The sequence below is a fragment of the Panthera leo genome, chromosome C2, assembly GCF_018350215.1.
Source record: "Panthera leo isolate Ple1 chromosome C2, P.leo_Ple1_pat1.1, whole genome shotgun sequence".
Taxonomy (NCBI): domain Eukaryota; kingdom Metazoa; phylum Chordata; class Mammalia; order Carnivora; family Felidae; genus Panthera; species Panthera leo.
In genome coordinates, this window is record NC_056687.1 from 3,470,053 (window position 1) to 3,591,948 (window position 121,896).

Consider the following 121,896-nt stretch of genomic DNA (forward strand, 5'->3'; position numbering starts at 1 on the left):
ACCTTCGTTACTTGTAGGTAACGTGAAAATCAGGAAGGGTATGAAATATTTAATAATATGAATAAACGACGTAATAGACATATATATATGGCACACTGCACCAAGAGACTGCTAGGTACCCATTCTTTTCAAGCACGTGTGAAGTATTTCCCAAAATAGACCATAAAGTAAATCTCAACAAGCTTCAAAAGCTAAATCATGCAGAGTAAGATTTTGGCCCGAATGCAACTAAGGCAATAACAAAAAGAACAATAGAAAATCCCCACCCCTCCCCCCATGCTTGTAATTTAATTCTTTAAAAACATTTTTTTAATTAAGTTTATTTGTTTTGAGAGAGAGAGAGAGAGTGCAAGCGGTGTGAGGGGCAGAGAGGGAGACCCAGAATCCAAAGCAGGCTCCAGGCTCTGAGCTGTCAGTGAGGAGCCTGACGCGGGGCTTGAACCCACAGCCATGAGATCATGACCTGAGCCGAAGCTGGAGGCTTAACCGACTGAGCCACCCAGGAGCCCTTGGAATTTAATTCTTCTAAAAGCTTAAAGTTCAGAGGAGACATACGAATGAAAAATTTTTAAATAGTTTGAGTTGAAAGATAATGGCACAAGAAACCAACGTCAGAAATAAAGAGGACATTCCTATGGGTACTTATAGATGTAAAAAAAAGAAAAGAAAAGAAAAAGAAAAAAAGAGAAAAGAAATGATGAGAGGATTTTGTGAAAAACTTCATACCAGTAACTGAAAATTTTAGATGAAATAGAAACATTTCCAGAAAAATAACTTACAAAAAACGAACACAATAAGGGTGCCTGGGTGGCTCAGTTGGTTAAGGTTCTGACTCTTGATCTCGGCTCAGGTTACTCTGCATTGGGCTCTGTGCTGATAGCATGAAGCCTGCTTAGGATTCTCTCTCTCTCTCTCTCTCTCTCTCTGTCCTTCCTCCACTCATGCTCTCTCTCTCTAAATACATATGCTTAAAAAAACTAACACAATGAGAAATGGAAAATGTGAACAGTCTTACAACCATTAAAAAGATGGATAAATCGTCTCAGTACATGGGGGGAGAACTATGAGAAATTCCAACAATCACTTGTGATTAGAAATAAAAAAAATGAGGGGAGCCTGGGTGGCTCAGTCGGTTAAGCATCCGACTTTGGCTCAGGTCATGGTCTCACAGTTTGTGGATTCGAGCCCCACGTCGGGCTCTGTGCTGACGGCTCGGAGCCTGGAGCCTGCTTCGGATTCTGTGTCTCCCTTTCTCTCTGTCCTTCCCCTGCTCACACTTTGTCTCTCTCTCTCTCTCTCTCTCTCTCTCTCAAAAATAACCATTTAAAAAATTAAAAAAAAAAAGAAACTAAAAAACGAGCAAACTAGGCTATGAGGGAACTTCCTAAATCTGATAAAAGGCATGCCAAGAAACTAGAGAGATCATCATAATTACAAGGGAATGTTAAAATCTAACACTGGACACTGGAAGCAGGACAACGATGGCGGCCCTCGTCACTTCTGTGCGGTCTCGTACTGGAGGTCCTACCCAGTGCTGGCTCTTTCTGAGAAGTTGGGCGCCCTGGGTAATTCTCAGGAACCCCGCTGAGTGACTGACTGCGGAAGCTGGTCTTGCCCCTCAGACAGGTGCAGCTTGCGGGCCTCGTTGCTGTTGGTGGGGTCACGTGACTGGCCGTGCCCCACGAGTCATGGATGAAAAAGTGTCAGAGCCCTTATCCCCTCTGGTATGGTTCTCCCAACCTTTCAGGTGGTGGTGGCTATTCCGCCAGCTTGGATCCCGGAGTGGGGGGTTTGGAGAAAAGCCCCCAAACTACTGCAAAGGGCCCGCGGTAAGAACGAGAAAGAAATCTGTTACTATGAGTCAGAGACGATGGCACTGGGACAGAGGGCTGTGCAGCATCTTGCCCTCGCAATGAAATGCTCTAGCCAGATGATGCCCAGATGATCCACTCAAACACAAGGAGTTCCGGAAATGTTCTCTACAGAAATGAACACAGAGATGCACCTTGAGGTCCCATCTAACATGTTGGCTCCGATGGCAGCAGGTGGGCCGCTGCCTGCAACCCCTTCAGTGACCGTCTCGGCTGTGGGGAGACACCCGGCCCGAGGTCAAGCCTCCCAGGCAGCCCACGTTCCAGGGCCGATCGTGGCAGGGGCTGAAAGCCTTGGCCATTTTGGCCCCAGATGGGACATCGAGCTTCCCTGGGAGCTGGCCGAGGCTGTCTTCAGGCTCACAGCTTCCCAGTAGGACAGAGAAAGCTGAGCCACACCCAGGACTCGATCATCACGACAGCTGAGCTCCAAAGAAGGTTAGATCCCCGACCCAACCGAGGCAGGTTGGCTATGCCAAGGCCAGGACCCCGGCTGGGAATAAGTGGGACCCTGGCACTTGGAAATAGGGACTTCCGGGTTGGAACGTCCAAAAATCCTAAACTCCCAATTTCCCCCGAATCCCCTGAGTCTGCGGAAATGGGCCATCCCGTCCCGGTACAGATGCTAAGACCCCTGCTTGCTTGAAGACAACGTAAGATGTCTCCCCTGCGTTCTCTCAAGAGTCAGAACTTCATACCCTGGCAAGGACCCGGGAAAGAGATGTCCCCCACTTTGGACTAGGACGGTCCCTAGAAGCGTGGAAAAACACAGGCTCACACTGAGCGTGACGGGAACCCACGGTTGCCACGGCAGATGGTGGACAAGGCAGTCCCTCCTCCGAGGCACGGGAGGTGTCCTAAGGACACCTGGAACGAGGATACCGCCTAAGGCCAAATGCCTACCCGACGGTTCTATTCCACGGGAAGTCCTGGAGGTGACACCATTGACCGTGGCCGCAGGAAATGCATTCCTGGGAAGAGTACCAGGCTCACTGAGAAGCCAGTGGTGGCCTCCTCTGTAGACCAGGCTCACTGTGAGACAGGCCATTGCAACCAGGCTCACTGAGAGCAAAGGGAACAAAGACATCAGACCCACAGGGACAGGTGTCGGTGCTGGACTGTCAGAAGACAGTCTTCTTCTGACCCCTCAGCCCAGACCAGAGAAGAAAGTACGGGTGGATGACCGGAGGGGGAGACAGGTGCCCCGTTAAAGAGTCACGATCCTTTGCCCTGTTTCCAGATCGGAGCCGTTTCAGACCCAGAACCTGTTGGCTGAAGAGCGGGTCGGATCCCCAGGGGAAAAGAACGACAGCACAGCAGAGCCTGTGAGCTCGGTAACAACGGTCCTGTTCCTTCCCCGAGGAGACTGATGGTCATTTACTCGAGTAACTGTGCACTGCGGAGGGAGGGATATCCTAGCATCTGAAAGCCTGTTGGATAAAGGGCTAGAGTTTGCACGAAAGACCCAAAGCTTCATCCCGACTCCCCACCAAAGAGGGGGTACACGGAGGCCAGGTGACAGTTGTGGTCTTGACCGAGCACTGATTTACGATAGGTCCACTGGGTCCCTACCTCTGTCCCAGCCTCTAGGACTTCCATCCCCAAATCATAGGATGTTCAAACTTGGCAGTCGGTAAAACTCACTGTAGGTCCTTGGCCTGTGGGATAAAATCGGCTGTCACGGGAGATGACAACGGAGGCCTCTGCAAACACCCCTGACCCTGGTCAAGACAGTAAATGAAGGCCCATACTGCGTACCCCCGGGTGAGAAGTGGCGTGGAAATCAGTTCCAAGCTTACGGACCTGGAGTTCGCACGGCTGGTGGGCGTGTCTTGTGGGCACAGTCTGTGCCCAGAGGTACCCACCCTGCAGCCGCCCTGACAGGTGTGGTTTCTTCTCCAGAGCAGGTTAACACGGCCTCGGGCACGTGGCTTGTCCCCAGCGGGTTGGCCAGTGCCCTCGGTCCCCACGAGGAAACCGTCTGCATTCACGTGGGCTGCGTAACGGGGCGCATTCCTGCTCTGCCACAGGGCTATGTCCACTCGCGTGCTCTATGCCCTCAAGCAGCCCGAAGGGATCTGGGGGGCCCGGGCGTCTCAAAGAACACGACATCGGTCTAGTACATTGATGACACCGTGCCGGTCGGTGATGGGGGAGAAGTGGCAAACACGTTGCAAGTCTTGGGAAGATGTCTGAGCTCAGCAGGTGGGAGTTAAATCCCAAGAAGGCTCAGAGAGGGAGGGGCCGCATCAATGACATCCGTAGGGGGTCCACAACCAGGGGTGCGCTGGGACCACATCCAGAGGGAAGGACCGCCGATCGCACTCTGCCTCTCCCGCTGTGAAGAGCCGCAGACGACGCCTGGCATTTCTCTAGGGCTCCTGGGGGCCATGTGTTCCACACGTGGGCAGACTGCCCCAGCCCGAGGCTGACGGAGAGATTACCAGCTTTGGGGGAGCCCAGAGCAGGAAGGGGCTCTGCAGTAGGTCCAGGCCGACCGCACGCAGCCCCGAGAGCCTGGCCGTGCGACCCGATAGACCCCGTGTTATCTCGGGCACACGCGGTGGCATCTACGGCAAGCCTGTGTCAGAGTCCCCATGCAGGCCCCCCGGGCTTTTGGAACAAAGCCACACCGTCCGCTGGAGAGAAGTCCGTGCCTTTTGAGAAAACAGCTGCTGCTGTGCTGCTGGGCCCCGACAGAGACGGGCGTCCCATCATGCATCTGGGCCGGCTCGGGGGGGAGCTGGGTTCCGACATGTCCTCAGGTTGGAAGGAGCCCGTCATCGGTGGGGATATGCGCCCGCAGCAGGAGCACGGGGCCAGCAGGCTGCGCGTCACCCGGTGACCCCCCCAGCTCGCTCGGTGGCCCGATGGGGGAGCCCTCCGGTGAAGCAGAGGCGGAGGGGCCCCGCGTGGGCGGACGGTGGCCCATTACCCCGCGGGGCCGGCCCAAACTGCATGGCTACTGTCCTACAGCCTCCCTCACGGGAGCCTCGCTCCGGGAACGTAGAGGTGTTTCTGGGGCGTGAACGGGGCCGGCAAGAAACACGTGAGCGGCTGGACGCGCACGTCCCCAGCGGAGGTGGGACGAGGCGACGCCCTGCTTCTTGCTTCCGTCCTCACTGTTAACAAGTGTCCCTTCCAAGGCCTCTTCGGTGTCATAGAGTGTTTTCCACGTTTTTGTGCGCTTTGTTTCTGCCGGTGATTCCGCGGTTTAAAATGGACCCTGCAGGGGCGCCTGGGGGGCTCGGTCGGTTGGGCGTCCGACTTCGGCTCAGGTCACGATCTCGCGGTTCGTGGGTTCGAGCCCCGCGTCGGGCTCTGTGCTGACGGCTGGGAGCCTGGAACCTGCTTCCGATTCTGTGTCTCCCTCCCTCTCTGCCCCTCCCCCGCTCATGCTCTGTCTCTCTCTCTCTAAAATAAACAAAAACATTAAAAAATAAATAAATAAATAAAACGGACCCCGCAGAGCGGGAAGTGGTGTTTGCAGTGCGTCACCCGAGACGAGTGGATAAGCTCCTTCCGGGGTGAGCGCCGATGCCGTTGGCCGCGAGTCCCACGTGAACGCACCAACAATGTATGTGACGTGACATGGGTGTTTTTAAATAGAAGCACACATCCAGCCAGGCTGTGTGTTGACGGATGACGATGCTGTGACCGGAGCCTTGAAGGGACCACCTTGCGTTTCCCTCCCCCCCCCCGCCCCCGGGAGCGATGGCTCAATGTTTGCTAATTCGGTGTCCACGCAGACTTTCTAGAAGCCAGCTACTGCAGATAAGGAGAATTGACTATGTTCTTCCAGGTTTGCGGTTTCTTTGGGGGCGCCTGCCTCTTAATAATGCAGGTGGCTCCTTACTGCGACTATGGAGAGAGATCCCTGCCCGTCTCTGGAGACTAAAAAGCTCGGGGGGCAGAGCCACAGCGTCGCTCTCTGTCCCTGGGTCCTCCTGCAATGGTGCCTGCGGTCCGGGCGGGGGTGGGGGGCTGGGCGTCGCTCTCAGAGCCGCTGACCTGGGCTGGCAGCTGTCCCCGGCGCTTCTCAATGTTTTCTTGCTGTCGGTGCGTGGGGACAAAGCTTCCTTCTCATCCTGCAGGTTTCTGGATTTGTTCACTCCCTACTCCCTTTGGTCCCCGCTCACAAACCAGATCGTGTTCTGAGCCCCTCTTCTCCTTACGGTGTCTTTCCAACGGAATCCAACAGCAAGCAGCACAAAGTGCTAAGATCCGGTTTCTGGCACCTCCCTGGAGCGGCCCCTGCAGCGCCGCGTCCCGAGGCGCAAGAACCACCCCCCTGGGACTCCCGGGCGCCGGCCACCGCTGCCCACCGAGGGGGACCGTCTTCCCGCCTCTGGTCGCAGTCTCCCCGCGGCCCTCCCGTCGTGATGCAGGTTACACGCCACCGGGACCGCCGGGCTCTGCGTCACGTCCGGGCCAGACTCACGGAGCAGCCAGCCCCTCGGACGCCGCCAGCCGCCACGGCAGGAGGGGAAGAGCCGCGGAGGGCCGCGCTTGGGCGGTGAGATGCCCCAGCCCCAGAGGGACGCGTGTCCCCCCCGCCCACGGAGCACTGTCGGAACGAGCGGGGGGGGGGCCGGCGACGCAGGGGGCACGGGCTGGAAACACTTGGCGGAAAGCACCGACGGCGGCTGCCGAGGACCAAAGAGACGAAGGGCTGGCCGGGAACCCAAGGAGCAGGCGCTTGATATGGTGCCCGGGGTGGGGTACGAGCCCCGCAGAGGGGCTGCACGGCGGTCGGGGGAGGGAACGCAGCGTGCTGTGCGGTCTGCCCCCTGCGCTGGCTCGTGCCGGCTGCGCGCAGTGGGGTCTGCTTCGCCCCTTAGCTCTCCAGGCCTGCTTCACCCTGGCTCACCCTGGTCCTGGCCTGAACGCCCCGAGGGGTCCCTCTGCCGCCTGTCCTCATTCCGGGAACAGGTCCCGGGCTTTTGTCCCAGCTGGATCTGGGAGCCCTAGAACTGCCACATCTTCCCCGCGGCTGCATTTGCGAGTGACCTGTGGAGGAGACTGGGATCTGTCCTGGAGGGCGTCATTAACACCATCGATTTGTCACCGAATTGAAAGCCCCTCCGGAAGTTCCTGGACCTGATCAAAGCCCACCCCCCGGGCTGAGTCATTGGCACTTGGATGGTTTTCTTGCATTTCATATAATTTGGAGGCATTGATTTATCATTTCCCCCTACTTGGTATTCCAGAGACTTTGTTTTTCATTTCATGCTGCCACTTCTAAAAATAAAGTTAGTGGTAATTTGAGCTTCTTACTCCTTTCTCTTCCCTTTCGACAGCAGGCGATTGGATTATAAAATCCTGCAGTTGAGGAGACGGGCGGGGGACCAGGCACCCTGGGCTCGGTCTTCGTGCTCGTGCCCCTGCCCCCCCATTTGGGTGCAGCTGGCACGGGTGTGGTCACGGCCCCTTCCCCTTATGGGCTGGGTCACCCGGCGGGACTGGTGTCCCCAAGCGGTCCCCAGACCCGGTCCTGGGGGACCTGCCTCGTGAAGTCGCTCGCCCTCTGGGGCTCCGATACTTTGCACGCTGGGGAACAGTGTCTGATATTCGCTCCCACACAACAGAGGGCTGAGGAAAACGGCTGGCTGAGGCAGGGAAGGGCACAGTGACATGAATTTAGAATTTGCTTAAAGACAGATCACATTATATATATATATTGGTTTATCCTTTATTTATTTTTGAGACAGAGACAGACAGAGCATGAACGGGGGAGGGGCAGAGAGAGGGAGACACAGAATCGGAAACAGGCTCCAGGCTCTGAGCTGTCGGCACAGAGGCCGACGTGGGGCTCGAACTCACGGATCGCGAGATCGTGACCTGAGCCGAAGTCGGATGCTCAACCGACTGACCCACCCAGGCGCTCCAGCAAGTTGACTATTTTAAACAGAAGTTACTTAAGAGACGGCCAGTGCGGGAAGGACACCCAGACCCTCCTCCGTCCCCTTAGAGCAGGAAATAAATCTCCCTTGTGGAAGGTGCCCTCCCTGTCCCAGGAGGAAGGGACGCATCCTTGTCACCGGAAGTGGGACATTTGGAGCCCTGGTCACCACCCCAGCCCAAATTCTGTTAGACTTCCTTACTGCCTGAAGCCCCCAAAGTTTTCTTTGTCCGCCAGTCCCTCCCACGAGGATTGTCTCTTGGTCTAAGAGGTGTGAAAACTGTCCCCCTGGCTCATTCCGTCTCGAGACTTGTTCTCCTCCTGTAATCTGTCTCACATCAGTTTCGCTCTGAGTGCCGCTGGAAGCCCTGAGACCGAGGGGTCCCCTGTCCTTCCCGGGAAGGGCGCCCCGTGCTCACCGTGGAGGCCAGGGGACAGGCAAGTGCAGCTTCTTATAAGCTGTTGTCTCACGCATTTCTGGGCCCCCCAGGAGAAGCCCCCTACTGAGAAGCATAAACAAGAGACTGGCAAGGAGGCTGGGGTCAGAGGCGGCTGGCTGGCTGCAGGCTGGGCACCCCCCTCCCCCAGACGCTGCCTGGCTTCTGCGGGGTAACCTCTCCGACCCAGTCCCCCCCCAACCCCCCGTTTCTCAGCAGGAGCCCGGTCAGCTCCCGCCTGCCTATCTGCGTGCGGGCCTTCTCAGGATATTGCACACGCTGGAAGTGTGACAGGTGAGCAAGCAGCCCAGCCCCCCTTCCCCCGGCCCTCCCCACCCCACCCCCCCCCCCCCCGCCAGGGAGGCGCCAGGAGGGGTCTGCAGGTTCACCCCGCCCCCCGAGAGGACCCGGACGCCCCCTGCAGAGGAGCTGTCCTTCCCCAGGTCCATCCCTGCATCAGCTCCGGGGGCCCTCTCGTGGCGGCAGAGAATCTGGGCTGAATTACAAGAAAGGAAACAAACCTGGGTCGCAGCCTTTGGGGCAGGAGATTCCAGGTCCTGCGTGCCCACCAGCCCCAGGCAGAGGGCGGCCCCTGAGTCTTACCGTTACTGGCCCCGCCCTGGTCACGGCCACATCTGCACCCCCTCCAGGGAGCCTGTGCCAGGGGCCCGCGGCCGCCGCCTCCTGTGTGCCCGGCTGGCCCCAGCCCTGCCCCCCCAGTCAGGGCTTCACCCACTGTCCGCTGCACCCTCTCTGAAGCCACTTGGCTGTCTCAGAGCTCAGGCCGCCCCCTCCTCGCCCCTCCCCATGCACCCCCTGTCCCTCCCCTGGCCCTGCTTGTCAAGAGAACCCCAATCCTGGGTACCTGCCGGCTGCCCTGTGTCTGTGAGCCCTCTCCCGGGTGGTTTGCTCGTCGCATCGCTGAGGTCTCTGCTCGGCTTTCCCTCCTCGAGGAAGGCCATCTGACAGCAGATAATGCTGTGCCCTCTGCCGTCCCCTCACCCCCGGCGACTTTCTGACAGAGCCGGGCCTCCCCGAACTGTTGCGGCCCACCCGTTTGCCCCTTGGGGTCTGTCGCCCCTTCCAGAGTGCGGCCTCGTGGGTGCGTGGCTTGGGCTCACCCCGGTTGTCACTGTCGGTGGGCTCACTCAGCGCTTGGCGACAAAGCGTTTTGAATGAATGAATGAATGAATGGCAGGTTTACAATCTTCCTCCAGGCTCCTGGGAGGAGCTCCTAGGACAAGGGACCCTGAAAACGCAGCTCGTAGAGCTGGCGACGTCCCAGGTCACTGAGGGTGTGGCAGGTGCCAGGCTCAGCCGGGCGGCTACGGTGTCGCCTCTCCAAACACAGCCCTCCCAGGAAACAGTGGCCTGTGTAGCAGATTCCTTGACTTTCTAGTGTCGTCCCCTACTTTTAAAATTAGCTTTAGGGGCGCCTGGGTGGCTCGGTTGGTTGGGCGTTCGACTTGGGCTCAGGTCACGATCTCACTGTTCGTGAGTTCGAGCCCCACGTCGGGCTCTGGGCTGACGGCTCGGAGCCTGGAGCCTGCTTGGGATTCTGGGTCTCCCTCTCTCTCTGCCCCTCCCCCACTCATGCTCTGTCTCTCTCCAGAATAAGACACTCAACCCCACTCGCTGACTTAAATGGAAACCACGATGGTCAGGACAACGCGGACGTTCAAGGCCAGGGAGGGCCCCCGGCCTATCTCTGGCGTGCTGGTGATCCTCTGTTTCTTGCCCTGGATACTGGTTACGTGACCGTGCAATTGATAATTTCTGACCTGTACGTAGAGGCTGCCGGGGCTCCCAGGGCCGGGCTCCGGTCCTCAGGGCGGAAAAGATGCACTTGTCTGTGGGGTCAGACACATCTGTGGAGTGAACGCCGGCTCCCTGGCCCTTTAAATGGGCCGCCTGCCTCTCATCCGTCCACCGGAGCACAGGCTTGTCTGGTGCAAACGGCACGAACCGATGCGGAGGCCCAGTCACAACTGTCTCGAGGCCAAAAGACAGCTTTGGGCCAGAGTCATCTATCCGTTTTAGGCCACTTGCTTTGTTTGACTCCCAGTAATAAGCCAGCCTGTGTTTAATTCTGGTGGATGTGGCCGTGGGGACAGACACACACGGGGCGTCCCCAGCCCTGATGGTGAGCCCGCCGGGCGTTATCAGGACATCACCGGTGAATAAAATCCAGCGAGAAGGTGGGGGGAAGGGCCGCTGTGTCGAGGCCTCGGCCTGGGAGGGGAAGGGAGCGTGGTATGTGTGTCCGCGCACGGAGAGGCTGTGTGTGGGCGGTGCGGGTGCTTCGCAGCCCGGTTCCTGCACACGTCCCTGCAGTTCCCTGCAGTTCTAGCCCCCCATCGGCGCGCCAAGCTCAGCACCGGCTCGTGTGTTTCCTCCTCCGCTGCCCCCTGCAAGGTGTGGGATCACTAAGAGCCTTCCCAGCCCCGCGTCTCCTGGCCCGTCGACCCCCCAGAGAGAAGCGAGGTTTGCGGGTGTTTGTGCGGGTGCAGAGAGGCTCTAAGGACCTCAGACTTCGCTTCTCTCTTCTAGACAGAGCAGCCTCCACCGGCGACATCCGGGGCTCCTACAGTGGCCCAGCAGCTCTCCCTGCAGGCAAGGTGCACACCGAGGGACAGCGTCCCCCTCCCGGCCTCTGCGCCCCTGTGGGAGGCACACCGTCCTTCCCACCTGTGTGCCCCGCAGCCCTGATGGCAGCTTTGCCACCGGGGACGTGGGGACGTGGGAGAACAAAGCCACAACGAAGGCCGGCGGGTGTGGGAAGGGGAAACCAAAGCTGACCCCACTCGTGGCCTACGCAGAACTCAGGTGTGGTTCCTGGGACAGCGACGGCTCAGGCAGGGCTTTGGGGTCAGCAGACCGGGGACCACTGTCCACGGGGAGGCCTCTCAGAGGAGGCCGGAGGTCATAGAAACGTAGCACTGTGCGTCCACTTAAGACACGGTAAATAGAGGAAGTGCCGTTTTCCAGACACTTGGCTCTAGAATTTTGGTGGTAAAAGGTGCCCTGGCTTAAATACAAAGGGCTTGGGGGCAGAGGGGATGGGGTGGGATTACTTGACGGGCACAGGGGTGATGAAAACCTTTGAAACTAGACTGCTGTGGCCGCACGGCATTGTGTGTGCACCAGATGGCACGGGCGTGCACGCTTGAAGATGCTTAAGTGCGTGTTGTGTGAATTTCACCTCAGTCTGAAACGTACAAATAAAGCGCGTGGGGCCAGAGCACACGCGCCCCTTCTGGTGTACTCCGGGACGTCCTGGGGTGGGGGCGCCACAGCCCAAGACCCCGAAACTCTCCAGGCCGTGGGCACGTTCAATGTCTCTGTGCCTCTACTCAATGCACATCTACCCACGGTGCCTTTAGAAGCGGATCGGGCGCGAAATCCAACAGGTAACAGACTGTCGGACTCAGGCCTCAGGTTGGGACTTCACAAGGGGGCCGGGCCATCTGGGGCATCTTCAAGTCAAGGTGCTGCCCGGCCCCGCCCCACCGCCTGGGACTGTGCCCGCTGGCCCTCGCCCCTGCCCACCTGCTCAGCTTCCGGGTGAGACCCCCTCTGCCCCTGCTTGGGCTCCAAGGACAACTCATGCAGCTCCCAGCCGTGAGTTTTGCAGGTGACGCTGCTGTCACGGGATTGTGCCAGCTGGGACTGTGACTCACCAGTTTCGTTCAGTCGGGCTTCACATCTGTCTCGTCTGCCAGCTCTGCTGTTTGGTTCGGGGCCCGATGGAGCCCGGCTCCCCCCCGTCTGGAGTGCGTCCATGGAAGAAGGTTTCCGCTGCACTCTGACCTCTGCCCTCGCAAGGACGTGGTGCGTCTCCCTGCAGTGGCTGGAAAGGCCGGGCCCGGGGACGGCAGAATGGGGCCAGCAGCCCTGAACCCGCACATCCTAGGCGCACGTCAGAAAGTATGAGCCTTTGGTGGCAATGACGTCACACTGGCGAAAGGGTAGCGGAGGAGGATTGAGCGGCCCGGCTTGTGGAAGGCTCGCAAGGACGAACTCAGAGCCTCGAAATTAACCCTCGGTGGGAGGAGCACTTGGAACCCACCGCACATAACCTCAACAGGCTGCACGGTTTCAGGGAGGCACCACCAGGGGAAGGGACACCCAGCGGACACACCCCCGCCTTCCCAACACCGCCACCGATCGGCAGAGACGAGGCCAGGACCAGCCCATCCCCCCGCCCGCCGCCAGTCCCCGTGCTGAGTCTGGGTGGAGCGTCCGCAGGGCGACGTCACGGGCCTGTGACCCTGAAGCCGCACGGGCCCTGTGCTCAGAAGGGCCCACGCTTGGGGGTTCATGCCTCATGGTCGCCGTGTTCACGTGCCGAATAATGTTATCTCTGCACTGAGGTTTCTAACTGAGGTCGCAGGTGCTGGGAGGCCCCACGATCTCACCTCCTACCGGCCTCCTCCCGCCTCCCAGGCAGAGGAAAGGAAGACATTTTCTTTAAAAAAAATTTTTTTTAAGCTTTATTTATTTTTGAGAGACACACAAGGGAGGGAGGAGCAGAGAGAGAGGGAGACGTAGAATCTGAAGCGGGCTCCAGGCTCAGAGTTATCAGCACAGAGCGTGTTCGAGCGGGGCTCGAACTCGTGAACTGCAAGATCATGACCTGGGCTCAAAGTGGGACGCTTAGCCGACAGAGCCACCCAGGCGCCCCAGGAAGACACTATTTCAGTACCTTGAACGGCACTTTTTTCCTGTGTTTTGAACAAAGGGCCTGCGTTGGCCGAGAGATCGGCAGCCTGCACATCGCAGCCCCCCAACCAGGCCCTGCAGGGTTGGGGGGGCACCGGGCGTGAGGCTGCTGCGGCTCCTTGGGGACACCCCGCGGGACACATTGTGAGCAATTCACAGCAGTCCCTGCGTACCGTGCCCCCAGCCTCCGCACCCCCGGCCCCCAGCGCGTGGCTGCCCCAGTGCCTCCCTGCATGTCTCTCCTGAGGAAGTTCGCGGTATGCAGACCGGAGCGAGCATTACCAACTCCTACAACAATTTGGCACCGTGTCTGTTGAACCTAACAGGAGTCAGGACTTGGGTTTTCCCAGTCCATTTTTTGTCTAGTGATTTTTAAAAATTTTTTGATGTTTTATTTATTCTTGAGAGAGAGAGACAGAATATGAGCAGGGGAGGGGCAGAGAGAGAGTGAGACACAGAATCCGAAGCGGGCTCCAGGCTCCGAGCCGTCAGCACAGAGCCCGATGCGGGACTCGAACCCACAAAGCGCGGGATCATGACCTGAGCTGAAGTTGGGACGCTCAACCGACTGAGCCACCCGGGCGCCCCATCTAGTGATTTGTTTTTATCGGGTGTCACAGCTGGGGGGATGGTTGAGGGTGTACTTCCAGGCACGTTACTCCGGACGGGCTCTGCTCCTGCTCTCGCCTCTCTCGCTGCCCGTCCCAGCTTGCTTGGCAGTTATCCTGATGGGCATCCCCCCACCCCCGCCCCGCGCCCCGCCCTGGATTTGAACAGGAACATCTTAGTGACGCACAGGTTCTTGGAAGGCAGAGTCACATCTCCGTACAAAGGCGAGCATGCGCGCGTCGTGACCAGCTATTGGCGGAAGGACATCTTCTCAGCCGATCGCTCAGGAGGAAAAGAAGATTTATTGTTATATTGAAATCGTATACCTTTTTCTTTAATAGGGACGGTGAGACCTTCCGCTCCTGGGCCCAGAATGTTTCCGCTATGTGCGCTCCTTGCTTTCCAATGTCGATTCTGCATTTCAGCAGGCCTCCTCGGGGGGCCCCTGCAGGCTAGGAGCACAGAGCGGCCGTCCTCTGTGGCTTGTGGGAGACTGTCTCGACTTCAGTCCGACTCGGGAAAAATAACGGCCCAAAAGCTTCCTGCTGCTGAACCACAGGCAATGGTGGCTGCTCTTTGGGGTGGGGGCAGAAGCAAAGAGGGTCAGAGGGTCTGCTGAAGGCCTCACCCGGGCATTTGACAGGTTCAAGCCTCGGGGAACAGGGGGCCCCAGAACGTCACGGTGAAGGATTCTCTGTGCGTTAGTCACTATTGGCCCTGCCCGCCTCGGACACAGGCCGTGGGGCGAGCAAGAGGCTGTCCGGGCATAGCGAGCACAGGCCTCGGGGCCCCTGCCGCCCGGGACAGGGAAGGAAGGCAGAAAGGGGTGACCCCAGCCGCAAAGAGGAAACACAAGACGGAAGGAACCGGAGGGAAAGAGAACCCCGTGGGCGGAGCGAACCGTGTGTAAGGCACTGTGCAATCCACTCGGTGCTTGGGCAAGTTTTATTCTGGCAGGAGGGAACTTCTACACGTGTAATAAGCAGCTTTCGTTATTGAGCGAAGCAAGCCTGTCTGGTGAGGACAACCGCCCGCAGGAGACCCCTCGTCTCTCTGGCCCTTCTCCACAGAGCCCGCAGCAGGAGCCTCCGCCGGGGCCATTCCCGGCCGTGGCCCTTGGCACTGTGGCACGGGGGAGGCCACCACACGGCCCCCGTCACGCAGACGGAGAAGGCGCCTGTTGCCTGTTGTTGGGGAGAAACTCAGAGCCGGCACTAAGCACCGAGCACCGAGCACTGGCAGTTTCAGGGGCGGCCCTGCTCCTCCCCGGGTGGCATTCGCATAATTCGCAAACTGCCCAGACTCAGCCCCTCCCCCAGCAGGGCGGCCCTGGCTTTGCCACCAACAGCCTCTCCTTCCAGCTGCAGAGCTATGGACTGTGTCCAACCCCGAGAAAACCAAGAACGCACAGTGTTTGGAAGTTTTTTTTTTTTTTTTAACATGAGGGAAACGTGAGCAGACGTCATCAACATTCTGCTTGAGCTTTTTTTTAAGCATTTTCTCTCGGGGCGCCCCTTGATTTCGGCTCAGGTCGGGATCTCCCGCTTTGTGAGAACGAGCCCGTGCTGGGCTCTGCGCTGACAGCGAGGAGCCTGCTTTGGGCTCTTTCTCTCAAAATAAGTAAATAAATCAAAATAAGCTTTAAAAAACCATTTTCTTTCAAAGAGCAGACAAGTATTCTGCTAGGCAACAACTGGGAAGACAAATGGCCAAAAACAATCAGAGTTCGTCTTCATAAATAACAAAATGCCATTTATTTTCTTGGATTTCTAGAACACACAGCACATCTTAAATAACCCCACGCTGGTGCCGCGGGGCTAGAGACAGTTCCAGGCGCCTGGCGTGTCGCGGTGACTCACTGCACCAGGCCCGCCCACCCCGGCCACGTCCTCCCCGAGCCCCGCAGGGACCAGCAGCAGCGGCCACCGTGGCGCTCGGCTGGCAGACTCATCCAGGGGTTCGGGCCTGGTGTTCCCAGGGCCCTCGACGGGCAGGCCGATGGCCTCGCGGCTGCTCACTCGTGGACAATTCTCCAGGCCGGTGAGGAGCAGGGGGCGGTGGCGGCAAGTCTTGTGGGAGACCTGAGGGCCCTGAGGTCTGGTTTCTGAGCCGGCATCGGGTTTCTTCTGTCCTCCCAGAGTCTGGGCTCCGTGCTGGCTGCGTTCTCGCGCCCACTGAGGCATCGGGTTCCCGACACGGCCCGTTCAGGTGACATCAAGGTCCCTGCCGGCGCGACACGCGCCCGTTCTAAAGTCCTAGGCTGGAGCGCCCGAGACTCGGGCTGACCTGAGTGCCACCCGCCGGGGATCCGCCCGCCCAGCCACGTGTCCCCCGGCTCCGCTGTGGTGAGGGCACTTCCCACGCGCCTCCTGTCCGCGGCGCTGAGCCCCACGGCTCGCCTAAAACGGCAGCTGGACTTCTCAAGGCGGCTTTTGTGTCTTTTCCAGGTGTGTGTGCAAAAGGCAAGGGTCAATCATTCTTTCCAACACAGGATCCTTTATTTGAACTTTCCCTTGACAGACCGTTGGTGAAGGACGGGCCCGCCTCCCTCCAGGGGACTCGGCGGTCAGTGTTCCTTGAACCTGGAAGAGGAGGACAAAGGAGCAGCTGGTGACACAGCCAGAAATGGCACAGGAAGGACACACAGCCCCCCCCCCCCCCCCCCCCCCCCCCCCCCCCGCCAGAGCCTCTGGAGCCACCTGGGGGGTGCAGCCCCGCCCCACCCCACCCGCAGCCCTGGGGACGAGGAGGGACAGAGATGGGGCGGGCGGGGGGTGGGGCAGGCTGGCTGTGGGGGCTCCTATTCTTGTCTCTAAGCCGCAGCTCAAAGACAACACAGAAGGCAATTTCCCTGATGTTTTCCCTCAGCTTCCAAGGAGAGATTAATTGCCACCATCAGCCGCGCCGAGGCATTTATTAGGGAAGGACAAATCAGCATGAACCAGACGTGGGATGATAAGACAGCGGGTGGGTTTTCTTTTCCTTCCATTTTAGGAGAGGCCAGGTGTGGAAGGCAGGCAGGCAGGCCCGTACTAGAGCTGCTCTCTGACCTCTGGCCGGTGGCAGGGGGCAAGGGGAGGGGGCACTTACAGAACCTGGTCCCCGGCCGCTGACCCCGGGCAGCTCAGCTCCTTGTGAATGAGACGAATCAGTAACTGCAACCGGAACAAAGACCGAAGACAGAAGCCGTTACTGCGGCAGGGACCCTGCATCGGTGCTCTCGGAAGCTCACTTGGGGGCGGCTGTGCGGGCCCCACATCACGCGCTGGGGTGCCCCGGGCCCCAGGGCAGGGCTGTGGGCCTGTGAGCCGCACGGAGGCCGTGCTCCTGGAGGCGAGGACAGGTTTCAGCCTAAAACGTCCGGGATCAAGCAACGTTGCAAATGAAACGAGTCCAATCATAAAATACCCAAATTAGGGAAAGAGAATGTAGACCAGGTGACCCACGATCGCGGTGACTCTCGGTGGGGGCCCTGGAGAGCCGCACGGGGGACTCTGAAGGCCAGGTGAGCATCTCATGGGCCCCAGCACCCAGAGGCGGACCAGGCTCACGTTTGGAGCAGCCGCGTTTTCTTAGGAAACTCTGGAAACTCCTTAGGAAACTCCTGGGAGAGCGCTGGGCCCCGCCAGGCCCCTCGCCACAGCCTCCGCCGCCGCCGTGGGAGTAAACCAGGGACAGAGTTCTGCCTCGTACGCGCCCACAGGGCTGGGTCCGTTTACGGAGACAGACCGGTGACCTGGTGCCACACCAGCTAACTGGTTCTGCCTGTGTCTGTGGCTGCAGACCCGGTCTTTCTGCAAGCTGACCCCAGCCCCACAGGAGGGCCCCTTCCAAGGCCCAGGAGGGACCACTGGGCCGAGAGGGGGCCGGCGTGGCCTCGGGTCAGAGCTCCAGGAAGCAGGGGAGCCTTCAGCGCTCGTGGTTCAAGCAGGAGCTCCGAAGAGAAGTGGCCGGCGAGGAGAACAGGGGTGACTCCTTCCGAGAAAGCGCGGTCCGGCTGCCGTGCCTGACCCTCTATCGGTGCGCATACGGTCACAGGGGTAAAGCAGGGAACGTGTCAGGGGCCGAGCGTGGGGCTGGCGGTGAGGGGGACGTTCCTGTGGGGCAAGCGGACCCTGGCAACGTGAGCCTCCAGCAGCCCAGCATGGGCCTGCTCGCCTGGAGCTGGGCAGCTGGTCGACACACGTCCCGCCGAATGTGCCGTGTTGAGCGTTCGCAGGAAGACCCGCCATCATCCAAAGCAGATCCCGGACACGAAGGGAAAAGGGAAGGAAATGACGAGCGTTTAAGGTGGCAAGAAACACTGCCGACAGTAGTAACGAACCTGAAGGACAAAGGTCACACTCTTGTCGGGGGGATGGGGGAGGACCTGGGCGGCTCGGTCAGTGAAGCATCCGACTTCGGCTCAGGTCATGATCTCATGGTTCATGAGTTCGAGCCCCGCATTAGGCTCCGTGCTGACAGCTCGGAGCCTGGGGCCTGTTTTGGATTCCGTGTCTCCCCCTCTGCCTGCCCCTCCCCTGCTCGTGCTCTGTTTCTCTCTCTCCAAAGTAAAGATTAAAAAAAATTTTTTTAAGAGAGGTCACACTGTCGCATGTGACGGAGAGCCGTGTCTGCGGGCAAGCCCAGGGAGGCCCGCCCGCTCTAAGTGCCTGCCCAGACGCCTGGAGCCCCCTGGCCCGGGTCGGCGGGGGTCAGCCCCCGGGTGTGACAGCATGGCCACCGGGCTCTGCACACGTGCCCCTGAGAGTCCGGCAGGCCCCAGGTCTGACCCCACAGGGTGACCTGACCTGCTGGGTGCTGGGGTTCCAGCCTCAGACTTGGGTTCCAGCCTCAGACAGTTCCAGCCTGTTGACCCGCGGAGAGAAGACGTCTGGCTGGTGCTCAGGCCGCCTGCGGGCTCGTCCCGCTGTCCCGTTTGGGTCTCACCTGGCCCGGCGGGGCCCGCTTGCTTCCGGTCGCCACCTGCCTGGCTACTACCCTCACATCCTGTTCTCTGTCCTTTCTGAACTCCGACGCGCCACACGCGCCGTCTGGCCCGCTCACGGTCACGTTTGCACGCGTGCGCTCGCCCTTCTCCTTTGGCCTTCTGGGCCCTGAAGCTGCCGGCCGTTCCGTCTTCGACTGTGCTCGGCCCCCGCCTCTAGATTCCTCCCCGGGGCTCCGTTCGGGGCTTCGTCCCTGGCGGCGGCCACGGCTTCCGCGTGCTGGGCTGTACCCGGGGACGTCCTTGTCTCTGTGCTCCACGGGCTCCCCTTCTTTGCTCGTGAACCCACGTCCTTCCCGGACGTCTTCAGTACTGCTACGTCTGTCTGATAACCATGTTATCTGCAATTTTGGGGGGTCTGACTCTGCCGTTTGTCGCGTCTGTCACCTCGGTCACGGTGGACCGTTTCCTAATTTCAGGCTCCTCTCTGCCGGGCGTTAGCAGTGGGGATCCGGGCAGCGGGTTGAGGTGTGCTCCTTGCAAATGGTTTTAGGGTTGCTTCTGCCCAAGAACCAGGCGTATCACGGTTCCAGGCCAATTCTACTCAATTTTTGGGTGCACATTATGTGTATTTACCTAAGTTCAAAAACCTAAGCTTACCATAGGCAGGTCCGTGGCTAAAAATCCTCAGGGACGACTAGCCCCCTCCAACCTGGTGAACAGGCTGAGGTGGACACAGAGCCTTGTCTCTTGGACCCACGTGCTCACTGGAGCCCAGGCCACTGAGGGTCCTGGCCTCCTGCCCCACTCGTGCGGGCCTGAAGCCCCACCTCTGCTCCCCAGGGGGGCAGAACCAGCCACCCCCCGATTCCCACTGCTCTAGCCCGGGTACTTGTCTATGCCGCTTCGACAGTCTGGGTCCCGTCCTGAGGATACCCTTCCTTTCCACGGGGTTGGCTGTGCACTTAAAAGGACGCATAATGTGTGTTCCCCCGCATTGCTGAGGGACAGCCTTCAGTCTCTAACCAGCCATGATGATGGAAGTCTCGAGGCCACTTAGTTGAAATGATCTGGGACTTAACTAAAGCCCTCAGGCATTTACAAAAACAAATGCTTTGAGGAAGAGCCTCTTAAAAACCTAACAGGCTCCCGAGTTGAAAGCTGGCGCTGGATCCTCTACGACATGGGGGGCTGTGTAACAGCCCTGGAATGAAAATACAGAACTCTCAGAGCTGAGATTTCCAAATCCTCGACCCACCCTTACAGGGATCAACCTCGGGGGGTTTTCTGGGGAAGCGAGAGGAGGCACGTGGCCTCAGGTCGGGGACCCCCGTGCGCAGGGCGGCTGCAGGTTGAGCGCAGGCTAGCCACTCGGGTGAGCACGGCCCGCCTCTGACCGGTGCCCGGGCCCCTCTGTCCTGCAGGGGCCGCAGACGGAAGCTGGGGGCCGGCACCCACAGCCTCTGCTCCTTCTTTCCCACCCCTTTGGGCTCCGAGAGTCAGGCCGCTTTCCCTGGGGCTGCAGGGCGCAGGAGGAGCACTGGGGCAACGGAGGTCACCACGTAGCACAGGGGTTTCGGCCTGCCGTCTCCCCCAAGTCCCCTCGATGAGCCTGTCTCGGGGTGCCATTATTATGCCTGTTTAACCAACGCGGGAGCTGCAGAACAGAGAGGCCAAGTCACCTGCCCCAGGCGCACACTCTCAGCAGAGGACGGGGCTGGGATCCCACGCAGGGAGCCCCTGCTCTCTGCCTCCTCACCATCCTGCCTGAAGCGGCAGAGTGACAGGCCGGCTTCTGCTCTGACATTCGTTCAGACCAGAAAGAGGAAGGTCTCGGATCACGAGCACTCGGGAAAGCTAGGGTCTGTCACGGGCCAGGCCTTCCTGAGGACCGCACTTCCGTCGGAAAGAGCGTCACCGTGTTGGGATGACAGCCACAGAGACTTACCAGTAAGGCACAGGCGTCTGCAACCATCAACATGTAGAACACGTTGTTCCATCCAGACGGGGAGAGGAGCCCAGCCAGCAGGGGGCCCAGGGCGGCTCCTGGAGGGGGGCAAGCGCACACAGGAGCCGGGTGAGGAAAACGCTGGAAGGCGACTATCCGACACACCCAGGCCCAGCGAGCACACATCACGGTGCTCGACACCTCCCTCACAGTTAAAGAAAAACACGCTGAACGGCACAATCTCATCCCCACCTCCCAGACTGGTGGGGGGAAAAGGCTCGCTCATGCTCAGTCCTGGTGAGGACGCGACGGGCACGGCCTGTTTCTGGAAGCAAATCTAAAAATATGTATTGACCTTAACACGCTCATTCTTTGGATCCAACGATCCCAATTGAAGACTTTATTAATGAAATCTGAATCTAATGCACGATCTCAGATACGCTTTGGTTAGGAGATGTGTCGTTGGGGAAATATGAGTAAGGTTTGTAGATGCTGAGACTGTGTCAGTGTTAACTTCCTCAGTTGATGATGGGGCACTGTGGTTACGTCAGGGGATCCTTTGCCTTCAGGGAATGCACACTGAATACACAGTTACTGGTAAAGGGGCAGCCTTCCGCAATTTGCTCCTAAGTGGTTTGGGGAAAAGTATGCATATATATAAAGTATGGACGTATACGTACATTTGACTTCCACTGAGCAGGTGCCCACCCTCCCCGACAATGATGGGAGTGCTGGCCGCAGGCCCACACCCCGGCGGGCACTGGGGAGTCTCTGCCTCCAGATTCTAGTTGGATCCCATGACCACGAAGACCAGTGGTTGATGCATCATTCCGTGTGGAAAGGGCTTCTAGCAAGTGCTTGGTGGCTCATCTTTAAATACAAATATACGAAGGGCCAGCACAGCTCACCTGTGTCTGAGGACAGTTCCAAGGTGAGAGCAAACAAGTCGGAAGGAGGGGAACCGGGAGGAAAGAAACAAACTGGGGAGGAGAAAATTCCCAGGAAATTGTAGTACCTTCAGATAAGTGACAGAAAATGGAGTTGAGCCACACGACATTCTCACAAAACCAGCATCAACACTTCATGATTCAGTCTAATAAACGCTGCATCCAAGAAGTAAGAATTAACGAATGTTAACATGATGACAACCAAAATGAAGACTGGAAAGTAAAGTCAAGAACATCTCTGAGAAAGCAGAGAAAAGAGAAAACGACAGGAAGAAAGGAAAGAAAGAAAAATGGAAGGATCAGCCCGCAAGTGTTAAGAAATATCTGACGAATCAGTTTTCCAGGACTTAAAGACAGACAGCGGTAAGGGAAATGCGTGAGGAAGGGCACGTGTCTCCAGGCAGGTGAGTCCCCGGGTGCCCGGGGCACAGGGGACAAAGAAAGGCACCAGAGATAAAGAAGCGTGCCCAGAGGTTTTGGGGGGAAGCAGGCAGAAGGCAGAAACAAAGGCTGGGCCAGGGGTGACAACAGACTTCTCAACAGAGACCATGGAAGCTACAAGACACTGGAATCCTGAAGAAGGCGTTTCAGCCCGGGATTCGTATCCACAGGCTGCAGCAGAATCCAGACTGCACGGACTCCCAGCCCTCAAGCCCCGCTTCCCGTGGGCTGCTGCTCAGGAAGCCACTGGAGGTCTCCACTAAAGAGGAGCAGACACGGAAGCTGGAAGACGGGTCCGACGTGGGAACGTGGCGGAAGCGGCTGCGGGACAAGGCGTGGGAGCGCTGTGGCCGGTGGCCCCTCTCGGCTGACGGGGCAAGCATAACCACAAAAAGCTCCCTTCTTGGCCTAGAGTGAGTGCTGCGACCCGATGAGCGGTGTCGACTGAGGAGGCTGGGGAGGGGGTGAGAGCCGAGCCCCGGCCTTCTTCGCAGGAGGACAGCAGTGTCGGGCCGAGGGACGGAGAAGCGTGTAGGCTCGTACGCAGCTCGGACCACAGGGAAGAGCCGACGAGGCTGCATCTACGAGGAGGGAGCTGGCGGGGGCACAGGGACCCGCGTCCCACGTCATAATCGGCTTGTGAGGCTACCTGGCCTCGACATTTGCATCAAGCGTTACTCTGATAAAATAAAACTTAGCAGGAGGAAACTCGGGGCGCCGTGCAGTCGCTGCGTGTGAAACACAGAGGAACGACAAGGGCTCGCGGCCCACGGGGAGGCGGCTCTAAGCCCTGGGCACGCACCAGGCACATAAACCGTGTCACCGGAACCACGGGGCCGCGGTGAGCTGTGAGAAGACATCGGCCTAGTTACTATTCGCTGAGCTTTGCCCCCGTCCAAACCAGTATTTACGGCTTGGCGTGGACGCGTCAGGGCGAGCGCTCTGTGAACGGGGTTTTTTGCTGAACCGTGTGCGTTTCCACTCAAGCCTTTCTTTCTTCTGTCTAGCGGGCGGCACTTGGGGGGAGAGAGAAGGGCGGGGACGCGGCTTGCTCCGCCACGGCCGCTTCCTGGGCCCGCGGGCCGGGAGTGAACAGCACTGCAGGTGCCGTGGGGGTTGAGGCACGAGGGCTCCGTGGCCGGTGCACCCCGCCCGTTAGCGGCGAGGTCGAGCCGGTCTGGTTGCCCCCGGCCGTCCTTTGTGGGGGAGAACGCGCTTAGGGCTGTGCCCTGGTGTCTCTCCTGGGGGCTCCCGATGCACACGTTCCACTCTCGGCACTTCTGCTCCCCCTTGTTTTGAGAAGAAAATCAAGAAAGGTGTGTTTTTCACCTAGGTCACGTTTCCGTCCGTGTAAACTGCCATCGTCTGCTACAGAAGAGCTGTTGACCCTTCTGGCAGAGCTGCAAGTTAGCCTCAAGACACGGCTTCGCGGTGGCAGCTGGACGGACTGGTGGACCGTCCTCTGGGGACAGAAGGCACAGAAGGTGGTTCCAAGTCACACGGCTCACGAGAACTGAGTTCAGCCCAGAAGCGTCCCGACTTCTGGCGGAGCGTGTCCTCCAGGCCCTGGGAAGTCTCTCGCGGGCCATGGCAGTGGGGACAGCGGGGGACCTGCTCCACGTGGGCAGACCGTGCTGCCCTGCAGACGACCGCCCTGGGCACAGCACCCCCCGTTTCCTGGACGCGTCCCGCGTTCCCCGAAGGGGAACTGTCTCGGTTTAAACACCACGGGGGTGACCACGGACACTGCCCAGCAAATCCAAAGTCACCCCATGATCCAAATACGGGGCAGGTATGACTTTGGGGAGCAACAGAGGCTCAAGCGTGGCCCCCTCACAACGGCCACGTTGCCCCGTGCATCTTAGAACGAGCAGAACCTGCTGCGGGAAGCGAGCTGCCGGGGGCCCTGGGAAGGCGGCCGGAGCAGGGACCGGGGCTCCTGTGACCCAGGGGCGGGCGGCCCTGTCCTGCTGAACCGTGCAGGCCTCTCCGACCCGGCCCCTCCCCTGTGAAGTCAGCACCCCCAACAGGAGGCGGCCCGGCCCCGTGTGGGATTCTGGGTGTGGGAGCCGCCAGGCAATTCATTTTCCACCGGTTCACTGAGTGACTACTGTGCTCCAGGCACCGTCTCCGTGCTGAGAGTGCGGCAGAGAGTGAAGCGGACTCCTGTCCTCGGGCAGCTTCCATTGAGGCGGAGGGTGAGGGGACAGGCGGAAGGTGCTGCGAGAAGACGCCAGGGTAGAGGGGCCCTGACTGCGGGTGACGAGGGTCCTCCTTCCAGAGTGAGGGTGACGAGGGTCCGCGTTCCACACAGGCCGAGACGTCTCGCTGAAAGGGTGGTGTGATTCCTGAGCAAAGACTCCCAGGGCGCGGGACACAGACATGAGGTTCCCCGAGGGGAGCTCCTCTAGCACGGGGCACAGCTCGTGCAAAGGCCCCGCACGGGGACACGCTGGTGTCTGAGAGCAGCCGCAGGGAGGCCGTATGGCTGTGGAGAGTGGTGGGGAGGACTTCAGATTCTGCAATAGTGAGACAGCAGTGGGCGCCCAGGACAGGACGGCGGCTGTTTCTATGCAGCTAGCACACATGCCCGCGGGCACCACCAGGAGGGAAACCTCCCACAGCCACACGGAGGGGCGGCCCCGGGGGCAGGTGCAACTGTGCTTCTACTGAGCTGCCTTTGTCTGGCAAGAGCTCGGCTTTACTGCCACGAGACCGTCCCAGATGCCCAGATGCCCCTCCCCACCCGGCCTGCCCTCTCTCTCTCAGTCCCCCTGCTTCGGGTGCCTGGGGCGGCAGATGACATCAGGATGAGACCCAGGATCCTCCAGGGTGGCCGCGGGCGTCACCAGCCAAGCTCCTGAGTGTCAGCTTCCCACATCCAGTGAGGGACCAGCGCAGGAGGGCAGCGCCTGGAGCAGGGCAGGCCCGTTCAGGAGGCCGCAGGGTCCCTGGCAGGGAGCCATCACAGAGCGCGTGCTCCCTGCACGAAGGCGGAGAGAGGTCAAGAATGCTGCCGTCAGCCTTCTGACTTGTGGGTAAGAACAGGCTTCATGGTTCGCACCTGCCCGTCTCTGAGCGCAGGACCCACGCGTCTTGCAGCCCCTCTGTCCTCCAGAGCGTGCTACGGAATGCTCTTCCAGAACTGTAACGAGGCTGCCAACACCTCGATCTCTTATGCTTGGGCACCTACTAGTTTTCCTGCCATGTGCATTTAATTCAGATTCTGTCCGTCTCCAAATGGCAGAGGTAAAGTCAGGAGGCCAGTGGCCCAGAGGCCGCGGTGTGCCAACGGCTGGCCTGGGTGAAAAGCTGAGTACGCGTTCGTTCACACGAGGGAAACCACTTCTAGCCAGTCACGTGCCCGTGTTTCCTCTGGAGGCGTCCGACCAGGGCGGACAGACGGCGCCCGCACCCCCTTCCCCTGGGTCCGCATGTGCTTTTGACCTGCTCGTGCTTGAAAAAGGCTGGCCGATCCTTTATTATTCGTCCTAACTCATTGACAAATATATACCATTTATCTGTTTCTGAACGGGGACTGAACCTTCTGAATGTTGAAATTGATCTGAACATCGTATTTTGGAATTACTTTCTTTTACTTGCAATTTTAAAAATCTGGTTGTGGAAATTTTGTAACGTAATGCACCTCAGATGTCATGGTCGTGTCACAGTAATCGGCGCTCTGACATGCGTGCCCTTGACCCTAGACTGAGCGTGGGGATGCTCTCCTTACTCTCCTACCCATGACCTGCACCTTCGACCGTTCCTACGGCCTATGGGCTTGTGAGGTGGGCATTTTAGAAAAGATCAGTTTTTCACGGTAACTCTAATGGTAACTGTTAGAGCCTCTTTTCTCATTAAATGATCCAAACTTGTCAACAGCAATGATCTGAACTCTGTGGTAAAAAAATTAATCAAATTGCCCTTAGTTGGTTTTTGCAATAAATTATCAACATAAATTCACACCTTTGCTGAAATACTAACTGAACTTTAAGTGATTATAAATACCATATTTTTCCATTAGTAAAAATTATTAGTAATTTTTATTTATTTTTACGTATTTATTTTTAAAATTTTTTAACGTTTATTTTTGAGTGCGAAAGAGAGAGAGAGCAAGGGAGGGGCAGAGAGAAAGAGAGGGAGACACAGAATCTGAAGCAGGCTCCAGGCTCTGAGCTGTCAGCACAGAGCCTGATGTGGGGCTCGAACTCACGAGCTGTGAGATCATGACCTGAACCAAAGTTGTTTGCTTAACTGACTGAGCCAGCCAGGCGCCCCAATAATTTTTTATTTTAAAAGTTAATATTTTTTAATTTTAAGTACAGAGTATACTTAATTTTAAGTAAGTACCACCTTTACGACAAGAGAGACATTCTCCATTTTGTCAAGACTTTGTGTAGGTCTTACGTATTTGGATGAAATTTTGGATTGAGTTCTCTTTGTGAAATTAACTGAGATTATTAAAAAAAAAGATAATTTTATCAGCATCATTACACCACCTAACTAAAAATAATCTTTGAAGGATTCTTGAAAAATAATCTTTCTTTTAGAATAAGCATTATAGGGGCGCCTGGGTGGCTCAGTCGGTTGAGTGTCCGACTTCAGCCAGGTCACGATCTCACAGTCCGTGGGTTCGAGCCCCGCGTCGGGCTCTGGGCTGATGGCTCAGAGCCTGGAGCCTGTTTCCGATTCTGTGTCTCCCTCTCTCTCTGTCCCTCCCCCGTTCATGCTCTGTCTCTCTCTGTCCCAAAAAATAAAGAAACGTTGAAAAAAAAAATTAAAAAAAAAAAAATAGAATAAGCATTATAACAATACTGTAAAGAGTGTTTCATGCAGTAAAAAAAACCAACAACAAAAAAACCCCCGAAAAGGCCAGCCAATACTAGTATTATCCAGACCCTTGGAATTCTTGGCATCTGTTAACTAGGATGTGACAATGTGGTTTCCCCTATGACCACAATTAACTTCTTAGCCCTAAAGATAACCACTCACCTACAGACCCGGTCCCGTCAATGATGGCGGTCACGGTGGCGAGGGCATGGGAGTTTCCTTTGAGACTTTTGTGCGTGCCCTAGAAGAGAGGGAAAAACAGATGTGAGGCCCATCTCAGCCGCATCAGTGAGAAACCAGCCTGCCCCTCCTTACGACAATTTACCCAATTTTCGAAGCAATTCAAAATGCGGGGCGTTTTCCATCAGAAAAATCTAAAATCTAGTCCGATCCAAACTTACTTTGGAAAAATACACAACGTTTAAGGGTTTTCAACAGTAAGACACCATCAGAGATATCTGTCCAAACACATTCTGGTTGAGAGAACTCTCAGAATTCTTCAATCAGCAACTATTTTACTCAGCACACCACACCTGCCAACGTGGGAAAGAAGGACACAGACTTGTCCCTACCCCGGAGGGGGGCCAGCATCAACGCCCACGTCCATGTTCCCACGAGGGGCCTTCTGTGACACGTGCCGGTGGCTCTGCAGTACCTAAAACCCAACCCGGGTAATGGCAAATGCCAGGGAGGATGGGGAAGAGGGCAGGACCCAAGAAACCAGTGTGACGGTCACCAAGTCCTAAATGACAAACCGAGAGGAGCTTTGGTTTTCAAAAAGCAATACATACAAGGCTGGGGGGAGGGGGGAGCACAAACCGAGGACAGTAAAAGAAAAGTAACTGATTGGGGAAAAAAGTGCCTGGAAACCTAAAATGACACAAACCAAAGCCTGTAAAAACAGATGCTTGTGAGTGTGTGCACAGCAATATATAAATAAAGCACAGACACAAAGCGATAATCACCCATAACCCATGTTTTCTGGAGTCTGGAGTCCCTGCTCTGTCCTTCCTCTGATCCCACAGAGCAGATGACTGTTACTCGTCTGCTGTGGCCCCTCCCAGCATCTTCTGTGCCCCATGCAGGCAGGAGCACAAAGGGGGGCCTGATGTTGGAGGGCCTGCCGCCTGGTGGGACTCCCCAGAGCCCTTCCTCTGCCTCTCTCTGCTGACCCGATGGGGCCTCTGGTTGTCCCAGGAGCGGAAGGGCCTGAGGGGCCGAGGACAGCGCTCTGAGCCGATGGGCAGGGTGAGTGTCAGGCAGATACGGGAGAGGAGGGGAAGGGGGCGGGCATGGGGTCCACCTGGGCATGGGGTCCGTGCCCTCGGGGGGCCTGCCATGGCAGGAGAAGGAGCGAGTGGCTGGTGAGCTCCGGACCTGACTCTGCGAGGACTGGACAGAAATGCAGAAGAGAAGCAGGGTCACCGGAGGCAGGAAAGTTCCAGGGGCCTCAGGGGCCCGTGGGGGAGGGTTCACCGGGCCAGACACCCAGAAGGCTGGCCATCCTGCCCACGAGCATACAGGCCACTTCTGGGGAGCTGCTTATGGTTTTGCTTGAGAAAAGTCTTGGGTGCCCGTTAGTTTTGCCAAGACGGCACATGGGCCGCGTGCCCTGTGCCCGCTTTCCCTGGGTCACTGCCTTATATGGCTTGCTGTCGCTACCACAGTCAGGGGCCCAAAACTGATGCGTTATGTTTACCTAACCCAAGGACTTTCATCTAACGTCTCCTTTGACCTCGTTCTGTGTGGGACACCACATGACTCTCAGCCATCACGCCTCCCAGGGCTCCTCCTGCCCAGCAATTCGGCCCACCTTCCTGGGTTCTGACCCCGACAGCAAAGTGCCCTCTGCTGGCGTGTGTGGGATGTTTCCCTCCTGAGGAGCCTGGGAGCGGGTTTGGGGAGGGTGGTCTCAGAGGTGAAGTGACATCTTCACAGCAGGTGTCCAGGGTGCAGGCCGTCACGTGCCCTGTCACTGTTGGCACTGACCTTGGTCCCCTGGCAGGGCCGTCTGTCAGGCCCCTCCCCGTAGCTATGACGTCACCGTGCACAGCCCACACCTAAGGACAGAGAGGGCGCTCCCCTCTCGGAGGACAGGGTATCCACAGAAACTCTTCTCTGCGGGGGATTTGTCTCTTCTCTCCCGTTTATTTAAGAAACGACTTTTTAAAGAGGATCTTGTATCTTGGTGCGGGTGTCGGTGCCCGCTACGGACAGTGTGGAATGTCCCTCGTGTCAGGCGCATGAGGGTGACCCTCCCCCACTGGGTCTCTACGGGCACGATCAGGAGTCCGAGGTCACCTTGTCAGCAGCCCTCTCCCTCCAGGAAGGACAGGTGAGTTGTTCCTATGGACCCTAAGGCCCAGGTGGCTCCCCCCTCTCCACGGCACTGGCATTTCTCGCCGCGTGCGTGAACGCGGGCTTGCTTCCTCTCTGGAACAGGTCCTCTGGGGCTCAGGTCCCCGTCCGGATTGGCTCTGCGGAGACTAGCAGAGGGCCAGGCACAGGGGGCCAGGCGAAAGGAGGGGCCGACCCCAGTGCACCTCAGATCTGGGCCCTGGGGGCGGGCTCAGGGGTGCATGGTCACCAGTCTCCGGGGTTAAGCAAGGGCGGCACAGAGGATCGAGCCAGCCGGACTGCTGCCTTCTGACCTCGGGCCTCAGACGGGCCTCTTAAACTTGCTCGACACCCTCGTTGATGGAACGGGGGCAACACCTCCCTGTATCTGCTTCAGAAGACTCTCAGAAATGTAGGTATCAGTCACGGGCAAAAAGCCCCGTCTCCAAAGACACCGTTTTACTAACAGAAACCATCTCTGACCAGCACCTGCCCCCGCCCTGCGCCGAGACCGCGGCCACTCACCAGGTCGGCGGACACGGCGGTCGTGATCAGGGCGTACGGCCCGCTGACCAGGGCCCCGCTGAGCAGCAGCATGGCTGTGGGAACCAGAAACCAGAAGGAGGGATTCAGCAGTGGAACGGTGCCCTCTGGGAGAGCCCCCACGGTCTCGGCAGCCCCGGGGTGAGCGCCCTGGTGTCACGCACGGGTCTGGCCTGAGCGCGATGTGGGCGGGTGCTGGGAAGGAGGCCCGCACTGCTGGGGCCAGCGTGGTGAGCTTCTTCCTTTAAACCTGCCCCAGGTACGTCTGCAAGTCCCAATCACAGGACCTGCTGCTCCGTTTCCTCGACCCTCAACTGGCGGTGACTGTTGACAGCCTGGAGGGACCAGAGGCCCGGTGTCCCGAGTATGGATGTGCCGGGGGTGTGCGAATGCTCCCTGTGGTCAGTGCCGGCTGGCGCTAACCCCAGCCTTGGCCTGCTTTGCAGTGGGAGGGTGTCTGTCTGTCTCTCTCTGTGCCCGCAGCTATGGACGGCTGCCCCCGAGGAACACCCGGACACCCAGAGCCACCGAGCTCCCACGGGCAGGGTAACGTGCTTGCTTCTAAAAGGCATGCTTTCTAAACCGTCCTCCAGGCTCACTTTTCCAAATTAGCTACTGGGTAACACTCCTCTGTGCAGAAGCTTCTGGACCAGTGGGTCACGGGAAACCCACAGCTCCTCGTGTCAGCAATCTGACTTCTGGATGACTTCTAACGGGATCACACACAGCCTGCCTCCCTCCCGATCACCACTGCTGGCTGGTTAAAACAGAAAAAATATTTACCAGGGCGCCTGGGTGGCTCAGCCGGTTAAGCATCTGACTCTTGATTTCGGCTCAGGGCGTGATCTCACAGTTTTCGAGACTGAGCCCTGAGTCAGGCTCTGTGCTGACAGTGCAGAGCCCGCGTGGGATCCTCTCCCTCTCTCTCTGCCCCTCTCCCGCTTGCGCACACACACGCTCTCTCTCAAAATAAATTTAAAAACTTAAAAAAAAAAAAAAGAGGGGCACTGGGTGGCTTAGTTGGTGAAACGCCCGGTTCTGCTCAGGTCATGATCTCATGAGTTCGAGCCCCTCATCCGGCCCTGTGCTGACAGTGCAGAGCCTGCTTGGGATTCTCTCCCCCTTCTCTCTCTCCCCCTTCTCTCTCTGTCCCTGCTCTCTCTCTCTCCTCTGACAATAAATAAATAAACATTAAAAAAAATACTTCCCAAGTGTCAGAGCCATATCTGATGGTACTGCTTGCAGGAAGTAAAGACTCGTCCTCCGGAGTCCTGCACCCGCTCTCAGAAAGGCAGCTGGCGGAGGGCAGCTGGGAGTCTGGCCCCTGCCGGGCTCTGGCCTGTCCTCACCTGCCGGGGTGCAGGTCTCGGGGTGGAGCCCTGCCTCTGCCTTCCGGGGGGACACGTGGCTTCTCAGAGGGCCTCCTCGCGGCCCTGGAGCGGGTGGCCCGTGCTCTCCCGCGCTTGTTCTCAAGCCTGCGGACGGCAGGCCTCGCTCCTGGAGCAGGAGCCCCCCCATGAGGGACATGGGACTATCCGGGCCACCCCACAGGCTCTGTTTACACCAGCCGAATGCCTCCACGCTAATTTGTTGCTCTGCTTCATCAAGCCGTGTGGATGAAAACCGCACACAGAAGACAAGAAGAAAGGCCGTGGGGACTCACCTATCGTGGCTTCTAGGCCCATTCTGCTGATGGTGGAGAACATGTAGAGCTGTGAACGGTGTGAAACCAGGGGGACAACCGGTCACTGTGCATAGCCGGATGCTGCCCGGGCCGGGGGTTCTCAGGCAGCCGACCAGAGAGGGGGCCCCTAAGAAGGAGCGGGGGCCCTGCGGCCCTCGCCAGGCGCTGTGAAGCCTGGTGCCCTGTCCCCACGCGCGGGCTCTGATGGCGCCTCCCGCTGAGCTCCCAGGGCCGGGCACACGGCTTGGGGCAGCTCTCCCTGGGCTCCACGCCTCAGTCCGACCGTCCCCTCCTCGGGTCGTCTGCCTAAACAGGTGCACCTGCTGAGGGGGCCCTGAGGCAGGGGCCACGGGGCCACACTGACGTTTTCTCAGTGAGGTTCTCCGCGGGTCTGCGTCAGGCAGCATCCAGGCCCTGAGACGCCGGACAGCCGGGCCTCGTTCCGGACACAGCCCAGCCGAGCGGCAGGCGGGCAGGTGTGTGCCGTGCAGGCTGATGAGTGACGGTACTATTGTTGTGACAATAGAGACAGGCATACAAAGGGAGATCACCTGCCCTAGGTCATTGTCACCAAATGTGTTGAAAGCAGTGGAAGCCAGCACTATCGTAGGCAGGGTTGCTGCTGCCTGGGGAGGTGGGGGACCCTAGAGGCTGAGCAGGAGCCTGTGGGGGAGGGGCCGGGGCCAGGGGAGGGAGCACCCAAAGGGAGCCAGGGATGAATGAAGAGAGTGGCCCAGCAACATGCAGAGGGCAGGGGAGACATCTGGGGAAGGAGGCTTGGCAGGCTCAGTGGGGGGACACGCTGAGGGGGTTCTGAGGCCACGGCCAGTCCCCAGAAACCATGAGTCACGAATGGGGCTGAGCCTGGGCTGGAGGTGACAGTGTGTGCAGGTGGGGGGGAGGGGGGGAGGCGGCTGCTCCTGGAGGCTTGGGGTCCAGACGGGGCAGGGGGCGGGGTGGGGTGGGGGCCCGGCTCACCGTGGGGGCCGCAAGCAGAAGCATCAGGCCACAGGTGGAGGCCCGCTTCTCCAGTCGATCTGAGATCACGCCCGCCAGGATCCCACCTGCAATGCAGAGGGGGTGCTTGGGTCCCCGGGGCAAGATCCCTCGGAGAGAGAGTGGAATATGCAAGACGGCAGCGAGGAGAGAATAATCTCCCTCTCCACGTCCCTGTCCACCCTCGCCGTTAGCCACGTCCCCGTCCCTCCTCGAGCAGGACTGTCCTCCCAGAGTGATGGCCATATGTCTGTCCACTTGGGTGATCTGGCGGTTTGGGGAATGCGTGTTCCTCCCGATAGGAAGTCAACTCAGAGGGAACACGGACGCAGGTGTTCAAATGCCACCATCCAAGTGTCCGTCCACGTGCGACAGGGAGGGAGGGACTCACCGAAGATCCCGCCCACGTCAAACAGGGTGGAGAGCTCCCCGGCTTGTCTGGCATCAAGGTGATCTAACAAAACGACAAGTGTCCCCGTGAGCAAGTCACAGCAAAGTAAGACCGTGCGTGGCGCTCCTGTCTCCTAGGCGTGACCTGAGCCAAGCAGCAGTTAGGGGTGAACTCGGGGTAAAGGAAAAACAGCAGAGCCTGCTACGTGGGGAGACACGCAGGAAGGATGAAAGCGAAACGCTCTTCGCCGGAATAGGAGGATCCGCGTGGCTCGGCCTAACTCCCACCCTCTGGTCCAGTGTCCGTCCCTGGGGTAGCCACAGGTTAGGCGCAGCCCCGAAGGTGCAAGACCTGCCTGGCACAGAGGCTCCGGCACCCGGGCACACCCTGGGACACTCGGCGGACCCTGAGGAACTCCTCAGACAACGGGGAGGGAGCCACGCCGGGCTCCAAGGGGATGGACGTTGGCCAGTGCAGGAGAAACGGGCTTGGGACGCATGTGGGACCATCGGTCGAATCCAGCCTTTCCTGGTGTCCTCAAGGCACATACATCCAAGGGACTTAGCTTCTTCTAATCACTCAGACCGGAAAAGCCAGCAATTCGTGACTGGAGTCCTAAAAGTGTCACCCCTTCTGCAATCATGGGGGAACAAAGGAAGAAAGAAGGTACGACGTCTGTCTACAAGGCGTGTGGCTTGCCTGCCCTAATGGGGGGTCTCCGGTCTACACTGAGTATGGCTTGCCTGCCCTAATGGAGGGGGGTCTCCAGTCTATACCATGTGTGGCTTGCCTGCCCTAAAGGAGAGGGGGTCTCCTGTCTACACTGACTATGGCGTACCTTCCCTAATGGAGGGGTGTCTCTGGTCTACATCACGTGCGGCTTGCCCGCCCTAATGGAGAGGGGGGTCTCCTGTCTACACTGAATATGGCTTGCCTTCCCTAATAGAGGGGGGGGGGTCTCCGGTCTATACCACGTGTTGCTTGCCTGCCCTAATGGAGAGGAGGTCTCCTGTCTACACTGAATATGGCTTGCCTGCACTAATGGAGGGGGGTCTCTGGTCTACAACCACATGCAACTTGCCCGCCCTAATGGGGGGGGTCCTTCTGGTCTACACTGCGTGCGGCTTGCTCGCCCTAATGGAGAGGGGGGGTCTCCGGTCTACACCGCGCGCGGCTTTCCCACCCTAATGGAGAGGGGGTTGCTTGACAGGGAGCAACTGCCTTCCCTCCTTCCCAGACTCTGTCCCCCATAATGTGGCGGTCCCCTTACTGCCTCACCTGCTGTCCCTCTGAAACTCAGCCCTCCTGCCCCGGGCTCACAGCCACGTCTGCTGGACCTTGTGGCTGTGGGGAGTATGTGGTGCGGGGGCCCAGGGCACACAGCCCCAAGAAGGGCCACTTTGACCTGAAGACTGTTTTGAGTTGGAAGCAATCGAAGCCCGGCAGATTCGGGAACGTTCCTCACCTCGCCCACAACTGCCTACATTCGCGCTGGAAGGCAGAGCCCGAGCAGGAAGCGAGCTCTCACAGACGCTCCTCTGCACCCAAGGGACTGGTCTGTACAGCGGGGCGGACGCTGTCTCCAAACACCTCCTCTCCCCTTCCTGCTAGCGTCCTCCCCCTTCGGGACCCCCAGAGCCCACCCCGTCCCGGGCTCAGGACGTCCTACTGGCCTCCTGTTGCCTGACTGTCTCTGGAACGTCCACGTCTTTGTGGATTCCCCGTAGGCACCAAACTCAATTTGATTTCCTCCTGCTCACATGTCTCGTGTCAGTTTGACTCTCAGCCCAGCCACAAGGACCTTGAAGGGCAGAGAAAGGTCTTCCTCCCCGACAGCGGTCTGTACTCTGTGAACCCCCGGATTCCACGTCTCCCCTCGCTGCCACACTCCCCAGAGCCTGCATCTCCCGGGGACCCTTGCAATCCCTGTCCCCCGGCCCCTCTGACGGTCCCCGTGCCCTTTCGGCCGTGTCTGCAGCCCCCGCACTCAAGGCTCCTTTAAGAACTGTGGTCACACGCAGCTCAGGGAGGGTAACGGTGCCACGGAGCTGTGGGTTCGGTCACATGTACAGCTTCGGCCGTGGCTGGACTTCAGGAACCCAAGACAAGCTGTCAGCTGTCCCTAAAACCGGAGCTCATCCCCAAGCAGCCATTTCCAGGTCGGATTAGTCAGCCTTTATTATCTCAATCCCCAAGGCCTCCTCCCCGCGCCGCGGCCGTGACGTGAAGTTCCAGGCAGCCTAAATTTAAACGCAGGCCGCCCCAGATAGTTAGAGCCCCGTGGAATTGGCAGCCGCAGCTGGGCTATGACGTGGGCCCCTTAAGCCCCATCAAGGTTATTACAGCCACGGAACTTTCGTGCCCGAATTCTCTTTTTGTCTATACGTTTCTCTAATCACACGTGTGGTTCAAAAGCACGTCTCAAATCCTCGGGCCCCACGCGTGCCCTTTCCTTCCGAGACCGCGGAAGCCAGCGCACGAGAGGGGCGCCGGTCAAGGCCCTGCGTGAACTTGACGTCTGTGTTTCCAGCCGCACACACTCACCCACGCTGGTGATGTAGAGCGGGAGCCAAAACAGGAAGGTGTAGCTGACCAGCTTTGCAAACAGCAAACACAGAGAGAACTCGATCACACCCTGAACGGGAGACAGAGAGCGGCGTTTACCCCGACGTGTACTCTGCAGGTTGACTTACACGTGCGACCGAATTATGAATGACTTCGTTCCCCTGCCATCGGCTGGCGTCTCTGGCCTGGGCAGCTGCAGACGCCGCAGGGAGAGAGGATGCGGGACCTATAGGGCAGGGTGCCGCCTGGGGATGGGGGAGCGGGGAGGGGGGGTCAGCGCGTGGGCCCGCGGCCACTCCCGCCGGGCGTGCCCAGAGCGCGTAAGAGTGCAAGCTGGCACGACTACCCCGCCGCACGGCTCTGGGAACTTAGCGGTGGGAGGAGCTCCCCAACAGCGTGCCTGGAGCGGCCGTCTCGTCACCGCGCACCCAGCGCTCTCTCTCCCCGGACCGGAACCCACTGCAAACGACACAGCAGCCGCCCCACACTGAACAGCCTTCCCCCTGCCGCACGCGCGGTCGCCCGCACCCTGCCCGTGCTCGACACACCGGGGGTGCGGGGAAGTCACCTGCGAGAGAGACGTAGGCCTCCCCGAGGAAACCGAGGTCCGCGGCCTGACGGCTAAGGGAGACACCTGCTCGAGTTTAGGTCCGCTTTTAGAAAGAGGTGGCATTTTGAGACAGTAATTCAGGGTATCACTGGGAAATCTGGGTGAGAGAAGGGGTAACCCTAAGGCAGCATGCGGGGTGCGTGCAGGAACGCCCCCCAAAACTGGGCAGAGGACGCAGCTCCCAAGTGATGTGATTTTGAGGTTAAAAGAGTCAGGGTCTCACAGTGGCGACCCAATAATGAGGACGTGCGCGTGACCGGCCTCACGCTTACCAGGCGCCTGGCGCGGCGCTCACTGCGGAACGAACGGTCTCACGAAATCCTCAGAACGTGAGGCAAGTCCTACACCAGGCGCTGAGCCCGATTCGCAGATGGGGAAGCGGAGGCTCAGAGGGGTCGCCAACTTGCCTGGGACGCCCAGGGCGTCCGCAGCTGGGCCAGGGTCAAGCAGGCCGGGGTTCTGAGGCTGCTCCGTCCACAATGCCACGTTTCCTATGTGACCGTGGCACCCCGCCCCACCCTCAGCCCAGCATCCGGACCATAAGGCGCCACAGAAAAGTTGCTTGTTATTCACAACAAAATTTTAAAGGGAACTTTTTTTTTTTTTTTAAACCGGCATCTCCTACAGGCCACCCACATTCTGGTGACTCTGGGAGTCCCGGCCTGGGCTTCAACGTTCCCCACGGGCTGGAGACCAGCCTCACCCAGTCACGAAAGGGCCTCTGGACCCGTGTTCCCCCTGCCCTTTCTCGCTGAGGGCCCACGAGGGTGCGGTCTGGGCGTGAAATCTGCAGCAGCCCGTCACACCCGAGGGCAGGAGCCCAGACGTTTCTAGGTGTGGTCCACGAGGTCTGGCAGCAGCGAGGGCCTGGACATCTTACCCTGCGTGGGCAGGGTCTGCTGTCTCCCCTCCGCACCTGCTTCTGCCCCGGCTCTGCCGTCCCCGCCCACCGTGGCTCGCCACGTTAGAAGAACACGTCTCCCCTGTGTCTCTGCGAGCTCCCCGGATCCTCTGCTGAGGGAGCCCAGGACTTTAATGCAAGAAAAGTCTAAACCCACAAGAAATCGCACCCCTGCACCCCTCCCCCACCCGTCTGGGGTCACTTCTCCCCGGGCCCCCTTCAAGCCCCGATCACGTACCGCTGCGCCCGCCGGCAGGTGCCACGCGCGCCCGCCAGTCCGGAGCCAGGGCCGCCGCCTCCCCACGGACCAGCGCACCTGATCTTTAAACCCCAAACAGGTGCAGAGGCTGCACACGGCAGCTGTGCGTCCTGGGGTGGCTTCCTGCCCTCCCCCTGGCTCGCCCTCCCCTTCACCCCTTCCCCAGTAGCACGCGGACTAGCTGTGTTCACCTAAAAGCACTTCAGAGGGTAGAGAAAATGGAGCGGGCCCACCCACATCACAGAGCGGAAGTCGGGGACAGTGCCTCCCCGGGGCTCTCGGTCAGGGTCTTCGGGGCCAGGGAGGGGCTGGGCCAGGAGGGGCTTCAGGCCCTGCTGAAGCCAGACTTTCTGGTTTTCCGAGGGGGGACGGGAAGCCCTACTCGTCCAGGAAGCGGGTCAACGTCTCCTCGGAGGCAACTAACTTGAAATCTTTCAGGCACCGGGTGTGAGGCCGACCCTGAGCCTTCCTCAGACCCAAGACCACCTGTTGGCGGCTTCTGGTTTACGCTGTAGATTTCTAACCCCCGGATTAAAGAACCACGGACTTTTTGTTTAAAGCTTGATCCACAGGCCAGTTCTCTTCACAGCAGGCGAAAGCGGCCCTTTCCGAAACCCTTCCCAGGCACGCGTACTCACGGGGATTCTCAAGGCCCCTGTGAAGCTGATGGCGGCCATGCCGCCCCCGCCGTCGGCCGGGAGGACGACGACGTGGCTCTGATGGACCGGGTGCTTTCCGTCTGACAGCAGTAGGCACTGGATCTCGGGGTCCTGGCGGTGAAGCCCGTTGGGAAGAAAAGAGACAAGAGGGGTTAGCAGGCATCCGGCTGAAGTGAGGCCGCAAGTCCTAGGGCAGCCGCTGCCCCGCCAGGTCTCGGGGGCGGCCTTTACAAAACGCTACAAACATACAAAATCCTTGGGCCCAGCAATCTAGGATTCTGCCCGTGAAAGACAGTTGGAAAGGCGGAAAAATACGATACGGTGAACGCCACGCCCCCGTTGGGAGAAACGGGTAAAGCACATCCACGAAAACAACATAATCTGGCAGCAGCGGTAAAAACAAACCAACAGCTTGTGAGGTTTTGACGCTTATGTCACATTGAGTAACAAAACATTCCGAACTGCATTTTCATTATGATCTTAAGGAACACTGAACACATACCTATTTTTCTCTCTCGGGGTAACTGGCAGGATCTAATGATGGGGGAAGAGCAGCTAACTTCTAAGCTGACAACGGTTACTGCCGGGTGACAGAATTGCATGTAATTTCTAGGGAGGGGTCAAAAACTCTTCACACGGCCCTGTGTTTTCTAAGGAGCTCACACTGGACACAGGCGTGTTACCAGAAATTGCATCATTTTAAAATTCATAAACCACTTCCAATATCCTGTGAATCCCGCTTCTGGACATTCCTGCAGGACAAAGTGTGCCTTCACGAAAGCAAAGAGCAGTGCTCCCCCGTTCGGGGATGGGGGCCCAGCCAGGGCCAGGATGACCTAAAGACACTTCATGAGTGAACCATGAACTGCAAAGACTTCCAAAGCAGTGTTTCTGTGCATGAACACTTTCCACAAAGTCGAACGGTTTTGTCGCGTTTCCCTCGCTATAACCTGTGCAAGCTGGATATTCGGGATTCTCTTCCAGTGAAACACAGAAACTGGAAGACCGGGGGGGGGGGGGGGGTGGGGTGGGGGTGGGGACAGTCCCCGTGGGGGACAGTCCGACGCCCGCCGGGAGCCCCGCGCCTCGCCCTCGGCCCTTCGCCTCGGGACGGCCCAAGATCCACACCTCCGGGAGGCTGGCTTCCGGCCCCGCGTGGCCTGGGGACGAACGCACTCACGTGTAAGCGTACAATCTGATGTTTCCGACTGGGGATGACAACCCCCGGTGTGACCGCACATCTTCCCAACCACAGTCCCACAACAGCGTACGGACACAGAAGACTTCCGTCTGAGTCTGTGCTGAATACACGTTTCCCTCCTGAATGATGCTGGCTGTCCAGTTTAGGAGACCACATCAATAGCAACCACACGCTGCAGACTCGGGGCTCGGAGGGGCTCCAGCGCTCAGGCTCTTCCCCAGGCCAGTCACCGCAATCTCGGGGGGCAGGCCCCGGGTGAGTCGGTGTGCAGTCAAGGCCGAAAGCTGGACAGGTTTTGTTTTGTTGTTGTTTTTTTTTTAATTCTGAATTTTCAGGTGTGGATTATACACACAGGAATCAGTCCCGCAGTGTGTGGTATCACCAATTTCATGAAGACTCTCCCCAAACCTATACAATCTCATATATCTCATTAAACTGCTTCTTCCTCTAAAATTAAAAAAATGTGTATTTATTTTTGAGAGAGAGACACAGCACGAGCGGGGGAGGGTAGAGAGACAGAGGGAGACACCGAATCCGAAGCAGGCTCCAGGCTCCGAGCTGTCAGCACACAGCCCGATGTGGGGTTCGAACTCACGGACCCTGAGATCATGACCTGAGCTGAAGTCGGACGCTTCACCGACTGAGCCACCCGGGTGCCCCGAAACTGCTTCTTTGAATAAAAGATGTAAAACACTTGCTAACGAATGAAGACTCTAAATTAGAAAATGTATGAAAAAATTTTATAGGAGAAAATAAAGATTTTCAGATGAGTTGATACCTATGCGTAGCTGTCGATACAGTTACTGTACTCTCTTAATAAGATACTATATGTAAAATTTTAGCTCCGGTATCACGAACACAGTGTAATATCAGTTTCAGGTGTACAATGTGGTAACTCAACACTCCCACACAACACTCGGTGCTCATCACAGTAAGTGTCCTCGTTAATCCCATCACCGGTTTCCCCCATCCTCCCACCCCCATCCCCCTCCCCTCTGGTGACCATCAGTTTGTTCTCTACAGTTAAGAGTCTGTTTCTTGGGGTGCCTGGGCGGCTCAGTCGGTTAAGCATCTGACTCTTTTTTTAATTTTATTTTTGAGAGAAAGAGAGAGAGAGAGAGAGAGAGAGAGAGAGAATGAATCATGACCTGAGCTGAAATCAAGAGGCAGATGCTTAGCTGACTGAGCTACCCAGGCACCCTAAGCATCTGACGATTGATCTCACGGTCGTGAGTGCAAGCTCCACCCTGGGTTCCACACGGGGCTCCATGCCGGGTGTGGAGCCTATTTAAAAATTAAAAAAAAGTCCATTTTTTGGTTTGTCTTTCTGTTTTTTTCCCTTTGCTCATTTGTTTTGTTTCTTAAATTCTACATACGAGTGAAATCCTATGGTATCCGTCTTTCTCTGACCGACTTCTTTCTCTTAGTATAATACTCTCTAGCTCCATCCACATTATTGCAAATGGCAAGATTTCACCCTTTTCTATGGCTGAGTAACATTCCGTTGTATATAATACACCGCATCTTCTTTATCCATTCTTCAGTTCATGGACACTTAGGCCGCGTCCATATCTTGGCTGTTGTAAATAATGCTGCTATAAACATAGGGGTGCATATATCCTTTTGAATTAGTGTTTTTGGATTTTTTGGGTAAATGCCCAGTAGTGTGATTGCTGAGTCACAGGGCAGGTAGTTCTAGTCTTAACTTTTTGAGGAAGTGCCATAACGCTGTTCCAGAGCAGCTGCACCAGTTTGCATTCCCACCAACAGTGCACGGAGGTTCCTTTTTCTCCACCTTGGCCAGCACCTGTTGTTTCTCGTGTTGATTTTAGAGGTTCTGACAGATGTGAGGTGATATCACGTTGTAGGTTTGATTTGCATTTCCTCCATGATAAGTGATGTTGAGCATCTGTTCGTGTGTCTCTTGGCCGTCTGGATGTCTTCTTTATGTCTGTTCATATCTTCTGCCCATTTTTTAATTGGATTATTTGTTTTTTAGGTGTTAAGTTGTATAAGTTCTTTATATATTTTAGATACTAATCCTTTCTCAGGTATGTCATTTGCAAATATCTTCTCCCATTCGGTAGGTTGCCTTTTAGTTTTGACGGTTTCCTTTGCTGTGCAGAAGCTTTTTCTTGATGAAATCCCAATGGTTTATTTTCACTTATGTTTCCCTTGCCTCCAGAGACACAGCTAGAAAGGAGTTGCTGTGGCCAATGTTAGGGACATTACCGCCTGTGTTCTCATCTAGCATTTTTATCGTTTCAGGTCTAGGACAGGTGTTTTGTAAACACGAAAACAGACTCACCAGTGGATGAGATTCAGCCAGATAAAGAGACAACATAGAGGGAACAGACCCTGCTCAGCCAAGAGAAGAGCGCCTCTAACTCAGAGCAGGAATTGGACACAGAAACCCGCCTGGTCACAGCCCTTCCTGGTTCCGTAAAGCGTGTCTGGATTGCCCGCTGGGCTGGAGAAGTCTTGGATCCAGCCCCTCGGCTCTTTATCTAAGCAAGCTTGGTCTTTGTTGGGAAGGGCCTCCTGCCCACACCCACTCACCTTTAGGCACAGCCTGGGGGCTCCTACCTACCAAATTCCAGTCCTTGGCAGTGTCTGGAGGAGACAGAAAAAAAGGGAAGTCCTGGTGGGTTTTGTAAGACAGATCAGGGGGTGGGGCACCTGAGTGGTTCAGTCCCTTGAGCGTCTGACTCTTGATTTTGGCTCAGGTTTTAATTCCAGGGTTGTGGGATCGAGGCCCCAAGCCGGGCCCCTCACTGAGCATGAAAGCCTGCTCAAAAGTCTCTCTCTCTCTCTCTCTCTCTCAATGTAAAAAACAGAAACAAAAACAAAAAGACCCCACAACAAACAGGGGAGGAAATCTGCCTCCTCCTTATAGAGCCAGAGACCCACCGGGCGGATGGGACATGGGAAGCCGGGCACCAAGAGCCCCAGGGGATCTGACGGCACCAGCAGGGGCAGAGCTTCCTCAGCCGAGGCAGCCCACTCCTACGCTCAGGACTCAGAGGGCAAAAGGGCTCCATGTGATGAACACAGACGCGCACACACGGCGGGCGGAGGGGAAGCGTGCAATCCTGCCCCGACGGAAACCCAAGCCCACTGCACGCCCTGTGCTGCCCGCAGCCACACCGAGGAAGGTCTCCCCCAGAGAGCGTGGATTCCCACCGGTGCGCCACGTGGAATCACCTTTGGCATTAAAACGCCCACTCAGCGCTAAGCGTTGGCTGAGCCCCGGACGGCCAGAAAGACCCTCAGAGAAGCCGAGGATGACGGTGACGTGGGCCGCCAAGGGTGACAAATTCCCACCAGCCAGCCACAAGCCGAGCATCACAAAGACCCCCATGGAAGAGGGTCCACCTGGCTCGTGATGCCGGAGCCTCTCCCTCTTTGTTCGAACTCGCCTCCCCACGCGCCCCTGGCTTCACGTCTTTTCTCGCCAAGATGCTAAGAATCACGCGTGGCCCAGACGCCACGGTGATGAAGGTGATGAGGGGGTGGGCGCTGCTCAACTCTGAGCCCCGCGGATCCGAGCTCGGTCGCTCTGGGAGAGGGGACAACAGGGTGTCCTGCCAAACTAGAGGGACATCCTGCCTGGTGACCCAAGAGCCCCCCCCCCACCCCCACTTCAGTGGGTGCCGCGTAAGGGACATGGGACCAAAATCTGCCCGGTCACGGGCACATCAAGGCCAGCCTGTGGTGTGGCCGGGCCTGAAAAGACCCGCCAGGGCCTCTAAACATGCCACTGTCTCTCTGGTGACATGTTGGTCAACGGAAGGCAAGAGGGAAGTTACGCTCAGAAGACGTGGTTAGCCGTACCGGGTGGCACGCTGCCAGAACACGCGGCCTGGGGGTCTCGCCTCAGAGGAAAAGGTGAGTCTTCAGTAGCAGCCAGAGGGGAGTCACAGCCATTTGGACATCGATTCACATCTGGTGGTGTGGACCGACTATATGTGTTCCTCCCAAATTCCCGTGTGGGACCCCAAGCCCCGAGTGGTGGGCAGAGAGGTCACGATGGGATCAGCGCCTTGTGAGAAGAGGCCCCGGGAGCCCGCGTCTCTCCCTGTGCTCTGAGCATCCAGGGAGAAGGCAGGCATCTGCGAGACCCCAGACCTGCCGGTGCCTTGATCCTGGACTTCCAGCCTCCAGAAACAACTGTTTGAAATGCGAGGGAAAAATGCGCGTCGTTCAAGCCGCCCAGTCCGCGGTATTCTTGTTCCGGCGGCCCAAACCAACACACCCAATTGTTGACAAGCACACTCAGCAGAGAGTAGAGAGTTTACAGGACTCCAGCGGCATTTCCCCCAACTCCGAGAACCAAGGCGTGCGAGACGTCATTTTTCCCTTTTCCGTTATTTCAGCCACCACAAATAAACTTCCTTAGGCAGTAAAGAACAAAAAAGTAAGAAGCCCACGTGGAGCATGTATCCTTCTAGCTGTTTGATTGAAAAAGCAAACAGCTTGTTATTTCAATGACTAAAACGAATCCAAAATGCCCCTGTGGCTCAGTGTGGTCAGTGAAGCGGAGCCATACGAGAAAGTTCTTGGCAGTATCCTGGAGGGAGGAGGCCCACCGGCTGCACCGAGGCTTCCCTTCTGAGGAGGACCAGGCAGGCAGCCGAGCACTCGGTGCCTCAGTTTCCTCCTCTGTAACACGGGAGCGGCAGTGCAGAGGGCTAGGAGATGATTTTACGTTATCTCTTGGGCCCACCTCACTCGCCAGCCCTCCCTGTGTGGCCCCTGAACCCCCTGGCCCAGGTCCACTCAGGCTCGCCCCCCTTCACGGCTCTGTCCACGCCCCCTGCTTAGGGACGGCTCCCCACACGAGGCCTGAACCAGCGCCCGCTCACCCGTCTCTGCGGGCTCTGTGCCTGGCATTTAGCTGCTGCAGGAAACTGCTGGTTTCCCCTCTGTCCCCCACCCGCCCCCCCAGAACGTGAGTCCACGGGAGCAGCGGGGACGGTGTGACTGCCGCTCAGGGCGTGGCCTGACGCGGAGCACGCCTGGGACACGGAACGCTGAGCACAGCCGTTGAATGAGGGCATCGCTTCCGAATTTGATTACAGACTTAAAGTAAGTCCAGCCTGCTGCCCAAAGAAATCGCGCAGGGGCAGGCTCAGGTCTCATGCAGGAAACGCGAGGCCCAAGTCTGTCACCGAGGCAGGGCTCGGATTTCCGCAAAGCAGCGGGGGCTCGTTCGACTCACCAGGGGCTTGTTCTCGTCGTCCGCGAAGACTTGCTTCTGCAGCCTGAATCTGTGTGCGCCGTTCTCGTGGCCCCTCGAATGCTGGGTCAGAAGAGCAGAGCGTTACAGCGGTTCCCGAATGGACAGCGGCGACAGCAGTGGCCACCCCAGAGCAAGGGCCACCGTGCAACACGTCCCAGGACAGGCGCCGGGGGGAGCAAGACACACGACTAAGATAAAGCAACAAGTAATCGGGGGCTCTGGACCCTCAGACAAAAGACGTGGAAAGATCTTTCTTGACGAATACGCAAAGACTGAGGGATAAGGAAACGTAAAAATGCTGATTATGGCAACCTAATTGTCCTTACTGGCTTTGACAGTTTTCAGTGACGGACGGACAGGCCTGTAGAAACGATACAGGGCCGTGTCCTTCTCTAACGAGTGTGGAACAGAGGCCCTGCCGGGGTCAGCAGCGCAATTCAGGGCAGGGCGTTTTCACGGACACTAGTCACTGCACAACCAAAAACCGATCCTTACGAGCTTTGAGACGGAAATTCATGCTCGCGGCAGGAAAATGGCTTTTAAAATGTTTTACAATATCAACTATAGTTTTTTTTTAACGTGTTAACCTTCCTGAAGGTCGTGATTTTCAAAATCGGGTTTGTTTTCATTCAATAAGGCACCGGAACCCCTCTTTTCAGATTGTGCTTAAAGGCTCCAAGTATTAACAAGAGGGAGTCTCTGGCTCCCTCTCTTGCACGGCGGCGGGCGCTGTCCGGGAGCAGCGGGCCTTGGCCGTGAGCGAGAGGAGCTCCTGTCTGCGCGGTCACCTCCCACTGGGGAGACCAGCGGCAAGGGGTAAACGAGATGTACTGGGTAAAGCCGGGTAGAGTAGGAGGCGGTTAATCAAGTCAGTGATGTGCCCTGACTTCCCAGGCAAAGCGTGAAACACGGGTTTGGGAGGAGCAAGGGCGCAGTGTTTGAGGAAACTGATGAGCAGTGGCTCGGAGGGGAGAGGACGGTGCCAGGGGCCAGCCTGGTGGACGTGACGTCCCAGGAGCTGGCCTGCCCACAGGGGGGACAGTGGTTCCCCGACTGAGACGGGGACAGCCGGGGCCTGGCTGTTTTTGGGGTGGGGTGGAGAGATTGCTGGGTCGTGGCTCGTCTGAGATGCCTCTACGGGGGTGGCAGGCGGGCAGTGCCCTGTGTGACCGTGGTGCTCAGGGAGAGGCCCCACTGACAGTGTGGAGAGGACTCCACACTGGCGCACAGGGGGTGCCGAGGCAGGGCCCGAACGTATCTCCAGCGGTGAGAGCACAGAGGACGGAGGAAGGAAGAGGCTGGGGTGCTGACGCATCTGAGGCTGCAGGGACCCTGGCGGGCTGTTTCGACGGCCCAGCGTGGGCCGGAGGGAAGGCAGGAGGCGTGCACATGAAGTCAGCGAGGGTGGCCCGCGGGGACTGCTCCACGGTCAGCGGGGAACTGGGCGTAAGGGCCACAGGGGCTCCGCCCGGGGAAGGGACACCACCTGCCGGGCGCAGCAGAGGAGCAGGCGCCCGGCCTCAGGTCAGCCTCTGGGGGGGACGTCCCGGCCCGGACTGCTCCAAACTTCTTGTCTGGGGGTCTGTCGCCACGGTCATGACTAGCCCTCTCCTAGCACTGCCAATACTTCGAGGGTGGGACCCTGTCCACACTTGGCTACCCACTGACACCACACAGACCAGCCAGACTGGCGGCGGTCGGCAGACACCTAGCCGACAAGCACACGGTCCTGGCAGACTCGAGGAGTAGAGAGGGAGTCCTTACCGCCACCAGGGAGGAAGAGCAGGCGATGTCCTTGGGATCTGAAACACCAAACAGAACAACGTGTGAACCCAGGCCTGAGAGCTTCCACCGCAAGAAATGAGACCGCAACGAGCCATCTGATACTTGACCAAACGGAAGGGAAAGACGGCTGCCCGGCAGGGTGAGGCTGCAGCTGGTCAACCCGCCAGGCTGCCCCACGCCCCCTCTTTCCGTCCCCGGGACCACATGCTCCCCCAGTGCCTGCAGCATGGCAGAGGGAGCCACCGGCAAAGGGAGACCGTCACACGTGTGAAAATGTGGGACATATAAAAATAAGCAGAGCACATGTGTGCTATGATGACAGCCCATGGAAAACGCATGTAAGGACAGGAATCAGAAGGAACTGTAGAGGTGGGACAAGCCTCTTTGGAGCAGCTGGTCACTTTCAACATATGTGATGGGCTCTTTAACATTACGGAATGAATTACAAATAAAAGTTAGTGGGGACCAAACATCTATCGTGATACAGAGCAAAATGCCTTTTATCGAAACGCGAAGAAGGAAGGACAGGTGCAAAGCCACAGAGCCGACAGCCAGACTCACAGCCTCCAGGAGCTGGGGGACGTGGACCCCCTGCTTCGGAAGCGAGACGGCCGCCCTAACGGGATACACAGGTCCCTTGCTTCGGAACGGCTTTGAAACCCAGATGGCCGCCAGGACCCCCTGCTTTGGAACCCAGACACCGCCTTAAACAGCCCGGCCCTTCCTCCTACCCACAATCCGGGTCTTTTTGTAACTTTTGGTGAAACAGCTTCACTGCCTTGAGACACAAAGAGCGACGGGGCTTTCAACTTCCCACAGCTGAGTTCCCTCTGGGGACACGGGGGTGACAGCCACGGGGGGCCCCACCGGACTGAACACACATTCTGCTGGACCAGCAGCTCTTCCACGCCAGCCGTGCGTGGCCGCTTGGCACTGGCGGTCCCGGTGGCACACCTGAGATGTGCCGTCACTGCTTACAGTGATGTCAGCGGTGCGCAGGTGGCTTTCCCCAGGGAGGCCCCTGTGAGGTCCCCAAGGGTCAGTCAGGGGGTCGCCACCCCTCATGAGGCTCGGCCAGCCCCCACGATACGGCCTTCACTGTACGGGGTGTCAGCACAAAGGACGCTCGGATGGGACACGCCAGAGAGCGGCTTCCCAGGCCGACCCGGAGGGGCCCGAGAACGGGGGACCGGGAGGGACCCCGGTCACGAGAAGGGTGGGGAGGGAGTGGAGAGAAACCAGCAAGGTGCACGTCGACTGGCCTCCCGTGTTGAGGGCTCTGCCGGCAGCATCGCCCGTCCCGACAGCTGGCCGTCATCACCGTGCACACGGAGCCTCCCGGTCACGGGGACAGAACACGGTCCCCCCCTCCCCCGGCAGAAAGGCCCCAGTTTTGTTCTGCTGTGGGGGAGGGCAAGCGGCCTCCTTTAGGCTGACGTGCCCTGCGTCCACGTGGACCCGGGCTGACGGGGGACACGCGAAGACGGGCCTCAGGCGCGAGAGCCTGGCAGGGGCCCGGGCGAGGAGGACGGGAAAGGTCTGAGCCTGCACGCCTGGTTCTCTCTGCTTGCGCCAGCTCATGCGTGGCGCCTGGGGTCCCGGCACGAGGGAATGTCAGGGGACCACAGAAGCACCTCGTCCCACGAGGCCGGCTAGAGGCGCCACCTCCAGAGGAAAGTCAGCGGTCAGCACACGGGAGTGCCCGTCAGAGCCGCGCGCACAGAGGCCCCCCGACCACGGCTGCAGGGAGACGGGGTGCGTGGCGGGGGCAGGGGGCTTCCCCAGACAGGGCGGCATAGAGTAGAGAGGCCCACTTGGGGGTCTGGGTGGCTGTACTGCGGGATGAGGTCCCCTGCCGACAGGTACGGATGGCAAGTCTGGCCCGTGTGCAGGAGCGATGGGGTCACGAGCCCTGTTGACCTCCTGGCTCTCATCAGGGGGCCTCCCCGGGGGCTCCGACATCCCCGGCAGGAAAGAGAAGGGCCTGTGGGGAGAGGGGGGCCGGAGGCAGGGCGAGGAGGGGTGGAGGCCGCCTCACACGCGCGGCGAGGGCGGGAAGGGGGGCTGCGGTCAGGGGAGTGCGCGTCCCACGAGCAAAGCCAGTCTTTCACTTCACCGGGAGAAAGGGGCTCACGTAACGGAGCGACGGTGGCAGAGAAGACACCCATGTGTGGCGTCTCTCAGACGCTTTCTAAGAGAAGAGTTCCCACGGCCCCAGAGATAATCTCTCAACTCCCTGGGTCCTAGGGAACCCCGGTTTGACAAACAGACTTAAGAAAAACCTACACTCTCTGTTGCAGGAAGACGTCTCTCAAATGCATATTGTCTCTGTGACAGAAGATAGCGTTTACAACAGACAGAGTTTGGTTTTTTTAATCATCACCTAAATGACAAAAAAAGACCTTTTGAACTGTATCCACGAGAACACGTCCCAGGGACCTAAGGGGTCTGTGGCCAAAGTGCGAGAAAGTCTGAATGGGTGAGCAGGCGCCTGTTACACCCCAACCTCACCGTCTACCGTGTGACCTTGGGCAGGGCACCCACGGCCCTGGAGGTCCACGCGACTATGCCTGCAGCGAGCCCGGCGCGGTGCCGGGGACACGGGAGGCACCTGCTGTACGGTGACACAGAATGGTGACACAAGAAGGGCCACTAATTACTCAGAGGGCCTGAAAGACGACTCAAGTCCAGGGCACAGAACAGGGTAAGCCTCGTCCGAAGGCAGTGCCGGGCGAGGCGGGGCGAGGGCGGGGACCAGGTGACTGATCTGGCTCTGGGGGTGGGGGGGGAGGGGGGGCAGGTTCCCCGAGAAAGCTGTCCCAGACCGTGAAGGGTGCGGGAGCAGGAGGGCGGGTGTGGGGAGGCCGGGAAGGGGGAGTGGGCAGACAGCGCAGGTGGAGCCGTGGAGGGGAGGCACGGGGGCTCGGCCGAGGGCCCGGTCGCCTGTGGCGAGGGCGCGAAACCGCCTGGACGGGGCCGGGGACACGGGCTCCGGGTCCAGGCCTCCGTCCCACAGCACCACCCTGCCCAGGGTGCCTCAGGCCGCCCCCGTGGTCAGCACGTGGCCTTTCTCCTCAGGTCAAGGACGACCCAGGAGCAGGAGAACGAAGTGCAGGTCCGTCCCCGGGGATCTGTAAGCCTCCGGACAACTTCCTGGGCAGGGTCCCCGGCCTCACGGCTCAGCAGGGCCGGGAAAGCAGCTCGGGGGTCACCGCAGGCGCGGGACGGAGAGGGGGGCCCCGACCAGGGCTGGTGGGAGGGCAGCTCCAGGAGAGCCCTGCGTGGACCCTCTCGGCCTTGTCCCGCCCCCTCGGAAGACACAGGAGCGGTGGCTCCGTGGGAAGGGGGCTCTCGTTTTCCTACGGAGGACGAACCACAGCTTCCTTGTTCTTGGAAACTCTGTCCCGAGTGGGGGACGAGGCCCCGCCCGGGAAAACCGACCCGAACGGTGCTACGATCCCGGCCGGGCTGGCGGATTAATCGCTCCTGCCGCACACCCCATTCCGTGTCACATTTCCTCTTTCCCCCTAAACCAACCCTTCCTCGGTTGGGGAAGAGAAAAAAAAGGGGCCGTGGACTCTAGACCTCGGGCAGGACACACCCGGGGGCCCCTGCGCACGAGCAAAGAGGACGCGCATTGTCCTCCAGATGACTAATGCGTAAGGAACGCTCTGGAGAGCCTCGGGACCAAGCTCCAGGTGCCAGGGAGCCAGCGTGGAGACAACAGGGGACACAGGGACCTTTCCCGGAACTCCGTGGTACCCAAGCTATGGCTGCCCGCCACAGGCCAGGTATGTGGGTGAGGCGGCTCTAAACCCCCGTCCGTCTCACGATTCACTGGTCCTGGCCACGTGGACACGTTGCAAATAGTGTCCTCGGTCCCGGAGGAGGGGGAAGGGGGGTGAGCCGCAGGCACCCCTCCCTGAGCACGCCCGCGGCGCACCCCAGGCCTCAGCGGACCACGGCCTCGCTCTCACTGACAAGGCGGGCCTGGAGCCTCACACCCGCACAGCTGATGGTAGTCACTTTAAGACGGAAAGGTTACCTTTAGCACCAAGAAACAAGAAGTGAGAAGCTGAGTCAAACAGACCTCAACGTCCCGGGTGATGAAGCCGGCAGCCCGAACTCAGAGCTGAAGTGACAATTAATGCCCAGCACGGAGGGCGTAGCCGGCCTCCTGAGGGTCCCTACCTGGGAGTTAACAGTGGGGAGCTGTGCTGCACCATATGATTTTGTTTTGCCTGAAGCCAAATCAAAGAAGTAAATGCCAAACGTGACCCCTCAGAACAGCTCGTGGGACGGGGACGCCTCGACACCCGACACTTTCAGCAGCTTCTCTCCCACTGGAGGTACTGCCAGGACTCCTTGTCCCTGCCGGATCTCTACTTTGAAAACTGATTTCAAATTCAATTAAGTCAGAAGTGTGGTATTGAGTCTAGAATGGGGCAAAGAATTTGAGTTTCTGGGAGAACACTCTTCACCTGATTAGGACATCCGGTCTTGGGTTGTGCAATGACTTGGTGACATCGTCTAAGGTAGACCTTATCAGAAGGCAGACAAGCCGGCGAGGTGCCAGTCTGCGTCGGCAAGACAGGTGAGCAGGTGCGGCCACGCGGGCTGGGCGCCGCACCCCGGCAGGTGAGCAGCGTGGCAGGCCTCGGGCAGACGTGACGTTGCCGGCACCGGGCCAGCCACGCGCACCTTGCGCCGCGGGGCAGGAGGGCAGGTTGGCACGGGAGGAAATCTCAACATCAGTTACTCCAGAAATCAGGAGACGACAGAAAACCCAGCCAGACCTGAAGACAGAAGGTTACCTGGCAAGGGGAGAGCCAGGGCGACCGCGGGCCCGCGCTGGGCCAACACAGCGCGTTCTCTTAACAACTCGCCCCGCGAGGCCCTCCCGGGGCGCCATCTCCAAGGCCGGGGTACTTACGTTCGATGAGAAAGAGAAAGCACACGATCCCCATCGCTGCCACAATGGCCCCGGGCACGACGAAGGACAGGCCCCAGCACGTGGACACCCAGTAGCCGGCAATCAAGGACCCCAAAATGTTGCCCACGGACGTGTGGGAGTTCCAGACCCCCATAATCAAACCTCGCCTGCAACACAACAAAACACAAGACGGCCAATGATGTCGAGAAGCTTCAGTGGACCGGCAGGTGGAGGACAGACGGTGCCTACGACGGGTGCGAGGAAACATCGAAATCAACGGGCGGCGCGGACGCCACCCCCGCAAGGTTGTCTGGCGGGACACGCGTCAGGCCGTGGCACTGCACACCCCTCTCAGGGCTCTGTTATTCTGCGCTTACGAAGAGGAAAGAAGCCTTTCCCTGACCTTCTTGGAAGGCCCCACATTTACATTTGTGCCTCCGAAACTGAAATACAATCATCTGGGGCACCCGGGGGGCTCAGCCGGTTGAGCGTCTGACTCTGGATTTGGGCTCAGGGCGTGATCCCACGGCTCGGGAGTTGGAGCCCCACGTCCGGCTCTGGGCTGACAGCTCGGAGCCTGCTTGGGATTCTCCCTCTTGCCCTCTCTCTGCCCCTCCCCCACTCACGCTGTCTCTGTCTCTCAAAACTAAAAATAAACTTTAAAAACAAATACGATCGTTTGAGGAGATGCCCCATTAGCAAAAGTTCACGTCGAGGACCCCGCCGGCTGAAGGATCGAACCCGGGCTCACGGCGGTGGGTTCTGGCCCTGCTTCCCTGCTTTCCCCGTGGCTCCCAGCGCTGTGTGCTCTCGGGCCTGGCCACACCGTGCGCCATGCAGAAATCACGGACCGTGGGCCCATCGCCAAACACTGAGTGCAGCTCAGGACCTGTCACCCTTCCAGGTGCCTTCCTGTCTTGGGACAATATACTTATTGCTTCACAAGACCCGGGGCCGGGCCCTAAGCTCCGTGTTTCTGCCAGGCTCACGGGTGACCAGCTGCACAGAACGACACGCTCCCCCAGCCCGCGACAGGGACAAAGTCCCACCTGAATCTCAGAACCCCAGAGTGTCAATCATCTTTGAGAGAGTAGGCTAGCAAAAGCGGCTTTTTCCGCAGCGGATCTAAAGAAAAACTAAAAATGACGTGGTCTGGTTTGCGTCAGAATCTGAAAAAATAAATGGTGCTGAAAGCGGGAGCCTTTTCTCACCTTCCTTTTCCGAACCAGTTGCCGAGGCAGGTGACGACGCTGGGCCAGCCAGTGGTCTGCACCAGTCCGTTGATGATCTGTGACGGGGCAAAGGAGGGCTGACGGCAGGCGGGAAAGCGCACGCAGCCGTCTTCAGGCCAGGCTCACAGGCGCTCGCTTCCCCGGTTCTTTGCAAGTTTGGGCGCACAGCGGGGACTCCCACAGCAACAAGGCAGCAAAACCCTCCTTGATGGGAGCCTCAAGAGCCACAGATGTGTTTTCAGCAACACACACACACACACACACACACACACACACACACACACACACACGTGCATGGAAATCATACATAAGTGCTTTCACTTCTGTGGCCTGAGCCTCTGAGAGGAGAACGGGCTGGACGCAGAGCTCGGGGAAGCGTTTCTCCACGTTTCAACAGCGCCCGGGCTGACGCTCTCAGAAGGTTCAAGAAGCGCGAGCAGGTCTGCTTTAGTCTCGGGGCATCCAGGGTCAAGGGCACGACAGGAGCTGCCCTCCTTTGCCCCCTACAGTGTCCCTGGGCCAGTCCGGCTTGCCTTCCCTCTAGGAACAAGCTGGGACTCTGGGAAGATCTTTTCCTTCCTTCTAATTTTTTATTTTACTATAAAGTGTGAATCACTGTTGTCATTAAAACAGCCAAACTTGTTCAAGTCCAAGGGCAACATTTGAAAAGCAAATTCCGGACAGTTGGCTTTGATGATTTGACGACACCCTCAGGCTCTGGAGAGCCTCAGAGGCTGGGCATGAGTATTTTCCTCATTTCTCACTTGTGGTCGATGTTTACCCAGGGCGGGGCAGGGCGGGGGCAGTGGCAGACCAGGACAGATGGGCCGGCAGGAAGGGCAGAGCCCACGGCCTGGCTCTACTTCCCTTGGAGCACTGTGAGGCTCTCTCCTCTCCGCCCTGCTGACCACCCGCAACGCCGACCTCCCGCCAGCAGCTCCAGAGTGCTCCCTTCCTCCCACCCCTGCCACCCTGTGTCCCTCCATCGAGACAGGTCAAATGGGCCACAGGACACGAAGTCTCCCACACTCGGGCGGCAGGGCTCCCAGGGTCCCTGCCTCAGTGCCCAGCGGGGGGCTCGGAGGGGGAGGATTTAAGAGGCAGGTCCCAGGACTAAGGGAGGCCTCACAGCTACTGCAAGGACAGAACTTCCTGTGCCAGCACCGACCCCAACGGCAGACAGGACCCCGTGCACCCCCACCCCCAGGCAGCCTCCTCTCGTGGCAGAAAGGCCCAGTCCGATTCATCACGGAAACCCCATCCGTGGGGAGCCGCGGACCCAGACCTCACCTGAGTTACCACGTAGAAGCCGAAACTGTGGATATTGTAGAAATACCCTAATCCAAACAGGGCGGTAAAAGCACCACTGGCCAGCATCCCAAAAGTTAGGTAATACCGAATGGGCAGGCGTTCCCCTATTATGCCACTGAGGATGGAGAAGAAAGAAGCAAACATGAGAAAACAAACACACCCATAACGTGAAGGGTCCGGATCTTTCCGGATGTTTTCACGCTGTTCTCCGAGCTTTCAGAACTCCGATGCGCTACAGTTTCCAGGAAGATTTCATCACAGCTGTCTCCAGTGGAGCACTTATTAACCAGAAATTGGCAATTGGCAACATCTCTTAGGACTTTATTTCTAGTAAAAGCCACTAACTGTCAAGTAATAAACCTCAAACACTATGACTTGCCTGTGACGGTTGCCAATTAAAACAACCAAAATCTCGTCCTGCTAGTTAAACGCGTTTTTCTGTAAACAGCATCCAGTAACTGTGCATAGTGTTCAAACATCTGGAAGGGCAGATGTAGGCGTGTCATGAAAGGGATCAGTTGTGGCCTCAGTTAGTCGCTCGCCCCCGAGCTGTCACCGAGTCCCCTGCGTTAACACGCCGGGCTGGAGGGGCTCTGCCAGCTGCCTTCCTGCTGGCACCACCGTGACCCGGTTTGAAGACAGACAGACTGGAGCGTGAGGTCGGGGACAGGGGGTGACATGCTCCTCTCCACCGGCAAGGTGGCTCAAAATGAGCAGCTGGCTGGAAAGCTCCTTCCCAGAGCCCAGGTGCTCTGGGTGGGGTCACTGTGGGTGAAGGGCCCAGGGCAGGGTGGCCTCTCACCGCCTTAGGGGAAGGGCCACCAAGGAGCAACGTGACAGTGTCACTTGTTCAGTGCAGAAAACCCAGAATAATCCCAGGTAAATGGGAGGCTTTTGCAGCCATGAGAAACCACGGGTCATATTTTCTTCCACGTGGCCATTAAGGGATTCGGATAAAGAAGAAACTTAATGGAGAGTGACCCCTACCTGCCCGTGAACAATGCTCTGGGAACCATCTCCACGATTCTGTCTTTTATCTCAAGAACGAACACACTAGAAAACCTGTCCTTCTGGAGTCCCCAAATAAAGCAATCTACTTAACACCGCACCGGTGACTGAGGCAAATGACTAAGGCAGAGGAAGTAACTTAAAATTAGAAACAGGGGTGCCTGAGTGGCTCAGTCCGTTGAGTGTCAGACTTCAGCTCAGGTCAGTGGTCTCACAGTTTGTGGGTTTGAGCCCCGCGTCGGGCTCTGTGCTGATGGCTCGGAGCCTGGAGCCTGCTTCGGATTCTGTGTCTCCCTCTCTCTCTGCCCCTCGCCTGCTCACACTCTCTCTCTCTCTCTCTCTCTCGAAAATAAATCAACATAAAAAATTTTAAAAAAAAATTAGAAACAACATTCAGGTCAGATTTTAAGCTGGGGAGAAACCGGTCACAAACTCAAGAGCGTTCTAGAGCTAAGCAAGTTCTCTGCTTCAACCCGCTGGCTTCAGAGGAGAGAAGACATGTCTCGGAGGGGCTGGCTGACCTGCCTGGCGTCACGGGACAGAGCTAGTGCCGTCGGCCAGGGCTGACACATGTTCTCCAGTCTGGCTATATGACACTGGGCCCAAATTTAGTCTCTGCTTCCAAGTCGCTAAAGAAAAGGCCTGAGGGAACGGACACCATTCCACATGACATCCGATTCATACCGGGACCAAAGGCCAGGGCGCACCTGCTAGGAAGGTCTGGGCTGATGAAGGCGCCCCCGTATGCGGTTCACCCGACATACAAGCGATCCGTTTCCTGAGCCACGTGTCACAGCGTCACTAAAGGGCCATCCAAAGAAGCAGTGTATGCCTTTGTTACAGCCACGAGTCTACTCTGGATTCTACACGAGGCAGAATTTTGTTAACAAACCCTCACTGGCGAGTTTCATGACACGTTATCTTTGCTGATACATAAGCAACAGTAAGACCCTCTTATTTAAAGCCTTCTTAACCTCGACCCTCTTGACCTGTGGGGTCGGGTCACTCTTTGTGCCATAGCATGCTCAGCGGCCCTGGTCTCTGCCCACTAGATGCCAAGCACCCCCTTGTCCGGTTGTGACAGCAACCTTGTTTCCAGATCCTGCTAAGTGTTGCCTGGGGGACAATATCACGCTAAGCTGAGAACTGCATTTAAATACTGTTTTCTAGGGGCGCCTGGGTGGCTTGGTCGGTTAAGCGTCCGACTTCGGCTCAGGTCATGATCTCACAGTCCGTGAGTTCGAGCCCCGCGTCGGGCTCTGTGCTGACAGCTCAGAGCCTGGAGCCTGTTTCAGATTCTGTGTCTCCCTCTCTCTCTGCCCCTCCCCTGTTCATGTTCTGTCTCTCTCTGTCTCAAAAATAAATAAATGTTAAAAAAAAAAAATTAAAAAAATATACTGTTTTCTAGTAACTGGGAAAAACACAGTCCAACCTTTGGGCTTTTTCTTTTTTTTTTTTTTTTAATTTTTTTAAGGTTTATTTATTTTTGGGAGAGAGAGACAGAGCATGAGCAGGGGAGGGGCACACACCACAGGCTTCCGTATCCATAGTTACACATTCGTTCTTTCAAACCCGTTCTGCAGGGCTATGCAAATGAAATACAGAGGGGCCGTCCACTCCACCAACAGAAAGTGCCTGACCGGGCACCACCCCCACCCTGCACTGGGGTCCAGGGGCAGGTCTGGGTGATGCCACACTCTGGTGGATATCACAGAGAAGCTAACCGCTCACGGGTGTCCCCACGATGCTCAAAGCTCTGAAGATCACTGGGTCTCTGAACAAAAGCCTCTTGAGCTGAAGGCCTTTAGTCCCTATGATTTTTTTTTTAAACCCGGCTGGACTGACACGATACCAGTTTTTAATCAGCCAATCACATATCCTGTTACCCACATAACACTTCCACCTTCCTGGGTCGATGCAGGACGGGGTGAGAATCGCATGTGACCGACGCTGGGAACACTCCGCGGGCCGGGCTCTGCTCTGCGCATTCTACACGGATTAGCTCATCCTCTCCTGCCATGATCCGGGGAGTTAACCACTGTTGTGCCCATTTCGCAGAGGGGAAGCTGAGGCCCAAAGAGGGGCAGCACTGAGTCGGATTTATTCCCAGCTGCGTGTCTCTGGGGTCCGTGCCCCACCCACAAGGAGGACAGTGAGGTGCCGTCTGGGGCGAGCTGGGCAGCCAGGGGGACGTGCCCGGCACACACCCTAAACTGCTGTGACCCTAGTGATCCGGCTCGTGTGAACAGATGGTGGCCCCAGGGACAGAGCAGAGGATCACTCTGCACACGATCCCCGGGAGCTACCAGCACCCTGTTCCCGGCGACCACCCCACGGCAGGGTTAACAGTGCCTCCGAAAGCCCGGGGCCCTGAGAGCCGTCCCCGGACGGCCCGCCCTGAGCAGCACGACATCCGGGGCGTCTACACGCACCGCTCTGCGGTCTCGTGTTGATCAGCCCTGCAGCACACTTTACCCTCCTCTCTGAGAAGAGCCGGGGTGGCAAGCAACCCGCAGACATGTCCTGCGGCGAACGGACGAGAACGACGAGCATCTGAGAAGCAGGCAGACCTACCTCAGGTACATGCCGATGGCGTAGGCGCACAGGAACGAGTAGTCCAGGGCCCCGAGCAGCTGCTGGTAGTTGTCCTGGTCTACACAGGGGGAAAATCGGCAGGAAACAGTGAGTATGGCCTACTTCCACTAAATACCAGTCTGTGTTCTGGGGCCGGGTGACAAAGTGCACATGCCTCCTCTCTACACTTGGGCAGCAGACGCGGAAGGAGAAAGGGACGGTTCTGAACACAGAAAATGTCGCAGGACATCCGGTTGGCTTCCGGACAAAGGGAAAGAAAGTTGCCACATTCTCAAATAATCACTAACTAGACGTCATCTGGATTAGAGAAAATCCCCACCGTGCATGGGGAGCATGTGGTTTTTTTATTCATTTTGCCTCCCGAGTTAATCTGGCTTTTCTGCAGCAGCCCCGGGCCAGCCCCCGCCCCACACCTCTGGGGGCTCCCTCTCCTGTCCAGCACGGTCCCCGCTCAGCAAAGCCTGGCCCTCAGCCCCGACAGATGCAAAATACAAGTCCTCTTGAGCAGATTTCCCCAGAAAGAGGATCTCCCGGGCGTCGGCAGGTGCCGCGGACACGGTAGCTGCGGGAGGAGGCGAGCGGGTGACAGGACAGAGCTGTCCCCGGACAGGCGGTCACGTCCGGGAACATCGTTAGTGTCTCCCAAATCGGTGAGGCTGCCTGTCGCTTTCAGCACTGGCTGTCTAGCCACGCGAGAGGCCGCAGGACGGCGCGCGTCAGGATCGGGACGCACAGGGGTGGACAGACGGAGAGCTCACCGAACGGGGCCCAGCTGCAGTCAGTCTCGTTGTCTGGTGGCTGCTGGCGGGGGGTGTCACTGGCCCTCTGGCTCTGGCTGCTGAATTCGACGTCCCCCTCGTTCAGTGCGGCACAGTACCTGTGGAGCTCACCCTAGGACATCAGCAGAGACAGAGAGCGCGCTCAGGCCAGGTTCAGGGGCTCGCGGCATTGGAACAGCCGCCCCCTCCTTTCGGTCTTCCCAGGGCAACCACGCTCTGGGGGAGCGAGGCCCCGCCGAGGCCTCTGCACGACCCACCGAACGCCTGCGGTGACCGGGGCTGCTCGGGCCTCTGCCGCTCCCAGCCCCGAACTCACACACAGCCAACACAGGCCTGTGACGGTCGGGCGGCGGAGACGCCCACGCAGCTGAGAGCCGCCTGCTGCCAGCCCGGCACCGCCTGCCACACTGCGAACACGGCCTCATCGTGCCAGATTCACACCCGAGTAAATGCCCCGCGAAGCCGGAGAGCAAGGCACAGGTCCAAGCAAAGAGGAGGATGAATCTCCCATCAGAAGAAGCCTGACGTGAGGAGCGCAAAGGGCAGACTCGGTCGGTCACTGGAGGACAGAACCTAGCCCCAGGTGGCAGCGGTGACACTCACTCACCAGCAGGAGGGCCGCGAAGGGGGCGGGGCACGCGGGGCCCGGAGCGGGAGCTGGAAGGGGCCAGACCCTAACCTAGGGATGATTCGAGCTTGCGCATATTTGCCAGGCTAGACGCTTCAGATCTGCGGGTGTTGACATGTGCAGATCCCGTGCCTCAGTAAGACAACAGCACAGATGGGGCACAAGGCCACCGACCCACCAAGTTGTCCGCGGAGCCAGCACGCGGGCCAGGGGCGGAGGAGTGTAAGGCTCGGGGGCCCTCTGGCTGACAGGTGTAGGGGCCTGCGGAAGTCGCTCCCACCCGCCTCAGTGTGCCCGCCTGCAGACAGGGCTGGCCCCCCTCAGCCGCAGAACTTAGCGGGATCGGTGATGCCGTTCCGGGGCATGGACGCACCAGGGAGGGCCGGAGGAGTGGGCACCGGGGCTGTGTGCAGGGCGCAGGGGACGCAGGGTGCTCCTTACAAGAGGACCTCCCCTTCCAGAAAAGGGCCCGTCTTGCTACGGGGGAACCTCCGCCTGTCTGCCAGTCTGCCTCTCAGCCCCACGGTCCATGTCTCCCCTCCCCAGGCGCCCCTGCCGCCCGCTGTGCATTTTCTGGGTTTTTCTGCTCCCAGGGGCTCAGATGAAGTAATCCCCCAGGTGTGAGTGAGGGCAGAAAGGAGGCAACCACAAGGGCAGGGAGTGGCCCTTAGTGGGAGCAGGGCCCCAAGCGGCGTTCTTCACGGAGCCGCAGCGTGAAGGCAGGGGTCTGGGGCTCACGAGGAAAGCTGGCCCCAGAAAGAACAGCGGCCACACGTCCTGCCCACCGCCTCCTTCCCTGGCACCCGTCTCTTCCAGAGGGAGTCACCAAAGAGGCTCCTGCGAACGGCTGCCCTTGCCAGGGCTGTGGTCAGCCTGGGCTGGACGCCTCCTGGTTTTGCACGGACACACGCCACCGAGGCCTGGCAGGGCACATGGGACTCAGCCGCTCTGTGGTCCCGTGGCTTGTCATCAGCACTGGGCGTTCTGCTAGCATTCAAACCTCGCCCTAAAAATTCTCCGCGGGCTCCGCTTTACAAACTCAGTCGAGTCTTTGCAAGACAGCTTTCCTCTCACCCTCCGGGGGCCGGAGGCCGGCTGTGCTGGCCTGGATCTCGGAGTCGCCCTGCCCTGCACACAGCAGGCGGCCCTTCCCCATTCCCCCGGGTTCATACTTGGCTCCTCCTCTCCCCGTAGAAGTCACCCTTCCCTGGGCCAGACCCCGTGCCTCACCGCCCTCGCTGTCCATCCGTCGCGGAGAGAGCCGCAGGCGGGCCGGGCGCTGACCCGCCTGCCGAGACGGAACGAGGGAGGAGGTAGCTGTGGGCCACGGCTCCAAGCGGGGCTTCCACATCCCCTGGGACCAAGAAAGATGAGGAAGGATCCCTTCTTGTGTCATAAACAAGCAGAAAAGGGTTTCATCTTGGTTGTCCTGTGATGAGGGGGACTCTGAGCGGGGACTCCGGTGCCACGGGGCTGGCCTCCCGCTTCTCCCCTGGACTCTCAGAGGGCACAGCGACTTCACCAAGGCAGGGGGCCCCCTACTCACTCCAGCTTCTGGCGGCCGCGCTGAGCCCTTCCCCAGCCCGCACCCTTCCCACCGGAACCGCGATCTGCACCCTCTGGGCGGCCGAAGGGCTGCAGGAGAGCCAGCAAAGACTTCACACTGGTCCCGAGGATGCTTGTTTCTATCGCCACGTGCTGGCTGTCAGCCACCAGCTTTATTCCCATACCCGGTGTGTGAGCGAAAGTTAAGGATGAATTAGGCCAAGAGGATCTGATCAGAAAAACCCTCAGCAGGGGAACGGGTTCATACCCTGGTGTGACACCGACGGGGGGCTAGTCCTTGGCCCTTGCCAATTTTTACGCGGATGTTTCCACAGGTAACAAAATTAATGGACGTGTGACACCAGGCGGTCATTAAAAGCCAAGCAATCAGGAGACTATGTGGCCTGGAGGCTCCAGGTACACGACCCTCCAGGTTATTTACCACTGCCCACGTGCCACATGGCGGGACAGCGACAAACTACACAGCAAGTGCCACGGGGATTGGAAGGTGGGGGCGGGGGCGGGAGGGGCTGGTGTCCGCAGGATGGGGGGACACGGCAAGCAGCCACGAAAACAGCCACGGGGCCACAAGGCGGGTGGGGGTCGGGGAGGGGCAGGCGGGGGTGGGGTGCGGGTGCTCTCTGTCCCGTCTGCAGATGCATCTCCAGCCCCGGCCCCTCCCCCAGTCCCCCTACCAGTGGGCAACAAGAGGGAACCACGTGGGATCAGCGGGCATCTTGGCCTTCCGGAGGCACCGACGTTCTACACGCGCTCACATCCACGCAGACTTAGGCACACATATCTGTACGTGGACGCACATTTACTGAAGACTGTTGTTTAAGCCTCAACTTGAGCCACGAGCCTCATACACTCATTCCTCCCAACTGTGGGGGGGGGGGGCACCTCCTGGGTTCTCAGGTCTGCCAGGCCCCAGTGATGCTGCTGGTTCTGGGTGACTGAGCAGAAAACCAACCGGGCGGGGACCGGGGCGGGGACCAGGCCGGGGTCAGGAATTCAGGGCGGTGACGATGGGGACGGCAGGTCAGAGTGGGATGCCGGCCTTGTCAACGCCCCCAGGAGAGGGGTCGTGGTTGTGCCCCCTGTAGACGACACAGTGAGAGCTCAGATTAGAGCACGAGTGCCTGCGTGTACGTGTGAGTGTGGACGTCGTCCACATGCAGGGACACGTGTGGTTAGCTCTCTGTGGTCCACCAGGTGGTGTGGCCCGTTCACTTTAACTAGTCCTTTACATTCCTTTTATCAGGCTTTGGGTTAAAAGAACTTGCCAAGGCATTATCCAGAGGAGGTCCTAAAGGAGAAAGGAAAGTTCCGGTACCTGCGGTGGTCTGAATGCCTGTGTTCCCCCAAATCCCTGTGTTGAAACCTGCCCCCCGCCCCCGTGATGGAGTAGGAGCGGGGGCCTCTGTGAGGATGGCAGGTCCCCTACGTGAGGACACGGGGAGGCGGCCATCTGCAGGCCGGACCCCGCTGGCTCCCCGATCTGGGACTTCCAGCCCCCAGGACTGAGAGCAGTACACGTCTGCTGCTGGTGAGCCACCCAGCCCACGGAACTTGCTAGAGCAGCGTGAGCGTGGGGACAGGCTGACCTCGGGAAGGGCGGCGGGCCCTGCGTGTGCTCAGCTGGTCTGCGGGAACCACTGGCACCACAGGACCGCGTCGCCAGCCCACGCCCGCTGCCTCAGGGGCACGGAGAGGGGGCGGGGGGCTTTCTGCTCCTGTGCATCCTCTGGTTTTCAAACACGGAACCGTTCTATATAGACATTAAGTACACCTTCCTCTCCCCTCTCAAAATAGCTCTAGAAATCTTCCTGTGTCACCTGGTCTGGCTCTGATTAATTATCGTTTTGTTTCTTAATACTTGTTTGTTTACTTTTTGAAGTTTATTTAAGTACTCTCTGAACCCCACGTGGGGCTCGAACTCACGACCCCAAGATGGAGAGCCGCACGCTCTTCTGACTGAGCCCGCCAGGCGCCCCTGTGATTCTTTTAAGCGGCTGCGTATATCAGCTTATGGACTGGCCATAATTTACTCAAACGTTCTTTCACCTGCTGACTGGGGTCACATAATATGCAGGATTTTTCCTTTTTCTTTTTGGAATTGCAAACACTGCCACAGTGAAGACACATTTGCAGATTTTAAGGACGGCGGTGCTTTCGGTTAATGGGCAAGGGTCCCAGAGCGGCTGAAGGGTGCATATTCTATCTCGGAAGAGATATGGTTCACAGAATGGTCCCCAGAAGGCGGGAGCCCGGCGTCCCCACTGCCAGTGCCTGGCCGTCTCCCTGCCCTCGCTGCCCTGACGAGGGCAAGTGTTTAGACAGCGGGAGTGATACGGTCAGGGGCCACTTTCGCTCGCCTTCGTGACTGCTCTCGCCGGGCCACCGGGTGTCCGTGAACGACCCCGCCCGCCATCCCCTCTGGCCGGCCGCCTTCGGGCTTGCCAACTCCACACCTCTAAGATGGACATACTTTCGCTCTTGGGAGTTTACTTATTTTTCCTATTTAATTCTTTAATGTACCCATCTATTTGTATAAGACAGAGAGCCCACTTCATTCTTGTAGCCGAGTAGCCAGCTGCGCTCATGCCTTTTGCTAAATGAGCTACACTTTTCCCAGCACCTCCGTCGACCACGCCACGTTTCTATTCTCTTCTACTGACCTCTTGGTCTACTCTCAGGCGTACCATGAAAACTTGATCATGGTGGCTTAATGTTTCCTTGGTCATTAATTCTTGCACATTTTTCCACATGTATTCTAGGGAGACTTTGTTCAGTTAAAAAGACACTGTGGCAGGGCACCTGGGTGGCTCAGTCGGTTAAGCATCCGACTTTGGATCTGGGCTCAGGTCATGTCAGTTTGTGGGATTGAGCCCCACGTTGGGCTCTGCACCGACAGTGTGGAACCTGCTTGGGATTCTCTCTCTTCCTCTCTCTCTCCCCCTCTTTTGATCGTGCTTTCTCTCTCTCTCTCTCTGTCTCTCTCTCAAAATAGATAAATGAACTTAAAAAAACGCTGCTGTGTTCTAATGAAGCCCGCACACCGGGACACTGGCCACTCCACCCACGGCATGCACCGTGGCGAGCTTTCCCGGCGGTCTTGTCAGCTGCTGAGCGTTTCACACCTTCCTTCCTACAGGCCCTGTGTGTGCAGGGAGGGCCGGATGCCCACACTCAAACCAGTGGGTGTCCCCATTCCCGCGGGGCACAGGACTCCCTGCAGCTCCCCAGAGAAGCCCCCTGCCCTCAGGGACGCTCGGGCCCACGGGGGCGGCGCGTTGGGGAGAAAGAGCCCCCAGCGGCACCCAGTGCCTGGAGCGGGCCCTGCCAGTGCCCAGCCTCGAGGCCTGAGGCCGGGCTGGGACAGGATGTGGGAAGGGGGAGGGCTGTGCCCCCGGCTCTCCGTCACTGTCATCTTTGCTTACTTCTTGCTCCACTAAAATCAGAGACAAATGAAATGTCTCAATGGTGATTAAAGGTGAGTCCAAACAGAGTAGCCTAAATCTGACATGACATATGTCTGTCACTCTACAGATGTCCTTAAAGAATGAGAACCGTTCTACCTGGTGATCAATTCCAGGTAAGCGAATATATTTTAATTTTGTGTTGCTTATAATGTGTTGGGAAATACGGGCTGCAGAGAATTCAAACTATTCCTCGTGTCACCAGAATCATCCCTACTTCTCGTCTTATACAGAAGGGGCCCAAGCACGTGAGCGCTTTGTCAGGTGTTATAAAGCTTAAGTCGCTGCAGGTAGTGGGACAACCTTATCCACCTGAGAAGAAGAAACCTCAGCTCAGCCCATCGCAGGCGCTAAGCCTGAAAATCCGTGTGTGAAAGAAAAGCCGGGTATGAGGCCGCGGACGTACTCAGGTACTCCACACCCTGCGGGCCCGCGGCACAGAGGCCGAGAGCAGAGACCCTGCGGAATTTGCTGGAGCTGCGCCACCCTGCACGAGGGGACTGGGCTCCCGAGCCCCCCGGCCTGCCGCGAGGACTGTCAAACGATGAACAGGGCACCCTGCCCTGCCACGGGGCTCAGCAGGCGTCCTGACGGATGCAATACTCACATAGGAGTTGACGGGACACCGCCTCAGCAGTAAGCCCCAAGCTCCCGGCGGGGCAGCTGGGAGGGTGCCCCGCAGCAATGCTACATCCCTTCCTGGCTGAGCAGGACCCTTGTGATAGCGCATCGAATCCAAGTGTCCTGTCCCGCCACGGAGGTCCTGTGGCGGCCGGCGCCCCCTCCTGTGTCCTCGCACGGAGCCTCGGCCCCCTAGGCGGGGCTTGCCGGTGAGAGCCCACCCTCCCTGCTCTAGGCGTTTGCCCCCCACCCGAGGTCAATGCTGAACCCCCAGCAGCTCCTTCAGCCCCACGGCGCTCACCGGGACCCCTCCAATGGCCTCTTCCATTCTTAGAACTTGCCTTTCCTTGAGCCGTATGTGCGCTTCCCTAACAAGGAAGACAAGGAGTGAGTGGAAGCATTGAAACGTAGTGGCGGGTCCTTGGTATGATTTTAGAGTCCCTGGTTGGGGGCATCACATCCCACCATCTCTTGTCCCCCCGCAGTCATTCAAACTTGGTGTATCAAAAACTCCAGTGACGTGAAGGGTACGGAAGATTCCTGCTAACTGGGGGTCAAGGACGAACTATAGGATCCTTTGAGTAGACGGATGCTGTTTAACTAACACCCACTGGGCGTTACTGGAGAGCAGGGGACACAAAACTGTCCACAGAACGATGGCCGCGTTCGGCATTCCCTGTCCCGCTGGCCTGAAGGCCTCTGGGCGGGAAGGGAGGAAGCGTGGCTACAAAGGTCAGAATCACCGTGCCCGATCTGCGTCCCTGCCCAGGACCAGAGGGTGAGGGGGCAGGCAATCGAGTTCTGACTAAGCGATCTTTGGCAACAAACAATTTCCTGTTCCTTCTACAACCAAGAGTCAAAAGCCTTGACAGTCTATAGGCAAAAATGATGTCGTTCCTGTGAGGGTAAGAAAATTAACTCGCTCCTTCCCCGGTTTAAACTGGCTATTACGTAGGACTGTCTACTCGAATCTTCTCTTCTTGAAGTCTAGTTAAGTGCCCTGCTGAGCGTCACCTGGTGCTCACCCCTCACTCAAACAGAAGCTCGTGGCTCTAAGAATAGCGGGGCCACCACGGCCAGGCTTAGGATCGGAGCACAGTGACGGGAGAAGCACCTTGGGGAACGATTTCAGATTAGATGTGTCTGGAGGGAAAAATTCATGCAGGACAGAATAAATACTTAACGAAGCTTTAGAAATCTGCAACCGTCGACTAATGCGGCACCTCTGAAGTTACAAACCCTAAAAACACTTCGAAGACGTTCATTTCAGAAAAGGGAAACCAAGGAGGATAACTTGCTCCTAAACCGTCTGTTTCCTCCACTTGTCTCACCACCACCCCCCACCCCCTCCCTCGCTCCCAAACCCGTTCCTAAAGTAACAAGTTCCTTACAGAAATCATAGGCAGGACACGAAACGGGGTGCTTTTTATGATTTCTTACCTTCACTATGCTGATAGGCTTTCGGGATAAGTGGAAACTGGCATACAGCAAAAATGTCAAAACAAAAATGAAGGCTCTGTACCTGAAACACAGAACAGAGGTGGGGGGTGACGTAAAACGATAGAAGATGCGTTAAGAGTACACGTGTTTCCCTTGCCTCCGGAGACATAGCTAGAAAATGAAGTTACTGCCTGTGCTCTCTTCCGGGATTTTGATGGTTCGGGTCTCGTATTTAGTTTTGAGTTTCTTTTCGTGTCTGGCGTAAGAAAGCGGTCCGGTTCCATTCTTCTGCATGTCACTGTCCAGTTTTCCCAGCACCACTGGTCGAAGACACCGTCTTTTCCCGTTGCGTATTCTTGCCTCCTTTGTTGAAGATTAATTGACCACACGTTACGATCGTGGCTTTATTTCTGGGTTTTCTACTCTGTTCTACTGACCTATGTGTCTATTGTTGTGCTGGTACCACACTACTTTGATTACTGCAGCTCTGTAGTATCTCTTGAAATCTGGGATTATGACGCCTCCAGTTTTTTCAAGAGTGCTTTGGTTATTCGGGGTCTTTTGCGGTTCCATACACATTTTAGGGGTGCTTGCTCTAGGGCTGAGAAAAGTCCTCTTGGTATCTGATAGGGTTTGCGTGGAGTCTATAGATTGCTTTGGGTAGTACAGACGTTTTAACAATGTTTGTTTTTCCCGTGCATGAGCATGGAATGGCTTTCCATTTCTTTGCACCATTTTGACTTTCTTTGTCAATGTTTCATAGTTTTCAGGATACAGGTGTTTCACCTCTTTGGTTAAGTTTATTCCTCAACATTTTGTTGGTTTTGGTACAACTGTAAACAGAGTTGTTTTCTCAATTTCACTTTCTGCTCCTTCATTATTAGTGTATGGAAATGCACCAGGGGCACCCGGGTGGTTCAGCCGGTTAAGTGTCAATTCTTGATTTTGGTTCAGGTTGTGATCCCAGGGTCATGGGACCGAGCGCCACGTTGGGCTCTGCGCTGGGTGTGGAGCTTCCCTGGGATTCTCTCTCTCTCCCCCTCTGCTCTGCCCCCTCCCCACCTCACGCTCTTTCTCTCTCAAACTAAAAATAAATAAAATGCTCTAATTATGCTAAAAAAAAAAAGAGAGAGAAATGCAACAGTTTTCTGTAAATTGATTTTGTATCCTATGACCTTACTGAGTTCATTTATCAGCTCTAGTAGATTTTTGGTGGAGTCTTTCGGGTTTTCTATATCATCTATCACGTCACTGTAAATAGCGAGAGTTTTGTTTCTTCCTTACCAACCTGGATGCCTTTTATTTCCTTTTGTTGTTGGGTTACTGAAGGTACGGCTTCCGGTACTATGTTGAAAAACAGTGGTGAGAGCAGACATCCCTGTCTTGTTCGTGACCTTGGGGGAAAAGCTCTGTGTTTCCCTACTGAGTATGAGGTTCGCTGTGGGTTTTTCATATATGGTCTTTATGATGTTGAGGTACGTTCCCTTTAGACCTACTCTGTTGAGGGTTTTTATCATGAACGGATGTTATACTTTGTCAAATGCTTTTTGAAAGCATTTTGACATGCTTTGAAATGATCTTATGGTTTTTCTACTTCCTCTTATTGATGTAAGGTATCGTGCTGATTGTTTTGCGAACACTGAACTACACTGGCATCCCAGGAATAAATCCCCTTGATCACGGCGTATGATTTTTTTGATTTATTGTTGGATTTGGTTTGATGATATTTTGTTAAGGACTTTCACATCTATATTCATGAGAGATACTGGCCTGAGGAGATAAAAATCCTTAAAGAGAGGGGTGCCTGGGTGGCTCAGTCAGTTAAGTGTCCGACTTTGGCTCAGGTCATGATCTCACGGTGTGTGCACTTGAGCCCTGTGTTGGGCTCTTATTGGCAGTGTGGAGCCTACTTGGGATTCTAGCTCTCTCCTCTCTCTCTGCCCCTACTCCAGTCCTGTTTTCTCTCTCTCAAAATAAATAAACTTAAAAAAATCCCTGAAGAGAGCATAGGCAGTGATTGCTCTAACATCGGTTATAGCAACATCTTTCTAGATGTGTCTCCCAAGGCAAAAGAAATAAAAGCAAAAATAAACTACTGGGACTACATCAAAATAAAAAGCTTCTGCACAGTAAAGGAAACAATCAAGAAAACGAAAAGGCAACCTACCGAATGGGAGAAGATATTTGCAAATGACATATCTGATAAAGGGTTAGTAGCCAAATATATGAAGAACTGTTACAACTCAACACCCCAAAAATGAATAACCCAATTTAAAAATGGGCAGAAGACATGAACCGACACTTCTCCGAAGAAGGCACCCAGATGGCCAACAGACACATGAAAAGAGGCTCAGCATCACTCACCATCAGGAAAATGCAAACCAAAACTACCCTGTGATATCCCTTCACACCTGTCAGAATGGCTACAATCAACAACACGAGAAACAACAGGTGTTGGTGAGAATGCGGAGAAAGGGGAACCCGGGTGCACTGTTGGTGGGAATGCAAACTGGTGCAGCCACTCTAGGGAACAGTATGGCGGTTCCTTCCGAGGTTAAAAATAGAACTACCCTATGACCCAGGAATCACAATACTGAGTATTTACCTCCCAAATACAAAAACACGAATTCGGGGGAATATGTGCGCCCCTATGTTTACAGCAGCATCATCTACAGTAGCCAAATTATGGAAACAGCCCAAGTGTCCACCAACTGACGAATGGATAAGGTAGATGTGGTAGACATATACACTGGAATATTACTCAACCATAAAAAAGTGAAATCTTGCCACTCGCTTGCAGGGACATGAGCGGAACTAGAGAGTATAACGTTAAGTGAAATAAGTCAGTCAGAGAAAGACAAATATTATACGGTTTCACTCACACGTGGAATTTAAGAAACCAAACAAATGAATAAAGGAAAAGAAGAGAGAGAGTCAAACCAAGGAACAGACTCTTAACTATAGAGACTGATAGTCACCAGAGGGGAGGTGGGTGGGGGCAAGCGTGAGTAGGTGATGGAGACTAAGGAGGGCACTTATCAGGATGAAAATAAGTAAGTAAATAAATAAATACATACATACATACTAAAACACTGTAACTGTATTGTATTTTAATGTACTTAATGTGTTTTAATTTTGTAATGTTTTTATTTTATTTTTTGAAAGAGAGGGACAGAGCACGAGCAGAGAAGGGGCAGAGAGAGAGGGAGACATAGAATCTGAAGCAGGCTCAGGCTCCGAGCTGTCAGCACAGAGCCCAATGCGGGGCTCAGACTCACAAACCGCGAGATCATTAGCTGAGCTGAGTCGGACGCTTAACCAACTGAGCCACCCGGGCGCCCCTGTACTGGATGCATTTTAAATTGTCTTATGCTGTATATTGTTCATTCAGTCCTATATCATTATTAATCCTGTATGCAGGATGCCCATAATATTACATTTAAAAAATCTGCCACTTTTGTCCAAACCAAAGCTATTCAAATATTCGTTAAAAAAAAATGACTACAAAGAGAAATCTGAGATGCGGAATATGAACAGAGTCCATAAAGTAGACAGAAAGAAACCGTCATCTAGTCTGTAACAGAATTGACTGCAAATTTCTTGTAAGCCTACTATCCTGGGTGTTTCAGATCCTGTTTATTTTTTACTTTTTTGTTTCTGTGCAACTTGGTAGAAGGACACAAGAAAGGCAGGAATATAAATATCTCAGGCACCTCCACGAGAAAGTCAGCGATGCAGACGTGCGACAATCAAGGTCGAAGACGTGGGAAACCCTGGCCTAAAGCCTTGCTGCTCTTCTCGGCTTATACGGAAAGCAAACCGAGAGTAAGACTGAAATGAATCTGAATCAGAGACTCAAGAAAAGATAATTGTGTAAGAAGATAAGTTTTTCCAGCTTTAGAGTTTGAACCACTTTCCACAAAAGTATTTCTCAGAGAGGGAGACAGGTGAGCAGGAAGAGTATTCGGCAAGAGATGAGAGCAGGGGCCTCTACCTGCTCTCAGGTAGAGGCAGGCCCCTCGTTTCGGGAGGCGCAGCCCCAAACCCTGAAGAACCTGCCTGTTTCTGGTCTGAAAAGGCCAGTGAGTTTCCAAAAGAGTGTCCACTCTGGCGGGTAGTGACCTCCGGTGGAGGCATGGGTGACAGAAGGGGGTGAGTCGGGGCTCCACCTCCACAGGGACCCCGACCTGCCCCCACCTGGGCACGGGGCTCCCTTCTCCAGTCTCCACAAGGAGTATGAACACCGGTCTAGGACTGAGTCGGCTCCAGCACCTGCCGGACCAGAGTCTGAGAGAAGAATCTGGAGCCTTCGAGGATGCTATATAACACCGGTTCGCGAGTGTGTTATCAGCCAGGAGAAATCCGAATTCCATCGTCATTCCGCTCAGGAATTTGACAGAGTGGCTTTTGGGCTCACGCTCTCTACTCTCCACCCAGACATAAACGGAATATTCTACTTACAAATACTTGATTTTTATTAGATACATTAACATGTTTATTAAATAGAGTCAAAAAACCCAGACATAAAGAGCTCCTCGGTTCGTCCAGATAACATCTGAAGAGCCCGGGGGCCCTACCCTACCCTGCATTCCTGGATGGTGCAGTCCGTCCAGGTTATTGGGACTTAGTGGACAACCCGGGCCTCCACCCTCCACCTCGAGGCTGCCGTCCTCCCTCCCTGGGCCTCCAACTTCACTCCCCGGGCCGCTGCCTCCTTCCCTAACTGGCAGTTCTACAGTGGGCACTCACCAGCACAGGGCCTGGTGGGTGAAGGTCATTCCCCTGACTGCCCCTCGCTGGGGGATGCCCCCTGAGTACAGGGGCCGCAGAGGGGAGCTGTACGTGCTTCCAGACCAATCTGAATTTTTCGTGATGCATCAGCGTCTTTGGGGAGGGGACGTGCTGAGAGGCCGGCAGGATTCTCTGAGAGAAGCTGTCCCGAAGTCAGGGCGAAGGGTGAACATACACGGCGAACTGGAGTTTTCTTGGAGATGGAAACTGTGTCTCCCAAAAAGGAAAGCCGTATCTTTGATTCAGCCAGTGTCAGGGCCGACGGTCCTTCCTCCCTCTCTTTCCTCCTCTTGTTTACGTGGGACTTGGGGAGGGGGAAGAGCCCGTAGCAGAGGTCGACTTTTCCCCTTCCAGAAGGCCTGGCCACAGCAGCCATGTCACTACGCCTGTCCTGGAGAGGGAGCAGACGCTCGACTTCCTCGGGGTTACCCGGGGTTACGGGACCCAAGCCCTACGCGGCCCTCCTGATTCCTTTTCCCACTTTGTAGTTCTACCCTCCTTTTTCTGTCTTTATCGTTTACGAAACAAGATTGTGGATGCTTATTTGTTCTATTATCCACTTTGTACTGGGTTGAATAATGTCTCCCCCCCACCAGCCCTCCCTCCTCCCAATTCAAGTCCATCCAGAAACCTCAGAATGGGACCTTATTTGGAAACAGAGTCCTGGGGCTGTAATTAGTTGAGGTCATACTTAGCTCATGTGCGACCTCAAATCAAATGAGATCCTAAATCCAATGACTGCTATCTTTATAAAAGGCCGTGTGAAGACACAGGGACAGGCAGGGCAGAGGGCCACGTGACCGCAGAGGCACAGCCAAGCCAAGGACTGCCAGCAACCACAGAAGCCAGGAGAGGCAGGAGGGGGCCTTCCCTGCACCCTGCGGACCAGCCGACACCTGGATCTCTGACTTCCAGCCTCCAGGACGGTGGGAGGAAATTTCTGCTGTCAGGAGCCCTACAGTTTGGGGTCCTTTGTTACAGCAGCCTTGGGAAACGGACACCATCCCATGCTTTTATTTTTGTGTTGTGTTACACACAGGCTTGTGGACACTAAACAGGAACCCTCACAAATGAGCTGCCTGACACTTTCATTCCTGGCTGTTCCGCCTGCCTTTTGTAGGGACGTCTGACGGTGGCCTCGTCCGCGTCTATCGGTACCACAAGAACAGCGTGCGGGTTCACAGCACGTCTCTAGCAAACACAGAGCACATGTCGGCAGCGACAGCCCAGGACAGCTGTGCACTTCCAGAGTGTGCTCGGACGTGTTCTTGAATATCGCAGGTGTCCCCAGACAGATAGCAGCCTGCTTCCACCTGGGAGATTCGGGGCAGAGTATCCGTTTCCTCCTCTGAGTGTTACCGCTCTGAGTTATATGCAGCTAATGATGCATACTTTAGACGAGGGTAACGGAGCAATACGATTTGGCACAGACACCAGTCCACAGGCTTCATCTGGAAACGATGAAACCGCGCACGGCCGTGATGGGAGTCCTTTTCAGAGCATCCTAAAGCAGAGGCAGGATGTCGGTGTGGTGTTAGCAGTGGCCACTTGGCTAAGGGGCTGTCTGCCCCTGTCTGTCCCTCAGGGGAAGCCGCACCTTTTCTAAGCAATAAACGGAGGAACCGTGGGGACATACGTGGAGACCACACGGCCGCCCTGTCCCTCCAACCTCCTCAACAATGTGCGCACGGAAGCTTCAGGCTTGAAGCAGTGATCCTGACGGTCACGGGACGGCGGTGTGCCATCGCAGGCCCGGCTGCTCTACTTAGCGGCTGGCACTCCACTTGGAGAGGGGCTTCCTTTCTCCCGTCTGTGCATTCACTCACTTACGGCAGTGCGCACTCATTAGATTCTTAGTGTATCCAATGGGCTATAATCCGTTCCTAGTATCATTTGTTTTCATTTTTTTTTTCTGGAGAGAGAACTTGGGCACGTGCACATGAGCAGGGGAGAGGGGTGGGGGGAGGGAGAGAGAGAGAGAGAGAGAGAGAGACTGATTGATCCTTAAGCAGGCTCCATGCTGATGGACTGTGGACTAGCTGCAGTTCAAGAGTACTTCTGCCCGAGGTTCACTCTACTCAAGACCCTCAAGACTGAATGTCCCCGGGGCTCCGGGGGCGCTCAGGCGGGTGAGCGTTCGACTTCGGCTCAGGTCACGATCTCATGGTCAGTGGGCTCGAGCCCCGTGTCGGACTCTGTGCCGACAGCTCGGGAGCCTGGAACCTGGTCCGGATTCTGTGTCTCCCTCTCTCTCTGCCCCTCCCCCGCTCATGCTCTCTGTCTCTCAAAACTAAACATTAAAAAAAAAAAATTAAAAAAAAAAAAAGACTGAACGTCCCAGGAGAGACCAATAGCCCATCCTGGGTCCTACCCTGCCTCCCGGGGGACACGGGCTGTGTGAGAACTGCCACAGGAACAGAGCCTCAAGGGCCTCCACTGGCCACCATAACGGACCCAAAAGCATGAGACTTACCCACCTGCTGAGACAGGGAAACTAAAGGGACCCCATAAAAAACTGCTCTTTTCTGTCTTTTTCCTGTTTCTAGTTTTTTGCTAAGGCCTACACCCCTGCCTTACACACCTGTTACAGAACAGGTAACATATGTCCTCCTTGTCAAGGTCAAGGAGTTAATGACTTCTTTGGTGTCTTCTTCGAGCACAAGAGATGACATCTAAGGAGTGACTGGGTGGGTCCTCATCAACGGCATGAATGTTTTCCCAAGACTATGGACTCACCAAGACCCCTGGCCCCAGGGCATCAGTGACTGGTGGACGACACCTAAGCACTCGTCTCGGTCTTTGTTCCTGGATTTTGAGAAGACACAGGCACTAGACCACCATCAATAAAAACCCCAGGCCCCAAGCAAACAGGAGACTCCCTCTTCTTTCCTCTCCGAGTCTCCCAAGTGCTCTGTCTGTATCCACACTCTCTCCGTATCTTTAATAAACTCTGTTTATTACTTCCTCTCGGCTCACGTTTCATTTCTATCCTGTGTGAAACCCAGAGCCCTTCTTGGCTGGTCCTGTGGGCCCCCCTCTGGGTCCAGGGACCCAGCCGGCCTGCGTCACTCCCACAACTGCACATGAAGGAGGGAAGTCAGGTCCCCGAAGGACATCAAGGTGCTGTTAGGAAGGGCAATGCATGCTGGGAGAAAAACATAAAGCCCTTCGGAGGAATCTTAAAGCCAGCTCTCTCGTTTTACAGGGAAGGAAGCTGGGTCCAGAAAGGTTCAATAACTTTTGAAGGTCAAAGAGCAAGTCTGAGGCAGAGATGGAAGTGATACTCTATACCCTTGCTACCCCAAGTGCTGTCTACGGACTCCGCATCCCCTGGGAGACGCAGATTCTCTGGCCCCACTCCAGACCTCCCAAGTCAGCAACGCATTTTAACAAGTTCTCGGGGTGATTTACACGTGCGCTAAAGTGTGAGAAGCTCTGTTCTACCCCTGCCTCAACCTGAAAAAAGAAAAAGAATTTGTGACATTCAGGGGTTCTTCCAAGTTCTTTGTGATATCCTTGTAATTTTCCTCTAGGAGTTTAAACATTGTACCAAAAGAGAGTTACAAAACAGACAAAGAAACGGAAGAGAAGCACCCAGGAGATGAAAGGTAAGTGTGTAAAGGCTTGTGGCCGGGTTACTGGTAGACATGAAGTGAGCTGACGCGGGAACCACTCTGGAAAGGAGGCAAATGTCTGTGGCCACACCGGAGACCCCGTGGGTGCCCACCAACCAGCAGGGGCCTGAGAAGCAGGGAACAGTGTGATGCCACCAGTGGGCTGTCGTGGCAGAGAAGAAGGGTCCAGAATACACCACTATGGCATAAGAACTATTTTGAATAGAAGGCATTTGAGTTCCCGAAATCTCTTCCCCGCCCGAAAGCACAGCCACCTAGGACAACTCAAGTGTCCTTCTGCATACATATGTGATCCCATACATATGTGATCATATTTGTCTTTTGTGGTTTAATTCGCATGCCCCCAAAGAAAGAACCTAAGAGGGTATGGGCAATCTTGTTTCTTCCCAATAGAGATCAGCAGGGAAGAGAAGCCTTTGAGAGGGCGGGCCGGACAATGCAGAGCCTGACTCTAGGCTGCCCTCACCCTCTTCTTCCTCCAAGGAGCCTGGGGTTCCTGAACCCACCATGAGAAGGACATGCCAGGAGAGGCTGCTCTCAGAACAGAAAGTGGTGTTCGGGTCTGCATCTAACTTTTTCTCCCAGCAAGTTCTGCCCCAGCTAAGCCACTCGCTGAGTTTGGAGTTAATGTACTTATTTCACCCGCAGCCCTCTTGTTTTTCTTTCACTCCTGCCGGGAGCCAGTGGCCATTTTTCTGTGCAGACTGCGGTCATTACAGAAACTACTGAAGACCGTGAAGGGGTCTGAACACCGTCACCACCAGAAGCGAAGATGGAAGACGGTTTGGCAACAATCCTGCTCACAGTCTGCACCACTGACAGGCCACTCAAAGGTCGCAGGGAGGCCGGTCGCCCACGGGACTTCCTAACGCCACCGGCCGTGCGGTGTCCCCGGCACAGGGCAGCGGGCCTGGCTGGTGCCAGCACTCACCACTGGTCCCGGGAGAAGGAGATGATGAAGTGGATGCCGGCAGGGAGGGGAGCCATTTACGCCGCTCTGACCACGGAGCTCCGGTCACAAGGCAGGATGCTTCCTCAACAGGCTCCTGACCCCGGCTCCAAGGATTTCCCTCTGGCCGCTGCGGCTCACGCGGACTGGAAAGCGCGTCGAGGCGTCCTGCTGGTTCTCGCCGGCCCTCTTCCGTCCAGCAGAGGCTCGGCTCTCTACAAGGAGGACGAGGAATGGAAAAGTCGGCTGTCGTGACCGGCGCACGCCGGTGGGGTCCCCGGCTGAAGGAACACCCTGGACGGCTGCCGGCCAGCCCACGGCAAAGCTGGACGTCCAGCACGACGGGGAACTCCCGCCGTGAGCGCTGCAAGGCGGCCACAGAGTGTCCGCCCTCGGGGACGGCTTGTTCAAAGATCACAGGAATGAGTTTCACCTGATGTTCTGATGAAGCCTCAGGTGACCCAGGGCTCGCCTCCACGTGGGAGACGCGTACAGATCAACCCCTTGGCTCTTAACCACGGTGCTCCTCAGAGCTAGTATTAGCCTTGTGCCCGGTGGCTACGCCACGTGCTCAATTACCAGGGCACGCCAGGACCCCGGACACGCTCGATTCCGCCCACCGCGGACCAGGCCACGTCTGGGCCGCGCTAACAGAGAGGAACGCAGGCCTAGACAAGAGGGCAGATCAGCAAACCGATCGCTGAACTGTGGCCGCGCGGCTCAATGGAAACACACCGAATGCCACGGGAAGGAACTCGACTGCGTATCTGCCTCTCCGTTCCTCATCTCCTGTGGTCACCTCAGAGACCCCCAGCACCCCAGGGAGATCTGTCCCCTGTCCCAAAGCCAACCTCATGACTTGTGTTATTTCCCAGTCTCTCCGCTATGCTTGGCAACAAGGAGTCTTTTGGACCAACGCGTTAAATAACACGGTACCCGGTGCATTGTAGGACCCTGGCCAAAAATTCTCCGGCTTATATACTTTTTCAAAGAAAGCTACTTTGAGTAAACATCAATCTCAATCTAAAGCAGCTGAAATCTATTTAACGTCTTCAAGCAACTTCCTCGGGATAACAAACAAGCAAAGCAAATAGGAGAGTCGGAGCACTAAGCTCCTAAGTGCCTGGGCGTCTCCTCCTCTTTCATTCCAGCCCTCCCTTCTTCCTCCGCACACCTTCTTCAAGGATCTCCCTGCATGACGGTAGAGAAAAATTCAAAATCCTTGCTGAGTTTTCATCCCAGAAGCCCCGACCCTGAACCCTCCACCCAGGGAGGCAGTGCAGAGGTGAGTCTGCTCCAGCCAGAACTGTGCCGTAACTTCCGCCAGCCTGCTGCACCACCCCTCCCAACCCCGCCACCCCGCCTTGGGCTGGGTGACCCTGGGCACACTGCTTAAACTGTCTGCTCCCTTGAGGTCCCTGCCTAAAAGATAGGGATGATGGCACCTACATTTTAGGGTTGTTATGAAGAGGACAGGAGATTGCCCGTGGAAAACCCTTCACACAGGGCCTGGTGTGGAAGATGCTTGGTAAATAGCAGCTAGTGTTCTTGTGAATACGGATGAGGGAGGCCCAGGACTGCCGGGGACGGCCCCGCTCCCATGACCGAGGTTTAGAACTTCGCACGCAGCAAGGGCTCAAGAGATGTGTGAAATGAGTCTCCACCAATGCTTCAAAAATGTTTTTGCTCAAAATCTAGATTTACAAAATATTTTACTAAAATTCTGCTCAAAATGAGTGGGCCCCTGCTTGAGCCTAAATCTATTTTGAGAAACAATCTTGTGACAATGACCTCGTAGTGAACGATTTGATTTTAACTTCACAGTGCCTGAAAATGGATGGTCAGAGTCCAATTTCTTCCTCTGTCCAAACACTGCTTCTCTAGGCACGGCTTATCTAGGAATATTCTATTGTCACCTGAATCAATCAATCAACCGACCAATCTCAATTCTGGTAAAACCTGTAATTTCAAAAAAAAAATTAGGGGCGCCTGGGTGGCTCCGTCGGTTAAGCGGCCGACTTCGGCTCAGGTCATGATCTCACGGTCTGTGAGTTCGAGCCCCGCGTCGGGCTCTGTGCTGACAGCTCAGAGCCTGGACCCTGTTTCAGATTCTGTGTCTCCCTCTCTCTCTCTGCCCCTCCCCTGTTCATGCTCTGTCTCTCTCTGTCTCAAAAATAAATAAACGTTAAAAAAAATTAAAAAAAAAAATTAAAAAATCCAAAAGGCACTGGAAAACAGCAGGGGAAGAAAACGTCAATCTCTTTTTAAAACAACAGCGGATTTTCCCCCTGTACAGTGGGTGAAAGCCAAGGGCTGTAATTCTCATAGCAAGTGCAGTTAAGCTGCATAAAGGTAGTGATTTTACACGCGCGATGTTAAGAGCTCAACTTAATGAGGCTCCTTCCTCCAGAGCCCGGGCGGTGCCCACTGAGAAGCATTCCACGGAGAGCCGGCCGAGCCCTCTGAGGTTCACGGCGAGGACTCCTGTAACCACCGTGAGGCACGGCGTTCCCTTCTATGGAGGACGGCAGGGACAGATGGCTCGCCTGGGCTGGACACTGGGCAAATTCAGGTCCAGATCCTCTCAGCCCCGTCCTCCCTCCCACCTCGCTTCCTCCAGGCTGTCCTGTCCCCTCCAGAGAGCACAGAAGAACGAGGCAAAGCACCTGCTTGACATCCTGTGTTTGGCATGCAGCCCAATCGCGTAAAAAGGAGACAGACTTTTCCCCCCAGTCGTTCTCTCCAGGCGCCCCCGGAACTCAACATTCGGGAGAGAAGTCAGAATGTCCAGTGTCATTCTATCACCAAAGACAGCAACTTTAGGACCCCCCACCAACTCTGTTAAAATCTGCCACAGGCACGTTTTCACACCCACCTTCTGGAAGAGCCCAACCCAGCCAGCTAGGAGAGGAGTGACCCGAGGGAGACCTGCGTTCCCCAGGGCGGCCTCAGACCCTCCACTGGTGGCCCGGCAGTGGCTCCGTGCGCTCTTCCAAGCAAAAATAAGGAGACTGAAAGGAGGTAATGGCAAGAGTAAGGCGGAAAGGGTCTTTCCAGAACTGAGTGCTGCTGTAAACGATCTACACAACCCTGAGCACATTTTAAATGACCTACTTAAAGACAAAGTTTTAAAAGTGGGCCTTATTTTAAGACAAACATGGATGGGAAGTGCATGCCCCTCCCCCCAAAAAGTTTTTCTTTTTTCTTGAAAGAGAGAGAGAGAGAGAGAGAAGGAGGAGGAGGGGAGGAGAGAGAACGAATACAGCTTCCTTCCCAGAGAAAATAATTTCTGCGGTTGGTACTTTAAAGGCTCTATTCCATATTAAAGATTAATGACAATGGCCACTGTGTGTTTCCCGGGGTTTAAACACAAAAAGGACTCCTCTACCTGTACCACTGTCCTTGCCTCCCCCCGCAGACAGAACATCAAAGGTGTGCACAAAACAGAAGCTGCAGATGCCGGTTCAAGACTACATGGTGAGACACTGAAGGTCTGGAGCCTTGACCCACAAGGACACCAGCGAAGGGGCCTGGGAGGAAATCTAACACAGTCACCAACTCAAACAACTTGACAGGATTTCAGATCCGAGGCAGGCAGCACGTTCCCGGCAGCGAGCTCAGGGAAGCCGGAGGAGAGGCAGGCGTTACAATTCATTCCCCTTTTAGAAAGAAATTCCGACCTGGGGGCCGAGGGCTGGGGCTTTCCAGGGTCCTCCGTTCAAATGCAAATCCGGGCGGTGCGCCCCGGTCGCCGGGTCACCGGGTCACCGGGATGGGCCGCGTGGCCGCTGGGGCGGGGAGGGCCGGAAGGTGGGAGAAAGAGGAAAAAAGAGCCCGATGGGTGGTGGTCGGCAGGTGGGGGACGTCCCGGCGCTCCCCTCTCGATCCACAAGGTCGCTGTCACTCGCGTCGGCCGGGAGGCTCACGAGCCCGGGAACCAGCCGCGCCGCACGCAAACCGCCCAGAGGCCCAGGGCGCCGGCGCCCCGAACCTCCGGGACGGCTGTTCCTCCGGCTCCTCCCCGGCGGCCGGTCCCGGGGGAGGCGGACTCGGCGGCACGCCCACGTCCCCGGCGCGCGGCGGACAATGCGCGGGGCTCCTCCCGCGGCGGCCCCGGTCCCCCAATGCCAGCGCGGCCGGGGCGGGGTGGGGAGGGGGGCCCGCAGGACCGCTCGGCCCGCCCCTGCCCCCACTTGCCCGGGGTCCCCGCGCCGCTCGGGTCCCTCCGGACGCACGGAAGGAGTCGAGACTCCCGGGCCCAGGCCAAAGCCAAGCACAAAGGCCGGCGGGGCGGGGGGGCAGCCGGCGCGCCGGGACCGGCCCCGCCGCGGCAGGTGCCGCGCCGCCGCCAAGCCCGAGGACGCCCACCCCGCGCCGCTCTCCCCGCCCAGCCCCTAGCCCTGTCCCCGTGCCTCACCTGCGCCGCAGCCCGACCCGGCCGCCGCGGGCGCTTCCTGCTCGCGACTTCCTGGGGCGGCGCGCGGAGGCCCCGCCGGCCCCGCCGCCCGTTTCACTTTCCTGCGGGCCGTGGGGCGCCGGGGCCCGGGCGGCGGCGGGCGGCGCGGCCCTCCCTCTCCGGCTCATCCCCCTCCTCCGATCCTCCCCTCCCTCCCCCCCTCTATCCACGCCTCAGCTCCCGCCCCGGGGCGCGTCCAGGGTCCCAAACAGCCCCGGGGGCGCCCCCACGCGAGCGGCGCTGCCGGCCCGCCGGCTGCTGGGGCCCCCAGGCCATCCCCCCGGGCGGTATTTCGGCGGCCGTCCTGTGTCCTTGCACCTGCCGGCGGGCTCCCGGGCATTCATTGGCTTGTTCTCCACTGACCAACGGGGGGGGGGGGGTGGCTTGTTCTCCACTGACCAACGGGGGGGGTGGCTTGTTCTCCACTGACCAACGGGGAGCCCCCCCCCCCCCGGGGGCCCTTAGTCCTCAAGGCAGGTCTTGCCGACCAGCAGCAAAGAGACAAAGCGACGCGTCCCGCGGGAAGGCCCAGCGCTAAAAAGGGCGTGCCTTGGGCTACTGGCCTTTATTCCTATCGTCCCTTCTCAAGGGTCAGAATCAGGAAAGTAGCATCGTATTAAGTGAAAGTGGGAGCCTTCTTTTATCACGTCTGGATGCGCATGACCTACGGCAGCTCACAGGGTTAGACGGACAAGCCCAGCCTGGCTCCAGTCACCTGCACCCGTTGCACTTGCTTGTGTCTTCACACATGGTCCCTGTCCCCCCCCCCACCCCCCCACAACAATTGTCCTCTGCATCCCGCTCTCACTTTTGGCCCCCAACTGACCTTGGGCAGCCGCCAGAGGGCCCCATGATGCTCCTACAGCACCCACAGAGCACCCTCTGTAGGCACAGAGCATCCAAGCCCAGCTCCCAGAGGAGCACCTCCCAGGAAGAGCAAAGTGCAGCAGAAAACACATCTTGCAGATGAAATTCCAGGAAGTGGCTGCCCCCAGCTAAAACTAAAAACAATGCTTAGGGCTAAAACAATCCAGGGCCTCCCTGTGAAAACCTTGAGGTCTGTAGGGACAGCGCCCACACCGACCTGCCCTGCCCCGCCCAACATCTCCCTCGGGCCAGCACCCTCCTCCCCTGCCAGGCTCGCGGTTTCCCCTGGGGCCCCGTTCTGTTTCTAGAACACTGTTACCCTTTTCTGTTGGCTGAGTTGACTCGTGTCCAATGCACCGCTTACTTGGCTTCTGCAAAGTTTCTCCATGCAGAAAGGAAACCTGAGGGCTGCAGGTGGCCCCGGGGTTCGGCCACAGGACACCTGCTGGGGATGGCCGCAGGCCCCTCAACGTCTCTCTGCCTTTGGCAGGGTCTCTGCCAGTCCCTTCTCCCTTTCCTGACTCTCCATTCTGAGTGATCCCCAAACCCGCCCAGTGTGGCCCCCAGCTCGTCCTAGCTCACCCCTCCTCTGGTACTCCTGCAGGGTCTGCTCAGGGCTCCTTGTCTGTCACTGAACATGTGCATTAGCTGTCCCCTCCCCCCACTTCTAGGCTCTCCCTCAGGCACCCACTCTCCCAGCTGCACCAAATCGCCCTCCTGAAGCAGCTGGGATCCTGTCATTCCCAACGAAAACCCTTCACGACGCCCCTTGGCCCGCAGGAACACGACCTGGTCCTTTAGTAGCGGGACAACAGGCCTGACCCGCGCTTACAGCTTCCTGCCCAAGCTTTGTCGCTTCCAAGAGGCGCGCTTTCTCCCACACAAGGCCGTTTCTGCCTTGCCCTCTGACCTCAGCCGGTCCCGGTGGGCTCAAACTCTGCGAGCCGGATCCACTCTCCGTCTTCCTAGTCCGCGCTGCGTTTCCTGGGGGCAGTAGAAACCAGTTTATCCCGACTTATCACCAGGAACTGGTCCCAGTTATTTCTAAATCTACCTCCTGGCCCCCGGGCTGGGGTTGGAGAGATTCTCAGGGTCCAGCCCTGACTCAGAAGACACCGGTCTCTGTTTGCCAGCTGCGTGAAGGAAGGCGGTGCCAAGGGATGGCGTCTCCTGACGGTTTTCACAACACCTCCTCTCAGAGAAAGTGGTATTTGTATGGCACACAGAAAGACCGGAGGGAGCCGGGCGGTCTTCATGGTGTTTGCTGAGAGTGTCAGTCTTTTAATTTTAGAAATGATGACAATATTTATCTTTTATAAAATATTAATCGGGTATGCGATCATAAGAAACACCTAAAAATGGATTAGGGGAGATAATAAATTTGCGTCAGACTCCCCAAATAAGACAGGTCACACTTTGAAATGAAGACCTGTGATTGCTTCACGATGAGAACGCACCAGGCTTGACGGTGAAGACGCCGCACGCAGGTTCAGGACGGAGGGCGCAGCTCGCACGTCACCACTGAGACGCTTTCTTTGTGCGACCAGATAATTTTAAAGCCATTTGTTGCCATCACAGATCTTACAACAGTTGAAATTGTAAAGAATCTAACAGCTCTTCCTTTCCTTTCATTGACACGTCATGTGGAAATTTCTTAGAACAGAACGAATTCCAATCCAGTTGAACTTCTCATATCCAGCATTTCCAAATCGTGACCAGGTGCGCCAGGCCACAGGCGGTGTGCCCTCGGGGGGGCCACTGACACAGCCGAGGGCCAGGGCTCCACACGGACGAGCCCAGGGTGGCCAGACTTGGGGCTGGTCAGCCGAACACACCTCGCCCGGCCGGGGGGGGGGGGCGGCCTCTGCTTTAACCCCAAACTTCCATGCTTGCTGTCAATGTTTTGATGCTATTTCGGTGAAAGAGCCACAGACCAAACGAGGGGCAAGCTCTTTCTTATCCAACAGATGCTTACTGCTTGCCTAGAGCGGCCAGCCCTGTGCCAGGCGCTGAGGCCTCCAAGTCAGCAAGGGGCCTTGACTCTGAAAAGTTCATAGAGCAAGAGGCCGGGTGCACTCCAAAGCAAATCGACGTGAGCGTGAGGAAGGGGCATTTCTTAGGGCCGCCGTGACCAAGTACCTCAAACTGGGTAGCTTCGAACGGCAGAAGTTTATGGTCTCCCAGCTCTGGAGGCCGGAAGTCTAAGATCAAGGCTGTGCTCCCTCTGGAGCCTCCAGGGAAGAATGTGCTTCGGGCCTTTCTCTTAGCTTCCGGGGTTGCTGGCAACCCTCGGGGTTTCTCAGCTTGCGGACGCCAGGCTCCAAGCTACCGGTCGTCGCGCCGCGTCTCCGTGTCTCCCCTCTTATGAGGACACCAGTCGTTGGATTTCGGGTGCACCCCGCTCCAACATGACCTCATCTTAACTATTTACATCTGCAGCCTCATTTCCAAGTCAGGTCACGTTCTGAGGCTCCGGGAAGGACAAGGATGTGTGCGGCAGGGGGCAGAGCCTGGTACGGGGGGCGTTCCATAAGCTCGAGCAGGGCACAGGGTGTAGGGAAACTAATGGGGGAACGCATCCTTAGGCTAGCAACATCAGGAAGCTGCTAGCACGGCAGGCGGAGCTGAGGCTGTGGCCAGAGGTGCTCGGCGGGAGGGGGCTGGGGCTTGGGAGCGGGGAGGACTGCTGTCTGGCGGTGGCCTGGCAGGGACCGAGCAGGGAGTGAACAGTCCTCTCCCTCAAGTCCTACTCTCCCACTGACCCAAGCCAAGAGGCAGGTAGAGGCGATGGGGCCCCACTGCCACAGCACGGCTCTGGGAGGCAGAGACAGACGTGATGCTCAGAGAGCACCCGGCTAGGGAACATGTCACACAGATAACCAGCGATCACAGCACTGTTACACGTGATAACAGGGGACATACAGGGTGCAAGAGAGCCGCTCCTGTGGCTGTCCGGGCCCGAGATATGGCTGCTGGGGAGCACGGGTTGGAGAAAGATCTACGAGACCAGAGGAAGGAGGCAACGGAGAGATAGGAGCCAGGGCTGGCCCCCACATGCCTGACTTGGGCAGCTAAGTGAGTGGCGGAGTCGTTAGGGAGGCATGGATGCAGGACACAGACTTGGGGGCAGGTGGGAGAGGCACATATTGGTACTTGTTGAGCATTTGGCCCAGGGGACCCGTCAGTGCAGATGCTGACCGGGGCTGGATGTGTGGCTTTAGAGTCTCTGGAAGAACCCTAGGCTGGTGGGGGCGGCTGGGTGTGGACAGCAATGCACAGCAGGGGAGAAGCTCGCCCAGGCAGGAGGCTAAGACGGAACCCAGGGAGGCCAACATTTAGGGGCCGGACAGAGAGGAGAAGCTGGAAGCCGCGGACACAGTGGTGGGAGAGGCCGGCAGGCGGTGACGTCCAAGGGCCCGAGGAAGGCAGTTTCCAGAAGGGGAGGGAGAAGGCCAGATGCAGCACAGGAGTCAGGGTTTACAGGCTTGGCCCAGAAGGCGGGGACCGAAGCTTCCAGGGGGCGGGCAGACCTTCGTAGGGGACTGAGTGGGAGCAGCAAGCAGAGGCAGCATAAAGCAGACAGACCATCTCAGGAGGGTTCGCTGAGCCTGGGAGGAGAGAGAAGGACCCAAAGCTGGAGGAGGACCCGGGGAGGAGGAAGGGCACGTTTGAGGCGTCTGGACGTTTCCAAGCACAGGTGGAAGGGGACAGGACATGAGAGTGAAGCCCGTGGGCCCATCACGCACTTCATCCACTGCCAACACGTGGCCGACTGGGCCTCCTCCTTCTGTCGACCCCCTTCCCGTCCCAGGACCGTTCTGCCGCAAATCCCAGACACGGCCGTATTTCATCGGCAAATTTTCAGGATGTGTCTCTAAAAGATAGGGTTTTAAACACCACCACAACCCCATCGTCGTGGCTCCCCAAACAAGAATAATCCCCATAACAGCATCAAATACCCAGCCTGTGCTCTCTCTCCTCCCTGACTCCCTACGTTCTCACTATTGTATTTGTTTTTAAAGTGTGTCCATTTGAGAGACAGGGAGAGAGAGAGGGGGAGAGAGAGAGAGAGGGAGAGAGAGGGAGAATGAGGGAGAGAGAGGGAGAGAGAGGGAGAGAGAGGGAGAGAGAGGGAGAGAGAGGGAGAGAGAGGGAGAGAGAGGGAGAGAGAGGGAGAGAGAGGGAGAGAGAGGGAGAGAGAGGGAGAGAGAGGGAGAGAGAGGGGGAGAGAGGGGGAGAGAGGGGGAGACAGAGGGAGACAGAGGGAGACAGAGGGAGACAGAGGGAGACAGAGGGAGACAGAGGGAGAGAGCGAGCAAGGGAGGAGCAGAGAGAGGGAGAGGGAGAATCCCAAGCAGGCTCCATGCTGCCAGTGCAGTCCAACGCGGGGCTTGAACCCAGGAACCGTGATATCATGACCCGAGCCTAAATGCAGAGTCAACGCTTAACTGACTGAGCCACCCTGGCAGGCACCCCGCTACCGTGTCTGTTTTTAAATGGGGTTCCAAACAGTCCACACGCGCCTTGTCCTGATGTGTCCCCCAGGTCTCCCCATCTGGAGGTTTGCCCTGCACCTCTGTCTCTGCCCCGCGCTCTGGTCGCAGAGTCCGCGCCGTCTGTCCCGCAGCGTCCCACACCGTGCGGTGCAGACTCCGTCTTCACGATGTGGTCCGACATGTCGTTTTTGCTCCCTGCCCTTCCTGAGCTGGGTGGCGAGGCCTCGAGGCGGGGGCAGATTCGGGCAGCGAGGAGCACAGCAAGCACGACAGATGTCCCCGGCCCGAGCTGGTTACTCACCGGGGGTGAGAATCGCAGGAGCAGTGAAACTGTGAGGTCCTCACCCCGCGACGTCTTCCTGTTGGCAGCACGTGTCTACAAGGACGGGCCTCCCCTCACCAATTATTTAGCTCTGAGGCGCGGTGCATCCAGGCAAGGAGGAATAAATGCGGAACTCCTTAGTGGCCAGTTTGCAAAATAAGATGTAGGTCTTCTAGCGTTCTTCCCCACGTCACCAAACAGTTTCTTCCCGCTTTGTTTTGCCCTTTTGTTACGCACACGGTGGCCGGCGCCTGGCTGTGCTCTGACCCGCTGCCCTCGCCCCCCTCGTTCACCCATTCCGGCCTCTTCTCGTTGGCTCCCGACTCCTTCCGCCATGACCTGGTCCCCCGATAGCGTCCTTGCTTTCTAGTGTGACAACACGTTCTGGGCTCGCCTCACACGTCTGCCCCGGACCCGGAACCAGCCACTTCTCTCAGGAGACGCCCGTCCTACAGAAGCCACCAGAGGGAGTGGGAGTCGGTGCGCACAGGACAGGGGGCTGTCAGCTTAAAGGACACAGGGCCCTCCAGAGGCAGAAAGACGAGGAATCCAAAACACGCGCGGAGGAATGAGCCCCGGGATGGGGACAGATGGAGACAGAGATCATTTTGTGGGCGGGAGGGCGGGAAGGCGGGAGGTGAGAGTTATCTGCTCTCCCTTCTTGCAGAAGGTGAAGTCGGGGGCTGAAAGTGAAGAGGGAGGAGGTGGCCTCTGGTGCTTGGGGACAATCCAGAGGATTTAGCGGAAGGGCAGCAAATGCTGGGGGAGGGCAGCAGGTGCCGAGAGACAGAAAATAACGAGATCACGAATTTCTATTGGTGCCAATCCGTGCGCGTGATGGAGTGAGCGTGTCTGTGACTCGAGTGACCCCGAGAGAGGACGAGGGTGGGCAGATCCAACCTGAGGGGTCAGCTTTTGTCACGCCCCCCAATTTGCAGGGAGGAGTCGCTCCACCTACTGGGAGGTTCTGTCTTTCATGACAAAGAACCGAAGAATGAGACCCTACTGTGTGTGAAATAAGCCCTGTGCTCGGGGGCTGGGGTTGCCATGAGAAGTAAGGCTTAAAACAAGGACCTCCTGTCCGGGGGCTGGGGTTGCCATGAGAAGTAAGGCTTAAAACAAGGACCTCCTGTCCGAGAGCTCAGTGTCTGCAGAATCGGAACTGGGAGGCGAGGCCAGGACGCTCCAGGGAAGGAGCAGAGGCAGACGTTCCCAGAGAAGGCCTCCCCGGAGACAGCTCTGGCGATTCTGGGCTTCAGAGCTTGAGGAAATGCCTCAGGCTTAGAAAGCATCCAAGCATTAACCATTATTAGAGAGGTAAAATCAGCGGGGCTCACTTAACTCGGAGAAGAGAAGCTTCATTTTATCTCCACTCATCAAAAACTCAGAATTCTGGCAGCTCTGGGGCGCTCAGCGGCGAGCGAGGTGATCTCTGCTCAATTATCTGTGTTGTTGCTAACGAACACAATGGACGGCGGTGGCCCGTCCTTACTGGAGGGGCACCCTGGGAACATCACCTTACCCTCCCGAGCGCCAGCTCTCACCCATGGTTCCCTGGGGCCGACGTGAGGGCGAAGGAGGTCACGTGTTAGGATGGCACCTGGGCAGAGATTTTTTTTTTACCTGTTTGTCCACCGTGAATCCTGAGCACCTAGAATCAAGCCTGGCACACAGGGGACCCTGGCTGAACCCCTGACGCTGACTGGTCACAAGCGTGCAGTGGCTCCACCGTAAATACTGGCAGACACGGCCCATCGGCACGAATGCGTGACGGTTCCCGGACACACGCTGGGCGCTGGGTAAGAGCGAACTACAAAGTCCCTCTCCGCAGCTTATTTTGTGGATTTGCCAGTTTCTTCTAAAAATGGAGTTCGGGGCACCTGGGTGGCTCGGTCGGTTAAGCGTCCGACTCTTGGTTTCAGCTCAGGTCAAGATCTCACGGTTTCGTACGTCTGAGCCCCACGTTGGGCTCTGCGCTGACGGTACGGAGCCTGCTTGGGATTCGCTCTCTGCCCCTCCCGAATCACACCGTCTCTGTCTCTCTTGAAATAAATAAAGAATCCTAAAAAATGTTTAAATTAAAATAAAATAAAAATGGAATTTGATTTCCTGCCCCCGATCTTTAATGTAAGTCGTGTTAAGGTTCGGCTCGGGGGCATAGAGCTAATAGAGGTTTTAAAGCCAAATGTGCTACGGGGCGCCTGTGTGTTCCTTCACAGCCATCCCCCTGCTGGCAGACACGGGCGCATCTGTGAGGGGACGTGCAGTGTGCCACGTCAGTGGCCGGGTACCAAAGAGTGGCCTGGCTGCCCGCGCCCACCTTCCTCCCGCAAGCGTGCTCCTCGCGATCGCCGCTGGGCCGATCAGCACTTACTGGAGGTGCCACCGTGGAATGTTCCCGAACGTGTTTATACCTCAGTGTTTCCTCCTCTAAGGCAGGGTCACTGAGCACTTCTCTGTGTAAGACACTGTCCCTGTTACACAGAGGGAAAGGACAGGGCGCTCACCATCTAGCTGGCATGAAACGACAGAGAACCTCAAGCCACGAAACCCCCAAATCCCCCCAAAGATCCTTAAACAGGTTACACATTTTCTAGTTTTAACTTAAAAAAATTTAAGAAGTGTTTTAGAAAAAACAATCATGCATTTTGTTGATATCCCAACTTTTGTGAGTCAAACAGGATTCTGAACATTCTACGGAGCCAATCAAAGGAGCACACTGGTGAGATGAAGTCGTCTTCGCCCAACTGACCTTGCTTAGTAGACGTGGGATTTTACATTTCCATCCCGTTTCGGTGGGGAAACTTCTAGGGTCCCCGCACTGAGAACCTGCCCCTCGTGCCAGAAACGGCGGCAGTGGCGCGGGTGGCGACCAGGACCCCCGGGGTGGCCCACAGGGGGTCCCAGCCAGGATTTCAGTGCCAAGTTGTAGCGCTCACGTGGTGTTTCAACCCTCTGTGGCTCTCCTCTTTGTGGAGGGGGAGGGAAACGATCCCGCAGCTCTCCTGACTACTTACTGTGCTTGGCCCCCAGCCTTTTAGAGGCTTCTCCTAGCAGCTGGATCATTAAAGACCAGGCCCGGGAGGGAGAGACAGACACAGTTACACGCAGGTATACCAGGGCCCGAAGCAGAGGCGAGGCTCGCACCCAGAGCCGAGGAAGCACTTTTGATGGTCGCCCCAGAGTAGGGACTGAAGGGGGTGCCCAGAAAAGACAGCTGAAAAGGTATTTCTTCAAAAACGTAAAGGAGTACAATCTCCTTAAGGAACGCTCCGTACCTCCTTCAAACTTGTATTAAACATTTCCACTCATTCTTTTATCAAACCTTGATTGAATGAAGATAATTTTGACATATCCTCAAGGCAAAACATTGTTTGGTCATTTAAAACATTCTGAAGTGGGGCGCCTGGGTGGCTCAGTCGGTTGAGTGTCCGACTTCGGCTCAGGTCATGATCTCACGGTTTGTGAGTTCGAGTCCCACGTCGGGCTCTGTGCTGACAGCTCAGAGCCTGGAGCCTGCTTCGGATTCTGTGTGTGTGTCTCTCTCTCTGCCCCTAACCCACTCGCATTCTGTCTCTGTCTCTCTCAAAAATAAACATTAAAAAAAAATTTAAGACACTTCTGAAGAAGCTCTGACACGTGTGCCATAGAAGGTACACGGTAATGGCAAGTGAGAAATGAAAGCATTCCAATCAAGTACAAGTATCTGTGCATTTAAAAAGCCTGGAAGGATTCACGCCAAAATGCCAGGAACGGCCGGACCTGGGAGGCGAGGTTCCTGGTCGTCTCTCCTTTCTTCTTTATACTTCACTGCATTTTACCCACTTTGCAAAAAACACTTAGTAATTTTTAATAATTTGAGCCTTGACCTTGTGTCAGGCTCTGTGCTAGACTATGGGGGTCAAGGCCCTGGGAGCACTTAGGGAGGCAGACCTGGAGGCACCAGTCACGATTGTGGCAGGAACGCAACAGAAGGGAGGGGGACCCAGGGGCTCGAAGCAGGTAGGAAAGCAGCCCCCCAGGAGGCTGCGTCTGGGTAGGGTATTCAAGGTGAAGAGAAACATGACAACCGGGAATCGCGTTTCAGAAAGAGAGAACAGCATACGCTGAGCTAGGAGGGCGTCCTGGAGAAAAATGATCTAAAAAATTAACAGTAGCTCATGTAGGTGAAGAATAAGCCTTTGGCGGAAAAGTGCTTGTCCTCGCGAACACTCCGGGAAATACAAAGTAAAAGCACCATGAGATGCCCTTTTGCCCATCAAATTAGCAAAGGAGAGACATGACTTACAGTAGGCACGGGTTCCGCGGGCAGCAGTCGCCGGGCTGGAGAGCGGGGCGGGGCCGGCCATTCTAGGAGGCAACACGGTAGTGTGCATTTAGTCTCCATGTTCCTCCCTCTGGTCGGTGAACCCTCAACCCGCACACAACCAAATCCCACACAGGTGGATGTGAGGTGTGGACAGAGACCTATGCACGCAGATATTCACACGGATACATTTCTTCATTCGGGGGAGTGGGTTCAGGGTGACCACTGCATCACTTTGCTACATCGCTGGCATGTGGGAACACGTTATTCTTCCGGATTCTTCCGGACGGAGCGAAGAGTACGTGGTCAGTGATTTAAAAGCCCGAGCGAAATATACACGTTCCATTTCTACAGCACTGGGCGTTTCCAGAGCATCTCATCCTCATTATCTTTGGTTCTCATGACCTTTCTGCAAGTTGGGCAGGACAAGCCTCGTCGCGGCAGAAGTCACTCAGCTCGCAGGCTCCTCCCTGCACCTTGCTCAGAGAGCCTGATGCATCCTTAAGTCCTGCAGGGTGCAGCCCCTTGTCCCTTGAGCTCTCCCTCCACCATCACTGGCCACACCAACGTCATCTGTGACGGCAGAGTAGGACCAATCTTACATATCCACTAGGACAGAGGAGTGACATCTTTTTTAGAACAGGGGTCCAAGATGAAGCCACGAAGCATCAGAGTTTTGGCAATTTTTTTTTCATAGCATGGATTAATGTTGAATTTGTCCTAAATGGTCTGCACATTTTCCTCCTTTCCTCAGAGCCCCCTAATATCCAACCCAGGGGCCCCGCGCGCACACACACACACTGCTACAATTACTTAACTAATGTATTGAGAGGGCCCCTGGGAAATCAAACCTGATTTAAGAGGGGTAAAAAACCCAGATCATAAAGCAGAAGAAAAAAAGAATAAAAACTGGATGTGCTTTCCTTTTCTTTCCCTTTTCCAATGTTGCGTAACTTCCAGTGCTGTTGCAAAATGATACCTAACATTCAGTTTGATCAGCTTGTGTTGACCGAACCCTTACTATGTGCTGGGTGGTGAGAGCAGAGCAGAGGAGCCGCAGCTCTTCCCGAGTTGCTGTCCAGCAGACAAGGCCAGTCTGCACAATTTCCAGACACCTCGCCTCCACCCCGGCTGACTCCACTAACCTCCCCGCCGCCCCCCCCCCCCCCCATGCACGTTACTGAATGGTTTCGCTTCCTGGGTGCTCAGGAATTTGTTTTTGTCTCTGGATGACACGATTCTCAACATCCCTCATTAAAGCACATAACTCAGGCAGGTGTGTCTGTTTGTTTCTTCTTTGCTGACTGCCGTCTGCATGAGAGGCGTGACTTCAAACTGTTCAAACAGCCACTTGCGCTTAAGAATCTACAAGTCAAGGGCAGCCTGGGCGGCTCACAGTTAGGTGTCTGATTCTCAGTTTCGGCTCAGGTCATGATCTCATGGCTCCTGAAGTGGAGCCCCACCTTGGGCTCTGCGCTGATAGCACAGAGCCTGCTTGGGATTGTCCCCCCCCCCCCCCCCCCCCCCCGCCCCTCTCCTGCTCACGCGCGCTCCCTCTCTCAAAATAAAGAAATAAATGTTAAAAAGAGAACCTACATGTCTATATGTTTCCAGAAACTGCAGTCTCTTCCTGCCGTCAGGTGTATTAGCACTAACGAATACGAGCATTCAGTGAAATCTCTTCATCACAGCCTAACCTCTGATCCTCACAATTACCTGGCTGACACCTTGGCAGTTTGGTCCCTCTTTAGGAAGAAACGACAATTGAAGATAATTAAGATAAATTGGAGTCAAAAGTTCACCAAAGACCTACCGATAGAAGGTGCTTAGTTTACGACACGGTTAACACAGAATACTTATTAATAATAGCTTGCATTTACTAAGCACTCCCCACTGGGCTGAGCTCATCAGAAACATTTTATTCAGACATGGCAACGGCCCTAAGAGGGCAGTTAGCTAGATCTCCATTTTAAACATGGACAAACTGACCAGAAAGAAGTAAACAGAGCTAGGGTTCCAACCCTGCATCTGACTCCTATCCACTAAATGTCATTAAAAGTCTTTTACTTTTATTTTTTTTAATGTTTATTTATTTTTGAGACAGAGAGAAAGAGAGAGCGCCAGCAGGCGAGGGGCAGAGAGAGAGGGAGATACAGAATCCTAAACAAGCTCCAGGCTCTGAGCCGTCAGCACAGAGCTTGACGCGGAGCTTGAACCTACGAACTGCGAGATCATGACCCGAGCCAAAGTCTGAGGCTTAACCAACTGAGCTACCCAGGCGTCCCTAAAATCTTTTATTTTTTAAAAAAAGAAGTTGCAATTCCTGTTTTTAAAATATCTGTTGGAGGGGGGGCTGGATAGCTTAATTGGTTAAATGACTCGACTTTGGCTGAGGTCATGATTTCACAGTTTGTGAGATCGACCCCTGTGTCAGGCTCCACACTGACAGCGTGGAACCTGCTTAGGATTCTGTCTCTTCCTCTCTCTCTCTGCCCTTCCCCCGCCTTCTAAAAAAAAAGTTGCAATTCCTATTTTAAAATGTTTTTTTATTCTTTATTTATTTTTGAGAGACAACGAGACAGAATGCAAGTGGGGGAGGAACAGAATCCAAAGTGGGATCCAGGCTCTGGGTGGGATGCGGGGCTTGAACGCACAAACCACAAGGTCATGACCTGAGCGAGTCAGATGCTTAACCGACTGAGCCACCCAGGCGCCCCCCGCAACTCCCGTTTTTAAAATAGCTATACATCTACATCTGTATACCCACATATCTGTATCTACGTACCTATATCTGTACATGTATGGCCATATGTGGGAATACCTGTAACACATGCATACGTTTCCAAGAATATAAGCAATTTTGACACACAGCCTGACGTTTCCATAACTGAGATGGGTCTGAGTTCATTTTGTTGCTCATTCTCTGAGCGGCTGCCGCAAAGGCAACACAACAAAACAGGCCTGCCGGCATGCCTCCCACCGTCCTCAGTTCTTGGGGCTTCCCATGCAGGGTCCTGAAGAGCTCAGAAGGGACGGCTCGGGGACTCCCCCAGTTGCCATGGCAACCGCCAGGCCTCCAGCCCTCCGCTCAGAAGTGGGTCCGAAAGGTGTGTACGGTTGGGTAACAGACGCCCAGGAGGCCTTCCAAGAGCCCTCTCCCCCCGCTCGGGAGCACCCCCACGAGAGGGGCTCGGGGCACCCGCTCCAGTCGGGGCCCCTGTGCTCTCGTTCTTTGTTTTGGAGGGGGGCAGGTGGGTAGAGAGGTGGCCTCCGTCACCCACACGGGGGGAAGGGGCAGAAGAGGATTTCCTACCCGAGAAAGGGAGCTGGGCGGACCTGTGGGCGCGCCCCGTCCGCACTCACCCGAGGCCCCGCCGGCCGCGCCCGCCCGGCTTCACGGAGCGCCGCCTCTGCGCAAGCTCGCCGCGGGGGTGGATGGGAAATCCCTCGTGGGGGATGATGGGAAGAGCTCCCTGGGGGATGATGGGAAACGCCTGGTGGCGGGTGGCGGGGAGGGCCGGCTGGGGCGCGACGGGAGACCCTTGCGGGGGAATTATGGGAAGGGCCTCCCTGAAAAGGTTTTGGAGGAGTGGAGGAGGATTTCTTCCTTTTTTCCCCTCCTGGTGATGGCCTCACCTTTTTGCCCCTCGTTCCCCCAAGGAAAGGCAAAGGATGAGTGAAGCCAGCATTTTGAAGGCCTTCGGAGTTTGAGGGCGCTTCGGGGTCACCTGGCACTTCGGGGTCACCTGGGAGTTAGGGGTCAAGCTGCCAGGAACTGGCTTGGCCCGATGAAGTCTTCCCGGGACTCCCCAGGTCTCCTGCGAGGGAGAGAGCCTGATCTGAACCAGGGAACTCTTCTGGAAGGAGGAGTTTGGATCAGGTCCCGTGTTGCTGTGGGAGGCTGGGGAGGCGGCCCTGCTGTCACCCGGTATTGCTTTATTTGGACACTTGCTAAACCTGCCGTGTAGTGAAATTACTGTAGATCGAAAGATGGGGGGAGGGGGAACTCTGACTCCTGTGCGTGGGACATAAGTTGTAAATTTTAGGGTTCACCAGTGCTATGGCCAGACACCCAGCTGCTTACTAACGATGTGATCCGGAACAGGGTTTGTTTATGCCACTTGCTGTGTTTTTCCAGTCTAAAGCGTATCGAGCCAGTGGTTCTCTGCTTGGTAGATGGTTAAGGCCACTCCTCAAAAACCATAGTTACTCCTTTAAATCAGAGATCTGGGAGGCAGTAGGGGTATGAGCTTTGAATCCCGCTGGCTCTATGATCACAAGCAACGACTTTACCTCTCTGTGGCTTCCTTTCCTTAACTGTATGGTGGGGGAATGGCAGCAAGGATTTAGTAAGATAATTCATATAAAACTCTTAAAACACCACCAGCCCAGGGGCGCCTGGGTGGCTCAGCGGGTTAAGTGTCTGACTTAGCTGGGGTCATGATCTCGTGGTTCGTGAGTCTGAGGCCCACATCCGGCTCTGTGCCGACAGCTGGGAGCCTGCAGCCTGCTTCGCATTCTGTGTCTCCCCCTCTCTGCCCTTCCCCCCCTCAAAAATAAATAAACATTAAACAAAATTAAAAACAACAACAGAACACTGCCAGCACAAGTTGGAACTTAGCAAACCGTAGTTACTGTCATTGTTAGAGCAAATCTGAAAGTTGAGTTTCCGACAGTTTCACATGCATAAAAGCAAAAATTTATTTCCGTTAGTATTATCATCACAGATTTCTAACATTAAAATATTGTTGACATTTTATTATAAAAAGACACAATTGTAGTCAGTGTGGCAACCGTCAAGCATAAAGTAGATCTTAATCATCTTTATCCCAAACACCTGACTTTTCTTTACACCTTTTTTTCTTTGCAACTAACAAATAATGTTAATTGTAGGGTCTTCTGTGTTAATCTGCTCGTAAATTGTTTCTTTGTTCAGTAAATGATGTGTTTGGGCCTGAGATTTGGTTAAGATCGCCATCTTCCATTCTGTCACCGTTTCTGAGGGAAAGGCCAGCAAAGTGTGTGTGACCTGGGAGATCTGTGGATGTTTCCCTTCTTGGATGTGGCATCCACAAGGCTGTCGGGCAAGATCAAACTCTGTTTCCTCAGTCACTCCTCCCCTACTCTGACAGCAACAACAAACAACACACCTTGGGGTGGGTGTGTGGGGAATTTTCTATGAAGGATGTGTGATTTCTTGGTAATATTTTTGTTGTTAACATGATGTAGCTATCATAATAAATGACAATACGTTAATAAAATATTATCTTTGGTCCCCATGGCGGCTCTTTGAGATTAGAAGGGCATATTCTCCTCAGTTTACAAAATAGGAATCTGAACCTCAGGGACAGCTGAACTGCCTGAGGTCACCAAAGCCATGGGGACCCAGAATTGGAACTTGGGCATTCTGGCTCTAGATGAGTAATGTTTCCACTGGACAATGATGACTTTAGGACCGGTCTCCCCCCTCTCCCCATTTAGGTCATTTTTTTTTTTGAGTACTTAAATGGGTTTAAAGAAATAAAACTATTGGGCTATTGTTATTGCTGAAGGTACTAAATCTCAAAAAGCAAGGGTATTTAGATTTAAGATGTCACAGTTATTTGTATAATTTGCAAAAACACATTAGAAATCAGATACACAAATGTATGATGGCCAAGTCGTATAGAAAAATAGAACTCTGATGCACAAGCTACAGCCCAGGAAACCAGGCCATTATTTATAGAAACCAGCCCAAAAAGCCAGTGTGCTGTAAGTCAGGCTTGTCGGAAGTCTGTCCTCCGTCTCTACCAATTGGTCTAGGAGCAAACCATAACTTCTGTAACAATTGGCCGGGACTTGATTAATAACTGAGCGATTCCTGACCATTTTCCCTACTTCCAGCTTAGGACCAACCAGAGGGAGTCCAATTTGCACTAATAACCAACCATTTAGGGATGTCCCACTGATGAGGTTTGGGGGTGATGGTGGGGTCCAGAGCTGACGGCCAAGAAAGAATTCTTGAAGATGTCTTTGGTGCAAAAAAGGTGATTTTGTTAAAACATGGGGACAGGACCCAAGAAAGGAAGAGCTGCCCCAGACCCTGAGAAGAGACTGGTTATATACTTGGGAATTGAGGGAGGTAAAGTCAAGGGGAAGTTCCCAGAAGGATTTTCATATGCTAAAGAAGACTCCTAGGATATGGAGGCCTAGCTATTGTCAAGCTAAGGTTGTTTTTCCCTCTAGCAAAGCATTAGCATTAAGACAGCAGGGAGTTCCTGGAGAGACGTTGGATTCTGCTGGCCTCAAGTGGTTGTCAATGGGCTGCAGGTTAGAAGGAAATTAATCTTACCTGCCATTCCTTTCTTGCCTTTGTTCCCCACTAATGGAGGGGGTGATGTTGGGGCTCCAGGAAATGGAGTCTTTAGGTTTCTGGAGATTAGCTATTGATAAGATTGCCTTTTTCTTGTAATTTACTAAGATATTTGTAAATAGATGGAGACTCAGGTCGTGCGGGACGATGATCTCTACCAGTTAACCATTTGTTTTCCGCTTTCCTTTGTTCTTGGGCAGCCAGGAGTGCCCGAGGAATGTTACACAATCCCACCCGGGGGTGGGGGGTATTTGTGAGGTGTCAGCTTGCCTTGTGCTCCCTCATCACCACTTCTAGTTAGCCGCCTACAGCTTCCCGGGCCAACAGCCCCTGACGGGGCGCACCTGGAGCCTCCCTGTTCTCCACTGTCAGCTTTGCCAAATCCTCTGCCTGCCTGTGAATCTCTGCCAAAATGCAAATTATGGTGGCTGAGTCCCTTGCTGTAGCAAGCTCTGAATAAGTAGTCTTTGCTTGTTCTCATTTGGGTGGTTTTTCTCTATTCACACCACAAGATAGAGATTCTGTTAAGTGCAACTGATGAAGAAAGGCCTCGACCAGAGTCCCATCTCACCAGGCATCTAAAGGCTCAGGTGGACTGATTTCACTGGCTTGGCTGAGCACCGGCTGTGGAAAAAACACCTTTCTAGGTGCTGTGGGGGCCGATCGCTAGATGGATGGGTGGTAGCTAGGTGGATGGATGATAGGTAGATGGATGGATGGATGGATGGATGACAGGTGGGTAGATCATACATGGAGCTGAAGTCCTTTCCTCCTTCGGGTATAAAGGGGACTGCACCCATGTTCAGGGTGGAGATGGGACGTCAAACCCTGCAGGGCATCAGTGTGGAAGCGCCTCTGGGAGGAGCCGACTCCTTGCGCTTCAGGAGACGTTTATAAACATGAGAAAAGATCTCAGCGGACACATGTCTCTGGACTGCTAACGCTGAAGGGCCAGAAGGGCCCAGACAGGTGAGGAAGAGCGGGCAGGGCCCACGGAGGGACTCAAGAAGCCAAGGGGAGGGGTGGGAAGGGGCAGTGCTCAGCGCGGGGCAGAAATGAGGCCCTCTCGAGAGCTGGCCGGGTGTATCTTCTGTGCACCAGCTCTTTAGGGCCCTGGTCCAAAGGTGGCTCCACGTTACAGGATCACCCGGCCTCCAACTAAAGAGTCCCGGGACCTGTCACATGGGGTCCAGGTAGGAGAGCTGGTGGGTACCAAGCCCATCCCGCCCCCTCCCTCTTCCCGGGCGACGATTGGTCGAGGTGGCCCTCTCGTTGCTATGACAGCACCGAGAGCTTCCAGTGGCTCCGCCCCGCGCCTTCCCACCCCGCCCCTTCCCGCCCCAGGCCACGCCCCCTATCTTCCCGGGCCGCGATTGGTCGAGGTGCCCCCTCCCGTTGCTATGACAGCGCCCGAACGCGGCCAGTGGCTCCGCCCCACGCTTCCCCATCCCTACGCCCGCGCTGGGGGGGGGGGGGGGGGGAGGCGGGACGGGCCGCGTCTCCATGGCGACGGCGGACGCGGCTGTGCGAGCAGCGTGTACCTACCTACCAGAGACGCGCTGGTGGCGGCGAGGACCGAGACGGGGGCGAGGCCATGTCGGACCTGGGCTCGGAGGAGTTGGAGGAGGAGGGAGAGAACGATCTTGGGGTGAGAGCTCCGGGTGTACGGGGCGGGGGGGGCGCTTCCCAGGCTCACCCCCGGAGGCCGACTACAGTCCCCCGTGCGGCCCAGCCAGGGACGGGGACGCGCCGGCCACCGCGGCCTGGAAGTTGGCGGTGAAAGGTGAAACGCTGTGACGTCTCTGGCCACATCCCTTCTCGCCGCCTCCTCCCCTCCCCAGCCCGCCTCCCATTAAAGGCAAAGATTTCCAAGTCAAAGACCTGGGAAGCGGCCTCGACCCCGCTGCCGCAGTCCGCCCAGGCAGTCTCCTTGGTTGGCGGGGTCACCCCGACCTGCCATGCTGCTCTGTAATGGAGCTCGGCTGCTCGGGATCAAGGAGGATGGAGGAAAGTCCTTCCTGGCAGCCTTCAAGAAACGCTCAGAGGGTCTCAGGCTCAGCGAAGGCTTCCTGCAGGCCCGGAATGCCGTGTGCTTTCTTCAGTGTGGTGGGAGGTGACCCGAGTCTCTGGCATCATTCCCTGGTTTGGGCAGCAGAGAGGCGGTATGGGGTGCACATCCCGCGATGTGAGCTGGGTGCAGGGTGGGCATAGGTGTGTGTGCGTGTGTGTATCTATCTATCTATCTATCTATCTATCATATCCACAGGTTAACCGTCTAACCCAGGGGTGATCATTTCTTGGCTGACAGGCTGGGAACCCCAGCCACGGTGCGTGCGTTCAGGGCACAGAGTCGAGATAGTTTCAGAATTAACTGAAAACCTAGCACCTCTCCGGGGCCGGATTTCTTGGTGCCTGCTCAGACCTTTCGGCAGCTCTGTGCGCCCGTCTCTCAGCCTCTGCCCCATTTTCTGCTCAAGACTAGCACCTCCATCGCGTGGAGCCGCCTGGCCAGGTCGGAGAGCCAGAAGTGCCTGGAATCTACACACTGTCCCCACAGCCAGCGGCTAGTGCTAACAGCACCACAAACCACAGGATTTGCGCTGCAGGGTCCCTCGTGCAATGAGGCCGAGTCTGGGACATCTCCTGACATCCCCATGCTGGGCGGCCTCCTCCATATCTGTTTCCCCGTTCTCTTTACCGGTTCCTCGGGGAGGGCTTATAAAAACCACTTGCTCGGGGTCTGCTTCCGGGGGAGCCCGACCTACATCAGCCCAGGAAGACTTCAAGTTTGTCTCCTCAAATAATCCTGCTGGTTTGTCACGTTTTAGTGCCTGCAATTTGTAGCTTCAATCACAGCTGGGGTCGTTTTAAAGGGTTCCCTTCCTGTTCAGTCACCCCACTGGTTCAGTAGGGGTGCACTGGGAGGTCTTTTGAGCAGATCTCAAAAGCTTTTATACATTTTGATTTAGACTAACCCCGCAACAAGTGTGTAAGATCACGCCATTTTTACCTTCTGTCCTGAGCACGGATTTCTGAGCTGGATCGTGCTGGGAAAGGGGGTCTGAAGCCCCGGCAGGAACTTGAACTTGTGTTTGAACTTGTGTTGTAATAAGTCCATGCAGATGCGGGTCTATGTCAAATCGTTACTCTGTGCCTTGGCCCTTTTATTATCTGTTATGTGCACTCTGCACTCGTGATCAGGTGCTGGAAGAAGGTTTATTTTATGAAGGGTCAGAGGAAACAGGTGAATTGCAAGCTTGTGTTGTATATATATATATAGAGAGAGAGAGAGGGAGAGAGAGAGAGATTGATTTACTTTTAAGATACGTCATTATTTCCATATGAGTCTATGAGTGTGTGAAACTCAAGTCTCTTGATAAGGAAGTTAAACTAAGTGGACTTAGGGCCTCTTGTGACCGTTGAGCCCTGTTTACGCCTCAGCTCCCCCTTGCTGCTTCCTCTCCCACTGGCGCCTCCTGAGACCACGTGCGCCCAGGGACTCATTTGAAGGAAGACTTGTCTTTGCATTTTAAGTCCTGGATTGTTGAAGGAGGCACCAGGGAGGTACTTGTGTGACCGAGGACCGATTCCACCCACATATGTTAGTTCAAACGCGTTTCTATAAAAAACGCAATTTGGAATACCTTGAATTTTGTTTACAGTGTGAAGGATTATCATGATAAATTACAAGCTCAGACGTGGCAGAGAGAGAGTGAGGCTTCCACCAACGACGGGTACTAAGTGTGTTACCTTGGACAAATGCCCCATGTCGCCCGGGTGCAGTTACCTACCTCACCTGTAAGATGGGGCTGAGGATTGGGAGGGCTTCAACGAACCACTATTTACAAAATGCTTTAACATATCGTTAGCGCTGAACACACGGTAGCTGTGATGATCCCGCTTTCTTCTGCCCAGGAGTACGACGGGGAACGGAATGAGGCAGGTGAACGGCACGGACACGGGAGAGCAAGGCTGCCCAACGGGGACACGTATGAAGGGAGCTACCAACACGGTAAAAGGCACGGCCAGGTCAGAACTGGTGACGTGAGTGGGTCGTTTTCTCTAGTGAATACTCTATGGGTGAGTGTTAAATTCGGGAATGATATGAATTATGTAACCAACGTGTTTCAGGGGATCTACAAGTTTAAAAGCGGCGCTCGATACATAGGAGAATACGTTAAAAACAAAAAGCATGGCCGTGGCACTTTCATATACCCAGATGGATCAAGATATGAAGGTAAGGGGCGCCTGGGTGGCTCAGCTGGTTAAGCCTCCGGCTTCGGCTCCGGTCACGATCTCGTGGTTCAGGGGTTCGAGCCCCGCATCTGGCTCTGTGCTGATAGCTCAGAGCCCGGAGCCTGCTTCGGATTCTGTGTCTCGCTTTCTCTCTCTGCTTCCCTCCCCTGCTCCCACTCTGTCTCTCTTTTTCTCAAACATAAATAAAAACATTACAAGATGTGAAGGTAAAATGCACTCACAAGGCAGATGTTTGTGCTGTAGTGGTGTCCCCTGGGGACTGGACTTGGCTGTGGATGCTGAACTGTAGGAGAGGGCTTAAAGTTCTCCAGATCAGTCAGTCACTCAACAAACACAAGCTGTGCCCCTGTGTTCACAGGGTCGACACAGAAGCCAGAAAGGCTTAATTAGCGAGCTGCTCCCCCCCCCCCCCCCCCGTGGGAAATGTGGCCATCGCTGCGGCCCGCACACTCTCTTGTGAGCCCCTGTGCTGAGGCACGGGGGGCCGCACAGACCCCCATGGGGTCCGGACCCATGATGTTAGATGCCCTGTAGCTTTCTTCTCCTTGAAGCCGCTTCTGCTGTTTTTCTCTCTGACCATCCCCTCTTCTGCTGAACACACGGGTTCTTTAGACCTGGTGGTTCCTTCGATGAAGGCTTCTGGTCCGGGAGACCCTCTGCCTCGTCAAGCTGGCATTCCTATGTCTGGCGATTTCTTAGCCGCCAATGTTATGTCTCAGGAAGATGCTGATCCCCTTATTTCCGAGACCCCCACTGCAGCCCTCACGCACCGTCATCCCCCACGGTGACTACGGTGTGGATCTGATCGCAATGGGAGGGGGGCGAGCCTGGGGGGAGAGACACAAGTGGAGCGTGCACGTGAGTCTTCAGAAACCATGCAGGGTCCTGTGTTCGGCCTTTTTTCTGGGAAGAACTTATCTAAGTTTTCCAAGGAGACCCGTGACCCCCAACCCCGGAGCTATGGTGACAGGTGTGACCTTGTGCGGGGAGCCTCGCGCCTCGTCTGCGGCACCAGGACTGAATGGACGAACGCAAGCAGGACGGGCACCTGACAGGTGGCGAGCGCTCAGTGTGCGGCGGCCTGGGAGGTGGCATCACCTCCCGACGGGCGACGCCACGTCCCCCGGGTGCGAGCCACAGCCGCCTGCCCCGTTGCTGAAGGAAGGCAGGGCCCCGGAATTCTACAGCAACCATCCAGCCCGCGTCCGAGATGCAGGTGGCGGGTGTTAATGCCTCCCCGTCAGAGGGGGCATTTCTGCTCGTTCCCTATTTCTCGGAGGGCTTATTCCAGAAGGAGCACCATCTGCTTTTGGAATCGACTTTCAACAATTTAATTTATAGAGTTCGACTGAATTCTTTCCAAACCGTCACGAGCCTGGTCTCGTTGCCATCATGTTCTATTTTCATGTAGACTTTAATACACCTGGAGCCACACACAGATATAGAAAAGAAAAGATACTCAGAACAAGAGATGGAAGGAGTTTCTAACGTGACCGTCTTTGGAAAGAGCTGTGCGTTTTTGTGTCTCCCTGTGGCTTTGTCTCTTAGAGGGTGCAGGGTGTAGTCACTACTCAGGGAGTTCTTCTCCGAGGTCAGAGCTGCCACATCAATCTTAGCTCAGGGAGCGAACAACCTTCCGGCCACCAAGTCCGTGTGAACCCATGGCCGAATTCGTCACGACTGAGCGTTGGCTGACTGCCACCCTGAGGGACACAGAGTGGTTTCCCGCAGGCTAGCGAGCGCGCTCAGCCTCGGCCCGAGGTATGGGGTGCATTCCTGGTCTCCCAGACACCGGGCTGAGCCTGATGGGGAGCCCGGGGACGGAGCGGACACTCCTGGTTTGCGGGGCCACTTGAGCAGAGGCAGGAGACGGGGGTGCTTGGCGAAGCAGGGGATGGGGTTGGAGGGGTGAGTGAGTGCCAGACTTTGGAGGGGCCTCTGGACCACCCACACAGATTGTGAGGTGAGGGGAGGGAGGGCCGATGAGGGCTGGGGAAGGAGAGGGGGCTCCCGTCTCCAGCGCTGGTCCTGCTCCCGGCTGCAAGGACCGAATAAAGACGATGATGTTTAGCAACAAAGTTGCAGAGAAACAAAGCGCCATGATGACTTGGGGTCGGCTCTTCTGGAAGCTCTCAGGTGGCAGGAGCCAGAAGGAGACACAAATGCTTGGCCGTTGGGGTGCCTGTGGAAGAGAGCCAGAGAAACCCGGATTTTCGTCTCAGCCCCGCTGTGTGGCCTTGGGCAAAGTGCATGATGTCTCTGGTTTCCGGGTGCCGTCCCTGTAAACGCATGTTTCGGTTATTACCCCTGTTCCAGGAGGCCACCTTTCCCACTTCTGCACCGTTTACTGCGGCCGGGGTACCGGTGGCTGGGCCGGGTCTCCCAACAGGTAAACTGGGACTTTAAAAAGAAAAAAAAATTTTTTTAAGTTTATTTATTTATTTTTGGAGAGACAGAGAAAGTACGAGGCGGGGAGGGGCAAAGGGAGAGAGAGAGGGAGACAATCTCAATCAGGCTCCACACTGTCAGCGCAGAGCCCAACGTGGGACTCGAACCCACGAACCGTGAGATCATAACCTGGGCCGAAATTGGGAGTCGAACACCCAGGTGCCCCTAGACTGGGACTTTATAAAAAAAAGCTTCCTCACCGTATCTCGCTGGCTTGAAATTTGGTTTGCAAATTCTTTTTTTGAACATTTCCTATAAAGTACTTCACACACTTTTCTTGCCACGCTGCCCTGGAGACCAGCTCCCTCGGCCAAGAGAAGAGGACAGAATTGCTTCATCAGTCGTGGTCTTTTGTTGGGAAGAGACCAAGGGAGGTCTTGGCCCCAGGGCCCTGCTTGGTCAGTTCCTGAACGTTCACACGAGCCAGCTCTGCCCGCTTGTCCCCAGAACCACACGCAGCCCAACCTTGGCCACAGTGCAAATACTTACACCACAGAAATCGGTGTATGCTACACGTCTGCCCTCTTGCTCCTCCTCTCCCTCCTCTCCCTCCTCCTCCTCCTCCCTCTCCTCCCCCTCTTTCTCCTGCTCCTTCTTCTTTCTTCTTTTATTTTCTTTTATTATTTTATTAAAATTTTTTTTTCTATGTTTGTTTTTGAGAGAGAAAACAGAGCATGAGAGGGGGAGGAACAGAGAGAGAGGGAGACACAGAATCCGAAGCAGGTTCCAGGTTCCGAGATGTCAGCACAGAGCCCGACGCGGGGCTTGAACCCACGAGCCGCGAGATCATGACCTGAGCCGAAGTCGGATGCTCATCCGACTGAGCTCCCCAGGCACCCCCTTCCTTCTTCTTTTAAACTGGTAATTTACAAGGACACAACTGCCCCTTAAAAATCCAGACAAGTCCAGGTGCCTGGGTGACTCAGTCGGTTAAGCGCCCGACTCTTCGATTTCTGCTCAGGTCATGATCTCACGGTTTGTGAGTTTGAGCCCTGCGTCCGGCAGAGAAGAACCTGCTTGGGATTCTCTCTCTCCCTCTCTGCCTGCTCCTCCCCTGCTCTCTCTGTCTCTGTCTCTGTCTCTCTGTCTCTCAAAAAATAAACTTAAAAATTTTTTTAAAAACTCCAGACAAGTCCTCTGGGACTTCTGCACACTCTGTCTATCCTCATGGTTACATTAGGTGCGAACTCCTGTGTTTACTGAATTATTTCAGTTTGGGGATTCTCCGTTCCTTCTGCTCATGGGGTTCCTGACACGTGTCATACCATGGAACCCAGTCCTCTTCCTTAACTGCTACCGGTTGCCGAATCCTCCTCTCCGGGCAGGCTCGGTTCGCCCGCCCTGTCCCGAACCTGGGAGCTGCTTCCGGAAAGCACAGTTCTTTCTTCTTTGTGGTGTCTGCCTCCTGCCCAGACGAGGGCAGGCCCTCCCCGCGGGCTCTGTCACCAGCCCAGCTGCTGGTCTGTCTCACAGAGTGCCGAGGACCCTGTGGGACTGACAGAACGCGTACAAGTTCCTTTTGTAGATGTGTTGTCGGTCGTGGTGAACATGGAGTTTATTCGCGCAAACATGTATTTCTTGGATGATCAACATATTCTAGGCATGTGAATTCTTCTTCTTTGTGCGGAAGCGGGTCCAGGTTTCCTGTAAGCTGGAAGCTTATACAAGTTTTGGGGGCTCTATTTAAGAAAAAGAATATAAAATTGGCATCAAAGTGAATTTTGATTTGTAACGAGAAATCAAAATAAATGTAAAGATTTTAAATACTGTGACCATTACAAAATCTGAGGAAATAATATATACATTTTTATTTTATTGCTATTTAGTTATTATTTATTGCTATTTTTAATAGAATTTATTGTCAAATTGGCTTACATACAACACCCAGTGCTCATCCCAGCAAGTGCCCTCCTCAATGCCCATCACCCACTTTTCCCTCCCCCTCACCCCCCATCCACCTTTAGTTTGTTCTCTGTATTTAAGAGTCTCTTATGGTTTCCCTCCCTCCCTCCCTGTTTGTAACAATTTCCCCCTCTTCCCTCCCCCCATGGTCTTCTGTTAAGTTTCTCAGGATCCACGTAAGAGTGAAAATATATGGTATCTGTCTTTCTGTGCCTGACTTTAGCATAACACTCTCCAGTTCCATCCACGTTGCTGCAAAAGGCCAGATTTCATTCTTTCTCATTGCCAAGTAGTATTCCATTGTGTATATAAACCACAATTTCTTTATCCATTCGTCAGTTGATAGACATTTAGGCTCTTTCCATCATGTGGCTATTGTTGAAAATGCCGCTATAAACATTGGGGTACGAGTCCACTATGCATCAGCACTCCTGTATCCCTTGGGTACATTCCTAGCAGTGCTATTGCTGGGTCATAGGATAGATCTATTTTCAATTTCTGGAAGAACCTCCACACTGTTTTCCAGAGCGGCTGCCCCAGTTTGCATTCCCACCGACAGTGCAAGAGGCTTCCTGTCAAATTCATGTCTGATGTGCCTGTAGCTTGCCTTTTCCTTGCCTTTCTAGCGAAGAATGGAATGTCTGTCTGACAACAATTTTGTGATAACACTTTCTAGAGAGAAAATAGGAGAACTCTATCTCTGGTCTTTGATCAAAAATCGATAAAAATTAGCTTTTTAAAAAAATGATTCCCTGTCTAGAGAAGAGTCGTTCAGCTTAACAGCGTGTTATTAGCAATGCCGTGTGAGTTTTCAGGATAGCTGTCGTCTTCGGAAATCTGTATTAGGTTTCTTTCATCTGGGGGCTGGAAGGTTTGAGGACACTGGTTGAGGACGCTGTGAGTCTCCCAGGGCAGGGATCAATCTTCAAGAATGGGCAGCGATCACTAGCTACTTTGCTGCGGTCATTCTGGTAGAGGTGTTACGAATTTTATGGTATCTTTGCCGGTTCCAGTATTTCAGAAATCAGCAGGAACCTGCTCGGAGGTGAGTCGGCGGGGACAATCAGTGAGGGAAGAGTCCACGCGCAGACGCCGGTTGGCAAAGGTGTGGCGTCCAGTCACACGGAGCAGGTGCACAGGTGGGGCGCCCTGGGCGCCCAGGCTGGGAGAGCGTGCTGGGGTCTGGTGAGGAAGGAGGTGGGAAACGGCACGAGATGGTTGCTGCTGGATCGGTCAACCCACGCAAGCAGAGGGAGGGAGGTGTGGGGACTGCTGGCCGCCGGGCAGACAAAACCCTGGTTTGAGTCCTGGCCACGCCACTGACCGGCCGTGATACCTGCTGTCGGCACACGCGGGTGACCGCGGCCCACGCGCCCAGACCTGCACGCGGTGAGCCCCTGACCCAGCTTCCCCTAACCAGCGCCCGACGCCACACCATCCAGCCAGAGGGGCAGGGGGACAGCGGGGAGTCACGGCGGGAGGTGAGGGTCGCAGCAGGTGGCGGCTGCCCTTCCCTTCTCACCCGGGCCTGCTTTTGTGTCGTCCCTTCCAGGGGAGTGGGCGGATGACCGGAGACACGGTTACGGCGTCTACTACTACGTCAATAACGACACCTACACCGGAGAGTGGTTTGCTCACCAAAGGTGCGCGTTTTCCCCTCAGCTCTGTAGACCTACTTACGTAACGAGAACAGGATGCTGTCTTATTAAGAAGCAGAATCATGATAAAAGCCCACTAGCCGGCTCTTGCCAGGCAGTTCAAACCCCTCACGGCTTTAAGGTGAGCGCGCCGGGTGGCACGTCACGGGGCAGGTGCACGTTGTGGGGAAGGTATGTGGTCTTTCGTCCGAGAGCCCCGGGGGGACAAGGAGGGCACAGAAGAACCCTCCTGGGGACACGGCCACAGCTACTGGGAGCGCTGCCTGTTCCCCGCGTGGACCGGCCGAGCTGCGGGAAGGTCGTCCTTGCGCAGCCGGCGATGCCCCTCCCGCGAGCGGGCACACAGGGCAGGAGCGCGCTTGGACGGGGCGCAGACAAGCCACGTAGAGGCCACGCCCAATTTTAACGTCTGTCTCAGAAACCCGGGCGGTTTTCCCCATGTCGGAACAAAGCGCATTGCGCTCTCTGTCTTCACCAGGCACGGGCAAGGCACCTACTTCTACGCCGAGACGGGCAGTAAGTACGTAGGCACCTGGGTGAACGGACAGCAGGAGGGCATGGCCGAGCTCATTCACCTGAACCACAGGTACCAGGGCAAGTTCTTGAACAAAAATGTAAGTCACTGGGCAGCAACGTGCGCCCCCTCCCCCCGTCTGTGTACATATGTGAAGGAAGAACCCGAAAATCTCAGGGAGTCCTCCCGCCCCCTCCAAGTATGGGGAGCAGGCGGCCGTGCCTCTCCCCGGGCCTCTGGTGTCTACAGAGGGCAGCGTGGAGGGGGGCAGAGTAGAGAGCCCTAACTTTACAGATTCTCCTTTCCAGTGTTTATAAAACAGCACATTTCCCCCAAATCTATATGCTGCATATATGTAATTATACGGAATTCCTGGCAGAATTCTCTTGGGACATTTTTTGGCATGGGGAGGTATGTGGAGGGAAAGAGAAGTCGACAGGAGTTAATCGGGAAGAATCAGCGAGCCTAGATGAGCCTGGAGGACAAGGGCTTTGTTCTGCCAGGTAGTGAAAGTGTGCTAGAAACACAGGAGTTCAGCTGACCCTTGAACAGTGCGGGGTCAGGGGCGCTGACCCCCACACGGTCGAAGATCCACAAATAGCTTTTGACTCTCCCAAAACGTAACTGCTAACAGCCTGGTGTCAGCTGGACGCCTTACCAGTGACACAAACAGTCGATTAACACACACTTTGTACGTCGTAGGTATTATACACTGTGTTCTTACAATAAAGTAGGTAGAAGAAAGGACACATTATTAAGAAAATCATAAGGAAGAGGGGCGCCTGGGTGGCTCAGTCAGTGGCGCGTCCGACTCTCGGTTTCAGCTCGGTTTCATGGTCTCGCGTTTCGAGGGTTCGAGCCCCACGTTGGGCTCTAAGCTGACAGCGCAGAGCCTGCTCGGGTCTCTCTCTCCCTCTCTCTCTGCCCCTCCCCCGCTTGTGCTGTCTCTGTCTCTCTCAAAGTAAGTAAATAAACTTAAAAAAAAAATTAAAAAAAAAAGAAAACCACAAGGAAGAGAAGATACATTTACAGCGCTTTCCTGTATTTATTGAAAAATATCCTCGTGTAAGTGGACTCGTGCAGCCCAAACCCACGTTATTCAAGGGTCAGCTGCCCATTCCAGTTGTAGGGCACCCAGACACGTGGCCCCCTCTGCTGCCCACCTGAGCTCCAGCCTCCAGCCCTCCCTTCTTCTCCTGCTTCTCCCGGAGCCATGTGGCACCCCCCCCCCCCACCACGTCTTTCTGTGCAACCCGCATGCACACACATACGTGGGATAACATTACATCAGGACATGAAAACATACACATTTGCGCATTTGGGGATATCCGTGTAGGTTAGACCCTGCAATCGTGGAGTCCACAAATATTGACATTTTAAGTTGTGATCGATGCTGCCAACTTCCCTCCAAAGCTGTGCCAGTTTGCACTCCCGCCAACGGCAGTCTTTAACTTTTTTGCAAATCCGATGGATAAAAAAATATTTTCACGTTGTTTTAATGCGCTTTTCCCCGATTCCTAGTGAAGTCCAGCAACCTTACACCCTTTTGCTACTGGCTTGACTTTTCCTCAGAGAATCACCGGTTCCAATCCTTGCCGGCCAATTGTTAAAACAAATTTAAAGCTGTGATAAATGAAACCGAGATACGCGAATGGAGAAATACAGATCAGTGGCGTGGATTAGAGAGTCCGGGGACAGATTCAAGTGCCTACAGTAATCTAGCTCTGGAAAAGGGCGTCGTTTTAAGTCAGTGAGGACCCGACAGGGACAAGTGAAAGAGTGGTCCCAGGACCCTTGATAACCACTGGGGGTGGGGCAGGGAAGCAATGTCAGGGTTCCCCCTCTAGCATTGGATGGAGACATGCGAGGACAGGAAGAAAGGTTTAAGCGTGAACAAAGTCGCAGAAAAAAAATAGGTGAATGTTTATTAACTTTGAAATGAGGAGAGAGGACTCTCTAAACAAAAATAGAAAAGGAAAACCAAACAGAGCTGGTTGATAAAAATAACCCCTTATAGATTAGAATGCTCTATAAAGAAAATTTAAGAGGGGCGCCTGGGTGGCTCAGTCGGTTGAGCGTCCGACTTTGGCTCAGGTCATGCTCTCGTGGTTTGTGGGTTCCAGCCCTGCGTCGGGCTCTGTGCTAACAGCTCAGAGCCTGGAGCCTGCTTCAGATTCTGTGTCTCCCTTTCTCTCTGCTCCTCCCCTGCTTGTGCTCTCTCTCTCTCTCAAAAATAAACATTACAAAAATTTTTAAAAATTTAAGAGACACACGACCAATGGGGTTAGGGTATTTGTAACATTAATATAAATATAAAGCACGTATATCAATCAGTGTGATTTAAGTGGCCAAAAAATGTTGAAAAAAAATTCAACCCTACTAATAGCTTAAAAATGTGACTTCATGGTGAGATCCTGTTTTCTATATGTTAAAAAAAATGTAAAAGTATGTTAAAAAAAAAATCTAAAAGTAGAACAAAATGTTAATGCCCAGGAAAAAACAAGGGTTTGAGGACAAGGTGTTCTTGAGTGCTGTTGTGGGAAGGGACATTATTGGAGCCTCATTCTGGTCAATATATTTAAAAAAATACGTGTGTCTGTATCTTTTGTGTGTAAATATGTGCACAGTGTATGTGTGTGCGTGCGCATGCTGTTGCCCAGAAATTCCACTTCTGGAAACTTCCCCGCGGAAGATGTCAAGAGGGGACATAAGATGTGACTCCGCTTACGTTTCTTGCAGTGGCCTTTGTCCAAGACTAGTATCGGCACACCAAATATTAGCGGAGTAAATGGGTGAAATAGACTATAATAACTCTTTTTTTTAATAGTTTTTTAATGTTTATTTATTTTTGAGAGGGGGGAGGGGCACAGAGAGAGGGACAGGCAGAGAGAGAGGCCCTCTACTTGGCAATTCCGGGCGCCACGAGTACAAAAAGGCTTTCTTTAACCCACACCGGCCTTCCGGCGACGTGACTTTGGGCGGGATTTCTGCAGCAGGTGCACTGGACGTTGGGCGGTGAACTTGGGAATGAGGTGCTTCTCGGTTTCCCTTTGCTCGCAGCCCGTCGGCCCTGGAAAGTACGTGTTCGACATTGGATGTGAGCAGCACGGGGAGTACCGTCTGACAGATGTGGTACGTGGCAGACCGCATACCGTTTCTCTTTTCGTGGGCGACTGAGCTGCCCGTGACGTGGACCCTACGGCCCCGACAAGGTCGGATGGGAGTGGTGCCAGCCCTCGGCATCGTTCACGCTCTCCTCCTCCTTCTGGGCGTGCGGGCGTTGGTTTGGTCCCCAAGTGCCAGGACCGAGTGGTATCGCGACACGGTTCTCGCCGGAGCCTGCACGTAGCTCTGGCCCCGAGTCGGGGGGCTGTGGTCCCCCCAAGTCCGTCCAGCGACACTGCTCCCCGCGTGCGGCGGGTAGCTCTCCTAGTTTTGTCTTTTTGTCCTTCTTCGGTACTCAACAGTAATGCTAATGCGACCTCGGTGCTCCCTGGTCGAAGCGGAGATTAGCCCCGAATGATGTCATTAGCAGGCATCCGTGTGTGTGTGTGTGTGTGTGTGTGTGTGTGTGTGTGTGCGCGCGAGTGTGCGCGCTTGCTGGGGGAGCGCTGTCTGTGCTGGATTTCCTGTCATTGTCACCTGATGGGGCCTGTAGGTAACAGGCACTTTATCTACAGCACCCCCACGTCCCCTGGGCACCCCCGCACCCAGCCTCGGCTCAGCCCCTCTTTTCCTGCCGGGCTCCACTTCCTCTTTGTCACTCTGCCGGAGCCCCTGCGTCCCCCAGACAGCCTGTGGTTCCCCGAGGTCTGCAGAGTGAACGTCCACCTTCTCTGCAGTGGCCGGGATGCCGTATGAGCCCACAGTGACCCGTCCCCTCGCCTTACGGCCCCTGCTTGCCTTCACGGCCCCTTCGGACCACCTGACACGGACGGAGGTGGGGCCAGCATCCTAGCTCACTACCCAATATGAACCGGCCCAAATGCTCGATTCTGTTGCTAAAACATAGGCCCCGCCCCCACGCCCAGTAGAGGACGCGTCGTCTGAGCCAGGGGCTCCCAGAAGCCGACGTGCCTACCAGCAAAGAGACGGGTTTGACGCGTCACCCCCACGGGGTATGGGCCCCGCATCTATGTCTGCGCGGAGCCCCGTGCGCACGTGCCAAGAAGTGCGAACGCAGTTCATTGCTGTGCTGTTGGATCGTGACAGCGACGTGGCGCGTGCTCGCTGGGCTCCGCCTGGGGCGGAAGCCTCTTACCCGCGCCCCGGAGGAACCCGTGGGCTGAACTCATTACACTGCCCCCCCGAATCTGGCCTTTGTGGTCCCATTAGTGGTCGCGCAGTTATTTTGCTTTGTGAAGTGATAAACACTAAAACAGCGGCGTCGTGGGCGGTTGTAGCGTGTCCGGGGAGAAGTTCGCAGAGGTCGGGGCCTCTAAGTAGGGGAAAGCAGGAAGAACATTCTAACAGCTCTAAGGGGGAGAAGTAGTGCCGTAAGCCCCCAGACTGCTCCTATTCGGGAATAAGCCCGTGTCCGAGGCCACCCTTGTGCCTTCTGGGACGGTGACTGGTCTGTGACGAAGCAGAGGAACCCCGAGGAACTGGCAGGACGTGAGCCGACGGGGGCTCCAGGGGCGGTCCCCCGGGCCCGGTCCTGGGCCTGCATCGTGGGCATCACCGGGGCCTCCGCCAGAAGCGCAGGTGACCGGGCCCCACCCCGATGTCCGGACGCGGCCGCTCTGAGCCGTGTCTTCACGGGTCCTCTGCTGATTCTGGGACGGTTCCCTTTGCAGCACGGCCGTCCTGGGGCATGGGTGTCACACGACACAGGGGACGGGGCTCAGATATTTTGAAACTGCCTCTATTTCCGAGTGACTCAGCGGAAGTAATAGGGAGGTGTCCGTCACTCTTTGCCATAGGTATCATCCTCTATGTGACAATGACGCTTTCCACACTTGTGGGCTGATATTCAGACCTTTGGAATTTCGGGATAGCTGTAAAGCTGGGGAGGAGCTGGTCTGCTTGGCCCGGTGGGCGTGTGCCGGCCGCTGACCATTGTCGGGATTAAGACCCCACGTTTAGAGGTGATCAGCACTCGGTCTGCTTTCACAGAATTCCATTTTCCCTGCAGAATCCTCGATTCTAGAGCTTTTAGTGTTTAGGCTCTTTCATATTATATGGTTGTCTCAGGACCCTCTCTGTCCCGTCCTTACGGTGATGGTGGTCTTGTTACATATAAAGAATCTGGGAGCTGGAAAGTGTGGCCAAGCACTGGAAGGCACACTGAGCCTGGGTCAGTTCCCAGCTGTTCCAGCGGGAAGGTGCACTGAGCCTGGGTCAGTTCCCAGCTGTTCCAGAGGGAAGGCTTGGGAGTGTCGGGTCTGAGAGCCGTTCATGGCATGCATGGGGAGCGGGCAGGTGCCGTGTGGTGATGCCCGTCCACACCTCGTCCTAGCGCTTCCCAGACCCACCCTCCAGCCCATATCACCACCAGGGCCAGCTGGCAATCGGGCCGACCCCTGAGCCGTGCGGTGACAACGCCCGAGTGGCCCCTCACTGTGAGTATCCCATGGCGAGTTCACAGAGACGTCAGTAAGTTTACATTTTCAAACTTAAAATAGGAAAGAGGAGAAGAGGAAGAGGAGGAGGAGGTGACCCTGATGACCGTCGTTCCAAAATGGAAGGCCACCAGCATCACAGAACTGGCTCTGTGGACACCGACCCTCCCCGAGGAGCAGCCACCTGCGGACGGGACCATCCAGGAAGAGGCTCCGGGACCCGAGGGTGCGGGGTGTGGGGGAGGGCGCCTCCTCTCCGTGGGCCGGTGGCCGGTTGAGCTCTGGGAGTCAGGCTCAGCCTGTTTCGTGTGCAGGATGTAGTCAGGGGGCCGGGAGCCTTGGGGGTCGGACCCTCCCGGCGGGGCAGGAAAGAGCAGTGGCAGAGACTGGCTGGAGGGACAGCCTGGCTGGTTCCACGGGAAAGCCCTGTGGTTAAGAGCTCCCCCCTCCCGCCTCGGTCAGCGACTGTCCGTGGGCGCGAGCTCAGGCAGGGCCGACAGCAGCTGGGCGGCAAGTCCTTCCCGAGGAGGGTGCGGCCTCTGTGCCCGGCCCGGGGTCTTCCCGAGAAGCAGCCACCGTGCCGTGGGACGATGAAGAAGGTGACACCGTGCAGGGGTCCTTGCGTCGCAAGTGATTGAAACCCAAACCCAAACTGGCCCAAGTGAAATTATACTAACGCGCTGGGGTCCCTACCGCTGTGGGGTCGGGGGTGGAGGTGCCTCCCCGGGCCTGGTGGGGTCAGGCCTCGGCTCTCTGGTCTCTGCTGTGTGCGCTCCGTCCCCTTTGGAGAGCGGCGCTCACCGACTTCATCAGATTGTGGCCCCATCAGCGCTGGAACCCTGGGGGACAGAGCGTGTCTTGTCAGTGGGGAGTAGAGTTCCCCCTCTGCGCCCCTCGCCGGGGAGCGGGACAGGCGCTCCTGGTGCAGGCTGGACTGGGTGACTTCGGGAAGCGGGGGGGTCCCCGGAGGGGTGGCGGGCACCCTATCAGCAGGAGGCCGCCTGAGACAGGCCACAGCCCACACGACAGCGGTTCTCATGGCTCCGTCTCAGGTGGCGGGGAGCCCGCGGAGGACGACCAGGCTCTGGCGGACCTTTCCGAGGGGGAGGCTGACCTCATGAGGCCTGGGGAGGACGACGAAGATGCCACCAGGGAGGAGGGGCGCGAGGATGGCCGAGAGGAGCTTCAATACGGCGCCATCGACCAGGGTGAGCTCTGTAGGTCTGCTTGGGGCTACAGGTTCCTGGAGCCTTTGAAGGTCTTCCGAGAGCTGTGGGCACCAGCAGTCCAGGGAGGGCTCTCTTCAAACCGGATTTCTTTTATCTGATTTAAGGCAGGTGTGTTGGCACTGAGGGGGCCTGTGGTCTGGGAACGGCCGGCTCTAGACGGTGGTTGGAGGGCCAGGGGCCCCGCGCAATTTAGTTTGTCTCTGTTGCAGAGTAAGGGCAAATGTCTTTCCCAGTTTTTTGGAGATACCTGAAAAGATGAACTCCCGTAAATCAGGTTTCAGTCTAAATGCTTGAGGCGCACGGAGCGTTAGGCTTTTGTTGGCAAGTGATTGTAAGCGCTGCAGGGCCACACCCGAGAAGCCCGCGCTGGTGGCCGGGTGGCCCGTGGCTAAGGGGCGGCCAGGTGACATCTCACTTGTCCCCCTGCCTCCTGCATGTGGACCGGATGCCCCGGGGCTCGTGAGGGCGGAGTAGGCTGCGTCCGTAGAGCATGGAAACAGCACGGAGAGGCTGATACGCAGCATCCCCGATGGGCTGACCGGGTGCTTCCCAGGGGAGCCGAGAGGCACTGAGGGCCCGACAGGAAGTGAGCGGAGAAGCATGTGCCATGTGCCCGCGTGTGCCTGTGCACGCCTGTGTGTGGTTGCGTGTGCCCGTGTGTGCTTGCGTGTGCCTGTGTCTTCCTGCCGTGTGGCTGCGTGCACAATTACCCAAACTCGAGACTTAACGTGATTCTGACAGTGTGTCTGAGGTTCACCCTGCTCATCACTTCTGACATGTTACAGAGCCCACGTCCCAAAACAAGGTAACTCTCGATTGCATGAAGCATTCAAGATAACATCTTTCCAGAATGTAGCAAGTCCCTGCTTTTCTTTCGATTGATGCAAAGGCCAAATAGTGACTCCTCGCGCTTGTAAAGCTGCCCATGTTTGGACGGCGTGTGCGGGCAGAGACGTTCCCGAGCTCACGCTCGCCGACGCGAACATTCTCAGCCTGGACTTGGAATACAACTTTGCTTAATTTATTAACCGGTGCCAAAGAAAAAACCCACCAGCATCTGTGTGAGATAAAATTGAACATTCCTTTTTTTTTTTTTTGCCCGAGAAATGCTTAATATTTATGATATTATTCATTGCAAAAGACCTGTTAGCTCACAGAATTTCAAAATAGCAAGAGGGACGTGGGATATACTCATGTTTCTTTGTCCCCCTGCCCTCCAGGAAATGTTAACTTTGAAGAAGAGGAAAGTAAGCAGGGAGAGCAGCCCGCGTGAGGGGAAGCAAACGGGAGGAGTAGGAGAATGCATCACAAACTCGCTGTTACTTGGCCCGCTGACGCGAGTCTATCCAACTATCTTACTAGTTGTTTATATGGTGCACTATAGTGACAATAGGAATAAATTTCTTCCTCATCCTTTGCTTACGGAGGAGCTTCTGCTTCCAGTGCTTTAAGCCCGAAGTCGCCAGGTTATTCTGCTGTGTTTGCCCAGGGGTCTTTTCTCTTGGGACAAAGAAAGAGGTCCCACGACCTGGACTCCACAGAAGATGGTTCATGGCAGCGGCCTCCTGGCCGAGCTCGTGGAGTAACTACTCACCAAAGGTTCTCTCTCAGGCCTTCCCCGACAGAGCCAGGAAGACGCCTGGAAAATAATTCCGTATGCAATGTGCACGAAACACACAGTGATGAATAGACTAGGGGCTTGAGCGAGAAACCATCGGCTGCCATTGGAGGGGGCGCTCCTGGCCATCCTAGGGCTGCAGCATCCCAGTGTGGGTTTCGGGGGTCCCTGCGGATGGTTGAAGGGCAGGGCTGCCCACAGGCGTGGCTCTGGCCTGTGGTGCCAACTCTTTGGGTCCTCCAGTGGGCCAGGGGCTAACATGTAGACCATGAGCCCTCTGTCCCAGCCCCTCCTGACTGCCCAGCACGGCTGTGAAGTCCTGAGCTCCCGGAGGAGCCCCTGTCCCCTGTCTACCCCAACTCCACGAACAGCATCCGTCTTCCTCCACCCCCAGAGTGGCTCGCGGGGGGGGGGGGGTCTTCATCACCCCAGAATGGCGTTCGTAGCTGGTGCGGCTGGCACCGTGCCCTGCATCTGGTCATCCGGTCCCCAGAGCGGGGGGCCTCTTTAAGAACAATGCATTATTAACGTGGCCTCCGAGCCTCTCCACAGAAACGCACACAGCATTACGAATCTAAAATTACACCAAGGCAGATACTGTTCTAGGATAAGAAATTTCAAAAAAAAATTACCCACTCAGAGGCCAGCGAGTCCACAAATAGCACATCTAGAAAACTATCGGAATACGGTGTGAATTTGCCGCACGCCCTGAGCCTGTCTCTTCCTACGACGATAATTTTGCAAGATTTCCTGCAGGGAGATCAGCAAGGTCATCACCGTTTTCCCTTGAATGCGGTTTGTAATTCCTGGCGGTTGATGGGCTAGAGCATTGCCCCTCACACCCCACATCTCTTGGCTCACAAAACTGCCTTCGACTGTGCGCTATGTACAGGCGGTCTGATAGATCCTACTGGGCGCCGAAAATTGTGCACGGCGCATCATCAAGTTCCCGATGGGAGAGCGTCCTGTAGATGAAGTGATGTCCACACTCTAGAGCCTGGTGTCCCTCAAAGCTCGTTCCTCCACTCCCACAGACGTGGTGCTGGGTCCACGGGACAAGGGCAGATGGAGACCTGACCTTTGACCCCATACCTATGTGTCAGAGTGCAGGGTAAGTCACCCAAATGGGTGGCAGGCAGGAATATTTCCGGAAGCTATTCCGGAGCAGCATGCAAGAACGGAACCACACGTGGGAGTTACTACAAACCAGTAACACGCATGTTCCAGAAACCCACACCTGCCAAATCCATCCCCGATTGGGCCCTCCCTTAGCGTGTTCTTTTTTTTTTTTTTTAAGTTTATTTATTTTGAGACAGAGAAAGGGAGAGCACAAACAGGAGAGGGGCAGAGAGAGGGAGAGAGCGAGAATCCCAAGCAGGCTCTGTACTGTCAGCACAAAGCCCGACAGGGGGCTCAGTCCCGTGAATCCTGAGATTGTGATCTGAGCTGAGATCAAGAGTGGGACACTTAGCCGACTGAGATACCTGGGCGCCCCATCCCTTATCATGTTCTAAAAGTGCTGTGATGGCTGTATTGCCACCCATCACCAGGGGACAGGTGTCAGAATGCCTCAGAGGGAAGAGACAGAGGACTTAGATGGTCATGGGGAAGATACTTGTGCCAAATGCACAAGAGCCTGTACCTGTGAGAGCACACCGTCAGGGTGTGGAGGGACCACGGGCTCGTGGGCCTTCACACCCTTTATTGGGTGCAGTCCCTCCCACGTCGCTGGTTTTCAGGAAGGAGCTGCTATCTGCAGACTGTTGCAGCCCCTGGTTGTGTCTGGGCTCTCTTAGCTTGTTCTGCTATCCCCGGTATTTCTAATTTCTAGAAGTTATGGCCAAAGGCTAGGTGGATTCATTGTTCACGAACAGTTAGCTAAATGCACCGTTTTTTGCTGTTGTATACTTCCTGTGTCATCTGATCAACACAGTGTGGCTGGCTGGCCCCTGCATTAGCTCTGCCACCCTGCACTGAGCAGCCTGACCCCTCTTGTCCCATGCAGCCAAAAGCGGCGTGTATGCTGTGAACGCTGACATCGTACGACCTGCTCTCCATCCTCACCGCCCAGTTTCAACACCAGATCCTGATCATTGTCCGAATCTGTTTTATTGTTACCTTACTTTCTCGTGGCTGCTGTCTCGGATTACCACAAACAGGGTGATTCAATCAACAGACGTCTATTCCGTCACTGTGCTGGAGGCTGGGAAGTCCAAACCTGAGGTCTGTGCAGGGCGGTGCTCCCTGAGGAGCTCTAGGGGAGGACCTGTCCTTGCAGCTCCTGGTGGGTCCGGTGCTCAGTGACTACCCTGATGCCCCCTCTTCCATCTCACGTCTCCCTCTGCTTCTCTCTTGCAAGGACCCTTGTGATTGGATGATCCGGGACCACATCCCCATCTCAGGTTGCTTGATTTAATCACACCTGCAAAGACCCTGTTTTCAAAGAAGTGACATTTACAGATTCCAGGGGTTAGGACCTGAAATCTTTTGGGCCACCCCTCAGACCATTACAACCATGGTTTAAACAGTGGTTTTCCTTTTTTTTGTTATTAAAAAAAATTTTTTTTAACATTTATTCATTTTGGAGAGTGAGAGAGACAGAGCGTGAGCAGGGGAGGGACCGAGAGAGAGGGGGACACAGAATCCAAAGCAGGCTCCAGGCTCCGAGCTGTCAGCACAGAGCCTGATGTGGGGCTCAAACTCACAGACTGTGAGATCATGACCTGAGCCGAAGTCAGATGCTTAACTGACTGAGCCACCTAGGTGCCCCCGGATCTCTCTCTCTCTTTCTCTCTCTCTCTCTTTTTTTTTTTTTTTTTTTTGTTGAGCGATCCTTGTGGCCTCATGGATTTTCACTGAGTCAGTATGTTTCAACCCAGTGCAATCCTCATTCTTTACTGTGCTGAAACGGACAGCTTTGGCCACTGGTAGCTCCTTGTGCTTACTTCTGGTCCTTCTGACACAACCCCATCAGTCCTTGAAAATTTTATTACATTTTCCCAGTGGTTTTGATGTTTTGTAATTTATTTTTATATAATTCCAAACTCACAGAAAATTTGCAAGAATAGGAAAAGGAACTTGTATTTTCTTCGCCCAGACTCCGGAATTGTTTCCATCTTGCCCCGTTTGCTTTAGAGAGAGCAAAAGAGAAAGAATAGTGTGTGTGTGTGTGTGTGTATAAGTATATACATGTGGTTCCGTAGTCACGCTTATCCGAGGACGATGTGTTCCCAGACCCCCGCACATGCCTGAAACATGGGTAGTACCTAACTCCACATAGACTATGTTCTCCCTATACATACACGCATACACATAATAGAGTTTAACTTATAAATCAGCACCGTAAGAGATTAGCAACAATAAGTAATAACAACATAGAACAATGATAATATTCTCTAATGAATGTTATATGAACGTGGTCTCTCTCTCTCTCTCTCTCTCTCTCTCTCTCTCTGCACTCCCCGCTCCTGTGATGATGGGAGATAATAAAATGCCGCGTGATGAGGTGAGGTGAGTGTCGGAGACGTTGTGACCTAGCGTTAGGCTACTGTTGACCTTCCGGTGACACATCATCTGCTTCCAGATGGTGATGGATTTTCGACACAAAATGAACAAAACTTTTAATTGTTTTAAAGTTTATTAATTTTGAGAGAGAGAGAGAGTGCACAAGTGGGTGAGGGGGCAGAGAGAAGGGGAGACAGAATCCCAAGCGGGTTCTGTGTCACCAACACAGAGTCCGATTCAGGGCTCAGGGCTTGAACTCTCAAACTGTGGGATCATAACCTGAGCTGAGATCAAGAGTCAGATGCTTAGCCGACTGAGCCACCAGGGGCCCCTGACTCTTTGTCTTCTTGTCAGAGTCCTTGATGTGCAGGACTTTGAAGCCAGGCGAGTCTAACTGGGCAGATGTACCCCCGGCTCCTGGATTCTCCGCTCACTTTCCAAGGCTGTGGCTGCCTGAGCCCAGCCCGCTGGCTCTTCAGACTGGACAGGGGCCGAGGTCGCTCTGCGTGGTTGCAGCGGGTACGGGCTGAAGCCACACGAACGGAAGTCTCCCTTACCAGCTTTTCCTGCCGCTGTTGGCTCTCCTAGAAGCTGGCTGCTTTTCGTTCACTGTCCACTGGCACCGGGGCCTTGTTTTGTAACTTCCTCAGAGTGTGTAGCTATTGTCCTTGGGAAGGCTGGGTCCCGAAGGTGCTCGCCAGGTATGGAGCCTGCCGTGTGTGACGCTGGGCCGAGCACAGAACCATTCACCAAATGTCTTTATCACAAGTGGAACAATGGCGACATTCTTCTTGACCTCAAGATGGAAACGGTTCCTGTCCCCTGGCCTCCGCCAGCCTTACGGCTTTGTCTCTGCTGGAGCCGTCCTGGGGGCTGCTCCCCGCATGTTTGCCTTCCTGGGTGATGCTCTTGGGGCCCCATCTCAGAGAAGTTCCTGCACCTGCCCGTTCTTCTCCCTGACAGTCCAGAGGGATGGCCTGGGCCCTGGCCAGGCCAGCTCTTCTCTTTCACTGGGGACCCAGCCTCCCAGGGCTCTCCTGTCAGATGCACCCCTGTTCTTCCCTGCTGACTTGGTCTGGTCTCAGTTTGGGCAGCAGGTAAGGTCTTCCTGGTGACCAGCCCCCACCTGGGAGCCATCCTGAGCCACCTCGTTCGAATAAGAGATGCTCCTGACACCCCGGAAATTCCAAGGGACTTAGGAGCTCAGTTTCAGGACTCAGGGTCAAACACCGAATATCTCTCATCACCTAAGAAATTATAAGGGTTTTAGGATTTTAAAGAACAAAAACTCAACCAAGTAACTTTATTTATTTAAAATTTATTTTATTTTAGAAAGAGAGAGAATGTACAAGCAGGGGAGAGGGGCAGAGGGAGGGGGAGAGAGAGAGAATCTTAAGCACGCTCCACACTCAGTGCAGAGCCTGCTGCGGGGAACGATCTTGTGAACCGTGAGATCATGACCTGAGCCAAGATCAAGAGTCGGACGCTTAACCGAAAATGTACAGATCTAATTGGCTTTACTGGTGGCTTCGTGAATGGGGCAGCATCCCACCTGCCAAATGGACGGGAGCTCTGAGCAGTTGTACAGAACAGAAGGCTTTCGGGGGCAGAAATGGGCGGGACCAGGAAGTTATTAGCAGAAGGCAAACCATTGTCTGAGGCAAGGTCACTTTCCCCTGGGAAGGCAGGGGGTCTCATCAGGCAGGCCACCCGCTCGTGCCGATCAGGAAAGCTCAGGCCCACGGTTCCCAGTCCCGCCGCAGGGGAAGGCTGCAACTCCGGTCAGGTCAGTATTAAGCCTTGGTGGCGCCCAGCTATGACTTTGCACGATTTCCGTCTTGGCGAATACGAGGTAAAGGTGACCTGTGTTCATCATTTTTAGTTTATCAAACTGAAGTCCGATCGAGCCCGAGCTTTCACAAATAGTGAAACGTGGATTTCGCTGTTTCACCTAGACTGTCCTCGGGTGACTTTTTCTCAGCGCCCTTATCTTCTGGTAAGGAGAGCTTCCTGATGTGGTTATTTTTACAATGGCCCCGGTAGTGACCACAGCCCCACCGGATACTGTCCTCTGAGAGGGGGATCCCAGCAGGAAACGGATGACCCTCTCCAAACGGGTGGTTCAAGGGAGCACTTGGTAAAGGGAGGGCCTCCCTAGAGAGGTGTGAACTGGGTGTAGAAAACTGGCTGGGAAAAAGCCATCAGTCAGGTCCCTTCTTAGCAGACCACGGCTTCTGTACCCAAACAGGTCATGCAGCACTGTGAAGGTATCTCCTTCGTGTCCAGGGACCCCGTGGACACGGAGCCAGCCACACAGGCCAGTGGGTCAAGACACCGTGCCCTCTGGAGGCGTCCAGGCCCGCCTGACCCCTGGTGGCCGGATGCTACTCCCACTCTGGGATCCCATTATCCCTGCTGACATCGGAGTTCAGTGCAGGGGCTGTGCCCCCAGCACCCCCTCCAGGCTGCAGAGGACAGCCCGGGGCTCGGCAAGGACTCCCATGCAATCTTCTTGTCCTCGGGGGCCCCCAAAGGCGGGAGGCTATGACGAGGCAGTGGCTGAGTCACTTGCAGAGAACAAATCCGTTTCCCCACTTCTGCGTCCCTGAGCCTTCGACCGCTGTCCTGGACAGCAGCCCAGGACCTCAAACAGTCTGCCCTCATTAATTCCACACCATCCTTGTTCAGGCGTCAGGTAGTCAAGCTGGTAACTCATTGACTACGCCTTCGGGGCTTGAGGCAACGCGTAGATCCCAGGCGAGGGCGCTTATGTCGAACATTTCAGCGAATCTCGACTAATTCCACCCCATTTGGTCTGCCGCTTGCTCCCGGGTTCCTGCTGGCGTGCTGGGGGTACCCGACGTCTTCCCCTGTGTGGGCAGCCCCCTCCTGGAAAGGTCTGTGTCCCCCGACCCGGGCTCCGTTGACCTCAACTCTTCTCTGGGGCCGGAGCGATGAGAGGGGGAGGGGGCCCTGAGAACCGACAGCAGATCAGAGGAAACTTCCCCAGAAGCAGGTGTGGAAAGGCTTGTGTAGCAAAGAAAGGGTGGCTTCCTTCCCTGGGGGAGAGCAGGGTGGAGGAGTAGAGGGGAAAGGGAGGAGGGAGGGGAAGGGAAGAGAGGGGGATGTTTCTCTACCGACAGGGGAATTTGCGCTTTCAAATCTTCAGCCTCTCATCCGCTTCTGCCCAAATGTGTCCACGACGTGTCTCCACCTCTCACTCCCTTCTAGCACCTTCTCCTGGAAGCGATCTGACGGGGTTGAGCATTTGATTGGCTCTCAGCTCCTTGCCGCCCTCCAGTCCTATAATCAGACCCACGTCCTTGGCACATCTGCCCGGTGATCGGCGGAGGAGGACCCCTGAGTCCCCGTGCTCGGTCTTGTTGGTATGCCCACGGTTTTTCGTCTCTCTCTCCCCGGGCGTGTGCCTCCAGGGCCATGAGACGCCAGGTGACTGACGGTGCAGTCTGTGTTATTAGTTGCTATGGTGACAGCCACAGCTAAAGTGAGCAGTAGGGATGCTACTGCTCGCCGTGGGTGACCTACTCCCTGTCCCAGCCAGCGATGGGGTGACCACAGCTGGTTGGTGTGGAACCTGATAATGGGAGAAGGCTCTTTCTTGAGCCACTCTGGTACCGATGACTTTATTA

General features: G+C 55.9%; 2 protein-coding genes and 1 long non-coding RNA gene across 16 annotated transcripts; 2 read left to right on the forward strand and 1 right to left on the reverse strand.

Moving 5' to 3' along the window:
• Window positions 1-15,176: 15,176 nt before the first annotated feature.
• SLC37A1 (solute carrier family 37 member 1) lies at window positions 15,177-92,633 on the reverse strand. 12 transcript variants are annotated; one of them, XM_042954599.1, is made up of 21 exons: window positions 92,517-92,582; window positions 90,800-90,948; window positions 89,186-89,247; window positions 65,382-65,463; window positions 57,645-57,777; window positions 56,866-56,944; window positions 53,263-53,398; window positions 51,952-52,028; window positions 50,741-50,907; window positions 45,787-45,824; window positions 44,002-44,082; window positions 37,559-37,690; window positions 35,130-35,220; window positions 32,586-32,648; window positions 32,177-32,262; window positions 31,178-31,226; window positions 29,497-29,570; window positions 26,797-26,875; window positions 20,417-20,514; window positions 16,632-16,696; window positions 15,177-16,123 (listed from the first exon to the last, which is right to left on the reverse strand). In XM_042954599.1, exons 2-21 carry the CDS (start codon window positions 90,869-90,871, stop codon window positions 16,108-16,110), a joined length of 1,680 nt encoding a protein of 559 aa, XP_042810533.1. In that variant the 5' UTR covers window positions 90,872-90,948; window positions 92,517-92,582; the 3' UTR covers window positions 15,177-16,107. The 12 variants fall into 12 exon arrangements, with proteins under 12 accessions (XP_042810533.1, XP_042810541.1, XP_042810534.1 ...); XM_042954607.1 differs by lacking the exon at window positions 92,517-92,582 and adding an exon at window positions 74,739-74,971 and having other exon boundaries at window positions 90,800-90,818; XM_042954600.1 differs by lacking the exons at window positions 15,177-16,123; window positions 16,632-16,696 and adding an exon at window positions 16,703-16,868.
• A 4,407-nt stretch (window positions 92,634-97,040) lies between these two features.
• On the forward strand, window positions 97,041-114,546 carry RSPH1 (radial spoke head component 1). Of its 3 annotated transcripts, none has more exons than XM_042956190.1 (10): window positions 97,041-97,203; window positions 99,471-99,584; window positions 99,687-99,792; window positions 105,170-105,301; window positions 105,715-105,805; window positions 106,299-106,434; window positions 109,395-109,466; window positions 111,959-112,121; window positions 112,948-113,103; window positions 114,345-114,546. In XM_042956190.1, exons 1-10 carry the CDS (start codon window positions 97,150-97,152, stop codon window positions 114,395-114,397), a joined length of 1,077 nt encoding a protein of 358 aa, XP_042812124.1. In that variant the 5' UTR covers window positions 97,041-97,149; the 3' UTR covers window positions 114,398-114,546. The 3 variants fall into 3 exon arrangements, with proteins under 3 accessions (XP_042812124.1, XP_042812125.1, XP_042812126.1); XM_042956191.1 differs by having other exon boundaries at window positions 105,176-105,301; XM_042956192.1 differs by lacking the exon at window positions 105,170-105,301.
• A 5,196-nt stretch (window positions 114,547-119,742) lies between these two features.
• LOC122230058 lies at window positions 119,743-120,620 on the forward strand. The gene is made up of 3 exons (XR_006207261.1): window positions 119,743-120,032; window positions 120,129-120,242; window positions 120,495-120,620. It is a non-coding gene; the product is annotated as an uncharacterized LOC122230058 (long non-coding RNA).
• The last annotated feature ends 1,276 nt before the right edge of the window (window positions 120,621-121,896 follow it).

Excerpts from the sequence above, each read along its gene's own strand:
- RSPH1 (XM_042956190.1), top strand. The coding sequence starts at position 97,150 with ATGTCGGACCTGGGCTCGGAGGAGTTGGAGGAGGAGGGAGAGAACGAT. Across the intron at positions 105,806-106,298 it reads GAGTGGTTTGCTCACCAAAG|GCACGGGCAAGGCACCTACT; the intron begins GTGCGCGTTTTC and ends TGTCTTCACCAG. Across the intron at positions 113,104-114,344 it reads ATACGGCGCCATCGACCAGG|GAAATGTTAACTTTGAAGAA; the intron begins GTGAGCTCTGTA and ends CCTGCCCTCCAG.
- SLC37A1 (XM_042954597.1), bottom strand. The coding sequence starts at position 90,871 with ATGCTCGTATTCGTTAGTGCTAATACACCTGACGGCAGGAAGAGACTG. Across the intron at positions 45,825-50,740 it reads CTTTCTCTTTCTCATCGAAC|ATCCCAAGGACATCGCCTGC; the intron begins GTAAGTACCCCG and ends TTGGTGTTTCAG. Across the intron at positions 20,126-20,416 it reads CAGACGCCTGTGCCTTACTG|CTCCCGCGTTGGTTAAACAG; the intron begins GTAAGTCTCTGT and ends TCTGTTCTGCAG.